General features: G+C 37.6%; 4 protein-coding genes across 6 annotated transcripts; 3 read left to right on the top strand and 1 right to left on the bottom strand.

Annotated features, from left to right (window-relative positions):
- Nucleotides 1–48,275: 48,275 nt before the first annotated feature.
- On the bottom strand, nucleotides 48,276–88,350 carry LOC134841305 (uncharacterized). 3 transcript variants are annotated; one of them, XM_063857199.1, is made up of 11 exons: nucleotides 88,086–88,350; nucleotides 87,300–87,470; nucleotides 83,178–83,382; nucleotides 65,057–65,376; nucleotides 56,247–56,504; nucleotides 55,770–56,044; nucleotides 51,628–51,975; nucleotides 51,010–51,251; nucleotides 49,642–49,832; nucleotides 49,040–49,170; nucleotides 48,276–48,808 (listed from the first exon to the last, which is right to left on the bottom strand). In XM_063857199.1, exons 1-11 carry the CDS (start codon nucleotides 88,276–88,278, stop codon nucleotides 48,428–48,430), a joined length of 2,715 nt encoding a protein of 904 aa, XP_063713269.1. In that variant the 5' UTR covers nucleotides 88,279–88,350; the 3' UTR covers nucleotides 48,276–48,427. The 3 variants fall into 3 exon arrangements, with proteins under 3 accessions (XP_063713269.1, XP_063713270.1, XP_063713271.1); XM_063857200.1 differs by lacking the exons at nucleotides 83,178–83,382; nucleotides 87,300–87,470; nucleotides 88,086–88,350 and adding an exon at nucleotides 67,611–68,128; XM_063857201.1 differs by lacking the exons at nucleotides 83,178–83,382; nucleotides 87,300–87,470; nucleotides 88,086–88,350 and adding an exon at nucleotides 66,124–66,237.
- On the top strand, nucleotides 56,612–62,083 carry LOC134841306 (uncharacterized). The gene is made up of 5 exons (XM_063857202.1): nucleotides 56,612–57,552; nucleotides 57,847–58,102; nucleotides 58,373–58,589; nucleotides 60,757–60,952; nucleotides 61,484–62,083. The coding sequence occupies exons 1-5, from the start codon at nucleotides 57,468–57,470 to the stop codon at nucleotides 61,636–61,638; spliced, it is 909 nt and encodes a 302-aa protein (XP_063713272.1). The 5' UTR covers nucleotides 56,612–57,467; the 3' UTR covers nucleotides 61,639–62,083.
- Nucleotides 88,351–99,488: 11,138 nt separating the features above from the next.
- On the top strand, nucleotides 99,489–110,777 carry LOC134841804 (glutamate receptor ionotropic, kainate 2-like). The gene is made up of 14 exons (XM_063857840.1): nucleotides 99,489–99,738; nucleotides 104,956–105,163; nucleotides 105,443–105,661; nucleotides 106,066–106,331; nucleotides 106,545–106,858; nucleotides 107,020–107,265; nucleotides 107,529–107,715; nucleotides 107,942–108,118; nucleotides 108,771–108,925; nucleotides 109,122–109,452; nucleotides 109,658–109,779; nucleotides 109,854–109,908; nucleotides 109,992–110,261; nucleotides 110,502–110,777. The coding sequence occupies exons 1-14, from the start codon at nucleotides 99,489–99,491 to the stop codon at nucleotides 110,768–110,770; spliced, it is 3,069 nt and encodes a 1,022-aa protein (XP_063713910.1). The 3' UTR covers nucleotides 110,771–110,777.
- Nucleotides 110,778–126,578: 15,801 nt separating this feature from the next.
- On the top strand, nucleotides 126,579–127,136 carry LOC134841805 (uncharacterized). The gene has a single exon (XM_063857841.1). It carries the CDS (start codon nucleotides 126,579–126,581, stop codon nucleotides 127,134–127,136), a length of 558 nt encoding a protein of 185 aa, XP_063713911.1.
- Nucleotides 127,137–144,179: the final 17,043 nt, after the last annotated feature.

Below are 144,179 nucleotides of genomic sequence, written 5' to 3' on the forward strand. Positions count from 1 at the left end.
GTCTGATCGGCACAGTGAAATTAATAACGAGCAAAACAAACAAAATGAAGGCGTTTTGGCGTTAAACAAATAATTCTTTCACAACTTGCTCGCACTAAATCGAACGAAAATAAGACTAACTGCTGTAACAAAGTGTGATTCAATATTCGGCTAAAAATTTTCTTCAAATTGAGCGATCAGACCACCCCATTCTGTCTATAGTATTGCTTTTTCAAGAGTTTCCCAGAAACAAGACTTAAAGGCACAGATAAAAAGTTCCCCAATCCGTAAATTACTGAAAATACAAGGTTTATCATGTTTTTAGTAATCGACGCAGGTTATCAATCATTAAAATACTTATTTCTACTTCTAAGTAGCTTTTTTCACCAGATAATCTCTTGATTTCAGAATTAGTTGAGATTGATCGGCTGACAAGCATAAAACGTAATGTGGATTAATGATAATAGCCATGAAGGTATAAGAACAGGCCAGTTCTTATAAAATAATGGTAAAATCCAGCTCAAAAGGGGAACTAGTTCCAGTCTGAGTGCAATTTTGTTTTGAAAAAAAGACAAGTTTGTAATCTATAATTGTTTGCATGAGCGGTGCTTCTTAAAAATAGTAATCTCTCAAGTAAAATTTCCATTTCTAAAAGCGAGGACAAGGTTGCTGAAATCGTAAAAGTTTTGACGCTCGATAGAAAACATATGTTTTCTTGGGGGCCTAGGATGTTAGACGATAAGCAAATTAGACGGATACTACAAAATCGAAATTAAACGGAATTTAATTTTTACAGATCTGGCATTTTAGACGAAAAAGCTATGAAAAGGAAAGGGCCAACAAAATTTTTTCTCAAGACTCAAGTTTCACAAATACAAAAAGAACATAAAATGTCAATACCTGTCAAAATAATTAGTTAAATTGAACATAAAAGGTCAAATCTGAATAATAAAGGAAAGTTTTGAATTGAATAAATTATGCATGATTGACTTGCAAAGTTTTTGACCACCGAAATTGAACTGTTGTCTACAAACAATTTTATTTTTCTAACGCAATTAGAAAACGAAGTTAATTTCTCTCACTTTCGTTTATTGTCTCACAATTGCAGTTTTGCAAAACCGTCTAATTTCCTTTTAAGTACCTCCGTCTAATTTGCTTATCGTCTAATTTATCAACCCCCGTTTTCTTGTATGTTTTGTCATTTTTTCGAATTTTCGAAACCTTATCAAAAACACCACGTGCAAACCTATATTTTTATCAGGGGCTGATCTAGAAATTTGTTGAGGGGGGTGGGTAGATTCAGAAAAATTTTGACAAAAAACAAAGATTTATTTACAATAAAAAAATAAACAAAATTAAACAAAATTGAGTATTCGATTTTTTGCGGAAAATCTGTCGATGACCTCTTCAACTTTGATTTATACATCTTTGTGGATGTAAATCAGCACCAAGTTTCAGAGTCGGTCTTCCTTCATAATGAAGCGGAGATAACTTTTTAGGAGTTTCATGCTCGAAATAGAGCGCTCACCAGTGCATACCGTCATTGGGAGGGTAGCATAATCTGAAGCAAAGCAAAAATTACTGGCATTCTGGCTTTGTGGCACACTCTGAGTGCAGTTGCGAAGGTTTCTGGGGGATCGGTGTACAAGGGGAAGCGCCACATGTTTTTCCCAATTTCGAAATTGCTGGGGAAGTCACCATCTGCAAGTACTCCTTCGTATAACTAGACCAGATTATCAAAATCTTTCTCCATTGCATCCTTCCCACTTATCCAACGGGGTAGCAGCTGGCACACTTGAACACAAGAAGAAGCTGCTCCAATGAAGCGTTCCTTGAGATCCATCAGGTCAAAGTCGAGAAAGGGCAGGTAAACGGTCTGTCTGAAGTGATCATAAGCCGATGATGCTACAGGAGATCTGCCTCTTCTGCCCTCTATTTCAATATCGACAAGCTTTGCTGCGTCAGAATGTACTTTGACGTAGCAGCCATTGCCTTCATCATCGTGTCATTGTTGAAAGAGGTGACGCATGTTCCAAATGTGATCCATCTACTGAGGCAATTCTAGCGAATGTCCCTGAAGAGCAATGCTGGTAGCTGTAGTCGCTCCCATCAGTTGCTTCATAGATATCAGGGCAATCAGGAACTCTTTCTGACCGCATCATGCTAGCCAGACAAGCACAGCAGGCACAAGAACAGCTTTGCCCAGGTCAATTGCTGATGTATTCTAGTGTAGCTTCAATGGAAGGCTAAAACTGATTAAAAAACAAAACAGCATCGTGTCGTTCAACCCATCGAGTGTCGGACATCTTTGGAATTTCTAGCTTCGGGCTGCAACTTCCGTATCTTCTCACAGAAAGCATCAGAACGTTTTGCAGAACCGCGAAGTAAGGTGATGATTCGAGAAATTAGGGCAGAAGCACGGCCTATCGGAAGATCGTTCGATGAATTGACCTGAATCAGGTTAAAGAAATGTGCAGCACAGTGCACATACACGGCAGAAGGGTGATGCTCCTTGATGATGGCTTGAACTATACCGCAAACCCCAGACATTGTTGCAACTCCGTCGTAGCTCTGGCCAATCAGGTGGGCATCTCAGAGTCCAGTTTCTGAGATACGTGCAAAGATGATTTCAGTTAGCGCATTTGCCCTTGTGTCGACTGTGTCCACGAAACCCAGCAATTCTTCTCGGATCTCAGTGGAATCCCATTATCTGATAGATTTTGAGACCTGTTCCGTTCTTGAGATGTTGGTTGCCTCATCGGCAATGATGGAGAAATAGTTGAAGGCCTTGACTCTGGAGACAAACTGCCACAGAATGATAATCCCAACAATGTTGATGAGAAGATTCTGAGCTTGTGTGGGATGCGTTTGGTCTGCATGTTTCCAAATGCTGCGCCAGTACTTGATCGCCACTTGCTGATCTGAACTGCGATTGGAGCCAGAAACTTCCTCTTTTTCTCCATTTCTTTTGCAACTGCGCGATCCAGTTTCACATCGATATTCTTGTTTGGGTTTCTGACAGAATCAAGGAAAGCCTGCGCTTTCTCCAGTGATTTCTTGTGATGGGCTGTTTTCTGATGTGGATCCAAGTAGTTTGAGAGGCGTGCAAACTTCTTGAAAAGCTTGTTGACCAGCTGAATATCTGCTGAGCCCCCGCTTTCTTTATCTCCTCCAGGTTGGCAAAGTAGAAGCAGAAGCGGCAGTAGAGTCCCTCTTGGATCATGGAACAGGTCAGGAACTGGTATCTTTCCAGGTGCTGTGGCCAAAAATTTGCTTTTCTTGTTTTCCCTATTTCGTCACAAGTCCGTTTGGCCAGGCTTGCAGTGGGTTTTTTTTGGGGTTGTCCAGCAGTGCAAACTTGATGTCCATTGCAGATGCCGACGTCAATGTAGGATGGAGAGTGTACAGCTTGCTCAGAAAGCGGAGATATAGAACTAATTGATGAAAGAGATTCATCTTTTATGGTGGCTAACGGAGCCAATGGCTCTAAGAACCTTGAGGGTCCAGATATGGGTGTCTCAGGAGTTGATGGTCCAGGGTTGTCAGGCTCAGGAGTGGTTGCATTGGATGAAGGTGGCGACTTCTTGGGTCCACTGGTGAAGAAAGGCTTGAGCATCTCGAAGCCAGAAGCCTCGGAGTCCTTGGATGCAGTCCGCTTTGACATCTGGAAGGTTGAAGTTGAAGTTCAGAGTACAGTCCAGAGTGCAGTGTGAAGTCCAGGGAAGAAGATTTTAGAAGGAGCTAGGTAGTTTTGAACGGGGTTTTTATACTGCAAATGAGGCAGGTTGACAGGTACCTGTTAGCAGGTACTATCTCGAGTCTAAAAACAAATCCAATTTGCGGCCTCAAAAAAGACTCATTTTCACCCCTTGAATTTTCACACCTAAAATTTTTTTGTTTGATATAAAGGCCAATAACACCGGCACCGAAGGCGCCCTTTGAAAAAATTAAAGACATTTCCAAAGGGGGACCCTTCGGTATTTGTTAGGGTCAAAATCCTGAGAGGAGGCGTCCCCCCTCCGCCCCCTAAATCCGCCCCCGATTTTTATCATGCTTATTTGAAATAATTGTAGCGATATCTTGAAGTATGGGTATTTTATGACGTGTAAGGGGCGGATCTAAGTTTTCCTCTGATTTTTATAAACTTTCGGAAATATTGTCGATTTTGCCCAATCCAATACAAAAATGAATGAACTTTTTACTTAACCATCTCCCCCTCCTATGGTATCCACTGAAAATCTTAAACCCTATAAATAAATACAATACATTAGCACAAGAGCTTGTATTGAGAACTCGAATTTTGCTGCACACTGATTTGTCGAAAAAGCGACCATTTCGATTTACGTAACAATCTCCCCCTTTCTTGTAGAGGGGGTGGTGGGAGGAGATTGTTGAGTAGATTCATATATTTCAAACACTTTTAGCAATCAAAATTTTCCCGTCTGTACAACACTGTCCCATACAAAAAAGTCCAATACAGAACAATCCGAAAAACAGTCCCAAGTAAAAATTGTTTTAACATGCCACAAGGCCGAGAATTGTCCTTTGTTCAACAAACATAAGAAAACTAGAGGCCGCCGCAGTCGCGCGAACATGTTGCGAGCATGTCAACAGAGGGTAGGACTTAATACGAAATTTAGAGCGGGTTATCGCGGGAAAGCGGTGACGTGAGCGCAGCGCGCCCACTGGCGAACTCAAGCCGGACTGTTTTGTATTGGACTGTTATTTTCCTTCATTTCAAGATTTTTCGGACTATTTTGGGATATGCTCAACAATCGCCCCCCGCCCCTTTTAAGAAAAGGGGGCAATTGTTAAGTAGAATAAAATAACGCAATTTCGGCCAATCAGAAGGCAGCAAAATTCTAATTCTCAATAGAAAGCTCAGTGCTAAATTACTGCTTTTATTAAAAGGGGTGGTAACTCCTAAGTAGATACCAAAAGAGGGGAAATTAATCCATATTTCCCCTCTTTTGGTGAAGTAGATCCATATTTTGTATTGGACTGTTTTGTATGGGACTGTTTTGTATATGCACTGTTCGGAACTTGGAAAAAAATTTGAATCTACCTAACAGTTCCCCCCTTATTGTATCTACTAAAGAATCTCAACCCCTGTAAATTAAAACAGTAAATTCGCACTCAAGCGTTAAATGTAAATTCGAACTTTGCTGGATTCTGATTGGTAGAAAATTCGCTGCAATAAATCTATTTAACAATCTCCCCCCCCCCTCAAAGGGGGGAGATTGTCTCAATTTAATACCGATTGATTGCTAAGGCAGAGTTTTGCCGCTGACAGGTTAAAGAACGAATTATATTGCGCCACTTTTCTAAAACTGCTGAGTTTGACAACTTCAATTTCAATCACAGGATAATATATATATATTTTTTCAATTTTGAGCTCAGGGCATCACTATAATTTAGATAATACAGAAATTTTTATCAAATTCCATTGGTTACGAAGTCGAATTTTGCCAACGAGAAAATAACCACACCGAGTAAAAGTTCATTTTTTACTTAACATTTTACTTAACAATCTCCCCCCTTTGAGGGGGGGGGGGGGGGGGGGGGAGATTGTTAAGTAAATCCAAAAAATGAATTTTTACTCGGTGTGGTTATTTTCTCGTTGGCTAAATTCGACTTCGTAACCAGTGGAATTTGATAAAAATTTTTGTATTATCTAAATTATAGTGATGCCCTGAGCTCAAAATTGAAAAAATATATATATATTATCCTGTGATTGAAATTGAAGTTGTCAAACTCGGCAGTTTTAGAAAAGTGGCGCGATATAATTCGTTCTATAACCTGTCAGCGGCAAAAATCTGCCTTAGCAATCAATCGGTATTAAATTGAGACAATTTTTTGTCTGTTGATCCATATTACTTGCAATTGCAAAATTTATCATTTTGTACTTTAAATACCGTGCGTGAACTATAAAAAAGAATAAAAAGAAGTTTCAAATTAAATACTCCTCTTCATAAGGTAATAAAACGGCAGTAAAACTAGCAGGGCTTGCTCTTGGTGCGATCAGGCTCGCTTATACTGAAGAAATACCTCAAAAAACTAACAACACAATAATTTATTTATTTTTATTATCTTTTATTTAGTCTTAGGAAAACACAAAAAAAAATTTTTATTGCAAACTTCTTAGTGCTTTTGAGGTTTTTTGAAGCCTTGAGCTTTGAACAGATAAATAAAAACCTTATTTGCACACCATGCCAATTTTCAGGAAAAAGAATACTTGTCAGGAAAATGAATTTTCATCAATTTGTTTTTTGGAAATGGTTCATTTCAGCCCGAACCGATCATTTATGTCAATCCTGTTTTTTCAGTTTCCTGGAAATGGAAACCATATATATCAGAATTCAAATCTTCCTCCCCTCAGTGATGAAACCTTTGAAGGCATACAACAATGATTTTAATTTTTAAAGCCCTTCATGTGCAAATTATCACGATAGTGTTTTCATGCTGTTTTTAAGCTGTTATTTTTTAGCTGCTTCATTACTGGCCACTGCTATCACAATTTTCTGAAGTCAAAATGACCATGCGATCATCTTCTATTCTGTTAAGATAACCTGTTCTTACAACAGGCTCAAAAATACAAAAATCAAATAAAATTTTCAATCGTTCTAACATAAAATTTATCTATATAGCTCTCTTTAACAATGCTTTGACAGCAAAAATTCCATAGCAACAGCCAGGGGCGTATTTGGGGGGGGGGGGGGGGTGTTTACTCTCTGCCGACCCAAAGGGTCCCTCTTTTGAATTATTAGATAATACGTTTGTTTTAGTTTTTAGCTTTTAGCCACGCATTTTTTGGCCTGTTTTTTCAAAATGTAGCCTGTCGGCCTGTCAAAATGTAGACAATTTCAGCAAAAAGGGTCTTTTTAGTGCTTTGGGAGAGCTCGGATAATCTCTAAGAAAAGGTCGACAAATTGTTCGAACCTTTTTTGAAAATCCGCCCCCTTACTCGAGAAAATCCTAGATCCGCCCATGGCCAAATCACATTAGTTTTAACACTAATTTAGTACGATTTTACTGAGCTTCTAATAATATTTCCGCCTCTAAGCGAGATGGATAGTTAAAAATAAGGAGGCTAGTTGCTGTGCAAGTAGTAAGAAATTAGTGTCACTACAATTATTTAAAGAAAAAAGTCAAATAAAACGAGCTGCGATTTTTTACAATGTTTTTTTTTGGTCACTTTGTTCCATATTCAAGTTGATCAGGCCTGCATGTTGATTATGCTATGACAAACATAATTGCAGGTAGGTTGATTGGGCTGAGACAAACATAATTGGTCTACATAAATTTCTTGTAAAATCCTTTGTTACAAAATAAAAATATCGGATCTACTTAACAATCGCCCCTACCTTTGAAGTTTGCCACCCCTATAAAATTGACACCCTTATAAAAAAAAGCGGTAAATTAGCACTAGAGCGTTGTATTTAAAATTCGAGTTTTGCTGCAATCTGATTGGTCAAATATTTGCCACCCCTTTCGTCCACTCAACAATTGCCACCCTTTCTTGAAGGGATGGGGGGAGTTGTTCAATATATCATAATTACAGCGAAAAAGGCGCGAGGAAAAAAAGAAAACAGTCAAAAAAGCGAAAAAATTGTCTTTTTTTTCTAAATTTACTGTTAGTTTTTATATGAAAGGAAAATGAATTAGATGAGAAAAGGAAAAAAAATTAATCGCTGAACTAACGTTTATAATGCAAAAAAATTAAGTGAAGAGACCAGCTCTTTATCAATTTTTGTCGAAATCAATAAAAAAACACCCTATACTGTAGACCTATCTCACGGCCTGTAGAAAAAACTAACGATTCTTTGGCAAATTTCCAGCATCTTTGTGAAATTACAACAATCAATTGTTGAAAAACTGTTCATACGGTATTTACGAAAGTTTGAAGCAATTTGTCCACTTGTTCCTGCTGACACGGTTTTTTTTGTACCGAGTTATACAGAAAACAGAAAAAAACTTGCTTGGTGAGGTTTTTTTTATTCAGTCAATTTTTGTCGAATGCAAAAATAGTTCAAAATCAATTGCAAAATCAAATTCGAAAAGGTTTTTTACCTCCGATCAATTTTTGCAAAGATTTGGGAAATTTAAAATTGCCAATTTGGCCATGCTCTGGACTGATTTATTCGCACTTTAAAGTCTTTATTTATAATGTTGAAAGCGTAATGCAAACAATTTATGCGTGACGAATTATCCCGCACAATATAATCGTTCCAAATTGAATCTAGGCTAGCTAACCTAACCGATCGTTGCTTGAATTTTCATGCATGATCTTTGATATTGTCCAAAATCTATAATTTTTCAAAAAAATTTTTCCCAATAAACAATTCGATTTAGATTAAGGGGCAGTCAAAACATTCCGGATATTAGTCCGTTATACGAGCAGTCTTTTGTTGTCGCTTAGATCTTCAAAAAACGTTTTAAAAAATTTTCCACTACACCTCTACACTTTTCAAGTTTTATAGTCTCATTAGTAGTCATTTTACGTGTCATAACGGCTAATTGCGGGACAATACGATGTAATGGATGAAAACTTTGTGACAATTTGTTCACAATTGTTGATTTGTTCACCACGCGAAGTTTTATTGCATCATGACTTCATTAAAACTGTTCAAATAACTTGAAATTCAAATGTTGGGGGAAAGTGGAAAAGATACAAAATCGATTATAAGGAAGTTTCATTGTCTTTGGCTCTTTTCCAGTTCCCCCCCCCCCTTTGTTAAATTACAAAAAGAGATGTTCAAAAATTGTTCACACGGCAATTTTCATGTTAGAAATGTTGTGAAAATTTGTTCAGTTGTTCACACTGACACGTTTTAATGCAGTTTATAAAATAAAAAATTATTTAAAAAAACTTTCATGTAATGAATTTCAGAAAAAAATGAAAGGGGGGGTGAACTGGAAAAAAGCCTTGGTTTTATCTATAGAAATGAAAAACAGTCAATTAAAACTGATTTGCAATTATTTTTATTACGTTTTTAAATGATAGCAATATAGTCTATTTCTAATTTATTATAATCGATTAGTTTTCACTTTTATAGACACTGACCACAAAACTCAAACTTAATCGATTTTTATCCATTGAACTCCAGTGCGGGTAGAAGGTACTGACTGTTATTTATTAGATGTTTCAAATTGTTAGGGTTACGTTCGACACTACTCAAAAAAGTTTGAAAAACAGCACGTGCAAATCATCTCACTGATCCTATGCTCCTATAAGCTGAAAGGAAATGGTCAAAAAAGCTAAGAAAAGCTTCAAGAAGAGAAAATCATCTGCCAAGAAAACTCCCAAAAACGCAAGTATGAAAAAAAAAGAAACTGATTTTTAGTTAGTTTTTTCTTCCTTTTGTGATTTTTGGCTCTTTTTTTCTCCCAACCTCACACGAGCATCAGTTTTATGGGGTACCGAGTATTTTTACAAGGTTAATTATGAAAATCGAATGTTTGCCATAGCCTAATTAATCAGTATGATAATTTTCATAAGTATCGAATATTCACATTGTGGCTCTTTTCCACTTTCCCACTTTTTGGAAAGTGGAAAAGAGAACGAATTGTTAATGTCTCTTTTTCATTAAAGACCCGTCGCAAGCAAATTGAAATCCTCCACTCCAAACAGTAAAATCACAGTGTGTGGGCTATCTTTTTTTGAGGTATAAAATGGAGCTTTTTGTCCATTTCCTCCCCCACCTGCAATTTTGTACAAGCAGTTTTTATCGCATTGTCCGCGTGTTCCAAAAATTGGCCCGCGGGCTGATTAGGCTATGACTTACATTGTTGTTCCTACTTTCGATACGAAAGTAACGGAATATTTTTGCTCATGTGGTTTTTTTTTCTTTAGACAAATTTCGACTTTTTAACTTACCATTTTTGACGGACTTTTTTATATCATTCAAAAAAGTATTGTTGTCCTGAGCTTAAATTTGAAAAGATATTTCACCAGTGATTTTTTTTCGTAAAGTTATGAGGGTTTAAAGATTGCCATTTCGGCCATTCTGACCAATTTGGGACAATTAACGCGCGATATAATTCGCGCTATTAACGGGTAAGCCGAGATTTAACTCGTCTTATAAATCGATCCAAATTGGTTGAACGAAGCTTATTCGCCATAATTGATTTATTACAAGGAACGAAATCTATCTTTTTGTACTTAATATGGCGTGTGGGGGGTTGATTTTCATTAAAAAATTCAAATTTTAGAAAAAACATTTTCATTTTATTTTATTACATTTAATTTTTTTTTTATGTTATTACTGCTCCATAAACCTTAAAATGCAGTCGGATTATTCAAGGCTTCACCCTGATACGACCAGTTTTGTTGTTCGGACTTTCGATAAGAAAGTAAGGGAATATTTGTGCTCGGGTGGGTTTTTTTTTCTTCAGACAAACTTCGACTTTTTAACTAGCCACTTTTGCCGGAGTTTTTAAATATCATTCGAAAGGTATTGTTGTCCTCAGCTCAAACTTGAAAAAATATTTCACCTGTGATTATTTTTTGTAAAGTTATGGGGTTTAAACATTGCCATTTTGGCCAATTTAAGACAATTAACGCGCGATATATTTCGCGCTATTAACGCGTAAGCGGAGAGTTAATCCGTCTAAGGAATTAAATCGTTCCGAATTGGTTAAAAGAAGCTTATTTGCCATAATTGGTTTGTTATAAGGAGCGAAATCTATACTTTTGTACTTTAAATGGCGTGTGGGGTGATGATTTTTATAAAAAATTTTCAAATTTAAAAAAAAACATTTTCATTTTATTTTATTACATTTAATTTTTTTTTATGTTATTAGTGCTCCATAAACTTTAAAAGGCAGTCGAAACATTCAGGGCTTCACCCTGATACCAGCAGTCTTGTTACTGCAAACAATTTATGCGTGACGAGTTATCCCGCACAATATAATCGTTCCAAATTGAATCGAGGCTAGCTAACCTAACCGATCGTAATAATCTCGTTGCTTGAATTTTCACATTTGATTTTTGATATTGTCCAAAATCTATAGTTTTTCAAAATTTTCTTTTCCCTATAAACAATTCGATTTAGATTAAGGGGCAGTCAAAACATTCCGGATATTGGTCTGTTATACGAGCAGTCTCTTGTTGTCGCTTAGATCTCCAAAAAACATTTTAAAATCTTTTCCACTACACCTCCACTTGTTTCAATTTTTATAGTCTCATTAGTCATTTTACGTGTCATGTAGGCTTATCGTGGGACAATACGATGTAATGTATGAAAACTTTATGAAAATCTGTTCACAATTTTTGATTTGTTCACCACGCGAAATTTTATTGGATCATGACTTCAGTAAAACTGTTCAAATAACTTGAAATTCAAATGTTGGGGGAAAGTGGAAAAGATACAAAATCGATTATAAGGAAGTTTCATTGTCTAATAATATTTCCGCCTCTAAGCGAGATGGATAGTTAAAAATAAGGAGGCTAGTTGCTGTGCAAGTAGTAAGAAATTAGTGTCACTACAATTATTTAAAGAAAAAAGTCAAATAAAACGAGCTGCGATTTTTTACAATGTTTTTTTTTGGTCACTTTGTTCCATATTCAAGTTGATCAGGCCTGCATGTTGATTATGCTATGACAAACATAATTGCAGGTAGGTTGATTGGGCTGAGACAAACATAATTGGTCTACATAAATTTCTTGTAAAATCCTTTGTTACAAAATAAAAATATCGGATCTACTTAACAATCGCCCCTACCTTTGAAGTTTGCCACCCCTATAAAATTGACACCCTTATAAAAAAAAGCGGTAAATTAGCACTAGAGCGTTGTATTTAAAATTCGAGTTTTGCTGCAATCTGATTGGTCAAATATTTGCCACCCCTTTCGTCCACTCAACAATTGCCACCCTTTCTTGAAGGGATGGGGGGAGTTGTTCAATATATCATAATTACAGCGAAAAAGGCGCGAGGAAAAAAAGAAAACAGTCAAAAAAGCGAAAAAATTGTCTTTTTTTTCTAAATTTACTGTTAGTTTTTATATGAAAGGAAAATGAATTAGATGAGAAAAGGAAAAAAAAATTAATCGCTGAACTAACGTTTATAATGCAAAAAAATAAAGTGAAGAGACCAGCTCTTTATCAATTTTTGTCGAAATCAATAAAAAAACACCCTATACTGTAGACCTATCTCACGGCCTGTAGAAAAAACTAACGATTCTTTGGCAAATTTCCAGCATCTTTGTGAAATTACAACAATCAATTGTTGAAAAACTGTTCATACGGTATTTACGAAAGTTTGAAGCAATTTGTCCACTTGTTCCTGCTGACACGGTTTTTTTTGTACCGAGTTATACAGAAAACAGAAAAAAACTTGCTTGGTGAGGTTTTTTTTATTCAGTCAATTTTTGTCGAATGCAAAAATAGTTCAAAATCAATTGCAAAATCAAATTCGAAAAGATTTTTTACCTCCGATCAATTTTTGCAAAGATTTGGGAAATTTAAAATTGCCAATTTGGCCATGCTCTGGACTGATTTATTCGCACTTTAAAGTCTTTATTTATAATGTTGAAAGCGTAATGCAAACAATTTATGCGTGACGAATTATCCCGCACAATATAATCGTTCCAAATTGAATCTAGGCTAGCTAACCTAACCGATCGTTGCTTGAATTTTCATGCATGATCTTTGATATTGTCCAAAATCTATAATTTTTCAAAAAAATTTTTCCCAATAAACAATTCGATTTAGATTAAGGGGCAGTCAAAACATTCCGGATATTGGTCCGTTATACGAGCAGTCTTTTGTTGTCGCTTAGATCTTCAAAAAACGTTTTAAAAAATTTTCCACTACACCTCTACACTTTTCAAGTTTTATAGTCTCATTAGTAGTCATTTTACGTGTCATAACGGCTAATTGCGGGACAATACGATGTAATGGATGAAAACTTTGTGACAATTTGTTCACAATTGTTCATTTGTTCACCACGCGAAGTTTTATTGCATCATGACTTCATTAAAACGGTTCAAATAACTTGAAATTCAAATGTTGGGGGAAAGTGGAAAAGATACAAAATCGATTATAAGGAAGTTTCATTGTCTTTGGCTCTTTTCCAGTTCCCCCCCCCTTTGTTAAATTACAAAAAGAGATGTTCAAAAATTGTTCACACGGCAATTTTCATGTTAGAAATGTTGTGAAAATTTGTTCAGTTGTTCACACTGACACGTTTTAATGCAGTTTATAAAATAAAAAATTATTTAAAAAAACTTTCATGTAATGAATTTCAGAAAAAAATGAAAGGGGGGGTGAACTGGAAAAAAGCCTTGGTTTTATCTATAGAAATGAAAAACAGTCAATTAAAACTGATTTGCAATTATTTTTATTACGTTTTTAAATGATAGCAATATAGTCTATTTCTAATTTATTATAATCGATTAGTTTTCACTTTTATAGACACTGACCACAAAACTCAAACTTAATCGATTTTTATCCATTGAACTCCAGTGCGGGTAGAAGGTACTGACTGTTATTTATTAGATGTTTCAAATTGTTAGGGTTACGTTCGACACTACTCAAAAAAGTTTGAAAAACAGCACGTGCAAATCATCTCACTGATCCTATGCTCCTATAAGCTGAAAGGAAATGGTCAAAAAAGCTAAGAAAAGCTTCAAGAAGAGAAAATCATCTGCCAAGAAAACTCCCAAAAACGCAAGTATGAAAAAAAAAGAAACTGATTTTTAGTTAGTTTTTTCTTCCTTTTGTGATTTTTGGCTCTTTTTTTCTCCCAACCTCACACGAGCATCAGTTTTATGGGGTACCGAGTATTTTTACAAGGTTAATTATGAAAATCGAATGTTTGCCATAGCCTAATTAATCAGTATGATAATTTTCATAAGTAGCGAATATTCACATTGTGGCTCTTTTCCACTTTCCCACTTTTTGGAAAGTGGAAAAGAGAACGAATTGTTAATGTCTCTTTTTCATTAAAGACCCGTCGCAAGCAAATTGAAATCCTCCACTCCAAACAGTAAAATCACAGTGTGTGGGCTATCTTTTTTTGAGGTATAAAATGGAGCTTTTTGTCCATTTCCTCCCCCACCTGCAATTTTGTACAAGCAGTTTTTATCGCATTGTCCGCGTGTTCCAAAAATTGGCCCGCGGGCTGATTAGGCTATGACTTACATTGTTGTTCCTACTTTCGATACGAAAGTAACGGAATATTTTTGCTCATGTGGTTTTTTTTTTCTTTAGACAAATTTCGACTTTTTAACTTACCATTTTTGACGGACTTTTTTATATCATTCAAAAAAGTATTGTTGTCCTGAGCTTAAATTTGAAAAGATATTTTACCTGTGATTTTTTTTCGTAAAGTTATGAGGGTTTAAAGATTGCCATTTCGGCCATTCTGACCAATTTGGGACAATTAACGCGCGATATAATTCGCGCTATTAACGCGTAAGCCGAGATTTAACTCGTCTTATAAATCGATCCAAATTGGTTGAACGAAGCTTATTCGCCATAATTGATTTATTACAAGGAACGAAATCTATCTTTTTGTACTTAATATGGCGTGTGGGGGGTTGATTTTCATTAAAAAATTCAAATTTTAGAAAAAACATTTTCATTTTATTTTATTACATTTAATTTTTTTTTAAGTTATTACTGCTCCATAAACCTTAAAATGCAGTCGGATTATTCAAGGCTTCACCCTGATACGACCAGTTTTGTTGTTCGGACTTTCGATAAGAAAGTAAGGGAATATTTGTGCTCGGGTGGGTTTTTTTTTTCTTCAGACAAACTTCGACTTTTTAACTAGCCACTTTTGCCGGAGTTTTTAAATATCATTCGAAAGGTATTGTTGTCCTCAGCTCAAACTTGAAAAGATATTTCACCTGTGATTATTTTTTGTAAAGTTATGGGGTTTAAACATTGCCATTTTGGCCAATTTAAGACAATTAACGCGCGATATATTTCGCGCTATTAACGCGTAAGCGGAGAGTTAATCCGTCTAAGGAATTAAATCGTTCCGAATTGGTTAAAAGAAGCTTATTTGCCACAATTGGTTTGTTATAAGGAGCGAAATCTATACTTTTGTACTTTAAATGGCGTGTGGGGTGATGATTTTTATAAAAAATTTTCAAATTTAAAAAAAAAACATTTTCATTTTATTTTATTACATTTAATTTTTTTTTATGTTATTAGTGCTCCATAAACCTTAAAAGGCAGTCGAAACATTCAGGGCTTCACCCTGATACCAGCAGTCTTGTTACTGCAAACAATTTATGCGTGACGAGTTATCCCGCACAATATAATCGTTCCAAATTGAATCGAGGCTAGCTAACCTAACCGATCGTAATAATCTCGTTGCTTGAATTTTCACATTTGATTTTTGATATTGTCCAAAATCTATAGTTTTTCAAAATTTTCTTTTCCCTATAAACAATTCGATTTAGATTAAGGGGCAGTCAAAACATTCCGGATATTGGTCTGTTATACGAGCAGTCTCTTGTTGTCGCTTAGATCTCCAAAAAACATTTTAAAATCTTTTCCACTACACCTCCACTTGTTTCAATTTTTATAGTCTCATTAGTCATTTTACGTGTCATGTAGGCTTATCGTGGGACAATACGATGTAATGTATGAAAACTTTATGAAAATCTGTTCACAATTTTTGATTTGTTCACCACGCGAAATTTTATTGGATCATGACTTCAGTAAAACTGTTCAAATAACTTGAAATTCAAATGTTGGGGGAAAGTGGAAAAGATACAAAATCGATTATAAGGAAGTTTCATTGTCTTTATCTATAGAAATGAAAAACAGTCAATTAAAAATGATTTTGCACTTATTTTTATTACTTTTTTAAATGATAGCAATATAGTCCGTTTTTAATTTATTATAATAATTAGTTCTCACTTTTATAGACACTGACCACAAAACTCAAACTTAATCAATTTTTATCCATTGAACTCCAGTGCGGGTAGAAGTTACTGACTGTTATTTAGATGTTTCAAATTGTTAGGGTTACGTTCGACACTACTCAATAAAGTTTGAAAGTTAGCACGTGCAAGTCATCTCACTGATCCTATGCTCCTATAAGCTGAAAGGAAATGGTCAAAAAAGCTAAGAAAAGCTTCAAGAAGAGAAAATCATCTGCCAAGAAAACTCCCAAAAACGCAAGTATGAAAAAAAGAAACTAATTTTTAGTTAGTTTTTTCTTCCTTTTGTGATTTTTGGCTCTTTTTTTCTCCCAACCTCACACGAGCATCAGTTTTATGGGGTACCGAGTAATTTTACAAGGTTAATTATGAAAATCGAATGTTTGCCATAGCCTAATTATTCAGTATGATAATTTTCATAAGTATCGAATATTCACATTGTGGCTCTTTTCCACTTTCCCACTTTTTGGAAAGTGGAAAAGAGAACGAATTGTTAATGTCTCTTTTTCATTAAAGACCCGTCGCAAGCAAATTGAAATCCTCCACTCCAAACAGTAAAATCACAGTGTGTGGGCTATCTTTTTTTGAGGTATAAAATGGAGCTCTTTATCCATTTCCTCCCCCACCTGCAATTATTTACAAGCAGTTTTTTATCGCATTGTCTGCGTGTTCTAAAAATTGGCCCGCGGGCTGATTAGGCTATGCTTTACATTGTTGTTCCTACTTTCGATACAAAAGTAACGGAATATTTGTGCTCGGGTGATTTTTATTTTCTTCAGACAAATTTCGACTTTTTAACTACCATTTTTGACGGACTTTTTTATATCATTCAAAAAAGTATTGTTGTCCTGAGCTTAAATTTGAAAAGATATTTCACCTGTGATTATTTTTCCTCAAGTTATGAGGTTTCAAAGATTGCCATTTTGGCCATTCTGACCAATTTGGGACAATTAACGCGCGATATAATTCGCGCTATTAACGCGTAAGCCGAGAATTAACTCGTCTTATAAATAGATCCAAATTGGTTGAACGAAGCTTATTCGCCATAATTGACTTATTACAAGGAACGAAATCTATCTTTTTGTACTTAATATGGCGTGTGGGCGGATGATTTTCATTAAAAAATTCAAATTTTAGAAAAAAATTTTCATTTTATTTTATTACATTTAATTTTTTTTAATGTTATTACTGCTCCATAAACCTTAAAAGGCAGTCGGATTATTCAAGGCTTCGCCCTGATACGAGCAGTTTTGTTGTTCGGACTTTCGATAAGAAAGTAACGGAATATTTGTGCTCGGGTGGGTTTTTTTTTCTTCAGACAATTTTCGACTTTTTAACTAGCCACTTTTGCCGGAGATTTTAAATATCATTCGAAAAGTATTGTTGTCCTCAGCTCAAACTTGAAAAGATATTTCACTTGTGATTATTGTTTGTAAATTATGGGTTTAAACATTGCCATTTTGGCCAATTTGGGACAATTAACGCGCGATATATTTCGCGCTATTAACGCGTAAGCGGAGAGTTAATCCGTCTAATGAATTAAATCGTTCCAAATTGGTTAAAAGAAGCTTATTTGCAATAATTGGTTTGTTATAAGGAGCGAAATCTATACTTTTGTACTTTAAATGGCGTGTGGGGTGATGATTTTCATAAAAAATTTCAAATTTTAGAAATTTTTTTTTTTCATTTTGTTTTTTTTTCATTGAAATTTTTTATGTTATTACTGCTCCATAAACCTTAAAAGGCAGTCGAAGCATTCAGGGCTTCACCCTGATACGAGCAGTCTTGTTACTACAAACAATTTATGCGTGACGAGTTTTCCCGCTCAATATAATCGTTCCAAATTGAATCGAGGCTAGCTAACCTAACCGATCCTAATAATCTCGTTGCTTGAATTTTCACATTTGATCTTTGATATTGTCCAAAATCTATAGTTTTTCAAAATTTTCTTTTCCCAATAAACAATTCGATTTAGATTAAGGGGCAGTCAAAACATTCCGGATATTGGTCTGTTATACGAGCAGTCTCTTGTTGTCGCTTAGATCTCCAAAAAACATTTTAAAATCTTTTCCACTACACCTCCCCTTTTTTCAATTTTTATAGTCTCATTAGTCATTTTACGTGTCATGTAGGCTTATTGTGGGACAATACGATGTAATGTATGAAAACTTTATGAAAATCTGTTCACAATTGTTGATTTGTTCACCACGCGAAATTTTATTGGATCATGACTTCATTAAAACTGTTCAAATAACTTGAAATTCAAATGTTGGGGGAAAATGAAAAAGATACAAAATCGATTATAAGGAAGTTTCATTGTCTTTATCTATAGAAATGAAAAACAGTCAATTAAAAATGATTTTGCACTTATTTTTATTACTTTTTTAAATGATAGCAATATAGTCCATTTTTAATTTATTATAATCAATTAGTTTTCACTTTTATAGACACTGACCACAAAACTCAAACTTAAACAAATTTTATCTATTGAACTCCAGTGCGGGTAGAAGTTACTGACTGTTATTTAGATGTTTCAAATTGTTAGGGTTACGTTCGACACTACTCAATAAAGTTTGAAAATTAGCACGTGCAAATCATCTCACTGATCCTATGCTCCTATAAGCTGAAAGGAAATGGTCAAAAAAGCTAGGAAAAGCTTCAAGAAGAGAAAATCATCTGCCAAGAAAACTCCCAAAAACGCAAGTATGAAAAAAAAACTAATTTTTAGTTAGTTTTTTCTTCCTTTTGTGATTTTTGGCTCTTTTTTTCTCCCAACCTCACACGAGCATCAGTTTTATGGGGTACCGAGTAATTTTACAAGGTTAATTATGAAAATCGAATGTTTGCCATAGCCTAATTAATCAGTATGATAATTTTCATAAGTATCGAATATTCACATTGTGGCTCTTTTCCACTTTCCCACTTTTTGGAAAGTGGAAAAGAGAACGAATTGTTAATGTCTCTTTTTCATTAAAGACCCGTCGCAAGCAAATTGAAATCCTCCACTCCAAACAGTAAAATCACAGTGTGTGGGCTATCTTTTTTTGAGGTATAAAATGGAGCTCTTTATCCATTTCCTCCCCCACCTGCAATTATTTACAAGCAGTTTTTTATCGCATTGTCCGCGTGTTCCAAAAATTGGCCCGCGGGTTGATTAGGCTATGACTTACATTGTTGTTTCTACTTTCGATACGAAAGTAACGGAATATTTGTGCTCATGTGGTTTTTTTTTTCTTCAGACAAATTTCGACTTTTTAACTAACCATTTTTGACGGACTTTTTTATATCATTCGAAAAGTTTTGTTGTCCTCAGCTCAAACTTGAAAAGATATTTCACTTGTGATTATTTTTTGTAAATTATGGGGTTTAAACATTGCCATTTTGGCCAATTTGGGACAATTAACGCGCGATATATTTCGCGCTATTAACGCGTAAGCGGAGAGTTAATCCGTCTAAGGAATTAAATCGTTCCAAATTGGTTAAAAGAAGCTTATTTGCCATAATTGGTTTGTTATAAGGAGCGAAATCTATACTTTTGTACTTTAAATGGCGTGTGGGGTGATGATTTTCATAAAAATTTTCAAATTTTAGAAAAATTTTAATTTTCATTTTGTTTTTTTTTTCATTGAAGTTTTTTATGTTATTACTGCTCCATAAACCTTAAAAGGCAGTCGAAGCATTCAGAGCTTCACCCTGATACGAGCAGTCTTGTTACTCTTCATACTTAACCTTGAAAACTCCTTCGTTACTCAATAGATTTTATGCTGATGTGAGTTGAAGTGCTTTGTCGTAATGCATTGAAGTTTTGCATGCTGAACAGACTAACTATTGTGAACAATTTTGTCTGACTTTTTTCCACTCTCCCCCATATTTCAAATTTCAATTGTTTTACGTGTTATTATGGCTGAATGCGTTATTTCAAAATGTAACGTTTGAAGAAGAAATCTGGTCACAATTGTGAGTTTGCTCACCACGCCCAGTTTTATTGCATTATGACAGCGTTAAAATTTTCAAAAGTTGAAATTGAAAATTGGGATATATGAAAAAACACCACAATTTTTTATTGTACATACTAACTGATGGGTGGAAAAAGGAAAAAGAATCTTAAAAAAGTCCCAAAGAAAAAGTTATTGACTTCAGCCCATTGACAAGATTTTCTGGCAAGATATCGAGAAATTAAAATTGCGTATCAGCCAAGAGCATGGGACAACAATTCTCTCAGTCACTGTAATTTACTAGCCAAGATTTTTTCCTTGTTCACTCCCCTTACTTGAACATCACTTAAACATCAGTTGTATATACGTCATCCCCCCTCCCCCCTCAGTTCTGGGGCTCTTTTCCAGTTTCCGGACAAAATTACGCTGCTCAAAAATTGTTCACACGGCATTTTGCACGTAAAAAATGTTGTCAAAATTTGTTCACCTGTTCACGCTGACACGTTTTGATGCAGTTTATAGTATGCAAAACATTTTTAAATAAACTTTCGTATATTGAATTTCAGAAAAATCAAAGGGGGGAACTGGAAAAGAGCCAGTTCTGGTTGTCAAATTTTTCCAAAGGGTCTGCCCTTTCGTATTTTACTCGGATAACTTTATGACATCCATTTTTCGCAGAAGAACCTGAAAATTGTCTAAATATGACTAATTTTGAGGGGGAGCGCGCGCCAAAAAGAAAGCAAATTTTTCGTCAAAGTTTTCTAAAAATGCCTAAAAACGCCTTTTTTGGCCTGTTTTTAAAAAATTTCACAAAAAATTAAAAGGGGGAACTGAAAAAGAGTCAAAACTTAAATTAAAAAACATGCAGCTGGGATGGAGGAGAAAAACGTTTGTAGTATCCGAGCCAGAAGACTTTGTCTTTTAGCCTCGCCTGTGCGTCCTCCGAGGAAACGAGCGTGGGAGCCGACGGAGTTGTCCCGCGTGAAACACTATGTGCTCCACGGCATCTCCCTCCTCCATGGGGACCAGGGGGGAGGGGGCGACCTCGGTGAGGGGGTGGAGGGGGAGTGGGTTAATACATATGGGATATATCTATGTGAAGAGAGTTTACCAGAGTGCAAACTGCCATTCTTTGAACAAGAAGAAATGTACAATTCGCCGTATAGACCATACAACATGGGTAAATAAGATTATATTGATTGTCAAAAACGCTGTCAAATTATTCGTGTTCTGTTCTACTACTTCTCAAATTCAGGTACCTAAAAGAAAACTAGTCGAGCAGGTCAAGTGTCTAATGATTTTTAAAGTTCTATTGAACGCAGAAATTATTTCTACTCGGTGGGGGGTATTAATTTTTGATCTTTAAATGGATCAATTGAGCAATCTCCCCCCCGTATTGACCAATTGAGCTATCTCCCCCCCCCCCCAAGCAAAAACTAAGACACCACAAAAAGGCGTCAACAAACGCAATTAGATGGTGATGTGTTTATGGCACGCAATCAATTGATCGACTGAGGTTAATTTTATATGAGTATCGAGAAAAATTTTGAAAAAAAGTCGAACAATTTAAAAAAAAAATTAATTTGCAAAATTTTGTTTGGGCGACTCTTGCCTCTCATTGAGGAAAACGAGTATCAGGCTTGGTGCTCTGAACTTGTATCTGAATACCAAAAACAGTTCTCTTCGGCACCTTACTTTTCTACACAATAGCTTTTTTTTACCATTTAGGACAGAAAAAAGTCGCTTTATGTGCCTCAGTTTTATTGATTTTGTTTTCACTCTGAATGTAATTTTTGAGCTTTGATATTGTAAAAGTTGGCGTTCCATATTCGTTAGAGAATCTCGTTCATATTATCATATCATTCAAACTACTTTCAAGTGATTATAAACATGTCTGAAGTACCTATTGAGCTATCTCCCCCCCACGCGAGAATGGGGGGGAGATTGCTCAATTGATCCCTTTAAATTTGATTTACGAAAGCAATTATATTAAATATGGTTCTTCTAAACGAAAAGCCTTTTTTGGTCTATTTTTTTCAAAATTTTGCCTGCGGCGCAGAAACTTTGGCCAAAATAGGGACAAAACAACGCTGTGGCAGAGCTCGAAAAATCAATTTGGTCGACCTAAAAAAAAGGTCGACAAAATTTTCGATTTTTTTTGAAAATCCGCCCCCCCTCGAGAAAATCCTAGATCCGCCCTGGTTCCACTCAGTTCTTTTTCCATCTTCCGTCTGCAACTTTTGCAGGGATTTATTTTGTTCACAATACCCGGTTGCTTTCAAAAATGGCATGCCATTTGATGGCTCTTTTCCACAGACCCAGGGTTTCGATTAGTCTAGCGTTGTCGTAATACAAACTAATATTTTGGAGCAGATTTGCTCTTCATACTTTACACATCATAATTTTACGCGTTTGGTCATAGTTACACTAAAACAACACAAGAAACAGAAAATTTGAATAGTGGGGGAGGGAGGTGAGAAAAAGCCTATTTGGATGTCCAAAATCTATAGTTTTTCAAAATTTTCTTTTCCCAATAAACAATTCGATTTAGATTAAGGGGCAGTCAAAACATTCCGGATATTGGTCTGTTATACGAGCAGTCTCTTGTTGTCGCTTAGATCTCCAAAAAACATTTTAAAATCTTTTCCACTACACCTCCCCTTTTTTCAATTTTTATAGTCTCATTAGTCATTTTACGTGTCATGTAGGCTTATTGTGGGACAATACGATGTAATGTATGAAAACTTTATGAAAATCTGTTCACAATTGTTGATTTGTTCACCACGCGAAATTTTATTGGATCATGACTTCATTAAAACTGTTCAAATAACTTGAAATTCAAATGTTGGGGGAAAATGAAAAAGATACAAAATCGATTATAAGGAAGTTTCATTGTCTTTATCTATAGAAATGAAAAACAGTCAATTAAAAATGATTTTGCACTTATTTTTATTACTTTTTTAAATGATAGCAATATAGTCCATTTTTAATTTATTATAATCAATTAGTTTTCACTTTTATAGACACTGACCACAAAACTCAAACTTAAACAAATTTTATCTATTGAACTCCAGTGCGGGTAGAAGTTACTGACTGTTATTTAGATGTTTCAAATTGTTAGGGTTACGTTCGACACTACTCAATAAAGTTTGAAAATTAGCACGTGCAAATCATCTCACTGATCCTATGCTCCTATAAGCTGAAAGGAAATGGTCAAAAAAGCTAGGAAAAGCTTCAAGAAGAGAAAATCATCTGCCAAGAAAACTCCCAAAAACGCAAGTATGAAAAAAAAAACTAATTTTTAGTTAGTTTTTTCTTCCTTTTGTGATTTTTGGCTCTTTTTTTCTCCCAACCTCACACGAGCATCAGTTTTATGGGGTACCGAGTAATTTTACAAGGTTAATTATGAAAATCGAATGTTTGCCATAGCCTAATTAATCAGTATGATAATTTTCATAAGTATCGAATATTCACATTGTGGCTCTTTTCCACTTTCCCACTTTTTGGAAAGTGGAAAAGAGAACGAATTGTTAATGTCTCTTTTTCATTAAAGACCCGTCGCAAGCAAATTGAAATCCTCCACTCCAAACAGTAAAATCACAGTGTGTGGGCTATCTTTTTTTGAGGTATAAAATGGAGCTCTTTATCCATTTCCTCCCCCACCTGCAATTATTTACAAGCAGTTTTTTATCGCATTGTCCGCGTGTTCCAAAAATTGGCCCGCGGGTTGATTAGGCTATGACTTACATTGTTGTTTCTACTTTCGATACGAAAGTAACGGAATATTTGTGCTCATGTGGTTTTTTTTTTTCTTCAGACAAATTTCGACTTTTTAACTAACCATTTTTGACGGACTTTTTTATATCATTCGAAAAGTTTTGTTGTCCTCAGCTCAAACTTGAAAAGATATTTCACTTGTGATTATTTTTTGTAAATTATGGGGTTTAAACATTGCCATTTTGGCCAATTTGGGACAATTAACGCGCGATATATTTCGCGCTATTAACGCGTAAGCGGAGAGTTAATCCGTCTAAGGAATTAAATCGTTCCAAATTGGTTAAAAGAAGCTTATTTGCCATAATTGGTTTGTTATAAGGAGCGAAATCTATACTTTTGTACTTTAAATGGCGTGTGGGGTGATGATTTTCATAAAAATTTTCAAATTTTAGAAAAATTTTAATTTTCATTTTGTTTTTTTTTTCATTGAAGTTTTTTATGTTATTACTGCTCCATAAACCTTAAAAGGCAGTCGAAGCATTCAGAGCTTCACCCTGATACGAGCAGTCTTGTTACTCTTCATACTTAACCTTGAAAACTCCTTCGTTACTCAATAGATTTTATGCTGATGTGAGTTGAAGTGCTTTGTCGTAATGCATTGAAGTTTTGCATGCTGAACAGACTAACTATTGTGAACAATTTTGTCTGACTTTTTTCCACTCTCCCCCATATTTCAAATTTCAATTGTTTTACGTGTTATTATGGCTGAATGCGTTATTTCAAAATGTAACGTTTGAAGAAGAAATCTGGTCACAATTGTGAGTTTGCTCACCACGCCCAGTTTTATTGCATTATGACAGCGTTAAAATTTTCAAAAGTTGAAATTGAAAATTGGGATATATGAAAAAACACCACAATTTTTTATTGTACATACTAACTGATGGGTGGAAAAAGGAAAAAGAATCTTAAAAAAGTCCCAAAGAAAAAGTTATTGACTTCAGCCCATTGACAAGATTTTCTGGCAAGATATCGAGAAATTAAAATTGCGTATCAGCCAAGAGCATGGGACAACAATTCTCTCAGTCACTGTAATTTACTAGCCAAGATTTTTTCCTTGTTCACTCCCCTTACTTGAACATCACTTAAACATCAGTTGTATATACGTCATCCCCCCTCCCCCCTCAGTTCTGGGGCTCTTTTCCAGTTTCCGGACAAAATTACGCTGCTCAAAAATTGTTCACACGGCATTTTGCACGTAAAAAATGTTGTCAAAATTTGTTCACCTGTTCACGCTGACACGTTTTGATGCAGTTTATAGTATGCAAAACATTTTTAAATAAACTTTCGTATATTGAATTTCAGAAAAATCAAAGGGGGGAACTGGAAAAGAGCCAGTTCTGGTTGTCAAATTTTTCCAAAGGGTCTGCCCTTTCGTATTTTACTCGGATAACTTTATGACATCCATTTTTCGCAGAAGAACCTGAAAATTGTCTAAATATGACTAATTTTGAGGGGGAGCGCGCGCCAAAAAGAAAGCAAATTTTTCGTCAAAGTTTTCTAAAAGTGCCTAAAAACGCCTTTTTTGGCCTGTTTTTAAAAAATTTCACAAAAAATTAAAAGGGGGAACTGAAAAAGAGTCAAAACTTAAATTAAAAAACATGCAGCTGGGATGGAGGAGAAAAACGTTTGTAGTATCCGAGCCAGAAGACTTTGTCTTTTAGCCTCGCCTGTGCGTCCTCCGAGGAAACGAGCGTGGGAGCCGACGGAGTTGTCCCGCGTGAAACACTATGTGCTCCACGGCATCTCCCTCCTCCATGGGGACCAGGGGGGAGGGGGCGACCTCGGTGAGGGGGTGGAGGGGGAGTGGGTTAATACATATGGGATATATCTATGTGAAGAGAGTTTACCAGAGTGCAAACTGCCATTCTTTGAACAAGAAGAAATGTACAATTCGCCGTATAGACCATACAACATGGGTAAATAAGATTATATTGATTGTCAAAAACGCTGTCAAATTATTCGTGTTCTGTTCTACTACTTCTCAAATTCAGGTACCTAAAAGAAAACTAGTCGAGCAGGTCAAGTGTCTAATGATTTTTAAAGTTCTATTGAACGCAGAAATTATTTCTACTCGGTGGGGGGTATTAATTTTTGATCTTTAAATGGATCAATTGAGCAATCTCCCCCCCGTATTGACCAATTGAGCTATCTCCCCCCCCCCCAAGCAAAAACTAAGACACCACAAAAAGGCGTCAACAAACGCAATTAGATGGTGATGTGTTTATGGCACGCAATCAATTGATCGACTGAGGTTAATTTTATATGAGTATCGAGAAAAATTTTGAAAAAAAGTCGAACAATTTAAAAAAAAAATTAATTTGCAAAATTTTGTTTGGGCGACTCTTGCCTCTCATTGAGGAAAACGAGTATCAGGCTTGGTGCTCTGAACTTGTATCTGAATACCAAAAACAGTTCTCTTCGGCACCTTACTTTTCTACACAATAGCTTTTTTTTACCATTTAGGACAGAAAAAAGTCGCTTTATGTGCCTCAGTTTTATTGATTTTGTTTTCACTCTGAATGTAATTTTTGAGCTTTGATATTGTAAAAGTTGGCGTTCCATATTCGTTAGAGAATCTCGTTCATATTATCATATCATTCAAACTACTTTCAAGTGATTATAAACATGTCTGAAGTACCTATTGAGCTATCTCCCCCCCACGCGAGAATGGGGGGGAGATTGCTCAATTGATCCCTTTAAATTTGATTTACGAAAGCAATTATATTAAATATGGTTCTTCTAAACGAAAAGCCTTTTTTGGTCTATTTTTTTCAAAATTTTGCCTGCGGCGCAGAAACTTTGGCCAAAATAGGGACAAAACAACGCTGTGGCAGAGCTCGAAAAATCAATTTGGTCGACCTAAAAAAAAGGTCGACAAAATTTTCGATTTTTTTTGAAAATCCGCCCCCCCTCGAGAAAATCCTAGATCCGCCCTGGTTCCACTCAGTTCTTTTTCCATCTTCCGTCTGCAACTTTTGCAGGGATTTATTTTGTTCACAATACCCGGTTGCTTTCAAAAATGGCATGCCATTTGATGGCTCTTTTCCACAGACCCAGGGTTTCGATTAGTCTAGCGTTGTCGTAATACAAACTAATATTTTGGAGCAGATTTGCTCTTCATACTTTACACATCATAATTTTACGCGTTTGGTCATAGTTACACTAAAACAACACAAGAAACAGAAAATTTGAATAGTGGGGGAGGGAGGTGAGAAAAAGCCTATTTGGATTAACTAGGCCATGATAAACAAATTTTGTCTCAATTGATTGCTAACCTTGTGAAATTGCTCTTCACCCCATTAGATTGATGCTTCAGTGTGTTGGCAGGGACCAATGAGCCTTCGGTTTGGGCTATTAGAAGTGAAACAGAAACAGGATAATAAAAGATAAAATATAGCGTTTTTAAAAATGTTTTTTTTTTCTACTTCAATCCGGCTATTCGTGTTTGGCGTTATCGAAGTACTTTCTTTGTTATATGTAATATTTACTATAAGTTTAAGTTTTTGTGATACGTTTTTTTTCTGCGTAGTCTACAGCAGTTCCCTGTTCCACGTCAACTGCCACGCCCTCTGCACTTTGAGACGGCAAGTGTCCTGCCATCTGAGTCCGAAATGTGGACTGGATTTCAGGAAGGCAGATGTTCTACTGGAACACCTTCACCAGCAACACCTGAGAGACTACATGCAGTTGTGGGCAGACTCAACATTCGCACTCAAGCCCAACGCACAACAGGTCCCCGGCTCTTTTTTCTCTCAAATGTGGAAGAACTTTGGTTTTGGGTGTGTTAAAGTTATTTTCACTCGCAAACCAGGAAGCAAAAAAACGATCAGAATGGGTCAAGTGATAAATCACATGAAAGCCCATACAGTCTTGACTCGGTCAACATTTAAAAAAAAAAATTAGAAAAACTGGTTTGAAGTTTCCGCGCTTCTTTAGCAGTGTAAACTTTTTGAGTTTTTGTTTTATTTTTATTTTTAAAAAAGTATTCGAATTTCTACTGTTAAAAATTTCTAACTTTATAAATTTGTAAATTGACTAAATTTCTACTGTTATAAGTTTTCGGTTTGTACCTTTCATCACACCACGATCGACACAAACTCGAAAAAAATTAAAAATTGGTTTTCTCAAGTTTTTCTTTTTAATATGGGTATGGTCCGAACCAGCAAAGAAGTGGTTGCTAATTTGAACAAAACGTTTCTAGCGGTCTTGTTCCGACCATTAACCTCATGTACCAAAAAAATTGTTCATATAAAAGGAATGTTCGAGCCATTCACTTAATCGCGCTGACATGTTTTAGAGTGAATTATAACATCGAATTCCATTTCATCAAAACAAGTTGAACAAAAAGCCACAAGATGCAACTGTAAGCAAGGGTAGACAGTTGCTCTGCAAGTAGCCCAGAATGTTCCAACCCTAATCATAAGAAATATTAAAAAAGCTCTTTGTGTTTTTCAGACTACTGTTGGTTTTTGTAAATTGTGTGATAAAAAGATCTGAAGATCTGACAGACAGAACGTAGAACTCAGGCGTTTTCTACAGTCGGAGTATAAAAAATAAACCGAGCAGCCGTTTTAGTCGATTAATGAGAAGAAAACACAACAAAAGAATTTTTAAAAAATCATTAAACTTCTTTCCAAACTTTTGTTGAAACTGTTATCCGTACGGACATGATGTAGATCTATAGAAAATTTATGTGAAAAATTTCAATTTCGTTCGAGTCACGACTGAAAGAACTTTAATTTGTTTGGTTATTATTATTTTTGGATTATTTTTGATGATTATTTTTGGTTGCTGATTTTGCGTGGAAAACAAAATTTTAAAAAACCTAAAGCAAACACGAACACAAATTTCCTCTCCAATTTACATATGTTCGGAACAACTATTATTATAATTTACGTTCATTCCCTATCTGCAGTCAATGATCAGTCCAAGTCTTTACAGATTGGTATTGGCCTGATAAAAACTATTGCCACGATCAGTGTTCCACTCAGTTCTTTTTCCATCTTCCATCTGCAACTTTTGCAAGGAATTATTTTGTTCACAATACCCGGTTGCTCTCAAAAATGGCTCGCCATTGAATGGCTCTTTTCCACACCCCCACCTTTGAGTTTCGATTAATCTAGCGTTGTTAAAATACGAACTATTAATTGGAAACATGGCCTGCCATTTTTTTTCAACCAGCAAAGAATTGGTTGATAATTTTAATAAAAAGTTTTTGGGGATTTTTTTCCGACCTCATGTACCTAAATAATAGTTCATGTAAAAGGAATGTTTGAGCCATTCACTTAATCGCACTGACATGTTTTTCGACTCAATTATAATATCAAATTCCGTTTAATCAAAACAAGTTTAACAAAAAGCCACAAGATGCAACTGTAAGCAAGGGTAGACAGTTGCTTTGCAACTGCAAGTAGCCAAGAATGTTCCAACCCTAATCATAAAAAGTACCTAAAAAGCTCTTCGTGTTTCTCAAACTACTGTTAGTTTTTGAAAATCGTGTAATAAAAAGATCTGAATATCTGACAGACAAGACGTAGAATTCAGGCGTTTTCTACAGTCGCAGTATAAAAAAGAAACCAAGCAGCAGTTTTAGTCCGCTAATGAGAAGAAAACACAAAAGAAAAGAATTTTTAAATATCATTAAACTTCTTTTCGAATTTTTGTTGAATATCGTACGGACATGTTGTATATCTATAGAAAATGATTTGTACTAAAACATTAAACTGTATCCTGATGTGACCGTAAGCCGTACGTGATAAACATTTTTAATGATGACTACTTAAAGTAACTACATAGATGTCTGATCTATTTAAATACCTAATAAAACTAATAAAATATTCAATAGATATTTATAAATATCTGTCTCTCTCATGCTTTCGAGGTCAGATTCTAATCAGACATACCGTTGCCTGAACGAGTTTAAATTGAACACAGTTCCCTTTTTTGATTTAACCTATGCTTATCCGTTTACGTCTCTCAATATAGATCACCTACATATACCGTTTTCGTTGGTATAACATGGCAAAGCCAGCAAAAACCAAAAACTCACCAGGAATCACCCTGTTCTGGTAGAAAGCCTCTGCGAAACCTCCGATCGAGAGGGAAAACTGAACTAACAGTTATCCCTATGCATCATCTCGAAAAATGGTATCAATCTACAAAAACTGCTACGAGACCCACCCCAATCAGAAAACAACAAAAACTTGGATACGAACTCCAAGTAGAGGGAGAAACTCAAAGTCAAGCCAGCGATAGAGGCATTCGTAATCAGGAAAAACGGGTCCAGTGGGAAAGGCAATGCGTTCAACTTCACAACTTAGGACCCGCAGTGGACGGAATACCGTGGGAAGAGGCCGATATTAAGGTTCGTAGCTACATATACCTTAGTCTAGGAAAGGAGGGTCACTTCCGACTCTGTCAACACTACCCAGACTTTGCAGAGTCCGTCAATACTACTCCGACTCGAAAATCCAAAATACCACTTTTCGAGACTACTGGACAAGACTACACCACTTATTCATCAAGGGTCGCAATGAACCTTCGACTGGTTGGAGGCGTTCACAAGAAAACAGTCCAAAACCGAAAAAATTGAACGGTTCCATTGTGGCCTGACGGAATTAGTGGTAAAAGGTAACTTTAAAAGCCTTAATTGCCAAAACGGTGGTCTGGAATCAGTTATCGTAAGGGATTTATTCACCGCCAACATGACAAACGACGAAGCACAGAAAGACTTCCTGGCGGATACAAAAACACAGGAACAAGCATATGAATAAGCAATACGCAGAGATAAGGGACTCGAAAATCAACTGCAAATCCGAAATTAAGTAGCACCAGGATCATCTTATCATTAAACAGGAATAAAATCGGAACCAGTTGATTTCATGCAGCGGAGAGGAAACCGAAACAGGACTAGCCAACCAGGTGTCAGAGGTCGTTCGCAACTACAAAAGGGAAATTATAAACCCTAGAGAGACAATCAGACCCAAAAACGTTTCAAATGAGGAAATTTTTTCTGACCCGGTCACCTCCAGCAATGCCCCGCTAAAGAAAAAATTTGCAATAGATGCACTAAACTAGGACAATATGCCAGACTCTGCAAATCCTTCGAAGTTAACGCTATTCAAATCGAACAAATACCAGAGCAAACAGTTGAACAAACGGATATGGCAGTGTACGCTAACTACCTGCAGGCAGGGTATGTCATTCCGAGATGGGAACTTATCCATTCGGATGACACAACAACAAATTCTGTTCTTTTCCAGGCTCGACAGGCAGATGAAATAACGGAGGAGGACTTAAAATGACACCTCATTCGAGTGCGAGCAGATAATAACAACCTAAAAATCATTGCTGATTCAGGTTCCCCTACGTTGTTTGTTAATAATAAAACAGCCACCACACTGCAATTCTCAGTCAGAAACGCAAAACGAACTCAACTGGGAGAGAGAACGACGAAGCAAATAGAATGGCCTGCTACAACGGTTACAAAATACCGTCATAGGGAAGGATTTTTAGTCCTTTTGAATCTGAAGGCTGGACGGTGAACACTGCTTCCTTCAATGTGGTTGACGACAAAAAGGCGAATATCATGGGCCGCAGCCCTCTACCTTTAATCGGAATTCACCTACATCAGCTAAAACCAACTGGTAAGCCAATGAGTTTTGTCTCTGATTAAAACCGATCAGATACAATAATAACTAGCTGGGTAAAGTCAACATAATTGGACGTGCAGGAAATCATATAGTGCATAAAAAAATTCCTAACCGACAAAAAGCACTCTAACAAACAGGACGAAGGATTCCCATCAACTTCCAAGAAAAAATGGAAAACGAGATAAAATCTCTAATAGACCAAGGCCATATCGTGAAGCTCGAAAACTGTAACGATGAGCAATTTATCAGTCCAATAATTATAACCGTCAAAAAAGACCAAACTATAAAACTAGCAATGGATTCAAAACAAACAATCAACGCAATTATTCAGAACAAATATCAGATGCCTAACATAGACGTTCTCCTCGACAATGTAGCTCAATCGGCGCAAGAAGGCTCAAACAAGCCTGGATCTACCTATTTCTCAACAATTGACCTCCGGTATGCGTACAGCCAACGTAAGCTAGATGATAAAACAAAAAGGCACTGTAATTTCAGCATGATACGTCAAGCAACAGGAATATATCAGTTTCAAACTGGATTTAACGGGCTTACGGATATAATCGCAAAATTCCAGAAGGCCCATGACCTAACACTAAACAACGAAAAAGACACATTTGCATTTTTAGGCGATATACTGATTATGTACTAGCGAACAAAAAAACACCACGTCGAAAAACTGAAGAAGGAACTAGATAAACTAGATCAAGAAAACATGGTCATCTCTATAGATAAATGCAAATTTGGCTGTAAAGAAGTGGAGTGGTCAGTGAATTCAGTACAAAACCTAGGCATAAGGAAACTGAAGCCATAACTAAACTTCAAAACCCCAAAACCTTTAAGCAACTTAAGAGCTTTATAAGATCACTTAAGCACCTCAACAAATTTACACTGAAACTTGCAAAACTATGCACACCACTAAGACTACTCTTATCAACAGCAAATAAATTTCGTTTTATCTTGGAAGAAAAACACGAAAAAGCTTTCAAAAACATTTTGGAAGCTGTACATAATGTTACAGAAAATCGGCTCTTTGTGAATAACCGTGAAACTCAAATAGTTTGTGACGCAAGCGGAGACGGTATCGGGTGGCCTTAGAACAAGAAACAACCGATGGCTGGGCTACCATTGCGTACGCGTCTCGCTTTCTAAATATATACTGTAAACGAAATAGAGTTACTATCCGCGGTATGGGATATCGAACATTTTAAACACTACCTGTACGGCCGAAGATTTACCCTGATCATCAAGCTCTTGTAAGTGCACTGATGAGCAACAAAAATAACAAAACATATCAAAGCGGCCTAACAAGATGGATAGACCGCCTTCTCCCCTTCGACTTCGAGTTTGATATCAAGCATCTCTCAGGCACTAAAATGGGGCTCATCAATCATAATTTATGACCCAGTAGAAAAACCTCTGCCCCCGGCCTACTGGCATGAACATTTCATCGTAGCGCTCATCTGCGATCTCATATCTAGCCTCGTATTTCAAGATAGCACTATATCAAATATAAATGATCTCCAATCCGATCGAATTTCTATGCAAGCAGAAGCTCGACTGAAACGAAAATTTGTCTTCTTCAAAATCGATTGCAACGTAAGCTCCAATTCATACAAATTCAGATCAATCAAGTCTACAAATTTGTCAAAACTTGTTAAAATTATTAGTTGCTGAACCTCCAATCACTGCTGAACATGATACAACAAAATAGGACAAAATAAAGGCCTGCTACTGACCATATTTCTACAATGTAAGAGACCGCCGATTGTCAGTACGGGACAATATCCTACTTTACGGCGATTGAGTGGTTATCCCACAAATCATACTAGAGTTGCTTCACTTGACACACCCAGGCCATGGCGGTATGCTAGATGCGGCCAAACACGTTTGGTACCACCATTTGCTCCAGACATTAGGGCAACAGCCCAAAACTGCCGGGATTGCCGAACAAAGGATAAGAATTTTAGAGTAATCTCAGGAAAACATCATTTTACCGCACTGGATGCAGTAGTGGAACCTAAGGAAGAATCCAGTTGGATTTTGCGGGACCATTACCCGATGAAAACAGCAAAGATAATTATATTCGAGTAGGGGTCGACCATTTCTAACGGTTCCCGTCGGCAAAGATTGTTGCTAATAATGAGGCCGACACCATCATAAAATTCATGGAAACACGTATCGTAAACCACGTTGCACGTTGTTCCACGAGAAAATCGTCGCGACCAAGCTCATGGGTTTAGGGCGAAAAAATTCATGATTTATTGCAAAAATAATAACATCAAATTAATCTTCGCACCGAGTCGACGACCATCGTGCAATGAATGGGCATGTTCGAGAGATTAATTAGAACTCTAAAGAATATTTTTGTCCGTCATGAAACTCGACAAAAGTAACTAACCGTATAAACTTGCCTCCGACGTAGCGGAACTAATCAAGACATTGGGCGTTACATCACACATCACAATCAAAATTATACCGTTTGAAGCCCACTGTGGGCGTAAGCCCATTACACCTCTAAGTATTTTTTTTCCACCTCACGTAAGGTGTGTAACCTCTCTAGGAAAACACCAAAGTTCGTGTTTAGACGAAAAAATACTGAAACAACCAGCACTGTCAGCAGAAGCAATGTGGAATCGGTAACACAACAGTGAGGATAAACTGGGCTTGGTCTATAAAAAAAAGTACCGACCTACCCGTGCCGGCTTACACGCCAATGGCGGATCACTGTACTCAGGACACTACATCAAGATTAAACCAAGCAATCAAACGGATGCAGGAACCCATAAGAGTGGAAAAAATTACGACACAGCAGGACTCGAGCCCGCCAGATCAACCAGTCAATCTCGAAAGCAGCAACGAAGAGTTTGACAGGACGCTCAAGAAAAACTTTTCCATAGGTGCGCACATTCCTTTAAACATATATACCATACGATCTGATCAAGGTCAAACAAGCATTTTTGGCTGAAACTCGTATAAATGACATCGCTACTCTAAGAACACGAAAACCAATCCGTTGGCTAACCGCACAGGAAATACAAAGATTAGAAAAAGCACCAATAGTTATCTTGCAAACATGATTGAACGAACACAAACGAATATTGCACCAAGACTACAGCCAGACCAAAAAATACGCCACCGAAATTGAAAAGCCCCACCAAAGAAACACGAGACACGACAAAACCGAAAACAATAATTCCGGATGGTGAAAAACTCCGGATGGGGAAAAAGAAAGATGGAGAAAAACAACATATGATGTAACAGCGTATTCAAGAACGTGAGAATGTTATCCGTAGGGATAGGTTGTTTAACCATAGAAACTGATTTGTACAAAAACATTAAACGTTAACCTGATGTGATCATAAGCCTCACGTGATAACATACTTAATGATGACTACTTAAAGTAACTATAAAGATGTCTGATCTATTTAAATACCTATTCAAACTAATGCCATATTCAAAAGCTATTTAGAAGTCTCTGTCTCCCTCATACTTTGGAGGTCAGATTCGAATCAGACATGACATTAACTGAATGAATTAAAGTTGAACACGGTTCTCGCTTTTGATTTAACCTATTCTTATACATTCATGTTTTTCAGCATAGATCACCTACCTATACCGTTTTCGTGGGTATACAACGTATCCAGCAGAGAAAAATCCGCGATGCGGCAGCTAATTGACAAAGTTTGAGTGACAACCGAAAGTCCGACTCAAGTTTTGTCAATTAGTTCACTTAAAAACTTCAACTTCATACATCTTCATACTTCTTTAGGGTGTAATGTTGACCACGTCACCTCATAGCCAATATTTTGGTAGTTATACAAAGAAATCGTTCCAGTTATATTTTACTAATTTTTACTTCCATCACTCTGTTGGTGGTGCGAGCTTCAAAAAAGCCTGATATCTTTTATATTTATTTTTGTCTATTCCAAATTTTTGCAACTGTCTTGAAAACTTTTATTACTCAGTTTATTTTTTTGAAGTTCATGTTTGGGATGCACCGAGTGGTGAGTGGGGACATGAGTAGACACATGAGTGGCAGCAGCAGAGTGAAGTGGGTGTGTGTGTTCTGCATGCGACACTTCTCCAGTGCGGAGGGGTGGCACAACCACAGACACCACAACCCCACCTGCAAACTACAAGTGGTCGAGATACTCTGGAACTCACACAATGGTTCGTCTATTCATAACAGCCGCCAATCTCTTTAAACAATCAGAGGCGTCTAAAATTTTATTCTTTCCCAATTCTTTTGGAAATGGCATATTTTTTTGCTTGTCACAAATTTGATGCCATATTACGACTAAAATGCTTCATCATAATAATCATAATAATCACATAAATCATAATAATCACATATGGTGCAAGTGTGATAGACGGCTCCCAGGAAACTAACAGGTTCCTATTAAAAAAAGACAGTTCAAAGATTTCCTTCACTCGCGGCTAAAGAAAAGATTTACGCGACCCATATTTGGCAATTCTTAACCCGAAACGTCGCAATTGAAGACCGACGCGACTGAAAAAAACGGCATGACTGGTGCTTCCCAAAAAAACGTCGCGATTGCAGCGCAATGTAAAGAAAGAGTGTGACCGGTGCGACTGAAAATCGCCAGTTCCGTGCCTGCGTGACTAATGAAAACGCCGCGACTGGCGCAAATGAGCAAAAAACCCAAAACTTTCAACACGCGGCGCTACCAGTAATAACATTTGGTCGCTACCGTTATTACTCTATCACACTTGTAGCCATGAGATTTAAATATTAGGTATGAAGAAACAAGTGTGTTCAGACTTTCGTAGGCGCTATTCCAAAATCTGCCCCAATTTATTGTGTAATCTTCAATCTCAAAAATTAAAAACGTCCTCGCCAACCCAAAAAAAAACTGATTTTGGACAATTTTTTTATCTACACGAAAAGACATTGCTGTTTGTCTATAAACTGCGACTTTTGAAATTTAATATTTTATTAACTTAAGTAAAGATAAAAAAAAGTTGGATCTTGTGAACTTTTTCCAGACTAACTTTGTATCGTGCAACGAATCCCTTTTTTTGCAAAAATAACGAATACTAGACAAGATCCAAAGAGTTCGCTAAGAAGAAGAACTACTGTTTGCAGACCAGTGGGCGTTGAAATGGCGCATGTTGCAGACATCATTCAAGAATTTCATGTGTGGAGTATGTGCCCAAGAACAGCGACAAAAAAGGTGGCGGTTGCAAGGGAGGAGCAAGGGAGGGGGTTGGGAGACATCTTCGAAAGTGAGGAATAGGGCGGACAATGACACAGCCGATTCCGAAGAGGATATGCTCACTATTTTTGGAGATGTAGATGATAAACGAGGGCAAGTTAACAATCACGACTTGAGCAAATGTCTGCTATAAACGTCAAGAAAGGCAAACTTTTGCCTTGATTTTAAAATTTTTTTACACAGTCATTTTTTGGCTTAGTGACCTAATTTTTTTTATGACATTGCAAGTGGTGCAAGGCTCCGCTTTGCGAAAGCGGAACTTTGCACCAATTGCAATGTCATATAAAACTAGGTCACTGAGCCAAAAAAGGAAATACGAAGTCAAGATTATCAAAATTACAGTCTGGAGGAATAAATCCAAACATTGAAAATAAATTATAAGAAAATTATAAGGAAATAAATCCAAACTATTGTTTGTCTGCTCATTTTTAAACATAAGCAGACAAACAATAGACCGAAATTTTTGAAACAAAGTGTTTCCCGTAGGTAAAAAAAAATACAGATCTTGGTGAGATTCGAAACCAGGACTTTGGACATCCCAGGCGTATCCGTTACCTGCAGGCTAAGTTTGGCAGCGACGGTAGGAATTTCAAACGCAAACAATTTTTGAATTTCTAATCTGATTTTTGATCAGAAATTAGGCAAATCTAAAAAGTTTCCGGTTAAAAGTTGTCTGGTTGTAATTGAACCTCCGATCTCTCCTTAGCTAGACGTTTGTGTTAACCGCTAGGTGACTTGACCAGAGAAAAGCTAATGGTCTTAGGCAATGCAAAGTAACATTGGTTATAACAATTGATAAGTTGCTTGTATTGCTACGACTTTTGCCTATATTCAAAGCATCTAGAATAACTGTTAATCTCGTTTCGATTAAGCTGTGATCTGGCTGTAAGTTATTCTTTCTGAAAATGGTTTATTACTAACGTTGGAAAAATAACAAGTTTTGTACAGAAAACACTGAAAAATAGAGATCATTATCTATATAAACAATCTGTCCAGATTAGAAACTTTTGATGGGTTCGAAAGCAGATGAAAGCTGTGAACAAATTTGTATACGGAAATAAAGCCTTGTACCCGTCCGCAATAGCTTTGCTAACGGCAAGGGTAATGAAAATACTACGTCATAGAAAGAGTTTTAGTGAGTTCTTACGATAAGTGTGCCTAAATTACGACAAGAATGCTGGTATCAGGGCGAAGCCCTGAATGTTCCGACTGCCTATTAAGGTTTATGAAGCAGTAATAACATTTAAAAATTAAAAGTAATAAAATAAAATGAAGATTTTTTTTCTAAAATTTGAAATTTTTTATGAAAATCATCCCCCCACACGCCATGTAAAATACAATAGGATAGATTTCGGTACTTGTAACAAATAATTATTGGCAAATAAGCTTCGTTAAGCCAATTTGGAACGATTTCTGAGACGGATTAACTCTCCGCTTACGCGTTAATAGCGCGAAATATATCGTGCGTTAATTGTCCCAAATTGGCCAAAATGGCAATCTTTAAACCCCCATAATTTTACGAAAAATGATCACAGGAGAAGTATCTTTTCAAATTTGAGCTCAGGACAACAATACCTTTCGAATGATATAAAAAAAATTCCGTCAAAAATGTCTAGTTAAAAAGTAGAAATTTAACTGAAGAAAAAGAAACCCACCCCGAGCACATATATTCCGTTACTTTCGTATCGAAAGTCGGAACAATAAAACAGAGGTAATTTTACCGTAGATATAATAGGTGTTAAATTAAATTTTACTTCTAAATTGTTTCTAATTTTAAACACATTTTTTATACTTTATTACTAGTATATCAGTCAAACATAAGTTGAAGTTAATAGGATAGCTTCACTGGTTATTTTCTAAAATTTTGATTGTATGCACCGAGAAGGTTATAATTCTGCTGCTTTGGGAGTTTTATTGATGCCATAAAAATATAATTTAGAAAATAAGTCACCTTAGGTTTTTCCGTGGGGAAAAAAAACAAAAGACATTTCCCTGGAAGCAATTAAAAAAAAACTTGAAATATACTAATCAAAAGTCTTTATCAGTCGATCACAACGAATTATTTTTCTATTTTACAGCGCTGTAACAGATCAAATTTTGAAGACGTTTCTTAGAGCAACATCGCGTTTTTTTAACGATCAGTGTTTATAATTGCAAATTTCAACGCAGAGGCGAAGCTGAGCTTCGCACCACTTGCGATTGAACACATACATAAAAATTAAGTCGAGGAAGTAGAAAACGTTGGAAAAAATTATCTTACCAAAAATTAAATTTTCGTATGTCTCGATATAAGTTCATTCTAGGCTATTATGCCAGACATTTGAGTATTAATTTAGCAACGGAACAAAACTTACGAGGAAGAAACAAAGCCAAAAATCTTTGAGCAGACACAAGTTCAGCAGAAAAAATGGTTTCATAAAATTTTTTTGCAGTTTTAAGTCCCACCTGAGACTAGAAAGAATAACACTTGCACTTTTAAAATCAATATGCGGAAGCAAGAAAAGAAAAATCAAGAAAACAACCAAAAGCAAAAAAAATTCAGAGATGTGGCATTTAAGCCGACAATCTTTAAGCAGATACCGGTTGAGCCGAAAAACGATTTTAAAAAAAAATTAGAAATTTTCAAGTCCCCTTTCCTGAATTTACTAACAACAACACTTGAAAACGGATAACGCCCAAAATCCGATCAAAATTAGCTAGACGAAAAATTCTTTTTTCATTAGCTAACAGAAAACTTTATTTGACTAGTTTTTATTTTGTTGAAACTACCCAAATATGGAGAGACTCAATAAATGCATTAGGAAACTTAGCAGATAGTAACTCAACTTGACATTGCAAAACGATGAACTCGGATAGCCTTTCAATTTAAGACTATTTAAGTACTTTTGATTTGGAGGCAATTCGGGCTTGTTTCGTTCTCGTTTTTCTATTGAAATAGCTACTTTTCAAAACAATATGGACTCAAAAGCGATGAACTCATCTTTTGATTTGTTGTAAAAAAAATTCAGAAAAGAAAAAATTGCGAAAATTTATGAATTCATTAACTTACACCAGAAAAAAACAGCTGATTGAACAATCAAAAGCATCAAAGGTTCAAAACAAACTTTTTGTGCAAACTAAAACAAATAACGAAAAAACAAATTTTAAAAATTTCGATTTTTTCCAACACTTACTGTAAGACTTCAACCATTCTTACAAGAAAAGAAGAAAAAATTTTAAAAATTTTTGGAAAACAAGCCGACGGAAATAAATGCGACACTCAAGCGTCAAAAAATACCTAATTTTTTCGGCACAAAAATACTGTTAAAGGAACTCAAAACAGGCATATACGGCCCATGCCTAACAAGCATCCACTACATTTTCTCTCCAGTAAAACACCTGTAACAATTTCACGTGCGAAATCTGCGCATTAAGTTGTTTACAGGAGAATAAAAGTCTAGTACCCGATTGCAATACCCTTGCTTATCGCAAGAGTAACAAATTTATACTTTGGTATAAAACAACCATTTTCTGCTGCAATTTTGCTGCATTTCAGCTGCAAATCATGCAGTAATTTCTGCTGTTTTTTTTGCTGCATTTTTTCTTTTAAGTCTGCATTTGTGCTTGGCAAGATATGTTTTAATTCAGGTCTAGTGGTCGGATCTGTTTTGATGACGTGGATGGACTTGAAGAAACTGTTGGTACTAGTAACAATGACTATAAGGAGTGGGACGAGGACGAAGTGGTGGTGAAGTATGGATCCCTGAGTGACTTCCTCAGTCACATCTGTGAGTTCCACACCCACTCTGCCTTCATCTGTCTGTCATGTGTCAAAGTGGTACACATCAGTGATGAACAGGTCAGGGAACATAAGTCAGGCCTAATGGTAATCTCCAATATGACTCAGATTTGTTGTTTTAAAAATTAATCAATAACTCTACCCGGGTTGACCAAAAATGCTTCTCATACAATTCTCATAAATGCGAAATTTCTTTTCATACAATTCCATACGTACAGAAAATTGTATGAAAACTATATGATAATTATTTTCCCATAAATGGAAATAGTTCCTGTTTGATTTATTAAACAGGTATTATGAAAACGTTTTTTTTTTCCAGATGAGATCTGTTTTTTTTTTTTTTTTTTTTTTTTTTTGAGACGCTTTTTCGAAAAATTCGCTTTCCCAAAAAACTACTCGTCAGATTCTCATAAAAGTGGTACCAATGGACTCAGTAGCGTTTCACGTACCTGCCTGCATAAAATTTAGGGCAATTTTTACCCTACCCCACCCCCTACGGTCTTAGAAAAGCTTCACAACTCGGTACTTTTTTCACTTTTTGCCCATTTTTTCGGAAATTTTCGATTTGCTCAAAAACTACCCGTCCAGATTTGGGATTAAGGGTTTAATCGATAGACCAGGTTGTAGGAAACTCCCATGCACAAGCGGCTGGTCCCTAATTTGCTTAGGGGAAGAGCTATAGACTTAGGAAAAGTCACTTTTTTGATTTTTTTTGCCTATTTTTTCGGAAATTATCGATTTCCTCAGAAACTACCCATCCAGATTTGGAATTAAGGGTTTAATCGATAGACCAGGTTGTAGGAAACTCTCCCGCACAAGCGGCTGGTCCTTAACTTGCCTAGGGGAAGAGCTATAGACTTAGGAAAAGTCACTTTTTTGACTTTTTTGGCCTTTTTTCAAATCTTTCCGATTTCCTCAAAAACTACCCGTCCAGATTTGGGATTAAGGGTTTAATCGATAGACCAGGTTGTAGGAACCCCCCATGCACAAGCGGCTGGTCCCTAATTTGCTTAGGGGAAGAGCTATAGACTTAGGAAAAGTCACTTTTTTGATTTTTTTGCCTATTTTTTCGGAAATTATCGATTTCCTCAAAAACTACCCATCCAGATTTGGAATTAAGGGTTTAATCGATAGACCAGGTTGAAGGAAACTCCCCCGCACAAGCTCCTGGTCCTTAACTTGCCTAGGGGAAGAGCTATAGACTTAGGAAAAGTCACTTTTTTTGACTTTTTTGGCCTTTTTTCAAATCTTTCCGATTTCCTCGAAAACTACCCGTCCAGATTTGGGATTAAGGGTTTAATCGATAGACCAGGTTGTAGGAACCCCCCCCCCTACACAAACGGCTCGTCCCTAATTTGTCTAGGGGAAGAGCTATACACTTAGGAATAGTCAATTTTTCGGTTTTTAGGCCATTTTTTTCAAACTTTTTCGATTTCTTCAAAAACTACCCATCCAGATTTGGGATTAAGGGTTTAATCGATAGACCAGTTTGTAGGAAACTCCCCTGCCCAAGCGGCTGGTCCTTAATTTGTCTCGGGGAAGAGCTGTACACTTAGGAAAAGTTTTTTTAAAAGTTTTTTGGCATTGGAACAAAGATTCAATATACTTATTGTGTGTATTTTTTAGACAATAGAATCCGCTATGCTTACGTTTTCATCAAAATTTGTATAACGTTTTTTCTGAAATAACCAAACAGGTCTCGCCAGCTTCCAGCTGGGCCCCTATTGTCTAGGGAAACACCTATGGACTTGAAAAGTTCCCTCATGAAAACTTTTTACCAAAGCGTTACCAATGAATGCATAAGCTTCTCTTTCACTTTTTTTGCGTAGGAAGGGCGCTATCGACTTGAGAAACCTGAAATTTTAACACAATTTTAAAATAATCAATATTAAAATAATCAAACAGGTCTCTCCAGCTTTCAGCTGGGCCCCTAGTATGATAGGGATTTTCTCCATAAACCAAAAAGTTGGTTTTTGTTGCTAGATTTAATTTCTGACAAACTTTCGGTTGTGTTTGCAACCGAGCACAAGTGACAAAGACCTTGGTTTTTCAAAGCAACAAAGGTTGGACGGTCTTGCATTTACAATGCACGCAAAACGACCTGAATTGTCTTCGAGCTGACTTTCACAAATCATATAACAAAAGTAACAACCTTTTAATTTTTGGCAAAATGTTTCAATGATGACTATTTTTAATTTTTGAATTTTCAAATTATAAGACATTGATCAAGGCATACAAAAACACGCAATACAAAAGAAATAGGAATTTTCAGTGTTTTTGAACAAAAAAAATTAAGAGAAAAGAAAAAAGCCATTATTATTGTATCTAGGACTACGTTATGCATACAAAAAATTAAATTTTGCATGCAAAAAATTTTTATCGGAAAATGTTTGTTTGCGAATGGAGGTCAACATGGGTAACTAGATATCGTTTAGAAACAATTTTTTATGATAAGTAAAACTATTCCAAAAATAGCAATTTGTAGTTTAACCACTCAGGAAAAGCAAACGTGCGATCAATAAGTGTATCTTGGTTCTCATGCATTTTCAGAGCTGAGTATCAATGAGTGTTATCCGAGTAGAACAGTCGAATTTAGAACAAAAAAACCGTCGTCGGGTTTGCAGAGAAGTGAGGATTGAAGAAAATTAAGAAAGAAAGGGGTTATATTTGAAACTAACTGATTTTCCATAACAATGGTTAAACAAGAAACTTAATTAAGGGGCTTTGAAAATGGTTATTATAAAAAAAGAATTCAGGTTGAAAGCAAATTTTTTATCGTTGAAGTTTAAACTGTAGAAAGCAATTCTCTCCCAAGCCATCAAGAACTAAAATTGTTAGATTCTTGCATTCAAATCATAATCAAAACAAAAAATGAAACGGTAAAAATAAGAGTAATAAAAATTAAGTAAAAGAAAATGTAACTAAGAATCAAAATATCAGTGACAAAACGTCTAGAATTTGATTTGGTCAACGCCTAGAATTTGATGAACTTGACGACCAAATGTTAAGTTAAGTCAATATTTAATTTAAAAATATGCCAAAAAAATTTATTCAGAAAAAATCTCCTGGGCGTACTTTTTTTCCCAACTACTCTTATCTCTTTTTATATTCTATAATCGTTTCAAGAATTTGGTTATATGTTTTGATAGCGAAACACCTGGGACTTTGAAAACTTGTCAGATAAAACGGACCTCTAACCCCCTTTCTAACTGTCTTTACTAGGTATTCGCATATGCTTAACCGTTGAATTAATTCAATATATGGGTGACAGTTCGTAATTAAGTATCCAGTACGGGAAATAGATAAAGAGATCCGATAGTATGTACTGAAAAATCAATGCAGTCAAAAGATTTTCAATAACCTTAGTGATCCCGTTTGCTTCAGCACCACAGTGACTGTCTGAACGTATCATTAGAAGGAATGCCCTTGTCCACAGGTAGGAACTACCCGGTTAGTAAGCAGATAGTACGATGGGCCGAAGAAGTGATCAGAGAACTGGTGGCAGACGACCGCATGAAGTACTCAGGCAATCAGAGCACCAAGGCGACAGCAGTGCTCACCTATTATGCCAGATGGGACACATCGACTCAAGACTGCACTGCATGAAATGTCATGGGACAAAATGGAGACTCAAGAAGCGTAGAATATAAACCATGATCAAAACTACAGATTTGGATAAAATTGTGATTTCAAAATCGATTTAGAGCCCATGTTTTTACAGAAACGATGAATGTAGTGAAGACTCATATATGGGACGTGATCATTTAAGATTTCAAATTTGACGTCAATCATCAGTCGCGCAGAGAAAAAGCGTGATTGCAGCTGAAGGAAAATCAATTTTTGATTTTTTTGTGAAATTTCCGTGAATTATTTTAATCGACCGAAAAGCTGTGAAATAGCACAGCTTGCTCCGATTACAGCAATTCAAGAAAGCAATTAAAAACTAAGAAATCTCAAAAAATTGAAACCTTGGAATTTTCAAAAGTTATTTAACAGTTTTTCAGCTGTTACGGTGTTAAATTGTATGGTCATTAAATTGTAGGACACCCCGAATCACACCTGAAAACGCTTGAATATGAGATACTATTCTATAAAGTCTGGCGGTAGTTTGTGGAATCTGACTACGGAAAACATGCCCAAATCAGAAAAAATGTTCCGCTCTCTGGGGTTACTTGGAACAAAGAGATCAACAGAAACGAAGAAAAATTTTGGTCAATTAAATCTGATAAACAGATTTTTTACAAACATTTTCACAGAATTTTAAAATTATTTTGATATTTCTCAAAAACAATGATTGAACTTCTGAACGCGCTCTTGTTTTTACACGTACAAGATAAAAAACGAGTGTCTGGATCTGCAGATTAAAAAAGAAAGTACCTTTAAATATCTTAGTCTGGCTTCGATCTGTTTGTTCTAATTCGACAAGGGGTTTCAGTTTGTTCTTAAATTTCGCCAGTCAATCCTTTCTTTGGATTTCGACCAGCTCTGATAGTCCTCAGCTGGTTCACACCATGCCTCAGCTCAATACATGTTCCATTCGCAAGATTTATTTATGTTTACGTTCAACAGCGTAAAACGATTGACCAGCCTAAATTTATAGTTTTTTTTTTTTACAAGAAGCACTGGTTTGGAAGCATGAAGACTCGGTGATTTTTTTATTCGAGCTTTATAGAGCATATCAAATCCAAATAAATCTATCTAAATACCCCCAATATTGTTTTTTTCTCATCGTGATAGAAAATCCCCAATTACGAAAAAAACAGCTGAATCGTATCGAAAGGTACCTTTTTTATTTTTCGTTTATTTTAATAAGAATATGAGAGACTTTTGCTTTCTTCGAACAACAACGCCTATCAATTTCGATAATTTCGGATTTTTGCTTGGCATTCTTTAATGAAACAAGCTTGGAAAACTGGACCAATAGGCAATTTATAACAAGGATAGCTGGTTATTGTGCAAGTAGCACAGAATATTCCGACCATAATCGTATAAAAACCAATTTTTTTTTCAAATTAGTGTAGTTTTTTTCTGCGAGGTGAGATAAAAGGATCGGAACAAAAAATTAAAGCTTGGACATATTTGACAGTCATAGTAAAACAGGCAAAGAGAAAAAAAACAGTTATTAGAAAAATAACAAGAAAAACGAAAAAAAAATGGTTCAAAAATTTATTTTATGAAACTTCAAAAACTCTTTGTTGAAACGTTTCAAATTTTTGTTACTGAAAATTTTGATCTTTTTGATACCTAATAAGGCGCTAAAAGCTCCAAAAATGGTCGGAACGAAAACTGTGCTGATAAACTAAAGTCCCAGCTGAAGCTAGAGGTACCTATTTGATAACTTTTGAATTTATTGCACTTGTGCGGGATGAAGTAGGTAATTTTAAAAATTGGGCTTCACCGAAAACCTTAGTTGCTGCTCTAATGAAATATGAGTGAAAAAGATTGTTATTTTCCCAGTAAAATATTTTTGTGTTCAAACTTTAGAGCATCGTATTGTATGCAGGGAGACTTCCCACAACCTTTTGCCCCGATTAAAACATTGATATCAGATTGAGTTGTTTTCGAAAAGTCTAAAAGTTTCTAAGACCGACAAGAAATCGACACATTGACTTTTCTGAAGGCCAAATTTTTTTGTGTTATGAACTTTGGATGTGATCGCTTACACGTGGGAGCTTCTTCACTCAACCCTTCTTTTCATTTATTTGAACGCAAAATCTGGGTTTAGGCATGGTAGTTTTCTAGACAAGTCAAAAACGATCAAAAACCAAAGTTTTGACTTTTACAAGGGTCACAACTTTTTGCGCCAGAAAAATGGACGTAATCAATTATGCAGGAGGGGCTTTCACAACTCTTTCTACCCATTGAAACCAAAATCTCAGATTCGTGAAGGAAGTTTTCGAGAAAAAACAAAAACGTTTTTTTTTTAAATTGTTCAAAAATCGAAAATTTGACTTTTCCGATGACCGAAAGTTTGCTTGTAATGTGACGTATCTCCTTATGCAAGGAAGTTGATCACAACCTGTTCTACCAATTGAAACCATTATCTCAGATTTGGGAGGGTAATTTTGGAGAAAAGTCAAAATGTTTGCAAAAACAAGCAAAAAGTCACAAGTACGAATTTTCTAATGGTCATCGCTTTTCTCGTTATTGAGTTTGGGCTGAGCCGCTAGAGCAAAAGATCTTACCTCAACTCATTTTTTAAAATTGAAATCAAAACCTCCGCTTTTTCCAGGCCGTTTTCGAGAAACGTCAAAAAACTTCAAAAAAGTCAAAAAATCTAAGGATTTATTGTTCCGAGGGTCATAACTTTTCATGTAGAAAAATTTGGGCATAACTGTTTTATAAAGGGGACTTACCACAACCCATTTTTTGTAGCAATAAAGAAAATCAAATTTAGGAGGTTCGTTTTCGAGAAAAGTCAAAATCTTTCTTTTCTGAGACATAACTTTTTATGTTAAAATATTTGGGCTTAACTGTTTGTGCATGGGGGTTTTTTCAGCCGAAACAAAGTTTTGATAATAGATATAAATTATGACAACGAACGCTGATTAGAAGCGCAGAAAAGTTAAAGTTTCTTTAATTACACAGAGGCGAAGCTGCGTTTTGCAAATACTAGCGATAACAGGACAAAAAAGCAGATCTATATAGTGCTAAAAGAAAAAGTAGTTATGGGCCTAGAATTAGTAACAATGCAGCTAATTCTCGGATTCGATCAGCAACCTAGAGATTATGAGTCTCTCACAAACACTAGCCACAAATAAGACAGCGAACAGTTGCTATGAAAGTTCTGATTCTACAGATCGTGATCATAGCAAAAGTGCCATTAAATAAGTGACACTTTGATGAACACTTTTATTTGCGAGTTAGGTTGGAAAAAAGAAGGTTCGTGCTAACACACAGCGCTCGTAAGCTCCCCAGTGTAATAAACATAGCATAAAACAAGCTTGTTAAAGAAAACAAACAAAACAGAGCAGGCTTGTAATAGGCTTACATCGTTTTAAACAATTTTCAGTGCTTTCTGGGAACAAAATACAGGAACGGAAAAAATCGAAAAAAAAACGAAAATTGTAAAAAATTGTAAAGAATTTTTTTACGTCAATTGTAAAGAATTGTAAAGAATTTTTTTTACTATCGAAATTCTAGGCTTTCCAGCAAAAACTTTCTAGGCTTTCCAGCAAAAACAACAAGAGGCGAAGATGCACTACGCAAACTGGAAAGAAACCAAAAAATTTTTTTAAAATGAAATGAAGAAAAGGTAAACAAAAGCCTTGAAAATATAATTTTTGCTCGAAACATGCAGACACACACACTCCCATCGGCACCATGATCGCTCGACAATAAGCAAATACTAGCCACCCTAAGGCAGATAGAACAGATGCAATTTAATTGCCAATAAAAATGATATTGGAAAAATTCCATCAAATGAGCACTTTCATTTGCCTGTTGGACTGCAAAAATTGTTGATTCGTATAAAAAAAACAACTAACTCGGGCCAGTGTAAATACGAAAAAGTACCTCAAACATTTTACACAAATTGAATTGTGTTGGAGAACAATTAACCACCAAATTCATAAGCAAAGACTTCGACAGCCCATTAGCCAGCCCACTGAGACCTAATAGATGATGAACTTTTTTCACCATGTACTTAAATGGTAACTACCAAGCAGCAAAGAACGATCTTCAATTAAGCGGATGAAACACATGCTACCAAATCTCTGAATTGATTTGAGCAGAAATTGGACAGAAACTTGCGTGGGCTGGAAAAAAGTGACCTGATCGTATGATAAAAGCATTTTTGTGCTATTTTCTCTGCTCTACAGTTTTCTAACACAATAGTACCCACATTTCAAGCCAAAACTCACATTCCGTTATTTGTTTGGGGATACAAAAGGTTGCCTTTCTATGACTCGAGGTATTTTACTGAAGAAAAAAATTAGCAAAAAAATTGTTGAAAGAAATACTCTTACGTGAACACTCTAAATCGAAAGAACCTCAACAGAAACTACTAAAAACATAATTTTGTAATCTGAATTCATTTTAGGAAAGAAGAAATTGTCGTAGAAAATGTGAAAATATATGCTTTGAGCGACTGTCAATGATCAATTTGTCATTTTATGGTCCAATTTGTCAATTGATGGTCCAATGTCTTATGTGCAATTAGTGAATCTATGCACTTGAGTCTGATATAGTGCATGAGGCAAGCGTCGTATTTGCCGACATATAATCTGCCGAGTTTGGACTCTGATTCGTGTCGTCTGCGTGTATCTTGTATTTTGCATAATCATTTGTTATTACGCCATCGTTTGCATAATCATGCGCTATTAAATCATCACTTGTGTAATCCTGTGTTGTAGCGTCACTGCTGTCTGTTGTGCACATGCTGTCGTCCTTGGTAGCCTCGAGGTAGTTGGTGAGAAGGGTGAGTTTTTCCTGCAGCTGTCGCTTCTGTTCCTGATACTTCTCTTTAATCATAGCCATGTGCTGCTCCTCTTCTATGCGTAGGATGTCCAGAAACATCTCCAATTCGTGTTCCGAGAAACAGTCCCACTAAAAAGCAACATTTTTTAGTGGTTAATTCAATTCAACAGATATATTAAACCATAAGAGCTGAAAAAAAATGAAAAGTGTGTCAGTCGTTTTTCAAGTCAGCCATTTGAAATCCACAATTTCGGGTCAAAAATTTTCCAGCTCCCGCTTTTCGCTCCGAAACAATGACGAATTCCACTATTTTTTTCTCAGATAACACTCCGATTTCGAACTTGATCTGGAAAAACAGACCTGTATGTCCGGCTGTTCGTTCTCCTCCAACACGAAAGAGTGTTTTTCCTCACTGGCACCTCCCCCTCCCCTGTTGAGAAGCAGCACCATCAGCAGAGGCCTCTCATCATCACCAACCTTCCTGCGTCTCACTGGCAACAAATAACCCAATACCCAATCATACTCGAGTAGCGAAATTAGCTAGCCGGAAATTAAAGCTCAAGATTATTCGACATTATCTCATTGTGCTATTAACAGTAGTGCCAAAGTATGTCGATCAAATCATGTCTGTCCCTTGCCTTTAAAATCGATAATGAGACAAAACTAGGTTTTTAAAATCTCTGCACAAATTTTTCACTTGAAGACAGTAGAAACTATACCATGTTGCAATGATTCCACGGCATATCAATCTCATTTAGCGGTTTTATATAAATAACTATAACCCCTCCTGCCAACACTCGTCCCTATAAAGACACTAATTCAACAGATAAGCTTGTAGAAACTTTCAACATATTGACAAAATTTTGCCATGGGGGATTAAAAAATATGACTGATGACAGGATGACCCAGGATGCCAGATGACAAATTAGCCTTACTCTACTACCCGTATAGACTCCACTGACCTGTGGGGTCTGATGGAGATGTTGTGTCGTGGAAGAGAGCGTACTTTCTGGGGTCGTCTGCCACGTGGAACTTCTGCAGCAGTTTGCTCACCACCACCCTCCTGCAGTCACCGCTGTGACACCTCACTGCATGCTCACTCCCATACGGCAAGTAGAATGTGGTTCTGTTCTCACTCTTGCTCCGCTCAAAACTAACAAACAAAATGTCAATGAGCTCGAGAAAAAAACGTGATTGACTTTTTTGAATACTTTTCAAGTTTCTAAGAAAAAATGAACACTCTGAAACTGACAAACGAAACCAGCAGACAGTTTGCGAATTGTCAATTAGTTCAAGGAGACAAAAACATGATTAGCTTTTTTGAATATTTTACAAGTTCCAAGTTTTTAGACAGGGCGAAGCTTTGCTTCGCAAACATTAGCGAGAACCCGACAAAGCAGCTCTTTAAAAAGCAAAAAGAAAAAGTAGAAATATGCCTCGAATTAGTCTGGGTCCGATTCGATCTCCGACCTACTGCGACCCAGAGTTTATGAGTCTCACGCACTAACCACTCAGCCGCGGACGCTTAATAAATCACAAACACTAGCCACAAATAAAGCAGAAAACAGATGCTATAAAAATTCGAATGCCACAGATCGTGATTATGTGCTCGCAACTGTAAAGAAAGAATGAAAGCTCTGCAAGGCTCTTCCATTTCGAAAAACCTTTGAGTGACAATTTTGAGATTTGAAAAATGTGCCAGAATCGCAGCATAAAAATTTTACTGTAGAAACAAACATCGACATCTTTTTCAAATAACAATATTACAAATTAGGTGCGACTAACCCTTTTTATTCATGAAAGCTAACATGACAAACTAAAACAAGGCGAAAGAAGCGTTTGTGAAAAAGGAAAATCTGATCATTTTTTACGCCTCAGTATTTTAAATCATTACAATCGGAAAGAATCAAAATTTTATAAAATTAGGAGCACGCTATTGATTTTCCGAATAAAAAATGCAAAAATTAAAAAATATATTTATAAAAAAAAGTTCCAAAATTTAGTTAAAAATTTATCGAAAGAATATTATTAAAACTTCAGCCAAAATTCTTGGAACGCAATTATTAGCGCAAAACGGGAATGCATTGAAAGGGTTTTTAATTATTTGAAAGGATTTTAAATATTAATTTTTAAGTAAAAGTTTAAATCATAGGAAAATTCCGCGCTTTGGCAACTGCGCTGACAAATAAGCAGCCAAATAAAATCCGTTTCAATCAACTACCCATATTGGTTTTTAAAAAATGAATTCTCAAGAAATCACATGTAATGATTAGTGAGATGTGTCGATTGAGGCTAATGGTGCGCGACGTAAAGAGCATATAGCCACTGACCTCATGTTTTTTCCGACACTCTCGAGGGAGAAGTCGAGTGCCACTTCGTTGGCCACACTTATGGGTCTGTGCAGACACAGAGTCACGTGCAGGAAGCCCTCAAATTCCACCGGATCTCCCTGCTGCTGCTGATAGTCCGAATCCGCCGATGTACTCTTGTCTTTGTTCTTCTTATTCGAATTGGATGAGGGAGAGATGATGAAGTCTTTGGAACGGGATTTGCTCTTGGACACCTTCTTCACCTACAAACAGCATGACAATTAATTTAAGGTGAAATTGTTGGCAAAATTTTTTCGATCGATGAATCTGATCGAAGCTGCTCAGCCTATAACTGCTCATGTTGACGTCAGAAACCAATTTTCAACTCATTTGAGAACTTAAAACGCATGTATCAAAAATCTAATTAGGCTAGAAGGCACTGATTTTTTTTTTCATTTAAGTTGCTCAAGATTACTGATCTTGCCAACAAATCGGTATTAGCTAATTAAATGACCAGGATTAATTACATAAAACTATAAGATCGAATTACATATAATAGAACTACTCTATTAAGAAGAAAAATATATAACAGTAATCAAAAGAAAAATCAACTAACATTTATATAAGTAGTCTACTCACAATGCGAATGTCTGCATGTGGATTCTGTTTGGCATACTCCAGTATCATTTTCTCCAAGTCCTTCGCTTTCAGTTTACTCGGCAAGGTACTACTAATAATACTATCATTTCTACTGGTGACAGTACCCCCACTACTGCTGTGCTCTGTCTGTAGTGTGCTGTAATTGGACCAAAACCCCTTTCCAGAAGTCTCCTTCTGACCTGCATCCCTCCTCTCTTCGTGTAAAAGTTTCGGTCCAGCTGCCGACCCCACTAACTTCGCGTTTTCGACGTCATTCAAAATATCAGACTGAATATCTGTCGATTCTCTGTTGTTTAAAGTGCTGCTGCGTCTCTGTATTGTTGACGCCTAAAAATACATTTAAATTATTTTGAGCATATCTCGATAGCTCTTTCTAGAACTCATGTCAATGGACCCAATAACCATATTTACGATGTTTAAAACACCCACCTGTTTAAATTCTCTTTTCTTTGCTGTTTTACTAAAAACAATGGGTCGATTGATACATCCTTTTGTTTCAATCAGTATCTAAAGTTATAAGTCTCGATTAGATTAAATGATACATCATAGTCGATCTGGTCCTAGAGTTAAAATGATACTTATTTAAACAGATAAATTAAAAAGGATGATTAAAAAAGAAATGTTTAAAGTTTATGCACAACTGTTCATCTATTGTTAACTTTTACCAATGGTATGTGAGTTCTGATTTATTATTTTAGTACTTTTCTCTCTTACAATAATTAAATGTGAGTTAGTGGAGAGAAGATGGGGAAGAAGTTATTGTCCGCTGCTCGTCGAAAATCGGGTACAATGTCCAGCGACCGCTGTCAATTGAGAAGTTTGTCCGATTCGAGGGTGATTGCTCTCGGTGTCCGTTCGAATTGATATATTTAACTTAAGAAACTATTATACTTAAAGTTTTTTTAGTATTGAGTGACTGTAAAAAAATTACGAGAACAAAAAATTTGTTTTTATTTTTTTGAGAAAGAAGTAAGAAAAAGAATAGAATAGCTCAGCCGTCTGTTTGGGCTAAATAAATTATAGTCACTGAAAAATGCAGGCAGGCTCAACCAATTCCATTTTAGTTTGATTTTCTCGTCACCTATTAGACTTCAGTCCTCTTTTAACCTCTAATCCTCCTTAAGATCAGGAGACAAACATTTGCGTTTTATCGACTTTTTTTATATTAAAAAAATGATATTTGATTTAACTAGGGGAACTCACCTGCTTTAGTTACTTTAAAATTCAGAGCAGTGGGGGATTTATCTGTTTTCAAAGCTAAAACAAAAGCACACTCCGCCTGACTGGCGTCGTGGATAAATATTAAGTTCTCTTGATCATCTGTTGCACTTTTTTTTTTAATTCATTGCCTCTTTCCAACTTAAAAATAATAAAAAAGAATAAAAAATGATTAGAAATTGAAAATTTAGATATTTGGTTTGACTTTAAAGGTTTTAAGTTAAATACTTCAGTCAAAATCTCAAGCAAATGTTAAACTAAAAATGCATTCTTATCTTAAGGTGCAAACGAATTTAGAATAGAAAGAGTCGAATCGAAGTTTTTGTTAACAATTAAAACAAGCCTTTGATATTAGTGTAGCAGTTCGAAGACTACAACTCGCCCACTTTTCAGATGAACAGTTGTGAAGGCAGTCCCTCAAAAAGGCACTGCTTAAACGTGAATCCAATTATAAAATAATTTGCTTAAAGTAAAAATGTTAAGGTGAACTTGAAAAAAGAAAAAACTTTTAAAAACGTTAGTTGGACAAAAATCTATGTTTGTTCTCCAAAATCACATTTTAGTTTCTTAATACTTTCATCTTTTTTTTCCAGCTGCCTCTAATTGTCTCTGCAATTCCTTTTTTGTTTCCCTTTTTCTTTTGTTTTTCAGTCGCATTTTTTCCAATGCTTTTGTCAGCTGATCCACGTCATGTTGATCGTCCTTTTCGGAAAAAGCGGTGATTCAATTGAATGGGACGCGCAGAGTTGTCTCATCCGATTTCACTCAGTACTCCCTTTGAGTTCGCTTCTTCAGTTTAAAGTAGTTGTTCTCTGCGCTGAGTGAAAAATACTCGTTATTGAATAATTTTTCGAGACAGGGTGGTTGTGTAACCCGTGGCAAAATTTTTTGCTTCAAAAGTCCCCTGAAGCTGCCACTTGAAGTCCGGCTTCAAGGAATACTTCAGAGTCGTAAACAATTGAGGATTATGGTGAGATAGTTTCATCTCGCGCTCTTTCTGTACACGTAACCGCTCGGCTACTTCCCTGCTTCCTTTGGCAGGCCATCTTCAAAGGCAGAGAGGCTGGGTTTATGTGCCTCTTTCTAATTCTGGTTTGCCTTTTATGCAAAGGCCTGGATATTTTTACCGGTTCTGGTGCCGGGTCTGCGTTGAGGCAATTTCAGTTTGATACTGGGTCGTACTCTAATTCTAGAGATATAAATTGGTTTTTGTTTTACACCATTATAATGAGGTTGCTTTTCTTTACACCATTTGGGAAACATCATTTGTACAAAACAGTTTTTAAAAGCAAAGTAAACATTGAAAAAATGGAAATTTGGGAGTTAATTAATCCCAAGTCTTAGTTTTATGTCCACCTGGTGTGATCCGCAGGCTACCAGGGGGTCCCCTTTTACACGTAAGAACGACTACAAAATGGGGGAATGGTACCTTTTTCAACCTTTTTGACATATTATATGTGTATTACACAGTCCCACCACGATGAAAAAAGAATGTACGATTTTCTGCGTTTGATTTGCCATAGCTTACAGAGTTTTCTTCTGTGGGCTTTTGCGAAAATTCTTCTTGGGCCAGAAGTTTTCCAGACAATAAACCAATAAGACAAATAAACAAGGAAGAGAAAAAATATAAAGGTACAAAACTGTGTAAAAACGTAATAATAAAAAACTGGATCTTTGCTTTTGGAAAATTTAATTTCAAGGGTCGGAGAAGTCGTATTTCATTTAGCAGCTGAAGCAATCTGTTGTTGATAGCGGCAAGGAGTCACTGCAAAATTTGAGAGACAGATGATTATCCGTCAAGTTTCGATAACTTATGATATATTTACTTCGGGAATCACCAATCTACTTTTTGAAATTTTGTGGCATATATCGCACGGTACGTAATAAGGACAATGCGCGGACTGGTGTAGGGATTGAGTAGAGAATTTGTCCCTATTGGGCAAAAGTTTTCTTTATTATTTCGTCGCAGTCTGTACAAACAAGATGGAGAGGTTGGAGTGGCAAATTTTTTTTGGAAGCCGATTTGGGTTCATCACATATTGGTCAAGTATGTTTAGGGATCGACCTACTGCAATCAAGAGATTTTGAAGTCTCACGCACTATCCACCAAGAATAACAACCGAAAAACACTAGTCACGAATTAAGCAGCTACATATGCTAATAAATTGCCAGTGCCATTCAACAAAAGTGGCACCAAATAAAAAAAACGCAATCTTGCAAGTTATAATGAGGATTATAACCAACTTAAGGCATCCACACTAACTTTGCATGAAACAAATCGCAAAGCATAAGGCCAAATTGTATACATTATGCATTTCAAAAAAAATTGTGAGATATATTGAGCTAGAAAAATTCTGAAGCCCATGCTATGACGGAGCTGTAAATGTATCCCAAAAGTGGCACCAATATTTGCGATTTAAATTGGAAAAAAAGAAGGTTTGTACTAATACACTCGCTTCGCAAGTATAAAAACGTTTTTTTTACTAATAAAAATAGAAAAAGGTTTGTTACAATATACAACAGTCCAATACAAAATAGTCCAGAAAAATCATGTAATGAAGGAAAAAACAGTTCAATACGAAACAGTCTGGTTTAAAGACGCCGGTGGGCGCGCTACGCGCGCGTCGATAACCGGCTCTAAATTTCGTATTAATTCCTACCCTCTGTTGGCAAGCTTGCAACACGTTGGCGAGACTGCGGCGATCACTATTTTTTTTAAAAATGTTTGTTAAACAAAGGAAATTTCTCGGCCTACCGGCTGGTTAAAACAATTATTACTTGGGACTGTTTTGTATCGGACTGTTTTTTCGTTCATTTTCAAACTTTTGCGGACTGTTTTGTATTTGACTGTTTTGTACAGACACGTATTTTTTTTAATACTCGGTCTACCGTTCCCAACTTACCCTGGAATAAAGCGTGTTGCTTCTGTGTAGTCGTTTCGCCCATTTCTGCACCTGCTCTTCCCTTCCCGGCGGCACTCCTCTCCCCTCGTTCCCATTTAGTTTTTCCACACCACCAGTTCTGTTTTCTTTTGTTTTCCTCTGACTAGTTTCTTCCTTCATCCGGAGACTGGCCTCGAACTGGGTGGGATCTTTGATGGTGTAGAACTGTTCCTCTTCATCTTCCATCGATCTGGGAGAACTATCATCGTTTCCTTGTGAGTTCATCTCCGGCAGATCTAAAAAAAAAATTAAGAATTTTTTTATTTGACGGATATGCTGCTCTTTTCCGGATTACCAAAAACCAAAGAATTAAGAAGATAATGACGATATACAAAAACAAAAGCCAATAATTTCTCTTTAGGGGTCTATCAATACCAGGTCTATAAATAACTTCATGTGTACAGCACTGGTAAATAGGAAACAAAATTTAATAAGTACCCAATGAAGCAGCACCACTATTCGGTTGAGATGACAAGCTTGAGACTGTAGCGGCCGCCGATTCGGCTGAATGTTCGCTGACCACGGAAGATGATGACGACACCCCAGTTAAAAGACCTGCCGGTTCTTCTGACTGCAACTGATGGCGATGTGTGGACTCTCTGTCAAGGAGATCTCGCTCCAGTTGTTTTTCCAACTGGAAAGGGCAGTCCAACCCCACTCCCGGCAAACAGCTCTCGTGGCACAAATAGCCGCAGTCTAAACAAGGTTAAATTCTGTGTTTTTACAGTGTGTTTCCACTGACAAGGACACCCAATATCTCACATAAGTACAAATTAAATTTGATTTTTAAAACTCACCCTTAAAAATTGACAGCAACCAAAACTATCGAAATAAGCGAAGTAACCTCAAAAATATTGGAATTATACCCATACATTTAGACAACGTACATTTAATACTCATCAACTTCTTTTTCGAAAACGAATACTACAAATTATAGTGCAAGAGTGCCATTATTGCGCATCATGCTATGTTATCAGGAACATCAAATAACATTCGATTCAGTCACCTTTTTAGCTACTGATCAATGAAACTCGAACCTGATTAACTAAACAAGCAAATAAGTCGTCACATACTATAACCAAGTTACTTAAAACTATCTCTACACATGTTCCAATGGTATAACTGCTCTTTGAACCGATACAACCAACAAACAATTCATTATATTAAAGATCCTACATGCATGTTTTTCCTGAAATTATTCCAGGTCCATAATTATAGCAGTAAATATTAGCGCGAGCGAAAGCTCTTACCATTGTAACAGATTGTTAAGTAGTAAGCAACACATTGTTTATGTTTGTTCACACTACATTCACATACTCTGTATTATCATACCATCTACATACACTTAATGATGAAAAAACTAACGAGTGAAGCTTAGGGACTTAAAAATCGTCTTACTATCGAAAAATTATTGTTATAAGTAGCAGATTATTTACTGAAACTTCGAAAACTATTCGCTATTTCAATCAGACGAACGAATTCACCACACATTAAAACTAAAGTTTAGAATAAAATTGTGTTTCCAAATAAATTGCGAACAAAATTGTGTTATCAAAACTCAAATTCAGAGAATAAAATTGTCTTCGCATAAGTCTACAACAAAACACTTGCCGAAACTCAAAAAGAAAACTGGTCTTTTGAAAGAAGACAGTCAAAAAAATGCAAACCTCTCCTTCCAATTCTAACCTTATTAAGTCAATGGAGCTGACTACCTTGCCATGTCTTCCCCTATGTTGTGCAATTGGTAAGTACACTGACAAATTAGCAATGTATGTCTTGAAAGCCAGCTAACAACTTAGAATAATTCTTTGATAACGCGCGCCCATGACGGTTCGTTAGTTAAGCTACACGACACAATACATTATTACCATGAGGCCTTTTTTTACATTTTCAATTCGATACCGATATACTACTAAAAAAAACAGAAAACATGAAGAAATAATTCCGAGCATGTCAAAAACTGCCAGTAACAGGAAAATTCTGCGCTGCTTGAACATTAACCCTTTACACTCGAATAACATTCCTTAACTATGTTTAGAATGTCTGCTAAAGCAACCCGAAATCACAAGTTGCTTTGAAATGCCTCCGAAAACCGCATCACAATTCACCTCACTCAATGACAGTAACAGTTCACGTGTTGTGAGCAAGTGCAAGCTATCTGTGTGTCGGATGAGTCTAGAGGGAACAGAAGAGGTGTCCGTGTTCTCTCAGCTGTTCCGACTTCTCAGCAGCAAATCCATTCCTCAACTGTATTGTGAAGGAGTTTACATACAACATTCACGATCTATCTTGAAGTGAGTGTGTAAATTGTAGATAGAGGAGATTACATTGCTATATGCAACTCCATCATTTGACCATTGCGTAAATAGACATTGAGAACTACAAATTAAATTCCTCTTTGAACCATAGAACATATCCTACGACCCAAAAATTTTCGTTGCTTTATTTCGAGCAAGGCTCAAAACAGGACCAATCAAAGAATTAGTTTTCGAAAAAGATTTTTTTTTGTGTTTGAGAAACTAGCTTTTCAATTTTAGCGCTAAAAGTATTTGCGTAACTTCTAGATTCCTATCAAGCTATTGCCCTTCCTCCTCTTGGTACCCAGCAGATGACAATATCCTGCTCAGAGCGAGAGTAGATGACCTTCTAGAGTTAGATGCCACCGTTATCTACCCCGAAGTAAGCAGACACCTAGCGGAAAATATCTTCCAGGACAATAAGTCACAAAAACAGCAGACCAGTGCAAATAGACCAGGCCCTACTTCTAGAAACAACTTATTGGTAAGTAGAGGCGCATCTAAAACTTTCTCGAGGATGAGGGGGGATTTACAAAATAATGAAATATCGAAATATTTTTAGAACTCTTAATTGATTTTCCGACCTCTCCTTGAGCACAGAAGACCCTATCTTGCCAAAAAAATTATGCGACAAGATTTTGAAAAGTGCAAAAAAGCCATGCCATTTTTAACATTTTTGGAAAAATCTGTTTGGAATGACTTTGCTTTTGGTCAGATCATGTGAAATAGTTCATTGTGTTTTTTTAGCTGGTAATAAGTTCAAGACATGATCATCATCATTGTTATCATAGAAATTTCGGTTGATTGAAGCAAAGTTTCTTAACTTGAATATTTGTGAATTATTAACTTGTGAGTAAAAGACAGGCTAAAATCAGTGAAAAAACTTAAGAAACTTAGTTTTTTGCTTTAAAATACGCAGTGATATACTTATAAGCTTCTCTGAGATCTGAAGTATATTCTAAGCATATCGACTAATCGCAATATATTTCGCGTAGAGGTACCACAGGGCTGACAGATTGGAAGAGAGCTTGAATCTAGTTAGTAACCTCTATTCGCAAAAAAATATCGCAGGAATTTTCACTAATTTTTAATGCGATCAGAACTTTTTAATTGCGAAAACAGCAGAGCTGCAGCATTGTATCAGCGCTAGCTCAGCACGGCAATTTCTTTTTTTTCTGAAATTATTTCTATCAGTGTTAAGTGACACTGACGCAGCACTGTTTATTATTGACACCTAAAAACAAACCCAATAAAGTTAAAATAATTTGAGAAATCCGCTGAGAAAGCTTACCAACAAAATCAATCTAAAATGAACTAATATAAAGCAAGATTACTCGTATATCAGAGCAAATGCAATGCAAAAAAGACATTCAATTCTGTTCGAATATGCTGAAATGTTGAAACAGTCTTTTGCAGGAATGGAGCTTCTTTAATCAGTATCATTGGGAAACGGAGGTAATGTGATTTTTAGTAGTGTCTAAACGAAGGTATCCAAAGTTGGAAAACTGTTAATAAACTCACGGATACCGGAAAAGTTAGTTTCTTTGAAAACTTTCCACCCTTAAAAGGAAAAAAACATCATATGAAGGCTTTTGTTTTTCAAAATCGTTCAACATTGAGATTTACTACATAAAACTAATCTAATTAACTAAAACTGGGTAACTTTTTTTCATTCTACCAGGAAATTCAAACATAATCAACAGATCGCAAGTTAAACATCTCTTCTTTCAAATCTCAAAGAAAAAAATAGATAGCTTTAAAACTTTTTGAAAATGCTTTATAAAAATTAACCCGATTTGGGAAAACTGGATCAATGGGTGAATATTTTATTGAGCAAGGAGACCTGAAATTCAAATCCTTTTTCAAAATTAGAAGTTGATCATCCTTTTTCGTGACCTTTACACGTTTGCTGTTCTTTAACAAAAGAAATAAACTGAACTTATAAAGAAATCAAAAGTCAAACCGCAAAAAAGTAAAATGTAAGACTTTTCCTGAAAAATAATTTAAAAAAAAACGCCACGACCTATATAAAAATCTGACCTATATAAAACTCTTAACTATTCGACAACTGACTGAATAAAAAACCACGCCAAGCATAAATATTCGGAACTTTCTTCGAAAGTCGCAACAATAAAAACTAACTCGAAATCGATCGCGCTTTTCGTGACCTTTACACCTTTGCTCTTCGATAGTGGAATTGGCCTTTCTTTTAACGAAAGGAAAAGAACTGATCTTAAAAGATCAAAATTGAGCGTGAATAAAGTTTACGGCTTTTTTCTAAAGAAAAAAAAACACAAAAAATCATCGCGACTTAAAACCAATTTCGATACTAAATCAATCGCGTGATTTTACACCATTATTTGAATTACGTAATTGGAGAGCAGAGTTTACCTGTTTTATCAAATAAAACTGAATTGAATTTGATTGGAAATCAGAAGGCAACTAAAAAAATAAATTAGCGTGAACAACTCTAAGATCTTTTCCTATAAAAAAACGATAAAAAAATCAATTTTACCTATATAATTATCTTCTCTATCGTCATTGACATTTTAACAGTATTGATTTTCACTGGCGGATGGTTCAGGGTTTGAAAAAAATCGACACACAGCCAGATATCCTTATATTTAAATCCTAATATCATTTTTTTCCAGGACTGCCTGAGCACCCTGGATGAACACTTGCGGAACAATGGATTAAGCTGTCGTTTCTTGTGCGGACCCAGTGCGACCATAGCAGACTTGAGTATAGGCATGGCCATTGAATATCTATTACTTAGTGGGTTCATTCTCTCCGCCGATGATCACAACAACATACAACACTGGCTTGACAAGTGCAGACAAAACATAAGTAGGCTTCTCTTTAAATTAACAAAATTCCGAAAACTATCAAACCTTTGCAAAGTTAGCTCAAGAAAAGCTAAATAAAATAATTAAGTTTCGACGTTTTCTTTTTTTTTTACGACGAATACTAAGCAAGTACAGCATTCTTCCTACTGCTTATCTTCTAAAAGGTTTAATGAAAACACATTTCAAGAAAACGATACAGCCTTTCGAAACCAATTAGAGTCAGTCGACCGAAAATGGATGTCGCAAAATTGAACCCCTAAGGCGAATCGCACATCTGCTTGTGTCCCCCTAAATCCGCCCCTGCTAATAATATACAACAGAGGGTTTCTAACATGAATTGGTTGTCTTACAGAAAAACCAGCTCCATCGTAACCAAACTCTTAAAATTTTGAAGCATACAATTTTGAATTTGCAAAAAAAAGTATATATCCGAGGGGGATTCAAACAAAGTCTATAACCTGATTTGAATGCACGTGCATATTATATACCAAGAAAATACCAGTCTCATTTAGAATGTTTGAATTGTTAATAGAAGGCTGGGATGAGAGTTTGCAGCCAATGAAGAGTTGGATTGACCAGGCATCCAACACGAGCAACCAAAAACTGTCCGCTGCCATCAGCACTTACAGACGACTCTCAACACCTTCTGTTCTATTAGACGAGCCTAGCTTCGACTTCTCTGAGTAGCAGAGGCATTTGAAAAAGGAGAATATCTGCTTGAAACTCCATCAATACAGAGATTCCTCAATTCCACCATTGAGAGAACATCAGAAACCATTGAGAAAAAACTTGGGCTTTAAAATTTTTTAAATTTTGTTGAACACCGTTTGTTAAGACAAGCTACAGATGAGTTTACAAATCACGAATAAATAACTCATTGACAGTAATTTGAAAAAGTCCTCAGCGGCAATTAAGTCAAACACGGATCAAGAATCGCACAAAATTCAATGAGTCCTATAAACCCTACTCTGCTTTAAAATTACTCTCTACTCTTTGTTGATCAGTCAAATTTAGAGTCAATCAGTGTATTGTTTATCTGTAAATTGTTCAAACTAGATATATATATAGCTCGATCTTTAATTTACCATTAATACCTATCCTATTGCTGCCAGGCCTCAGCAATCCTGTTCACAAATTGTTCACCCGGCATTTTGCACGTAAGAAATTTTGTGAAAATTTGTTCACCTGTTCACGCTGACATGTTTTAATGCAGTTGATAACATGAAAAGTCATTTTAAATAAGTTTTCATATATTAAATTTCCGAAAAAATCAAAGGGGGACTGGAAAAGAGCCCTTTATAGCTATTGAAAAATTTCAGAAGAAAACACGAATTCTGGACACAAACTGAGATAGAAGAAAATAGTCAACAGACACAGGCTGCTCAAATCGGTCAGAGAAAAAAGTGACCTACTTTTTTTTAGAGTCTCTCCCAAACCACTTTAAAGGCCCTAATTTAACTAAGTTTTCTGCGCCGCAGGCAAATTTTGTAAAAATGTCAAAAAAGGCGTTATTAGGCACTTTTTGGAAAATTTCGCGTTTTTCGCCGCGCGCTCCCCCCTCAAAATTAGTATAGATTGGCGCCCAAGGCGCCTTTAGAAAAATTTTATGGTCAGTAAGCCAAAAGTGGATATCTCAAAATAGTACAAAGTGGGACCCTTTGGGTCAGCAGGGTCGTCCCATGATCTTATCTGGAAAGACTCTCGTCAACAACAGTTTCAACAAAAAGTGACCTAGAAAGAATAAGTGACCAAAAGTGACCAGGTCACTTAAAGTGACTAGTTTGAGCAGCCTGAACAGACAGTTGGAAAAGAGTCAATGAATGCAAGTAAGCAGAAGAAAAAGCTGACTTGTCTTTTTTTATTTCACCTTTCGAATTTCAAAGAAAAAAGATGCCCCTAAAGAGCGTGGAATTTCTAGAGCAACTTATGCTTGGCAATTTTTCGATAAAATTAATCCAATGTGAGAAAGCTGGATCAATAGGTTAATTTTTTATTTCGCTGGTAAATCTGAAAACTCAATTTTTTTTTCGAAACTAGAAGTCGATCAGGTTTTTCGCTGTTCAATAATGGAGTTTGCCTTCCTTTTAAAAAAGGAAATGAACTGAACTTTGAAAAAATCATAAATCAAACCGCAAAAAGTAAAGTTGAGCCTAAACAAATTCAACGGCTTTTTCTGAAAAAAAAAATCATCGAAGAAAAAATTTTGAAGTAAAAACGCATCACGTTTAAGATTGAAATTCAAGAATCTTTAATTATTAATTGCAAAAACTGCGTCAATATAAAAAAAATTTTGCCAGTTAATCTTAAAAACCAAATTTTCTTTCGAAAGTAGAAATTTTAACAATTTTTTTGCTCCATTTGCATTTTGGCAATTGAAGAATATAAACTTCCTTCTTTTTAGCAAGCAAATTGAACTTAGACGGAAATCAATTTCAAACCGCGAAAAAATACATAATTGAGCATGATCAAATTCTAAGAATTTTTCAAAAACAAAAAGCACGCGTCCAAATAATTTTCTTGACTGCGTTCATTGACGCTTAAGAATCATTGACTTAAATTTTTTATATTTCGCAACATTTGAATAAAAATACATCATTTTAAAGCTCTTTCCCATAATTTAAACAAATTTTTCCGATTGAAATTTTTCATAAAACTAATCCAATAGGAGAAAACAGCCTTTAAGTAACTTTCATAATCTGCTAGGAGCTCAGAAAATTAGCGTGCAAATTTGAAACCACCTCGCATTTACCTTTTTTTCGCGAAGTTTCCGCTTCGAAATTGAAGAGCGTAATTTGCTTCTTTTTCGCAAATGAATTGAACTTAAAAACCGCTAGAAAATCAAATACCCAAGTGAGCAATTATCAAGATTTTTTCCAGAGAGAAAAAACAAGCAAGAAAAAATCATTAGACCTAAGCAAATTTTAAATCACTGTGTTCATTAAAACTCAACAAAATTATATAAATAACAGCTTTTTATTCCCACAACCTTTTAGTAGGAAACCAACATTAGCAAAACGTTCTTCACCAGCAACGAACTACAGTGAATAAAAACATTTACAAAGCCGAAACATAGCTAACGGTGAGTTGGAAAAATTTAAATGAACTCAAAGAAACCCTCATTTGAAAAGATGTGCTCTAAAATAAAAAAAAAACAAATGCAAGAACTCATGTTCGGACAGTAGCTCAAAAAACGTTAGAACTTCGCCAAAAAAATCTGTGTGTGACGACATCAGGACGAATCCGATGTCAAGGAAAACTGTATCAAACACTTCAAGTAAAGCATGTTTTCGTTATAGCATAAGTTGATACTGAAAATGTTACCAGCAAATGATTTTTTTCTCATTTGCAAAAAAAAAGACTAGTATTTTTTTGCCAAAAAAATGACTACAGTACCTCTCAAAATTAATCAATTATTACCACGTCAAGGAAAACAAAAAACTTCAAAGCACGTCGGTAAATTAATTTTTTTTGGGTAAATTAATTTTTTTGGGGCAAAATCCCTAATTTTCATGAACAACAGCGCACCAAAGAAGTCTCGAATTTTTCTATTTTTAAAAATCTTTCATTGTTGTTCCGACCATTGAAAACAGGGAAGAACTTTGTATTCGGGTGTGTTCTAGTTTTTTCCGTTTTTGTTTTCCACTCAAAATCATGTACCAAAAACAATCATCGGAAAATGTCGAGTGATATACCATATTAAGGCTCGTGATTCGAACGACATTAAACATTTTGAAATTTTTTTCTCGGTGTCCAGAAAAACGGGTTCAAAATTTTAAGATGTTTCGTCTAATTTCGGGCAAATAAAACGAGTGAGCTTGCTTAAAATAGCTTATTTATGCTTAATTTAGGCCGCTAAAACTAAGTTATTTTTTGTAATTTGTTTGCGCCATTTTGGGAATCAAAAACATTCAAAACATTTTAAAAAAAATTCTGTAACTTCTGATTTTTTTCTTTCTTTTTCCAAAAACTGCTTTGCAATTTGCGTATTTTATAATGACTGTCGAATATGCCGAAGTTCTAAAAAAAATTGTATTTTTTAAGACCATGGTCGGAACATTCTGTGGTACTTGCACAGCTACCAGTAGCCTTGTTCATTTTGACTTACGTTCACAACGGAGAGGTTGATAGAGCAGACTGATGATTGCATCACCACAAATATCACACCAGAGAGGGAAATCCTTTTCATCCTCAACTTCAAACTGGTGCCCCTTGCCCCTCTCCCGCCTCTTCCCAATCCCATCAATCCCACTAGATCCAGACACCTCCAGAGTCTTTTGTCCGGTAGCACTATCGTTCTTGGAAGATTCGGCTGCACTTGTAGGTGACTGGGTCATGTGATTGTTGCTGTGATTGTCTGTGTTTAGAACTCCATCTTGTCCGTCAATCGCGAGTGATTTCCGAATGATGACACTGTTGCGGTCACGCCTAGATAAAAAAAAATGAACTATGGATTGTTCTAATTTGTTTTAAAGACAAGTAGCGAAGTGCCCTATTTCGAAAAAAAACATAGCCAACAGACAGTTGGAAAAGAGCCAATGAACGAACGCAAGTAATCAAAAAATTTACATTGACTTTCGAATTTCAAACAAAAAAATGACGCCCTTAAAGCTTTTTGAATTTCTGAAAAAATTTGTGTTTGGAATTTTTTTGACAAAATTAAAATTATTTGAGAAAAATGGATCAAAGCGAATTTTTTTATTCCACTTGAAAATCTGAAAATTAAATTCCTATTTCGAAACTAGAAGTCAATCACGTTTTTCGTGACTTTAACACTTCCGCTGTTTGATAGTGGAATTTGCCTTCCTCTTAACAAAGGAAATGAACTTAAAAAGAAATCAAAAATAAAACCACGAAAAAGTAAATTTGAACCTGAACGAATTTTACACTTCCTGAAAAAATCATCGGGATCTATATAAGAGTCTGAAATATTTAAAGCCGAAAAGAAAAGATCTAATAGCACAATAATCCAGCTTCAAGCAGGATTGAACAAATCTGACCAAAGCTCTATGCATAACACAACAAGAGCTCGCTGTGCAAATGGCACAGAATGTTGCGACCACAGACATTTTTGTTGAAAATTTCAAATTGTAACTCAAAAATAAAAAATGTATCAAAAATTTCTTGGTCGGAACAAAAATTTCCAGTTAAACTATTACTTCAAATCAAACTTACCATTCTGATGCCATAACTCATGTATGCAATAAACTAATTCCAACAGAAGATTAGACATAAATAGAATAAAGGAAACTTTGTATTAGAAATATATACATAACTGTATAAGAGAAAGTCTGCAGCGACTGTTTTAGTTTTATATAATCTGTGACTTGCGTATGACTTGAGGCATCGATATAACCTAGACAGCAACTAAAGTCTACTTGAACTACTTTTAACACAAGTAATATAGCACAATTTTGAATTTGACGGTATCTACATGTAAATTTGATGGTGTGATTCGACTTTCTAATGTTCAGAATAATGCAGTCAGTTTTACCTTGAAATAAACCTAACACAACTACCATAATAAAAAAGGCTTAGAACAGGAGTCATCCAATCCAGTCAAGAGTCTGTTAGCGCTATAAAAACAATACTGCTTTTGATGTCTAACACATTTGACCTCAGGGTCCTTTTAGTGCTCATAAGACAAACGCAATAACAAATTATAAATTGCTTTTTCATGAGTTTTCTGGTAGCACATGCGCGGTGGTAGCATATAACCAGCATGCTTTGAGATTAAACTATTTATTTTCTCGTACATAATTCTTACAAGGGCAATCTAAACGCAAAAAAAAAACATCATTATAGAAAAAGTCAAAAAACTTGAAATCCTTTTTTATCAAAAATAATACAAAGAAATCAAATATAGGCGCCAGAGAAATTTTTGACCTTTTTTAAACGACCATTTCACTTTTTTGAAGCCCGTACCGTAACACCAATTCTTGCTTCATTACATTCATTATAACATTCATTGATAACATTGATAACAGATCAACTTATTGCTTTAAACGAAAGAGGGTATCAACCCAACCAATTTGAGGCAATGTCCAGAAAGATGTATTGGTACAAGTTATGAAGTCATTGAACATAGCCAATCGTAGATTGGAAAAGAGTAATGAACGCAATTAAATATATAAAAAAACACTGACTTTCTTGAAAAAATCTCAACTTTCGAATTTGAAAGAAAAAATAGATGCACTTTAAGCTCTTTGAATTTCTAGAACAATTCATTTGATGATATGAACGCAAGTTGAGAAAAGTTTGTAAAGTTTTTTATTCAGCTGGGAAACCTTGAAAATAATTTCCACTTTCGAAACTAGAAATCGTTCATGTTTTTTGGCGCCTTTCCACGTTCGTATTTGGAGAGTGCTATTTACATCACTTTCAGCAGATGAATTGCAATTGAACTCAAAAAGTGCATTATACCTAAAAGCGTTCATAAATGCATCAATACGTATGAATGCACATCTGTAGTTATTAGAGCATTTTAAGATTGTTTCCTGAAAACAAAATCAGCCAGACCTATATAAGAGTTTTCACTAGGTGCATTACTCTTAATAAAGAGTCTTCGACATTCAAATCTTGTTAAGAAGATCTTGTTAGAAGTTTCCAGAAAATTACACATTTCGCTGTCGAAGCATTGGTCGTACTAAGTAGCGACTTACCTGAAAGAGACACGCGATTCAACTCCTCTGTTGAAAAAGGTGGCATTTATAAAAGGTCTTTGCTGCACAACAGCCGACATAGGTCTCCTTAATCTGTTTCGCTTGAACGAAACCGAACACGAACGCCACTGGTATTCGGCATCGGCCATTTCCGAATCGTAGAAAGACCTTTCTTGGAGCGACATAACAGGAAAAAAACAATACTAACGAACGCCTCAGAGGAACTATTTGTTAACAAATGCTTCAGTGCTCAATTTCTCTTTGTGGCTTAATGCAAAATACAATATATTTAAATTGTAGAACAAGGGGAAAAATTATATTGTAAAGCAAATTCAAGGTTGTCCAAGCGCGTATATTGAATTTGAACATCCAACGCTGAGTAAAAAAATAAAATGTAAAAAAAATTGTTCACTGCGACAGCAATAACGTAACTGTTAGTGAGAAAATATTACAGTATATGCCTTATACGCGAAGTATTCAGTCAACGTTATCCGTATAAATTATGAAAGCAGCAAGCGGGAAGACATTAGATCGAATTTAGTTGGAAATTGCAAATTATCACTTGCAGCTAATTTGACCAGCAAGAAAAACAGGTTGACTTACTACCGTTCCGTTTCGTTCTCACAGCGAAAGTATTGGACAAGTGATTCGGCTAATCATAAACTAGTCAGCTGAAGTTTGTTTTGGCTTTAAAAAACTCTGAAGTATCAAGTTAAATGAAATCTGAGACGACTTCATGGCAGACTGCGAAGTGTTCAATTGTTCAGTTACGTGTCAAACACTATTTTCATTCCCAGTTAATAGTATTTATTTTGTTATAACAGCTGACATAATTATGTTGAACAATTTGAACAGGCGGCTGCAGAAATAAAATCCTTTTGTAAAAATAGCAAAACCAATTCAACCACAGTTGTGCTATTTGAACATGAAAAACATAGCCAACAGACAATCGGAAAAAGTCAAGGAAAGCAAGAAAAAACATCAACTTTCGAACTTTCAAAGTAAAAACTATATAGCCTTAATGCTCTTTAAATTTCAAGATGAAATTATGATTGACATTTTTAACTGAATTTGACAAAAAACTAAATCAATAGGCAAGGTTCTAATTCCGCTGGAAAATCTCAAATTCAAAGCCACTTTCGAGATTAGAAGACGCTCGTTTTTCGCACAAATTTCCACAAGAGCGCAATTTACCAACCTTTTAGCAGATGAACTTCAGTCGAACTCAAAAAGTGCATATAAATCTAAAAGCATTTATAATAGCATTAATATGTATGAATCAACTACTGAAGTTATCAAAGCATATTAAGACTTCCCAGAAAAAAAACAGAAAAAATCAGACAAGAGTCTTCACTACGTTCAGTGACTCTTAGAAAAATTATAGCCTTGAAGCTCTTGTATTCCGCTGGAACATCTGAAAATAAAATTCCATTTTCGAAAATAGAAGTCAATCAAGTTTTTTCAGACCTTTTAACTTTTGCTGTTTTATCGTCGACTTTGCTTTCCTTCAGCAAAAAACTGAGGTAAAAAAACCAAAACACAAACAGCAAAAATGAACTTGAGCCTGAACAAATTTTAAAATCTTTCTGGAAATAAAAATGAAAGAAATCATCGCGACCTATATCAGAGTCTGAACTACGTTCATGGCTCTTAAAAATACGATGACTTGAACAATATCAAAAAATCGAAACCATTCAGCAGATGAAATTCAATCGAACTCAAAAATTGCATATATACCTTAATTGCATCATAAATGCATTAATTTGTATGAATGCACGAGTTAAGTTACAAGAGCAATTTAAAACACTTTTCCCTGAAAAAAAAGAGTAAACAGAAAAATCACTAAAATCAATCTAAAAGTCTTCAGTAAATAAGTGACACTTCCAAAAAAAAATCACCTTGAAGCTCTTTTATTCCGCTGGGAAATCTGAAAATTGAATTCAACTTTCAAAACTAGAAGCCGATCACGTTTTTGTGAATTTCACCTTTTTGCTGTTCGATAGTGGACTTTGCCTTCCTTTCAACAAAGGAAATGAAGTTAACTTAACAATGAATCAAAAGTCTAACCACGAAAAAGTAAATTTGAACCTGAACGATTTTTAACAATTCCTGAAAAAATCATCGGGATCTTTTCCTGAAACAAAACAAAACATCATCCCGACCCATATAGGAAACGGAACTACGTAAATGACTCTTAAAAAAGATGACTTGGGAAATATCAAAAACGGAAACCATTTAGCAGATGAAATTCAATCAAAATCAAAAAGTGCATATTAACCTTAAGGCATTCATAATGCACTAACTTGTATGAATGCACGAATGAAGTTATAAGAGCAATTTAAGTCTTTTACCCTGTAAAAAAAACAGAAAAAAAATTAAAATACCTATGTAAGAGTCTTCAGTACATTCAGTGACTCTTAGAAAAATTATAGCCTTGAAGCTCTTGTTTTCCGCTGGAACATCTGCAAATAAAATTGCATTTTCGAAAATAGAAGTCAATCAAGTTTTTTCAGATTTTTTAACTTTTGCTGTTTTATCGTCGACTTTGCTTTCCTTCAGCAAAAAATTGAGGTAAAAAAACCAAAACTCAAACAGCAAAAGTGAATTTGAGCCTGAACAAATTTTAAAATCTTTCTGGAAACAAAAATGAAAGAAATCATCGCGACCTATATCAGAGTCTGAACTACGTTCATGCCTCTTAAAAATACGATGACTTGAACAATATCAAAAAATCGAAACCATTCAGCAGATGAAATTCAATCGAACTCAAAAATTGCATATATACCTTAATTGCATCATAAATGCATTAATTTGTATGAATGCACGAATTAAGTTACAAGAGCAATTTAAAACACTTTTCCCTGAAAAAAAAGAGTAAACAGAAAAATCACTAAAATCAATCTAAAAGTCTTCAGTAAATAAGTGACACTTCCAAAAAAACATCACCTTGAAGCTCTTTTATTCCGCTGGGAAATCTGAAAATTGAATTCAACTTTCAAAACTAGAAGCCGATCACGTTTTTGTGAATTTTACCTTTTTGCTGTTCGAATGTGGACTTTGCCTTCCTTTCAACAAAGGAAATGAAGTTAACTTAACAATGAATCAAAAGTCTAACCACGAAGAAGTAAATTTGAACCTGAACGATTTTTAACAATTCCTGAAAAAATCATCGGGATCTTTTCCTGAAACAAAAACAAAACATCATCCCGACCCATATAGGAAACGGAACTAAATAAATGACTCTTAAAAAAGATGACTTGGGAAATATCAAAAACGGAAACCATTAAGCAGATGAAATTCAATCAAAATCAAAAAGTGCATATTAACCTTAAGGCATTCATAATGCACTAACTTGTATGAATGCACGAATGAAGTTATAAGAGCAATTTAAGTCTTTTACCCTGTAAAAAAAACAGAAAAAAAATTAAAATACCTATGTAAGAGTCTTCAGTACATTCAGTGACTCTTAGAAAAATTATAGCCTTGAAGCTCTTGTTTTCCGCTGGAACATCTGCAAATAAAATTGCATTTTCGAAAATAGAAGTCAATCAAGTTTTTTCAGATTTTTTAACTTTTGCTGTTTTATCGTCGACTTTGCTTTCCTTCAGCAAAAAATTGAGGTAAAAAACCAAAACTCAAACAGCAAAAGTGAATTTGAGCCTGAACAAATTTTAAAATCTTTCTGGAAACAAAAATGAAAGAAATCATCGCGACCTATATCAGAGTCTGAACTACGTTCATGCCTCTTAAAAATACGATGACTTGAACAATATCAAAAAATCGAAACCATTCAGCAGATGAAATTCAATCGAACTCAAAAATTGCATATATACCTTAATTGCATCATAAATGCATTAATTTGTATGAATGCACGAATTAAGTTACAAGAGCAATTTAAAACACTTTTCCCTGAAAAAAAAAAGTAAACAGAAAAATCACTAAAATCAATCTAAAAGTCTTCAGTAACTAAGTGACACTTCCAAAAAAACATCACCTTGAAGCTCTTTTATTCCGCTGGGAAATCTGAAAATTGAATTCAACTTTCAAAACTAGAAGCCGATCACGTTTTTGTGAATTTCACCTTTTTGCTGTTCGATAGTGGACTTTGCCTTCCTTTCAACAAAGGAAATGAAGTTAACTTAACAATGAATCAAAAGTCTAACCACGAAAAAGTAAATTTGAACCTGAACGATTTTTAACAATTCCTGAAAAAATCATCGGGATCTTTTCCTGAAACAAAACAAAACATCATCCCGACCCATATAGGAAACGGAACTACGTAAATGACTCTTAAAAAAGATGACTTGGGAAATATCAAAAACGGAAACCATTTAGCAGATGAAATTCAATCAAAATCAAAAAGTGCATATTAACCTTAAGGCATTCATAATGCACTAACTTGTATGAATGCACGAATGAAGTTATAAGAGCAATTTAAGTCTTTTACCCTGTAAAAAAAAGAAAAAAATTAAAATACCTATGTAAGAGTCTTCAGTACATTCAGTGACTCTTAGAAAAATTATAGCCTTGAAGCTCTTGTTTTCCGCTGGAACATCTGCAAATAAAATTGCATTTTCGAAAATAGAAGTCAATCAAGTTTTTTCAGATTTTTTAACTTTTGCTGTTTTATCGTCGACTTTGCTTTCCTTCAGCAAAAAATTGAGGTAAAAAACCAAAACTCAAACAGCAAAAGTGAATTTGAGCCTGAACAAATTTTAAAATCTTTCTGGAAACAAAAATGAAAGAAATCATCGCGACCTATATCAGAGTCTGAACTACGTTCATGCCTCTTAAAAATACGATGACTTGAACAATATCAAAAAATCGAAACCATTCAGCAGATGAAATTCAATCGAACTCAAAAATTGCATATATACCTTAATTGCATCATAAATGCATTAATTTGTATGAATGCACGAATTAAGTTACAAGAGCAATTTAAAACACTTTTCCCTGAAAAAAAAAAGTAAACAGAAAAATCACTAAAATCAATCTAAAAGTCTTCAGTAACTAAGTGACACTTCCAAAAAAACATCACCTTGAAGCTCTTTTATTCCGCTGGGAAATCTGAAAATTGAATTCAACTTTCAAAACTAGTGGCCGATCACGTTTTTGTGAATTTTACCTTTTTGCTGTTCGATAGTGGACTTTGCCTTCCTTTCAACAAAGGAAATGAAGTTAACTTAACAATGAATCAAAAGTCTAACCACGAAAAAGTAAATTTGAACCTGAACGATTTTTAACAATTCCTGAAAAAATCATCGGGATCTTTTCCTGAAACAAAAACAAAACATCATCCCGACCCATATAGGAAACGGAACTACGTAAATGACTCTTAAAAAAGATGACTTGGGAAATATCAAAAACGGAAACCATTTAGCAGATGAAATTCAATCAAAATCAAAAAGTGCATATTAACCTTAAGGCATTCATAATGCACTAACTTGTATGAATGCACGAATGAAGTTATAAGAGCAATTTAAGTCTTTTACCCTGTAAAAAAAAGAAAAAAATTAAAATACCTATGTGAGAGTCTTCAGTACATTCAGTGACTCTTAAAAAATCATAGCTTTGAAGCTCTTTTATTGCTCTGGAACATCTGAAAATTAAATTCCACGTTCTAAACTTGAAGTAGATCGCGTTTTTCGTGACCTTAAAGATTTTGCTGTTGAATAGTGTACTCAACCTAACTTTCAGCAAAGGAAGTGAAGTGAACTTAAACAAAATCATAATTTAAACAGCGGAAAACAAAAAATTCGAGCCTGAACAAGTCTTATAAATTTTCCTGAAAAAAAACGGAAAAAATTATCGCTACCTATATAAGAGTCTGAATTCATTCTAAAAGCTTTCTCACCTAACTGTATTCAAAGATTCAATAATACGAAGATACAACTGAAATTATTAGGAGCACTTTACAACGTTTCCCTGGAAAAAAAGCTGAAAAAAATTACCAACATCTATAGAGTCCTCACTACGTGCAGTGACTCTTAAAAAATCTTAGCTTAGAAGCTCTTTTATTCCGCTGGAAAATCTGAAAATCAAATTCAGCTTCCGAAACTAGAAGTCAATCAAGTTTTTAGTGACCTTTTAACTTTTGCTGTTATATAGTCGACTTTGCTTTCCTTCAGCAAAAAATTGAGCTAACAAGAAATCAAAAATCAAACAGCAAAAGTAAATTTGAGCCTGAACAAATTTTAAAATCTTCCTAGAAACAAAAACGAAAGAAATCATCGCGCCTATATCAGAGTCTGAACTACGTTCATGACTCGTAAAAATACGATGACTTGAATAATATCAAAAAATCGAAACCATTCAGCAGATGAAATTCAATCGAACTCAAAAATTGCATATATACCTTAATTGCATCATAAATGCATTAATTTGTATGAATTCACGAATTAAGTTACAAGAGCAATTTAAAACACTTTTCCCTGAAAAAAAAAGAGTAAACAGAAAAATCACTAAAATCAATCTAAAAGTCTTCAGTAAATAAGTGACACTTCCAAAAAAACATCACCTTGAAGCTCTTTTATTCCGCTGGGAAATCTGAAAATTGAATTCAACTTTCAAAACTAGAAGCCGATCACGTTTTTGTGAATTTCACCTTTTTGCTGTTCGATAGTGGACTTTGCCTTCCTTTCAACAAAGGAAATGAAGTTAACTTAACAATGAATCAAAAGTCTAACCACGAAAAAGTAAATTTGAACCTGAACGATTTTTAACAATTCCCGAAAAAATCATCGGAATCTTTTCCTGAAACAAAAACAAAACATCATCCCGACCCATATAGGAAACGGAACTAAATAAATGACTCTTAAAAAAGATGACTTGGGAAATATCAAAAACGGAAACCATTAAGCAGATGAAATTCAATCAAAATCAAAAAGTGCATATTAACCTTAAGGCATTCATAATGCACTAACTTGTATGAATGCACGAATGAAGTTATCAGAGCAATTTAAGTTTTTTACCCTGTAAAAAAAACAGAAAAAAATTAAAATACCTATGTAAGAGTCTTCAGTACATTCAGTGACTCTTAAAAAATCATAGCTTTGAAGCTCTTTTATTGCTCTGGAACATCTGAAAATTAAATTCCACTTTCTAAACTTGAAGTAGATCGCGTTTTTCGTGACCTTAAAACTTTTGCTGTTGAATAGTGAACTTAACCTTACTTTCAGCAAAGGAAGTGAAGTGAACTTAAACAAAATCAAAATTTAAACAGCGGAAAACAAAAAATTCGAGCCTGAACAAGTCTTATAAATTTTCCTGAAAAAAAAACGGAAAAAACTATCGCTACCTATATAAGAGTCTGAATTCATTCTAAAAGCTTTCTCACCTAAATGTATTCAAAGATTCAATAACAAGAAGATACAACTGAAATTATTAGGAGCACTTTACAACGTTTCCCTGGAAAAAAAGCTGAAAAAAATTACCAACATCTATAGAGTCCTCACTACGTGCAGTGACTCTTAAAAAATCTTAGCTTAGAAGCTCTTTTATTCCGCTGGAAAATCTGAAAATCAAATTCAGCTTCCGAAACTAGAAGTCAATCAAGTTTTTAGTGACCTTTTAACTTTTGCTGTTATATAGTCGACTTTGCTTTCCTTCAGCAAAAAATTGAGCTAACAAGAAATCAAAAATCAAACAGCAAAAGTAAATTTGAGCCTGAACAAATTTTAAAATCTTCCTAGAAACAAAAACGAAAGAAATCATCGCGCCTATATCAGAGTCTGAACTACGTTCATGACTCGTAAAAATACGATGACTTGAATAATAGCAAAAAATCGAAACCATTCAGCAGATGAAATTCAATCGAACTCAAAAATTGCATATATACCTTAATTGCATCATAAATGCATTAATTTGTATGAATGCACGAATTAAGTTACAAGAGCAATTTAAAACACTTTTCCCTGAAAAAAAAAGAGTAAACAGAAAAATCACTAAAATCAATCTAAAAGTCTTCAGTACATAAGTGACACTTCCAAAAAAACATCACCTTGAAGCTCTTTTATTCCGCTGGGAAATCTGAAAATTGAATTCAACTTTCAAAACTAGAAGCCGATCACGTTTTTGTGAATTTCACCTTTTTGCTGTTCGATAGTGGACTTTGCCTTCCTTTCAACAAAGGAAATGAAGTTAACTTAACAATGAATCAAAAGTCTAACCACGAAAAAGTAAATTTGAACCTGAACGATTTTTAACAATTCCCGAAAAAATCATCGGAATCTTTTCCTGAAACAAAAACAAAACATCATCCCGACCCATATAGGAAACGGAACTAAATAAATGACTCTTAAAAAAGATGATTTGGGAAATATCAAAAACGGAAACCATTAAGCAGATGAAATTCAATCAAAATCAAAAAGTGCATATTAACCTTAAGGCATTCATAATGCACTAACTTGTATGAATGCACGAATGAAGTTATCAGAGCAATTTAAGTTTTTTACCCTGTAAAAAAAACAGAAAAAAATTAAAATACCTATGTAAGAGTCTTCAGTACATTCAGTGACTCTTAAAAAATCATAGCTTTGAAGCTCTTTTATTGCTCTGGAACATCTGAAAATTAAATTCCACTTTCTAAACTTGAAGTAGATCGCGTTTTTCGTGACCTTGAAACTTTTGCTGTTGAATAGTGAACTCAAAATTATTAGGAGCACTTTACGACGTTTCCCTGAAAAAAAAGCTGAAAAAAATTACCAACATCTATAGAGTCCTCACTACGTGCAGTGACTCTTAAAAAATCTTAGCTTAGAAGCTCTTTTATTCCGCTGGAAAATCTGAAAATCAAATTCAGCTTCCGAAACTAGAAGTCAATCAAGTTTTTAGTGACCTTTTAACTTTTGCTGTGATATAGTCGACTTTGCTTTCCTTCAGCAAAAAATTGAGGTAACAAGAAATCAAAAATCAAACAGCAAAAGTAAATTTGAGCCTGAACAAATTTTAAAATCTTCCTGGAAACAAAAACGAAAGAAATCATCGCGCCTATATCAGAGTCTGAACTACGTTCATGACTCGTAAAAATACGATGACTTGAATAATATCAAAAAATCGAAACCATTTAGCAGATGAAATTCAATCAAAATCAAAAAGTGCATATTAACCTTAAGGCATTCATAATGCACTAACTTGTATGAATGCACGAATGAAGTTATCAGAGCAATTTAAGTCTTTTACCCTGTAAAAAAAACAGAAAAAAATTAAAATACCTATGTAAGAGTCTTCAGTACATTCAGTGACTCTTAAAAAATCATAGCTTTGAAGCTCTTTTATTGCTCTGGAACATCTGAAAATTAAATTCCACTTTCTAAACTTGAAGTAGATCGCGTTTTTCGTGACCTTAAAACTTTTGCTGTTGAATAGTGAACTTAACCTTACTTTCAGCAAAGGAAGTGAAGTGAACTTAAACAAAATCAAAATTTAAACAGCGGAAAACAAAAAATTCGAGCCTGAACAAGTCTTATAAATTTTCCTGAAAAAAAACGGAAAAAACTATCGCTACCTATATAAGAGTCTGAATTCATTCTAAAAGCTTTCTCACCTAAATGTATTCAAAGATTCAATAACACGAAGATACAACTGAAATTATTAGGAGCACTTTACGACGTTTCCCTGGAAAAAAAGCTGAAAAAAATTACCAACATCTATAGAGTCCTCACTACGTGCAGTGACTCTTAAAAAATCTTAGCTTAGAAGCTCTTTTATTCCGCTGGAAAATCTGAAAATCAAATTCAGCTTCCGAAACTAGAAGTCAATCAAGTTTTTAGTGACCTTTTAACTTTTGCTGTTATATAGTCGACTTTGCTTTCCTTCAGCAAAAAATTGAGCTAACAAGAAATCAAAAATCAAACAGCAAAAGTAAATTTGAGCCTGAACAAATTTTAAAATCTTCCTAGAAACAAAAACGAAAGAAATCATCGCGCCTATATCAGAGTCTGAACTACGTTCATGACTCGTAAAAATACGATGACTTGAATAATATCAAAAAATCGAAACCATTCAGCAGATGAAATTCAATCGAACTCAAAAATTGCATATATACCTTAATTGCATCATAAATGCATTAATTTGTATGAATGCACGAATTAAGTTACAAGAGCAATTTAAAACACTTTTCCCTGAAAAAAAAAAGAGTAAACAGAAAAATCACTAAAATCAATCTAAAAGTCTTCAGTAAATAAGTGACACTTCCAAAAAAACATCACCTTGAAGCTCTTTTATTCCGCTGGGAAATCTGAAAATTGAATTCAACTTTCAAAACTAGAAGCCGATCACGTTTTTGTGAATTTCACCTTTTTGCTGTTCGATAGTGGACTTTGCCTTCCTTTCAACAAAGGAAATGAAGTTAACTTAACAATGAATCAAAAGTCTAACCACGAAAAAGTAAATTTGAACCTGAACGATTTTTAACAATTCCCGAAAAAATCATCGGAATCTTTTCCTGAAACAAAAACAAAACATCATCCCGACCCATATAGGAAACGGAACTAAATAAATGACTCTTAAAAAAGATGACTTGGGAAATATCAAAAACGGAAACCATTTAGCAGATGAAATTCAATCAAAATCAAAAAGTGCATATTAACCTTAAGGCATTCATAATGCACTAACTTGTATGAATGCACGAATGAAGTTATCAGAGCAATTTAAGTTTTTTACCCTGTAAAAAAAACAGAAAAAAATTAAAATACCTATGTAAGAGTCTTCAGTACATTCAGTGACTCTTAAAAAATCATAGCTTTGAAGCTCTTTTATTGCTCTGGAACATCTGAAAATTAAATTCCACTTTCTAAACTTGAAGTAGATCGCGTTTTTCGTGATCTTTAAACTTTTGCTGTTGAATAGTGAACTTAACCTTACTTTCAGCAAAGGAAGTGAAGTGAACTTAAACAAAATCAAAATTTAAACAGCGGAAAACAAAAAATTCGAGCCTGAACAAGTCTTATAAATTTTCCTGAAAAAAAAACGGAAAAAACTATCGCTACCTACATAAGAGTCTGAATTCATTCTAAAAGCTTTCTCACCTAAATGTATTCAAAGATTCAATAACACGAAGATACAACTGAAATTATTAGGAGCACTTTACGACGTTTCCCTGAAAAAAAAGCTGAAAAAAATTACCAACATCTATAGAGTCCTCACTACGTGCAGTGACTCTTAAAAAATCTTAGCTTAGAAGCTCTTTTATTCCGCTGGAAAATCTGAAAATCAAATTCAGCTTCCGAAACTAGAAGTCAATCAAGTTTTTAGTGACCTTTTAACTTTTGCTGTGATATAGTCGACTTTGCTTTCCTTCAGCAAAAAATTGAGATAACAAGAAATCAAAAATCAAACAGCAAAAGTAAATTTGAGCCTGAACAAATTTTAAAATCTTCCTGGAAACAAAAACGAAAGAAATCATCGCGCCTATATCAGAGTCTGAACTACGTTCATGACTCGTAAAAATACGATGACTTGAATAATATCAAAAAATCGAAACCATTTAGCAGATGAAATTCAATCAAAATCAAAAAGTGCATATTAACCTTAAGGCATTCATAATGCACTAACTTGTATGAATGCACGAATGAAGTTATCAGAGCAATTTAAGTCTTTTACCCTGTAAAAAAAACAGAAAAAAATTAAAATACCTATGTAAGAGTCTTCAGTACATTCAGTGACTCTTAAAAAATCATAGCTTTGAAGCTCTTTTATTGCTCTGGAACATCTGAAAATTAAATTCCACTTTCTAAACTTGAAGTAGATCGCGTTTTTCGTGACCTTAAAACTGTTGCTGTTGAATAGTGAACTTAACCTTACTTTCAGCAAAGGAAGTGAAGTGAACTTAAACAAAATCAAAATTTAAACAGCGGAAAACAAAAAATTCGAGCCTGAACAAGTCTTATAAATTTTCCTGAAAAAAAACGGAAAAAACTATCGCTACCTATATAAGAGTCTGAATTCATTCTAAAAGCTTTCTCACCTAAATGTATTCAAAGATTCAATAACACGAAGATACAACTGAAATTATTAGGAGCACTTTACGACGTTTCCCTGAAAAAAAAGCTGAAAAAAATTACCAACATCTATAGAGTCCTCACTACGTGCAGTGACTCTTAAAAAATCTTAGCTTAGAAGCTCTTTTATTCCGCTGGAAAATCTGAAAATCAAATTCAGCTTCCGAAACTAGAAGTCAATCAAGTTTTTAGTGACCTTTTAACTTTTGCTGTTATATAGTCGACTTTGCTTTCCTTCAGCAAAAAATTGAGATAACAAGAAATCAAAAATCAAACAGCAAAAGTAAATTTGAGCCTGAACAAATTTTAAAATCTTCCTGGAAACAAAAACGAAAGAAATCATCGCGCCTATATCAGAGTCTGAACTACGTTCATGACTCGTAAAAATACGATGACTTGAATAATATCAAAAAATCGAAACCATTCAGCAGATGAAATTCAATCGAACTCAAAAATTGCATATATACCTTAATTGCATCATAAATGCATTAATTTGTATGAATGCACGAATTAAGTTACAAGAGCAATTTAAAACACTTTTCCCTGAAAAAAAAAGAGTAAACAGAAAAATCACTAAAATCAATTTAAAAGTCTTCAGTAAATAAGTGACACTTCCAAAAAAACATCACCTTGAAGCTCTTTTATTCCGCTGGGAAATCTGAAAATTGAATTCAACTTTCAAAACTAGAAGCCGATCACGTTTTTGTGAATTTCACCTTTTTGCTGTTCGATAGTGGACTTTGCCTTCCTTTCAACAAAGGAAATGAAGTTAACTTAACAATGAATCAAAAGTCTAACCACGAAAAAGTAAATTTGAACCTGAACGATTTTTAACAATTCCCGAAAAAATCATCGGAATCTTTTCCTGAAACAAAAACAAAACATCATCCCGACCCATATAGGAAACGGAACTACGTAAATGACTCTTAAAAAAGATGACTTGGGAAATATCAAAAACGGAAACCATTTAGCAGATGAAATTCAATCAAAATCAAAAAGTGCATATTAACCTTAAGGCATTCATAATGCACTAACTTGTATAAATGCACGAATGAAGTTATCAGAGCAATTTAAGTCTTTTACCCTGTAAAAAAAAACTGAAAAAAATTAAAATACCTATGTAAGAGTCTTCAGTTCATTCAGTGACTCTTAATAAATCATAGCTTTGAAGCTCTTTTATTGCTCTGGAACATCTGAAAATTAAATTCCACTTTCTAAACTTGAAGTAGATCGCGTTTTTCGTGACCTTAAAACTTTTGCTGTTGAATAGTGTACTTAACCTTACTTTCAGCAAAGGAAGTGAAGTGAACTTAAACAAAATCAAAATTTAAACAGCGGAAAACAAAAAATTCGAGCCTGAACAAGTCTTATAAATTTTCCTGAAAAAAAAAACGGAAAAAACTATCGCTACCTATATAAGAGTCTGAATTCATTCTAAAAGCTTTCTCACCTAAATGTATTCAAAGATTCAATAATACGAAGATACAACTGAAATTATTAGGAGCACTTTACGACGTTTCCCTGAAAAAAAAGCTGAAAAAAATTACCAACATCTATAGAGTCCTCACTACGTGCAGTGACTCTTAAAAAATCTTAGCTTAGAAGCTCTTTTATTCCGCTGGAAAATCTGAAAATCAAATTCAGCTTCCGAAACTAGAAATCAATCAAGTTTTTAGTGACTTTTTAACTTTTGCTGTTATATAGTCGACTTTGCTTTCCTTCAGCAAAAAATTGAGATAACAAGAAATCAAAAATCAAACAGCAAAAGTAAATTTGAGCCTGAACAAATTTTAAAATCTTCCTGGAAACAAAAACGAAAGAAATCATCGCGCCTATATCAGAGTCTGAACTACGTTCATGACTCGTAAAAATACGATGACTTGAATAATATCAAAAAATCGAAACCATTCAGCAGATGAAATTCAATCGAACTGAAAAAGAAGTAGAGTGAACTGAAAAACAAATCATAAGTCAAACCGCAAAAAACTATGTCGGAACTATGTTCATGACTCTCAAAAAAATGACTTAAGCAATTTTAACACAGAGGCGAAGCTTCGCTTCGCCGGCATTAGCGAGAACACGACAAAAAGCAGCTCTAGAAAGTGCAATAAAAAAGAAATAAGCCTCGAATTAACATTCGGCAGGGTCTAGGATTCGATCTGCGACCTACTTCAGATTTTGAGTCTCACGCACTAACCACTCAGCCACGCAAGCTTAACCACCGCCAAACATTAGTCACAAATAAAGCAGCTACATATGCTAATAAATTGCCAATAGGATTCAGCAACAGTGGCACCAAATACAAAAAGACTCAATTCTGCAAGTAATAATTAGGATTATAACAAACTGAAGGCATTCACACTAAGTTTGCAAATCGCAAAGCATAAAGTCATATTATGTTGAAATTAAGAATTTCAAAAATTGCGACATATATTGAGTTAGAAAATTTCTGAAAACGAGTTTTTATCATTGTTACCTTGTTTGAAACAAACAGTTTTTTTCCGTTTGATTTGATGAATTAAAAATGCATCAACTGTATTAACTTATTACTATTAGAATGTCAAAGCGCACGCTATCAAAAAGCTGTAAAAGTGCCCGAACAGTGGCACCAACATTTGCTATTTAAGTTAGAAAAAACAGAAGGTTCTTAATAAAACTTTAGGCTGACACAAGTGTAAATAAACCAGAACCATTTAAGTGGAAAAGTAAAATTTCTAAAAAATAATAACGATCAGAGTGGTAAATAAAAAAAACAGATCGACTTAAATACGCGTAGCATAACATAATCTCTACTAGCTGCAATTGGAAAACAGCCAGTAAATCGTGGAAAACGGCAAAAACTGCAACACATAGCACGAAAACAACAGACAGCGTAACCGAAACAAAAACTGAACAGCAAAGAAATGACGTCGATGAAATAATCATTGCATCAGTTTACCCTCTTTGATTAAGTAAAGCTTTAATTAAGGTTAAGGAAAGCCCCCCCTCTCCCCCTCCTAGAGAAAATCCTAGATCCGCCCATAAAGAAACAGAATTTGAGGAAAAACTGCCGAGAAACACACTCGCCAGTGTTGAATTAGAATTGAAACAAATCTTATCCAGCGGTAAATAAGAAGACAATGTTTAAATAGACAACCGTTGCACCAAAAAATTGTCATTATTGTTTATTGTAATCAAGTAAAAAATCAAACGAATCAGAAAAAGAACTTTAAAAGAAACTGAAGTCCAAATATAAACTTCAGTGATTAAATTTTTTACGAGAAAACTTTTTTTATGATAACCAAACGACCAGCATATGATCAAGTTCACTAAATTCATTAACAAAAGAACAAAAACAGGACGCTTTTAAATTGAAGAAAATTCAACTTGTAAAAAATGACGTTTTTCTAATTAGTGACGAGGTGCGGTTTTCGAAAAAAAAATTAATAACTTTTTTTAGGTAGATCTATTTGATTTTCCGATCACCCCTGAAACCTTTTCAAGAGCCTGTTTTGCCAGGTTTCCTTAGCTCGCTTCTAGTTATAATGAAAGCCTCCTTCAACTGATTAACTTACGAACAATTATTTACCTCGGCAGGGTTTTCAGGGTGATGTCTTCCTCCATGACTGATTCTGACCTCCTTTTAGAATCCATCATTCCTAGCATACCGAATTGTGCATAAGGATTGGCTATCATCCCATTGTCCCTTCCCTTGGCAACACTGCTGTTTATCCCCCGCAGCGCCCCTGCCGACACTACAGTGGCCTTCTTATTCTTTTTTCTTTTTTTAGCACCTAAATTTTTTTAATAAGCCAATTGAAAGAACATTCAGAACTATTCTTTTCGATAGACCGATAAAAAATAACTTTTCAAGCAGTTCTGAAAAAAAACCTAATGTAAAAAACTAAACCCACGAAAAAAACCAGGAAGACCTCACTTAACCTCGAAGCAATTTCGTGTGAACTTAAATCTGTTTTTATCTGCATAATGATCTATTATGCATGATTTTGAAAATCAGTTTTTCTCGATAGGTAGGCGAAGCCAACTTCGTGAAGACAGGCAGCTCTAAAAAATGCAAAATAGCAAAAAAAAGCTGGAAAAATTCAGCCTAAACATGAAGAAATTTACAGATAAATTCAACACTTGCGATAATAAAAATTAAATGGAATGAATACGATTGAAAGCAAATGAAAATATGGTGGTACGTCAGTAAATCGATGTATCAGTATAACCAAAACGGGCGGACCAGATCAGTAACCTGAAAATTAATGATTCGATTACGTAATCACACAAGCTAAAACTGAGATTTTTATAAAAATGCAAATTTTATCCACAAAACAAAAATTGAATCGAAAAATGAAACAAGGTTGCTCGTATCAGGGCGAAGCCCTGAATGTTCCGACTGCCTTTTAAGGTTTATTGAGCAGCAGTAATAACATTAAAAAAATGAAATGAAATAAAACAAAATGAAAATTTTTTTTTCTAAAATTTGAAATTTTTTATGAAATCATCCCCCACACGCCATATAAAGTACAAAAGGATAGATTTCGCTCCTTGTAACAAACCAATTATGGCAAATAAGCTTCGTTCAACCAATTTGGAACGATTTATAAGACGGATTAAATCTCCGCTTACGCGTAAATAGCGCGAATTATATCGCGCGTTAATTGTCCCAAATTGGTCAAAATGGCAATCTTTAAGCCCTCATAACTTTACGAAAAATGATCACAGGCGAAATATCTTTTCAAATTTAAGCTCAGATCAACAATACCTTTTGAATGATATAAAAAAGTTCCGTCAAAAATGGCTAGTTAAAAAGTCGAAATTTGTCTGAAGAAAAAAAACCCACCCCGAGCACAAATATTCCGTTACTTTCGTATCAAAAGTCGGAACAAAAAAATAGCTCTTCCCATGAGCCTCGTAGTTTTAAAATTGTTGTTCTAGCTCAGGGAAAATTTATTCTATAAATCTTTAACTCCCCAATTGATGAAACTATTATGTAAATGGGTTTACTGATCTGGCAATTTACTGACACATCGATTAACTGCACGCACCCAAAAAAATTAAACTACAAATCAAACTTTTTTGTTTGAAACTTAGGTGCTAAAAAAGAAGAAAGAATAAGAAGGTCAGAAAACGTTTATAGGAAAATTTCAAAAAACAGAACATCCTAGAATAAATTTAGCTGCACCATTACAAACATGACAAGGAGCATTCGGAATGCTGGAAAGAAGCTGCACCTTCAAAAAGTCATTTCTGCGGAAACTAAGCCGACAAAAAAGCAGACAGACGATAGTGTAAAACAGCCAAAAATTTTCAGTTTGCAAAAAAGGCTCCGATTGGAATCAAACTCCCGGGCTTCTCTATTTTCAAGCATAGATGTTAACACTGCGCCACTACTCATCGCAATGGTAATAAAAAGAGTAGCCAGTTGCTGCACAAGTAGAACAGCATGTTTCCACCAAATTGATTTTAAAAAAATCAAAAAAGAACCGAATTAATAAAAAAAAAACTGCGAGAATGAGAAATAATGTAGCTAAATTCGTGATAGCTTTGTAGTAAAATTAAATGTAGAAAGTCATTTCTCAGCCAATTTTGACAGATGTAATTTGAGAAATCAAAATATTCAGACCAGTTTTTGACGACAGAAAATAAAAACAAGGATAGCCAGTCACTGAGCAAGTAGCACAGAATGTTCCGACCATACACTGAAAAAACACGAGGTTTTTTCTAAAATTTAGTCATATTCGTCATTAAAAACAAAATACGAAAATTGAATAACAGTTTTTGTAAAAACAAAATTTAAAAAACGAAAAAAATTGAAAACAAAATCAGAAAATATGACCTAAATTTTTTCAAAAATTCAAACCCGTTTTTCTCGATACTGTAAAGCCGTTTTTCTCCATACTGAAAAGGCCTTTTCACGACTGAAAAAGCATCAAAATGATATTTCACTCGAAACTTTCCGGTAATTATTTGTGGTCACTGATTTTGCGTAGAAAACAAAAAAAAAGAGAAAAACAAACACCCGAATACAAAGTTCCTTCCCATTTTCAATGGTCGGAACAATAATCCGAATATTTATCAATAAGGATTTAATTTGATGTCTCAATTGACAACCTCTAAACATACAGTTATTTTTCAAGACTAGGTAATTGAATTAGATCACAATTGCAAGAATATGAGGTAACAATTGCGCAAATAACCTTTACAATTTTTCAAGTAACTACAGAGGCGAAGCTGCAACTTTTCAAACACAAACGAGAAAGCAGCCAAAGATTCAGGAGCTTTACAAAGCACAAAACCACCAACTTTGCATGGAAAAATAAAATGTAATCAATTAAAGACAACCACACTAACTTTACATGTAAAATTGTAAAATATAAAGCCAAATTTTGTATAAATTATTCATTTCAAAAACCTTGCAAAATTATAAAAATTTTGAAATTGAAATTAAATATTTATACTGTTGTATAAAAACAAGTAGCTTTTTCGGCTCATTTGATGAATTAAAAAACATCAACTGTTATTACTTACTACTAATCAAATGTCAAGCACATGGTAGTATACTGCCAATACAGCCTCCCAGCAAAAAATTCGAAAGAGCCACAAAAAGTACCACTTTTATTTGCGGCTTACTATTTTTTTTTAAAGAAATTGCATCGTACTACCATACCACACTACGCTTCGTTTGTGTATATAACGTTAAAATTGTAACTTTAATTAGTCTAAAAAAACTACTATAGTTTTAAAAATGCTTATATATAGCGCTAAAAATTGAGAATGATTAAACTTGGGACTCATCAAAACTCGCCTATTTAGTCTGAAAAAGAAAAAAAGAAAAAAATTAAGAATAAATTTGAAACAAGAATCAGGTATCCAAAGTTGTCTCAAAAACGAAAAAAAGATAGACCAGTTTTTCTAGACACTGATAAAACTTTTTCTGCAATCCTAATTACGACCAACAGGGCTTTATTACACGACAAAATTATGCTCAGAACACGTTTTCCTTGAAGTAGTGAAAAGTGGCCAAAAACAAAAATGGAGCCTACGCCATAGTCGTTTCTCACTCTTCGAGAACGGTCAGAAGAAAGTTTCCAGTTCCGACCACAATTATTTTTTGTTTCTATTTGTTTCTCAACTTGAATAACTTTTTCTGCCCGTAGCTTTAGCAGATAATTTTAAAGTTTCCTAAGAACTTTATTAAGAGTTTTAATTGACTACAGCGATTTTTGCCAAATTACTAATGAAAAAAAATTCTTTTTCAAGAAAATATTCATAAATAATCCAGATTTCAATTTTTTTCCGGATTTAATTTTTTGAGTTTTGTTACTCTTACAGGCAACCCTACGCCATACTTCCTTGCCATAGGAAAAAAACTAACCCTACGTCATACTTCCTTCCAACTCGAGGGAGTGGGTCAGAACAATAACCTCGGAATTGTAAACCACGGAATTCGGAGACGACGGAACTCGAAACCAGACCATCAGATTTAAAAAACCTCTTACCTTGACAATTCGTCATAACAGGTTGATCTCGCCAAATTTTACGCATTACGTATTATTAGATATCAAGCAGCAAAGGACGCGCATTAATATCCGCGAAAAATACTTATAAAATTACCGAAAAAACTGCACAAAAAACTTCAAACTCGATTAAAAAATGGCTGATAAGTTAGAAGATAAAAAAAACTGCAAGCTTTTTAACCAACCTGAGCCTAACGCGCTGCTTATCCAGTGCAGAGGTCCTTTGTGATCTGGAGAGGCCCCTTTGTTATTCGTTTCCTTCGAGCTCGATTGTGACTTGGCTGACTTCGAAGGACTGGCGGAGGACGACGACGAGACTGAGGAGAATGGCAAGATGTTCGAGGAAGTATCCCCATCTAAAAAAGATGCATCATTTCTGATTTCTAGATTTCCATTTTCAGCCTGTGGAAAAACTATCGAGAAACAACATGGATAGTTTCTGTAGATTAACTTGAAGATAAAACCAGCTGCGGTGGTAAATGATAGAAATTGCATGAAGTTTCTTTAAAAAATGCCAACAGACAGTTTGAAAAGAGTCAAAGAACGCAAGTAAGCGAAAAATTGACTTGTTTTTTGGAAAAAATCTCAACTTTCAAATTTCGAAGAAAAAAATGAACGGACTTGAAGCTCTTTGAATTTTTAGAACCATTCATGATTGACACTTTTTTGATGAAATTAACCCAATTAGAGAAAACTGGATCAATAAGTAAAATTTTTATTTCGCTGGAAAACCTGAAAATTAAATTCCACTTTCGAAAGTAAAAGTCGATACGTTTTTCGTGACCTTTTAACTTTCGCTGTTCGATAGTGGAGGTTGCCTTCCTTTTTTCTCTTAAAAATCTCTTAAAAAAATCCTTACTGTTATGGGTCCAGCTAAAAAAATTTCAGATTGAAGAAAAAGTAATCTGCCGACTAAGAGAAAAAAAAGTTTTCCGAATGATTCGATATTCGAATACGCCAGTCAGAAGTACCTGGACTGTTTAAGTAGTGTGAATGTGTTGGTGAATTTGGTTCGGACTGGGAGGCGTAATCTCCTGATTGAACAACTCCTAAGGCGAACGGCAATGTCTTGGACTTCTTCTGGTTGTCTGCAGCTTCTGATCCAGTAGCACCACTTGGTCTGGCCGAGGAGTAGTAAGAAGTCTCCGGCGATCTATCGTCCATCAGTTTATTCAGTCGGCTAATGACTAATACTATCTACAGATTGGAATTGAAAAATATGTATAAAACGTTAAATTATCTGAAATGAAAATCCTCAAATTAACGAAAAGCCCAAAATTCAAATTTAAGTTCAGGGACGGCGTATGATGTAAACAATTAACTTTGTGATATATGTCGCAAAAAAGCCAGCCAATGGCCATTACACAGCCCTTTGAACATTCTCGCATATCAAAACTTTTACGGAATTATCCTTACGGGAGAAACATTTTTTCTTTATTTCCGATAAACTCATTTTTTTTATAAGCAACAGATTGCCCGGCTGAGGCTTGGTTGCTTAGCTGAACGTTTTAATTTGAGCCTCAAAGTTGTTTAGTAATTGCTTAATTCTGAAGAAGAATTGACAGAATTGTGTCGTAAATAATTAACTAGTGTGTGCTGAGCGATTGCTAATAGTGATCAGTTCTCTGCACGCTGTGGAATCCAATCAAATGATGAAAATTGAGTTGAAAAAATTATGTATTTCAATATTTCTTAAAAAGAGTACAAAATAGATTTTCCTGACGGGAGTTGTAATTATATTTCTCCCGATGAAATCGGAAACACTGAAATTCTTTAAACTTTTTTGTGTACCTTTGTTTTTTCCGAGCCTCGCCAGTTGCTTTGAAATTGCTTAATTTTTAGAACGTTTTCAGCCTCAGTTACTTGTACGCGGTTGCTAAGAAAAATTGGGTGTATTGCTTCAAATTTTATATCTTGATGGCACAAAATGAATTATTTTCGAGCCAAGAGCCATGTAAGTGGTAACAGCATAGTCTCTTGTCTAACACATCCGAATCTGATGTAGATAGAGCTTTCAACTGATTAAAACAAAACTCCTTGAATTATATCAAAACAGAACGCACCCACTCGAACTTAATGAGACTAGACTTGGAATTGGCCCCAGAGAAAAATCAATTAGCAAGTTATTGCAACCAGGCTTGGCCTTGGGCCAAAGTTTTCAATGGTTAAATCAGCAGACAATCAAACGGGTTTTCAGACCTCAATCTTTATCTAAACCTTTCCTAAAAGAGTAAAAATCGTCTTTGTCTAGTTTCCAATCAAAGCTAATCTATCCGTACGAGACGATCAATAACACAGGGAGACGGTGACTTGTGTTTTTTCAGCTTTATTCTAAACCTAAATCTTAAATCTAAACAAACACAGCCTGCTTAATGTCTTAATATTATTTACATTAAAACAATACAGGCTGATTTTAAACTTCAAACAAAGACAATTTCAACTTGCTTTTGCGTCATATTTGACAAACTGATAGAATCTCATGACAAAATACGGCTCTAAGTTACAATATCAACAAAGGAGTGATTACTCTCTTCAAAACAGGTGCAGTTGAATTAATTTATGATTTTGATGTTATTAGGTGACCATTGAGTTATTCTCTTCTCTTAATGAACTGATATTGATATATATACCTTCCAAGCTTCATATTGATTTTCAAATATAGCGACGCAGCTAAGACCTTAAAACCTCAACAACGGAAAATTAAATTCTTTTAAGGGCAGCAGATTCACCCTTCCACTATTAGAAACCTGTCTCAAACAAAACAATTCCTTGCACTATTATAAAGATGTTATAAACAAAAAAGTCGCCATTGAAGTGTCACGGAAAGTTCCGATCACATTTAACTTGCCTTTTTTCTAAGAAATTTTCAGGTCTTTTTTTGCGATGACGAGGTGCTGAATCGAAGCGTCAGTAATTAATTACTATAGACAAATCAACTTATAAAAAACAGGTTAGTTTTTCTATGTAAAAAACAAGTTGGCTCATTTAGTATCTTAACATGTGTTCAAAGGAAAATCATCAATGTGAAAAAGTGAAATATTTGAAATTTTTTTCACGACCACGAGCCTTAATTCCAACTCTTTAAAAAATTGAGGGCTTTTATATTGTTTTCCAATCGACTTATTGGCACATATCGCTTTGATGTATCGTTTAGCGTGAAAAAACGCCCAAACAGAATGTTCCTGCCCACGACGTTGGCGGAACAACAAGAATTGTCGGTTCAACTGCAGGAATCACCAAAATTTTCTGTCACATTTATCGCACCGAAAAATTTGACTTATTTCATTTGCTTCAAAAAAATGGCGATACAGAGAATCATTGTTAAAATCAAAAACACTTTTTTTGCATACTTGGACTGAAACTCGAAATGTTTATCATTTCAAGTAATACGTGAAAGGGCTTTGATAAGATAACTCACTCTTAAAAGTACTATTTTTTTTGAAATAATTGATTTTGCGTGTGGATGAAAACAACAGTTTCTGAAAAATTTTATCTTTTCAAACCTTCAATCAAACCCTTCAATCAAACTTTTCAAGGTTAAAATCATCTAAAAAGAGAAAACCGGATCCACATGAAACTTTTTACTACGAGAAACGATATCGACTAAAAGCCAATTAAAATGATTATCAACTAAAAAACACCGAATAAAAAGTAACCTTTCTAAACCTTTAATTCCTAGCTGCGGTTTATTAAATAGCCTCAACAAACATCCACCGTCCAAAAAACAGTCAAAATAGTTCAGAAAATTAAAAGCCTGCAGCGGGGCCTAAATATCCCTTGACCATATGATTGAGACATTCGGTCAAGTGCCACATGAAAGGAACAAAAACTAACCTGCTCGGGCACATTTAAATAAATAAACCTGAGAGGGTTGTTACCTTTCGACGGTAGAGGATTAACTTTCAATCAAAATCTTTCCGCCCTTAGGGATAAATACAAGCGAACGATTTATATTTACATTGAGATATAATTAGTGAGCAAGGAACAGTTACAAATAATTACACCAGAAGAAATTGAGCGTCATAACTTGCTTAAACTGATCGTTTTTGCGCAGTAAAAGATGCAATTCCTTAACTCGTCCAAGACAGGTACGAACTTTCTCCAAATAAAAGACCTCAAAAGGTAGTTGCAAAATTGCCCAGTGCGTTGTTCACTAAAACTTCTGCCAAAAAAGTATAATCTTTCAATGCAAACCTTTTGCCTTTACGTTCAATGAACTTTTACCTTTTGTACAGAAACAGTGAGCTTAAAACCGTAACGCCAAAGAGATTGGACACCCTAACTACCCAAAGGGCCTCCTTTGGTACTATAATAACACCTCCATTTTTGGCTGGCTGACCTTAAAAATTTTCTAAAGGCGTCTTTTGCGCCAATATATACTTTTTTAAAGAGGGGATCGCGCACCGAAAAAAAAACTATTTTTTGGTCAAAACTGGGAGAGCTCGGACAATCAATTTGGTCGACCTAAAAAAAGGTCGATAAATTTTTTTTTGAAAATCCGCCAGCCCTCAAGAAAATCCTAGATCAGCCCCTGGTTTTAACTATTTTAGAAAACTTTGATGTTTAGAAAAAAATATTATCGCAAACGCCAGATAGAATCAAATTACTGAAATCGGGAAGAAAATTTTTTTTATTTTTTAATGATCGAATCTGTTGAAAATGCTCCTGGGTTGACAAAATGGGACCCTTTGGGTGGTGATAGGGTTAAATCCCAAAAGACAAGGCGTCCTTCCATGTAAATCCACCTGTCAAATCTTCCCTGCTTATTTTTCAATCGCAAAGAGGTAAGAATAAGTATCTAAACTACAGCGTTCAGTAATATTTTATCAGTTTCAGATTGTTTCCTTTTGCCATAAATAAAACTATGACTGAAGCTGACAAATTCCACATCTGTTCAATTAAACAGGAACGAACGAAGGGCTGCTCAATTCTATTTGAAAGACATTTAAATCCAAAAACAAGTGGCTTCCAATTTAATAAAAATTGCTCAATTTACCTTCCACCCTCATTCAATAAACAGCTGAAATAAACAACACACGGATTGAACCTCTGAAAATTTTCATTCAACTGGAGAGAACCCTATATCTAAAATACTGTGTTCTTTATTTTCCACCAAATTTCCTTAAGTTTAGATAATCAAGCTGCTTCCCAGCTGTTACAACAAAAAGTCTCGCCAATCGAATGATTAAATGAACCTGATTATCCTTGGGTGCGCTCTATATTTACAAAAATGTCGGCTGCTTAACTTCAATTCCTGCTTCAATATTTGGTTAATTTCAATCACCATTTTCCTAGAAAATGTATACGTTGTATTTTCTGCTCCATTAATTCTTTGCACTGCAATCAGAGTTACAGTTTGCTATTCCAAGCTGAGTTATTAAAATTTCTAATCTAACAGGAGCAGTTCAAAAATACATTATTTACTAAATCCGTCAACCTCCCCAGGGAAAAAACTAAGAGGCTAAAATTTTCATCATTGCTTAAATACTAGCTTACATTAGCAAATTAGTGAATTTTCAGAACTCTCCATTAACGAATTTAACATTGATTTTTTTATTTCAAACTTGCGAATACGAAAACTAAGAAACTTTACCAAAAAAGACTATATATAAGAACCAAATCAATTTGCTTACCTTTAAAAATAATCAAAAACATTTCCTTTTTACGAACTATCAACCATCATCTTTAAGAGAAATTGTGTTATAATTTTATAATAACGCTTCAAAAATTTATTTTCAAATCAGAAGCAAAACTATTCAACAAGGAAACATGGAGAAAATTATTTAGTATATTTAGAATGAAAATCGAAATTTAGTCTTTGTTAAGTATCAAATTAGCAGAGATCTCCGAAAGTCAAGCGCAAAGCTAGACAATTAAGCAAAGATAATTTTATTCTCGTAGTTCCCACCCATAACGAACACCATAGAAGCAGAATGACAATATATACCAAAAGCACAGACACTGGCATCAAAACCAAAAAATCCCACAGCTTTACTGTCTATTTTCCCAGTGGCAAATATGAGTGGCCAAAATCAATATTTGTGAGACGAAACATCGCCTTTTGACAGTCAACTCCAAACATGTGACTTTTACACCATTGCATTTTAATTTATTCATCAAAAACTTGCAATGCGTCTTTTAAAGCTGCTTTTCAAATCACTTTAGATTTTTTCCGCAAATAACTTCCAGAACACACTTATGTGATCTTATTACAATCTAGCGCACTGTTTAAAAAGGTACCAACCTATTACACTAGGCGGAAAAAATTAAACGCAAATTCGAGGCCATACACTCTAAAATGTCTATCTTCAACCTCCATTTTGGACAACACACACTTAGTTCGAAGAAAACTTTTACAGCGACCGAGAACTAATCATCTAAGCTTTCCTCAACGAAGTTATCAAAAGATGGTTTTGAGTGCTGACTAAGCTTTCCTGGGCCTGAAAATGGCAGTTTTCATTATCTGCAGTAAGTTTTCCTACAAGCGTGCAATCTTTCTTGAACAAACGAGATTTTAAAAAATGTTTTCATGCAATGTGAAACTTTCTCGAAAAAAAATTGGCTTCCTAGCGTGACAAATTACCGAAACTTGGCTTCTTCTCACAACTTCACGCCTGTAGGAAAACTATTGAAGATGGCAAAACCTGGTATTTTGAGACCCAAAAAAACTGGTAAGAACTTAAAACATTTTCTCCTAACTCTAAGTATATGTTGTCCAAAAATTGAACAGCATCATAGAGAACAACAACTTGAATTGGCGCTTTATTTTCTCCATCATAGTGGGTCACAGTTTTGATCGATTTAGCGCGAGATCTATGCAATCAGTTTTGAACTGTTCGGTGTATTTTACATATCGTTTAATTTGATTTTTAATGCATCCATAAAAAAACTGAGTATGCACTACACTAATGGTCAAAAGTAAACGCAAATACAAGTTTTTCTCTTAAACGCTTGTTTTCAAGAACGATTTTGACATTATTTAATTCAAAATTTATGGATCATGAGCAAATGATCAGAACTACTATCGGGGAAATTATCAAAATTTGTTTCAAAGACCAGTTTATTGCGGGTCGGAAAATGCCAGTTGCTTTTACTACTTGCATAAGCTTTTTCAAAGCGCGTGAATTTATGAAAACAGTCGAGTTTTGTTAAGTTGTCACACCGAAAAATTCAATTTCACGTCGCATGAACAACTTTTTTCTCCGATGGTTTTGATGCAAAAAGAACACAATATCTAAGTATGCATTAATTTCGTGCATTACTTTTAAAACAACCAAAAAAAAACGTTTCATCTCATATACACTAGTCAAGAAAATGAAGCGCAATATTAGGATTTCACTCTGTAAATCGCCTGTTTTCAATGCACATTTTTCGAAATTCATTAAAATTTTTACATTATCCGAGAGCGAATGATCAGAGCTACCATCTGTTAAAGTATCAATATTTGGTTTCAATGACTCACCAATGTAATCCTGGTTTGAAAAAGCCAGTTTTCCTCATCTGTACTAAATTTTGCTTCGCAGTGAAATTTTTCTTGGATAAGCGGAGTAAAAAAAACTGTTCATGCAACGTGAAACATTCTCAGCGAGAAATTGGAAACAATCAGTGTAAAATTTTTACTTAACTCAGACGTTTGTTAATTATTCACGCGAAGTAAAAAAAAACTTAGCGCAGATGAGGAAAACTGGCATTTTCAGACGCGGATTATATTGGTAAGTCATTGAAACCAACTATTGATACTTTCACAGATGGTAGCTCTGATCATTTGCTCTCGGTCAATGTAAAAGTTTTACTGAATTTTGAAGGAAATGTGGTCCAAAATGTACATTGAAAATAGGCGTTTTACAGAGTGAAATCCTGAATTTGCGCTTTATTTTAGCCACTAGTGTAGCATGGTCGCGCTGGTGAGAAGTTTTTTATCAATATTTCAGCAACTATTTCAATCGAGTGATATATAAAAGCAATTCCATTTTCTCTTTGAAATGTCAACTTTGAAAAGAACTAAAAATTATTTCCCATGTAAATAAATACAACATGTAAATAAGTACAACATGAGAGCAAATGAAACGAGCTACCCTCTAGAAAAGAATCAAAAATTGATTTTTAGATTAGGGGAGTCTGAAAATGTCAGTTTCTTCAATCTGATGTAAATTTTCCCTACGGCGTTAATTTGTGAGAAAAGACCTGGGTTTACACAACTTTGAAAAACTTAACTTTCTTGCAGAGCGTTTGTGACATCTCATGAACAACAGCTTTAACTTTAATTATTCGAGAAAGAATTCACGTTGAAAGAAAAACGAATTTTTGACTGCAAAAGCTGGCATTTTTGAGACATGGAAACAAAAGTTAAGCTAAAAAAGAAAGCATTGATACTTTCATAGAAGTAAACTGAAGCCGATTGCTTCGTTATGTGCAGGAAATTGAATTAAATTCTAAGTCAATATTGTCAAAACAGTCCTAGAAACCAAGCAATTTAGATATAGCCATTCTTGTTTAATTTTGCCCACTAATGCATTACACCAGAAACATCTCTATAAACTTTTCATAGTACTTTGAAAACTCATAAAACTGTCGAAGGGTGAAGTCCCATTTGTACCAAGGTTCATTTGTACCAAAATGAACAATCGGTCCCATTTGTACCAAAATTATTCAACTCGATTTCTGATTGGTTCAATTGTGAGCCAAAGAATTATTACATTAATTTTCTATTGTTCAAACAGAAAAAAACTAAAGAGCAGAATCATGACCGCCGCAGTCGCGCCATCGTCTTGCGAGCTTGCCAACAGAGGGTAGGACTCTATACGAAAATTAAAGCTGCTTATCGTAGGTAGTACCAAGAGCTTAAAGTAGTCGGCTTAGTAGTCTTTGGCCAATTGAATATTTTTGGTACTAACTAGATTGATTTTTATTTTGGCACAAATGGGACTGATTTATCATTTTGGTACTTGTGAATACTCACCTGTCCAAGAACTACTATCTTCAAACTGTAACTAAAATGACATATTTCACTGTTCAATGCAAAGTTTCTTTTCCACAAGAAAAAGGAAAAATGTATAAAGCTGAGTCTTCAGGTCATGAAATGATACAGTTGAGTTTTGCAATCATGACTCAACCTCAGTTAACTCATTTTTTACTTTTTGTTTTATTGATACATAATTTACCGAAAATACAATTTATTACCTTTAAAATAAAAGGAACTATTAAGACATAAAGGCGAAGCAAAAAAACGCATTAGAAGACAAGGAATAGAAAGTTAAAATGTTACACAGAGGCGAAGCGGAGCTTCACATCACTTGCAATAGAACACAAAGTTAAAAATCAAAAGAAGTTGAAAAAACTAAGTCTAACAAAAATTTAAATTTTCGTATCTCTCGATAGAAGCTCGTTCTAGACAAACATGCAGGACATTTGAATATTAAACTACCAACGGAAAAAATTAAGGAAGAGGAAACAAAGCCAAAAATCTTTAAGCAGACACAAAATGAGCCTGAAAATATGATTTTAATTTAAAAAATTAGGTTTAGTCCCCTTGAAACTAAAGGTAGCAATACTTGCACTTTCAACTACAATCAAAATCACTTATAGTTTAAGAAAAACTCGCGATGTAGTAACTAAGCCGATAATCCTCGAGCAGACAAACGAAAGTCTGACAATTCAACTCAAACCTAGAAAAATTTCAATTGCATATATAGTGAAAAACTTCTGGCCGAGACTCGAACCCCAGACCTTAGGGTAGGCTGCAAAAACGACAGCGTCACTTTTATGCCAAGAGTGAAAAAACTTGGAAGTTTTTAAGTTTCAATTATAAAGAAACGATTTGTAAAGATAGGTGAATAAAGAAGAATAATAAAGATATTTGTAAGAAAAGTTATTTACGGAAAATTTCCGATTACAAGACAGACACTTCCTCTCGCAAATGTTGAAACAAGAGTAGCCGGTTGCTGTGCAAGTAGCAGGAATATTCCGACCGGTAGTTGAAAAAAATACACCTACGAAAATTTCATGTTCGTACTAGATAATGTTCATAGACACCCTTAAAAAGCATTGGGAAACAATAACCGAGCGCCAACTAAGGCTTCAAAATTTGGGTCGCCCCTTATGTGCCAAAAACAAAACTGTTTTCATAAAACAATTATGAGCAGTAAATGTTTTTACGACCCATCTGTAATGAAACACATAAAAATAAATGTTGCCTTCAAAACTACGCAATGTAAGTTGACTAAGCCGATATCACAAAAGCGGAAACCGTTTAATTCATTTAAAAAATCACAAATTACATAACTTTCAATCATAGTAGAAACTGTTAAATCAATATTATAAAACGCATGCTTCGGAAAATAAACTCAAAAAACGTACCAGATAAGCTAATTTGCATTAAAAAAAAACTTAAATGAATCGACGGAAACTAGGACGAAAAACAGGAATCCGAAAAAAAAACTTGAAAGAAAATTACTGCCTAAAATGAGCGGTTGCATTACCTATCCAAGTTTCTGTGACACACTTACAAAACATTAAACAAAACTACAAAAAAATCAAAAAAACTTGACGGATGTTTATAATTTTTCAATGAGCCAGATTCCGAACTTCCGACTTTTGAATTCAATTCTGACGATTAAATCTAGCACCGGATAATGTTGGTTTAAAAACAACGGAAAACTCGGATATGAAATTATATTCCACTATGATCAAACAAAAAAAAACATACTTTTGATCAATTTGGCATTTCGGCTTCTAAAACAACATATCAAAGAAAATTATACATAAAATAAAAACGAAATTCAACTAGCACGCACAAAATGTCCATTGCACAACCATTTTAGCGGCGCACCGATACAAAAATTGATAAACGTTGTTATTAACGAACATGAAAACTGATTCCAGCAAAGTCCATTCCTTCCGGTTTCATCTTTACTTGTTTGATTCTGTGATACTCAAAAAAATAACTAACCTGTTTTAGAACACTGGTCTAAACTCTGAACTTATTACCGTACATCTTTTCAGTCCTATATCACATTTCTTACCATTAACAGTAACAGTTACATGCGAAGCTATTAGCTGTCAGTGTTGTTGACAATTCATAAACAAGTGTCAGCTTTGCCAATGTAAATAAGTAAACTGAACTCCCGTCAATCTTTTCTCGTCCCCGCTGAGAAGTTATAGCAAATCTGTTCTTTTTATTACAAATCCTAACTGCTCAATCCCCCTACCAGAGCGACATGAATTCCTAATTAGTGAAAACCAATTCTGTCTACCCCCTTTGCTCTCAAACCAGACACAAGTTCAACAAAGCGACAGTTGATACCACTCTAAAATTCATTGCCTCCTAGTTCGTTCATTATCAGACTTCTAATTTAGTTATAGCCCAAATTCAAAAACTACTGACTACCTATACCCTAGCTTTTTGAATACCGACATCTTCGTTCAATTATTACCACATTTCATTATCACCTTGGATACCAATTTAATCATAGAAAATAATAGGTGATAACAATATTCATTGAACTACAACGATAGGAAACCGGAGTAATTTTTTTTGAGTTACAGTAGAATGTGTTACGAATAGAGTTGCGGAGTGCTAGCGTATCATATTGATTATTGATCATGGATTAACGTAACATTGAACTTGATCCCAAATGATTTCTTTTTTCATCCCCCTCTCGTAAACTAATTCATCTTTCTCCTGACTCCCGTTTCTCCTGTTACATAGCCCCGCCTTTCAGCTGCGGCTAAAATTATTTGCCACTTAGCTCGGAGTGAATAAATTCTCCCCGTCAAAGTAAAGATTGAATAAATCCCAGGGTCGCAGTAACTCTTATCAACTTTGCCCACAAAAACTTATAAACTCCTTAAAAGATAATTACTCGTGTTTTTTTCCATCTGAACTAATAAATCATTCTTTCATTTCACAGTTCAACACAATTGCAACAGAAGTTCCCAGTTTATTTTGACAATTATAGCGAAACAACTTGCGCTTTCGGAAATCACCCGCAAAATGGTTACTAAACATTGGTAATATTGTGACGCAGAGCAAACAACCTTCAAGGACGTGTTGCTCTAATTAACGTTAGGGCAAAGATTTTTTTATATCTTCGAACAAGAAAATTGAGCCAATTCTGCTACAACAACAGCTACTGGTTTCTTATCCTATCCAAAACCCAGCCAAACCTGTCCTATTTATTAACCCATACATAACTGCCAATCCAAACGTTTTCTTTGACATGCAGTTTATATTTATAACCGATACTTTAATGTTTAGAACTTTCACTAAACCTGAGAGTTAAATATTATCTACAAAGGTATACCATTAACATTTCATCATCAAAATGGTTTATATCCGCTACTGTAATTCGTTATTTGTGATACAACTCGCGCCAATGGTGCTAAAGATACTTCCTATTTTCTGCAGTTTAGCATCCATTACTGTTTATGGGGACCAAGTTACAGATTCTAAGCCTCATCCGCCTGTGAAGGTTAAAGTGGCCGTTCTTATTGAGAATACACCGCACCTGTACCACCGGGACGTCTCGCGGGGCCTCGCGGAGATCAATGAGACTCTGTGGACTAGGATGGGAGTTGAAATTGAGAGCACAGTAGACATATCATTCGGTGTCGACCCTTACAAAGGTAGACAAAACACTTTTTTTGCTATCATTAAATGGTTTATTTCATGAACATGTTTGGTGTTCATTCTAAGCTTGGTTTTCCAGATTATGAGTGGCGTTCATGATAAAAATCACAAAAGTTTCCGTCAAATAAATTAGACGGATTCCAGTAATTAATCATATGTTCATAATCATAATTCACACTCCAAGTAATCTCAAGCACATATCGGAGGCTGGCTTGTTATGGCGTCATTTATGACACGAGAAAATAACACGCTATTTCTGACAGACGTTTTAAACAGTGTTTAAAACGTACTGTGTTATTAAAGGACCAACACTGCTCCAGGGTGCAATGTGATTTAATTTCACTTTTATTCGAAGGTCACAACAGGGACGGATCTAGGATTTTTCGAGGGGGGATTTTCAACAAAATTTCGAAAATTTCGTCGACCTTTTTATTTCGTCGACCCAAAAAGGCGTCTTTCGGCTCTTTTTGGAAAATTTTAGACCAAAAAATCGTGTTTTTTCGGCGCGCGCACCCCCCTCAAAATTAGTATACTTTGGCTCCTTTAGGGTCTCAAATGCCTCAAAAATTTTAGGGTCAGTCAGCCAAAAAGGGATATCTCAAAATAGTACAAAAGGGGGGCCTTTGGGTCGAATCCCTGACGGGGGGGCATCCGCGCCCACCCCCCTAAATCCGCTAGTGGGTCACAAATATCTCAATAAACCGGAATAAGAGCAGATTTAAACCACCAGTTTTCAAAAATTTCTCAACTTTTGCCTGAGACTCAAAACCTGAATCATATCTTACATTATCTTCTAGCTCTTCAACCCTTTAAAACCTTATCTTCAGATGAAAGAAATTCATAATGAATCTAAACATTCTGGAATTATTGATTCAGTTTTGGCAGCGATTCATATCTCTTGGATCAATTTCTTTTGACCGGTATTAATTTAATCTCAAACACTTAGACGTTTGTTTCAAATTAAATCCTTCTAAGCTATATCTTAAGGAAAAATACAATAATAGCTACAGCTTTTAATTAAATTTAGATAATATTTTCGTTGGTTTGATGAGTACTTAACCTATTTAGTTTTTAATATTTCTTCGCTTAAAGTACAAAAAAGGAAGAGAAATTTTCATTTAAAAAATTCAGTTAAGAAAATATACAGCAAAAACTCCATGAACTACAATCATGGTACCAATTGAAATTAATAAGAGAATTTTAAGAACATTAAACACTGCTCGTTTTTTCATCAAAACCAGACAAAACCGCTACAAAACCAGAAAAATTCAGAAAATTAAGGCACCTCTTATAGCCGAAATAAAAACTTATCAGACCCTGAAACGGCTCGCGCTCCTTTTTTGGGCCCAGCCTAGAATTTTTTCTGCTGTCAATGTGCAAACTACGTATCTAAGCTGACTTTTATTTTAGACACCAAGTTCCTACCTGCTTTACCAGATCACGTCTGTGACAAATTGTTTACAAGAAAAAGTCTAGTTGCGGCTTCCAATACATTAGTTACCAAGTAAGCGCAAGCAGAAAATTTTAAACTCGCAAAAATCAAGCATGTCCGGACTCAAACCACGGACGGACCTTTGTTTCCCATGCAAGCGCGTTATATCTGCACCAAACGGGAAAAATTAGAAGCCGGAAATCATTATTCTAATAACGCAAGTTGAGTGAACTAAGTTTGTAATTGCTAATCAGGAAACATGGTAGAGATTCAAGCCTTAAGGCAACCACATGAACATCTCGTTTGTCTTGTGGGAGAGTTTGCTCAAGAGAGCTGGGCAAAACCTCAGAAAACAAAGGAAATAGCGAAATGCAAGAAATTATTCAAATCAAACACCAAGAATTTAAAAACCCAGAATTCCCAGAAAACCCACAGCAAAACTCACGTTTTTTTCACAGTTGGCAATGGCGATATGCCTTCCAGTAATTTCAAGCACAACTTAATACTGGAATCCAGGGCAGCGAAAAACTTGAAAAACTAAAGATGTAGCTAGATCAAATGCTTTGTAACAAAAACATAATTTCGACAAAGATGATCGTTTAGTTCTGCGCTTGCTTAGATTACGTTCAAAAACCAGATAACGTTCGAATAAGATTCACTTTGATAACTCGAGAAACATTCAGAAACAACCACTTTTCCCTTAGATGAAATTTCTCAGAACAAATTATTTACACAGAGGCAAAGCTTCGCTTCGCAAACCCTAGCGAGAACACGTCAAAAAGCAGCTCTATACAAAGCAATCAAAAAGAGTAAAATAAGATCTGCGACCTAGAGATTATGAGTCTCACGCACTAACCACTCAGCCACATACGCTTAATAGATCACATACACTGATCATATATAAAGCAGAGAACAGATGCTATGAGTTTTCCAATGCTATAGATCGTGATTATAGCAAAAATGCCACCAAATAGGCGAATACTTTTAATGAACACTTTAATTTGCGAGTTGGGTTAGAAAAAAAAAGTTTGAACTAATACACGCAGAAGGACCAAATAAAAACATACATTTTAACCAATCCGAATTTAGTATAAAAAATCTTTCAATCGCGATGATCACAAATCAAGACAATATCTCGTTAAGAAAACAACAAATTTAGTTTCTCAGATTAATTATAGCCAAATTACCACTTCGCTAATAAAAAAACTAGCTTTTCTGATATCTAAGAGCAAAAATCTTGGCCATAGCAGAAAGTGATTACATATTTGGTCATAGTTTGTCATATTTGTAGCAAAGAAATTAAAATCAGAGATACTTTTGCTTACGCCCTCATACCATCTAACGTATCAACTTTTATGTAGCAGGAACACAGAGAAAGTTTTTTTAAGTAGCAGATTTTAAGTTACAAACCCATTGAGAAAAAACAGGGTCTAGTTGATGCTATTTTGTTTTCAGCGTAATGCCTTCGGCAAATAGAGGCTTGTTACGAATCGATGAACGTGTTATAGACACTAATATAGGTCGTGATGATTTTTTGCTATTATTAGGAAAAGTCTTAAAACGCTCTTATGTTTTACAGAAGTGCATCCATACATATTCATGCAATTACGAATGCTTCTAGGCACATACATGCATTATTTGAGTTCAATTCAATTTCATCTGCTAAAAGTCATGTAAGTGCCGGTCTCCATTTACGAAAGTCGAAAAGTCACGAAAAACGTCATCAATTTTCAACTTAGAATTTAATTTTCAGATTTCCCAGCGGAAAATTTTTTTTACAAATTGATCCAGTTTTCTCAAATTGAGTTATATTATCAAAAAAGTGTAATCAAAAATTGTTCTTGAAATTCAAAGAGCTGTTAGGCCATTTTTTTACTTTGAAATGGTTAAGTTGAAGTATTTGAGCAAACAACAATGAGATAGAAGCCCATTGGTTCGAGACAAAAAAATCAATAGAAGCTGTGGTCATTTTAATTTAGAGCAATTAAATGCCAATAGAGATTATTGTCATAAAAATTTTGCAGCAATTAAGTTTTCACATTTTTAAACCTTCCTGAATTTACTTGAAACAGCGCAAACTACCCGATGAAACATGAGCCGAAACCATTTACACCAAATAAAGCGTTGAAGCGAAAAAAAAACAAGAAGGAAAACCAATGATAACATACGTCAGGGCTATTAACTTTAAAATTTACAGGAGTAAATCAAAAACAGTTGCAAAGAAAACTGAAGAGAACTCCCCGATGTGGTATCTAACTGAAGACAACTCCCCGATGTGTCAAAAAATTCCCCTATGTGGCGTCTAAGCTGACAAAACATAAGTAGATACACGGAAGCCCGAAAATTCAGTTCCAATTCCGGAAAAAAAATTAAATTTCATACATACTGAATATAAACAAGGTCCGACAGGGACTCGAACACCAGACCTTAGGGTACAAAGGCCACCGCTTTATCTCTGGGCCAAGTGGGAAGGAGTCTCAAAGTTGCTAAGGTTCACTGATAAAGCGAATTTACAATTTCATACACATTTGCAAAAAGTTATTTACGAAAAAACAAGTCTAATTCACAGCTACAAGACAATTGATCTCGCAAGTGTATTTCGCCAAACTTCTGATGAAAAAAAAAACAAATGGTCGACCCAAATTCGAATAATAGATGAATAATTTCGCATACAAGGCCTTAAAAAGTATATGGTAAGGTAAGGTGCGGATCTAGGATTTTCTCGAGGGCAGGGGATTTTAAAAATTCGGAAACCGGTCAAAAATGATAGCCGAAAATGGATGTCATAAAAAAGTACCAAAGAAGGGCTCCTTTGGTTGGCTAGGAAACCAGATTGGGTTTGTTCTGCTCTTGGTGTTGCTTCTTCTCTTAGACTGGTCACCATCCTATCGAAACATGGCTCGAAAAAGCAGGATTGCGCGAATGGCGTATAGAAGGAATCGAACCTTCGCCTCATGCGTGTCAGAATGCGTCGTAACCACTAGACCATATACTAAGTAACCACTAAGCTAAGCCTGCCGCTCATTCAACACAAAATGACTGAACATAACACAAAATGATCTTCATCTTACGCGCACCGGTTCAATGAAGATCTTACTTCAAACCTTTAAAACCATTCTTCACTATGATCTATCACCACAACGCCAAAACGTATTTATCAATTTGGCGTGTAAAAATCTATGCTTACGCATTTTACAACTAAAACAAACAATTTAAGAACTGGACTCTCATTATAAAAGTAACCAACAATACTTCATGTCAGCGACAAGTGACTTTAGAAAAAACTAAGAAAATTGTTTAATTTGTTTGGGTCAACAAATTATTGAACTCTCCAGCACACTATATGCATAAGTGTCAAAAAGAAGATATTTTGCCAAATTTCTACACCGCAAGCGTATTTCTCAGCATTTTTGGACTTTTAAAGGTTTAGAGTCCACCACCTCATTTTGTATATCGACACCATAAACTTTCAACTATCTCTGTACGCCCAAAGAAGGACTCCTTACACTTCGTGTGCTAAAACAGATCCCAAAAAAGACCCTTTGGATAGCGAAAAACATATATTCACATGGAAAGGGGCGATTCGCAAGCCTTTTCAGAGTATTTGTTGTAAAAAAACATAACCCAAAAATAATTTAAAAATCCGTTTCTCTTTATTTGAAAATTCTGCTGTTTCAGCCTTGACCCTCGCTGTTCCGAAAAACGATTGGATAAGAAACATAGCCCAAAAATGGTGATGTTTTATCTGCGTTTCTTTGTTCAAAAACGTGTGGTTTTTCAGCCTTGGCCCGTGCGTGTAATCTGCTTGAAAGTGGACCACATGTCCTCATTACAAAAACCTCGTGTGAGTCATGGGACGCACTGTATTACATGGCTGAACAACTGGGGGTCACTCACCTCTTCATGACACACACAAGTAGCTGCCAACCTGCAGAATACCCAAACAGAAAAGACCAGTCAACGAATACAAACGAGCCACTAGATTCAAGGTTACAGCATTAGCTGAACAATATAGAACTCGGAGAAACTTTAGAGAAAGATACAATTGCAATGATCTCATGGCGACGATAAGCTGCAAGGTGGAAATATAATGGTCCACTTGACAATTTCCTCACACAAGGGATCTAAAACAGAGCAGTCGATTTTATTTATACTGTAGGCAGGGCTGACTTATACACCATTCCTGGATTTTCAGCAGTTTTTAACGTTAAAAAATTAATTAACATTTAAAAAAACACCATTAATTAACAATCCAACACTAACTGTAGGTACCGTTGGAGGCAGCAACAACAGCAAGGGCAATCTACCCAGTTCAACATTCCACTGACAACACAGTTGACTCCATCTGCAGATCTAGTTCTGGACATTATCATGAGACTTAAGTGGGAACACGTGGTAGTGGTGTATGACTCCACAGGTCCATATCAACTCAACACTTTCTACCACTCACTAAATAGCAGAGTCGGGCAGACTGTTCACATTCACGGGCAAGTATCGCGAGGCCATACTAGACAGCTTTTTCCCCATCCCTCCCCACATTTGCGATTTTTATCTCATGAAATTTAAATTCACAGTCCCCGACTGTTATGAAATTTGACGGATGTTAAGAATCAATTTTAAACACATGGTTGTGATACTTAGCCTTGAAAAGCGACAGGCAGTACCATAAAACTGAAGTGAATATATGGTAGGAGGTGGGGGGATGGCTATCAGTGCTTTTTTGCATCCTCCCATCGGAGACTCGTTGAAACTTTTATGATTTGACAACCAACCAAAGATTCAAAGGTGTCGACACTGAGTTTAGAGAGTTAAGCTGACGGCTCTTTCTGGACGCAACGGAGTCGAAATGTTCTGACAAAATAACGCTCAAAAGACTCAGTATCTGTTTCAGTTGCAAATTTTCCAACGCCTACCAGGAAACACAAAATGGAATGGATATTCGGAACCAGGTGGTAGATTGTGTACGAGAAAAACTACAGGCACAAGACGACATGAAACAACAGCAACGATTCAGTGGCTCATTCCAGCCTAGTAAACATCCAAAACTGGAGGAAATAACTAATTTCGTAATAGTAGCCAACAGCAAGAACTCCCTGGCTATATTGAGAGAGGGAAAAGAGGCTGGATTCATTGGGCAAGCATACAAGTGGATCCTAGGTGACCAAATCAAAATCTTATACTTCTATTGGTCCCGTAACTAAAATGAAGACACCGATAAGAAAAAATTAGCAATTTGATCCAAGAATTATTGGAAATGATTTTTTACTATCTATCTCTTGACTCATGTATAATAAATGGGTAAAAAATATGAAATAATTTGGTGCATTCATATTTGCAATAATTTGGTGCAAGCTCTCATATCTGTTCAAGCCAACCCGGACATAGACCCTGGAATCTTGGCCAAGATATCAAACGACACCAATGTCATCGCTGTAATCAGGGCTCACACGGGCATGGACAGACGTCATCAGAATGACAATCTAGAATCACCCTCATCAAAAGAATCAAGAGACGGAGAGGAGGACGATAGCAACTGGATCAGTTTGGCTCCTTCGGATCCCAATTCGAACCAACAATTCCCCAGACAACAGACATTCCAGACTAGACTAACGGTGGACTTCATCAAGGACGCAGTCTATGCAACCGCACACGCAGTCAAACAGAGAAACCAGCAGTGGAAAACGGTATATATAAAAATAGCTATTTGAGCTCCGATTTTTCTTGTAATACTCGAATATCATACATACTAATGGAAAGTTCATTGTTGAAAAAACTGAATGAACATGTTTCCATCTATAATAACGCTTTTCGCTTATTACCACACAAAACAGTACTTTAATTTTAGAAATCAGTTCGGTGTTTCCAAGAAGATCAGACCCAACAGACAGATGAACACATAGCAGGTCTGTTCGAGTCTTTCACATTTGACCAGCTAAGGAGTAATCTATCTGGTCGGATTTCTTTCTCGAGCTCCGAGGGGCTTCAGTTCTCTCCTGATTTACTAGCAGTGAGGTACACTCTTCTTCCCAACTACTCCTTCAACAGACCCTACGACAACCCTGCAATAGGATCACCAAAGATGCTATCAAAGGTATAGTTGTCTAAACACTGCATTTGCATCAGAACAGTCAACTGGAAAAAGAGTTTTGAGACCTTTCTTAAAATTCTATAAATTATTGAATTATAGAAACGACGGGAACTTTATCACAGACCAAAAAAATGACACAAAAGCTCAAAAAAATTTGAAGAGCTCATAATTAGTCAACGTTTAATTAAATTCACTGAGCGTATTACAAGATTAAGCATGCGAAAAAGTCAATTGTTATCTAAATATACTATTTAGCTTGTTTCTAGGATACCCACTGGGAAATCATCGCCCAATACATGGAAAGGGGAGGGGGAGGAGGAGGGGAGGGGAAGTGGGTGGCGAGGAACCAGTCATCTTTGTTCCGAGACAGTTTCAGGGGTCTCAAAGGACTCATGTTACGCATAGTCACCACAGTCGAGGATCCCTTCATCATCAAGACCAGAACTTCACTCGGTAACAAAATACGCGAGAGATCCAGCAAAACCACTAATTTATATATTTTCACTGGTGCACAATGGGAATAGAAACTTTCAAACTTTTAATTATTTCATTATCGTATAGCAATGAAGTATTTTTTTAGCTTTTCCTGCGAATGAAGGCGATGGCCTTTTTGAATTCAAGAACGAATGCCTAAAAGAAGCCCGTGATGATGATGACGATATTGTATGTTTTGCTGCAGGTGTGAGCTACTCTGGCTACTGCATAGACATTCTCAATGCAATCCAGATCCATGTGCGCAGTCTGGGCACTAAGTTCGAGTATGAGCTCTACGAGGTCGGCGACAACAGCTACGGCGTCTATGACGAAGAAAAGGGCCAGTGGACGGGACTGGTGGGCGACGTCGTCAGGGGAAAAGGTGAACACGAATGTTTTACTTGAAAAACAAACTGCGCTCAAATAGTTCTTTCGACGAAAGGTGAAATGCAGCATGTAACATTTTCAGCAGTATAATTGTTTCACCAACAAAATGAAAACTTTCCTTTAAAAATGTAAAAACCTACACTCTAAATGATAGGGAAAAATTCTCAACTGATTTAGGAAGACTAAGTTTTTTGTTCGAAGTTTCCTTCTGAAAATCATCATACTATATGCATCTCTTAATTAATTAATTAATTGTAGTTCCTGCGAATCGCAGAGGAGCTATCAGTAGGCCTTAACAGTCCTGTCGAGGATAGTCCGTTTGTATTATTTCCCCACATTCCAGACTGTGTTATTTTGTTGAGCGAAGCTCTTTTTTTTGCGACTCAAGGCGGTTTTTAAGCGTCTAGAACTTTCACGTGGTACCACTATTGCAGCCAAATTTGGTCAGGTTGTGGTAGACCTGAAGCTAGAGGTCAAGTGAGAGCTCGTCCTCACACACTATCATTGCCATGGCATGGGATCGATTACACGATCTGACGCTTCTAAAGTGAACGCCTTACCACTATGCTAAGTGCCTCTTAATCAAAGTCAAGATACTCATCAATAACTTATATCTGAAGCAGCGTTACGAGTGTTCTATTGTTCAGCGGACATGGCTGTAGCTGGGATGATCAGGAACTACGAGCGAGAGAGTGTGGTGGACTTCACGGCCAGCTTTATGGACTACGGAGTGGGTATCCTAGTTCGAAAGCCCAGCAGGACTACCAGCGCATTCGGATTCCTAGAGCCTTTCACAGTTCAGGTTAGTGCAAATATATTCGGATTCAACCAAACCGTACTACCAAGCACGTTCTACTCCTACCAAAAGTCTGCTTTGCAAAGTGCTTATAAGTGGGATCCCCTGCAAATAATAAATCAGTTTCAAATCCAAAAATTAGGTGGAAAAGCAACGATAATGATGAAGAATAATTGATACATAGAGAGGCTATTTGTTTCAGGTTTGGCTCTGCATAGCTATTGCCTCTTTCGCAGTAGGCACATGTCTTTTCGTTTTATCCAAACTCAATTCCTACGTCCAAACTAACAACACGCAGTCAGCCATCATGCAATCAAATATAAACCACAACAACAATAGCACCACTTCTCAGAATAGTCAAGCTGACTCCAAAGGAACGGGAGTTCCAGAAGAGGCTCCAGGAGTTGCTGAAGATGTTAAAGTAGACAGGTCTCCTCAGTTCAACTTTCACAACAGTATGTGGTTCACTTTGGCGTCCCTGATGCAACAGGGCTGTGACGTCACTCCAAACACTGTCAGCGGGCGCATCATAGGTATTCAAGCAGAAAGGTCACTATGGCGAGAAAAACCAAACCTATAAATATCTAGCACCTTACTGCTCTTCAGCTAACATAATTATAAAAAATTGCGTATTAACTTACGTAGCTAATAGCAAAAACGGATAGACAAAAGCTTCCAACGGATTCCTTATCAGGGTTTTATTTTAAGATGTGATCCGAATTGGTTTCCGTTTTCTAGGAACCTTCTGGTGGTTCTTCACTCTCATAATCATAGCCACATATACTGCCAACTTAGCCGCCTTCCTCACAGTAACGAGAATGGACTCTCCCATAGAAGGATTGTCAGATCTAGCCACACAGGTCAGTTGACATGACCTGGTTACAACCACAACTTCATCTCAGGGTCAAATTGTGATTTCATTTTTTATTTGCAGCAAAAAGTGATATTCGGCACAGTCGCGGACAGCAGCTTGGAAAAATTTTTTCAAAGTAAGACAACCAAAATATCAATTTAGACTAAAATTAATTCTTTTCTAATCGGATATTTCTAAATTGCCACTTTAATTGTACAGAACAGGCTGCAGAAGATCCTACTTATAAGCAGCTATGGAAGCAAATGGACAATGCCAGATCTGAGTCGATGGTGAGTAACGTTGAAGAGGGTTACAAGAAGGCAATCAAGGGGGACTACGCCTTCATGTGGGACTACCCTGTGCTCATGTATCAGAAGAAAAAGCATTGTGAACTGACAACTGTTGGAAAACCATTCAACAGGAAAAACTACGCCTTTGCTGTTCCAAAGAACGCTATCTATCTCGAAAGCATTACACTCAGCATTTTAGGCAAGTACTTTGTTAAAGTCAAGATTGAATATAACTTCTGTGATGTTAACTTTCTCCTTTAAGAGGTGTTCTAAATTTTTCGTACTTCAATAAATTTCACCCGAGAAAATTTATTTGCAAGGGCATCAAAAATGAGCCCATCTTGCGCTAAATACATAGCTAGAAAGAAAAATAACTTGGAAAATGTTCAGCGTATCATTTCAAAATTCCTATAATATTTATTGAAAACAAACGTTTCAGCCCTTCAAGAAACTGGAGAGCTTGAGAAACTCAGGCAGAAATGGTTCGAAGCAGAATCTCTTTGTGCTGAAGATGATTCATCGTCAACTAGCGACAGTCCTAATGCCGCGAGAGGACTGCAAATGCAGAATGTCGCTGGTGTATTCTACATACTTATCATGGGTGCCGCTCTTTCCATTTTAACTTCTCTTCTCGAAATGACTTGGCACAAATGCCAACAGGATCCGAGAATCAGAAAAAAATCCGTGAACGATTGTCGATTAGACTAATTCAAAAACTTATCTTTCAGAATACATTATCATTTCGCATCTTTTTGAAGTTAGATGAAAAGAATCTAGCAACGATTTGCCGTCAAATAATGCTCATCAAGAAATGGATTTGTTTGGGCGTATTAGTTTTATCAAAATTCACGCTGATTTTCAATTAAAACTATTCGCATAAGAAAATTCAGAATCCAATTACAAATTTGCATCGCAATCGTATGCGCCACATTGTTGTTGTTGTTTGTAGCTGCAAACAGGAAGGGCCGTCCAACTCGAATTTTCACTTTCGTTTACTTCCAATAATCCACAATCAAAGATAGTGGAGATTGATTCATCCTTTCTTCTAACGTCCGTTTTCTTCTTTCGTCAAAAAGTAAATGTTCCCAGGATTCGCTAAGATCGGGAAGGCCCCCACCATTGCAGTACTGAGTAAAACCCTTTCTAAGGGCCTGTTTTGGTACGGAAAACGGAGCAAACCTCCCGAGCCTGGTTCAAACAGATGGCTTTGGTATCCAACTTCGGTACCCAATGTACCACATTCGAAAGCGCCGTCAACAAAGAGGGTCAAATTCACCTCAGAAAACCACAGAATATGTCACTATCTTAGTTAGTGAATATGGAGAGCTTCTTACTGAATTATGAAACAAAACCTTAACTTTAATGACCCGAATAGGGGTTAAAATCGGGTGTACAATCTCGGTTACAAGCAATTCGACTCATTCAGGTTATTCAAATTTGGGACTACTACAAAAAAGCACAAAACAGAACGACAATTGGAATGCTCAGGTACTTTCGACAAACGAGCGTTGCCTCAGACAAAATTCCTAAGAACTAAACATAAGAAAAAGGTAACAAGTTTAATTACAGGGTAAAAAGTCTACCGCCCGAACCCAGCCGAGCAAGAGCTTCGCAACACTTGCGATAACACAACGGGGTCCAATCACCCGAAAATTGAATGTAGATCCATTCACCGGGGGCTATTCTTATGCGCTAAGAACCGAATGGGCGAAAAAAGTCGTGAGCGAAGGACCGAAAACAAAATAAACCGAAGTCAATTTTTAAAAAGAGGTAATTGCCATTCAAGTAAAATGAATTAAATGAAGCAATATTTTGCTTCTTTCAAAACGAAATCCTTGAAATATAAAATTTGTTCCAATTTGGCGGCGGTCAAGGACAATTTGATAATTTTTCATATTTATGCCGTTTTTTATATTCGGCCAATATCAATATTCAGTCCCTGGAAATGTTATTTTTTTTTCTCCAAATTTTAGATTACTGAAATCTGATTAGCTGACTTTTATTTTCGGACATTTGGTCCTTCGCGTATGAAGCATTCCGCCTCATACACCCATAAATCAACACTATCTGTTTCAGATCACGGGCGTCGCGGGGATAACCGGCTCTCGTTTTCGGATAGCGTCGTACCGTATCCTGTTTTGGCAAGCTCGCGACACTTTGGCTCGATTGAGGCAGATACTTTAATAATTTTCGGGTTCATCGATTTACTTTCAATTTTCGTGTGGGCGGACCTTTATTTAGAGTCAATGAATGTAGTTCAAACTCTTGAATACACTACCGGACAAAATAAAGCGCAAACTTTTTTCTCTAAAATGCCTGTTTTCAAAGATGATTTTGGACAAATTTCAGAAAATTTTTACATAGAACAAGAGCAAATGATCAGAGCTGCCCTGTATGAAATTATCAAATTGCAAACCAGTTTTTTTCCGGTCTGAAAATGCTAGTTTTCACAATCTGCAATACATTGTTCAAAACGCGTGCTGAGCTTAGTAAAGTTGTCACACTGAGCAGTTCAATAATATCGCTTAGAATGTTTCACATCACATGAACACCATTTTTTCTCCGCTTTTTCGAGAAAGGATTCGCATCGATGCAAAACTTAGAGCAGATCGTAAAAACTGGCATTTTCAAACCCGGAAAAAGACTAGTAAGTCCTTGAAACCAAATTTTGATAATTTCATAGAGGGCAGCAAGCAGTTCGCCAAGCTGCAAGCAGATCTTCCGGCAGCCAAAAGTTTCTTCCGCAAGCTTTTTTTAGCCTCAGTAGGAGCAAAAGCTACCTTAAGTGAAATTTTTGGTTTGGAGCAGGAGGATGGAACAAATAATGATGGATTAAAACTTTGGCTTGATTCAGCAAAATGTGAACTAGCTCCGGAAAACGGATTCTAAAAAAAATAGACGGAGCTCATTTTGATAACGAAGTTTCTCAAATGATTTTGAAACAAGAACCTATTGATGCGAAACGGTTCAATGCTTGTCAGGAGAGGTTCGGATCACAATGGCTGAAAGTCATGCCATGTAAAAATCTAAGATTAAAGTTATCAAAACAGCGGCTCAGAATTGCAATTGGACTCCACCTAGGTTCAAAAATTTGTGAATAACATAGATGCTTTTGCGGGAAAAATTTAACCGAAGATGAATGGCATGGACTATCTTGTCTGAAAAGTGCAAAGAGATTCTCTAGGCATTCAAATTTGAATGCCCTTATATAGCTAAGTTTCGCCTCCGATCATTCCTTCTGTTTAAGAGCCACGACACCTCCACAGGATAGGTCAGAAGCGACAAGGTTGACTCCCTAGCCACTAGTAGAATAAGCGCAGACTCGGTTTGTAACCCCGGAACGGCGACGGCGCATATCTGACAAATATAGATTTAATTAATGATGAATATATTTTCTAACCAATAGCTTTCGAAGTTCAAGGTGCCGCCGGTTCTAGCACTGAGATTTTTCTAAACAAGCTCTGTAACAACTTGAGTACGTGTACCGAGGAATCGACAACAAGTAGTTTTCTTAAGCAGAGTCTCTTCGCAATACAGTTAGCGAACGCTGCCTGTGTACTCGGCACTATTAATGATAAAACTACTTTCGAAGAATTTTTTTTAGAACCAAGGGAACAAAAGCGCAAATTCGTATAAGTATCTGATAGACCCGTAGCTTCATATCAGGTCAATCTTGTTGAGTTTCTTTGAACTCCAGTTTATTTTGTGCAGGTGTTATTTTTCTCAATCTGGTTGGCTTGATTCCCAACTAATTGACTCTCTTTACTTCTACCCACGTTATACTTTACTCTTCCATATCTAGAAAATTCATACGATTTTGACTGGAATATGAGATTAAGGAACTCCTGAGTGTAACCGCGTTTACTATGATACTTTTGACATTCTGAATAATTTTTTTTAAAAAAAAAAGAAAAATTAGAGGTCAGCCAAAACATACTAAAAAACTGTCGACTAGGGGCAGTATTTGCTGCATTCTCAATGATTACGTTCTAAACAAAAAATTAAATTTATACATCAACCAAATCTAAGATTTAGAACAATATTTTCATAGAATTTATTTTATAGTAAATTTCTGACATTTCTTTATCTTACTTAAAATTTCCTAAACATTTTCTCGTCTGTAAATCATTTATAATATTTTCGTTAACCTGACGTTTGACAGTTTCCAACACGTTCGAATACATATTTTGACATTCTTTTCTCATTTAATGCTCATGAAAACATAGGAAATGCTCGAAAATAGCAAAAAACCGTAAAAAACTGGATTTCCTATGACATACTATCTGGTAGAATCAGTGTTGGAAAAAAATCGGATTTTTATTTAAAAAATCAAAAAATCGGATTTTTTTGATTTAAATCGGATTTTTTTGATTTAAATCAAAGTCACCTACAGTGTAAAGTCACCTACAGTGTAAGCTGGAGAACATTTTAACTGCACAACATTTCATAATTGCAGATGATACACTTTGAAAGCATAATATAATACTTCACAATCATCGGGACATGTTTAGGGTTTTCAAAACGAAAACCAGCTTTGCTGATTTTTCCACTCCTAGGCGATTGCGCTCCTTGGAATGTACCCAACTGTAGGTTGAAAAAATTCTCTCCAGGTCCGCCGTTGAGAAATAAACACTAGAAATAAATCAACCATAAAGGCTTTGATTTAAATCTTGATTTAAATCGGATTTTTACTGTTGATTTAAATCAATTGATTTAAATCAGCCAACACTGGGTAGAATGAGCAACACTATAACAATTGTTAGTCAGACTTTAACCAACAGACCTCTAACAATTGCGATGTTCGAAAGACTACGGAAACTACAAAGATTATATTGTCAGGTAGCATGCAATACTACAAAAATTGTCTGTTATAACTCAGCCAGAGGTTTCAAATCCTTCAGATTTAGATTTTAAACTACAAGTATATTTCATAGTTTGAAGAATGCTTACAAATTTTGTTTATAATGTTCTGATGGATCCTTTCAAAAAATTTCCTTTTTCTGAAAACAATCTGTGGGACATACGCTCAGGGAAAAAATATATTTGGAAGCGTCATAACCATAGCCCCTGCTGCTCTAGGCGTATCAGGTGAAATCTATGGTTCATTTGTTGGTGTATAATAATTCATAAAGTTATCATATTTGCCCCAAAAAACTTCCAAGACGAACACTGCTCAATCAAATATCCGCCCCATATGAGAGTACAAATTCCAAAAAGAAGAAAAATTTCCATCTCCTCGAGATACAAACAAACTAATTTTGCAGCACAATCTGACAATTTGCCATAATCGATGCAACGGGTTCAAGGCGAGACCAATAGAAATGCTGCTTTCGATTTTGCATGACTCTGCATCTCAGCTAAAGTCTATCCCAAACAAACGAATGCGCCAATTATCTTCAATAATTTCCGCGAGCTGAACATTCTTGCTATCGTATCGAACAGGGCGATTGTCGAGACAGATAAAGGATATTCGCTACATCGAGGACACAGAAAAATCACCCGTCAGTTGGACCACGACTGAGACTCAACAGGACTGATCAACGAGGCTAAAAACTTCGCAGAATGTTGGTTCTGAAAAAAGAACGACAACTGTAAAAAGGCTAAAGAAACAATGAAAATCAATTTCGAACTGAACGGTTCCTTTTCTAGTATTTGTTGTTTTAGAGCGTCCCAGTAGCCTCAAAAACTATTAGACACAAGAATTAAATGTCTTAGCACGGCATAACTTATGAATTCAAAAAAATGAAATGACCCCACGCAACGCCAAGGAGTGCGGTCGCTGTAAGAAAAAAAGTTTTAAATCTAGTGCCTCGATATGATTGCGAAGAATTTTACGTTAAAAAATATATAAATACGTTTTCGTTGCTGTTTGGCATGCATTACCACTGTAAAAGAAGCGTTGACGAATTAAGATGTAACATTCGCCCAGAGATTACACAGCGACGGAAAGAAACATTATTGACGACTAACTGACTTCAGATACCTTAATTCTACGTGTTTTTCACCGTCTCTACCTAGACAGTTGATTATGGGCTTTTAAGGGTCGAAAATCATGTAAAAGCTTTAAGGACATCAGTCAAACGAATCTCACTTAGCTTTCGACTTACATATTAATTCAACCACATTGCTTGGTCTTGGATCCCAGACTACGTGATTATAACAAAAAACAGGGCTAAAAACCATAACTGATAACTATATTTAGTGGCTGTTATATATCGGATCCATCAGAGTGGGATAACATTTGTTCTTTCTCTGTGCCAGTCAGTCATATTTGGAAGTTTGACCTTGAGAAACGCAAGAAACATGATTTTGGGGTAAAATGTCATTCTCAAGTTTCTCGCGACAACTGAAAATATCAGAAATATAATATCAGAAGAACCGATTTACAATCGCGGGAAAGTGGTCAAAAAATCAGTGGGAAATTGCTATTCGCAATTTACAGATATAATATCATACGAGAGTAGAGCTGTCTTATTCTTGTCAGAAGTCAGAAAGCAATCACGAGTGGAAGGAGAGCAAATTTGAGTGGACCAAAATGAGCCTTCGGTGGGAAGGTAGGCATCCGAGGTCTCCCAAAGGTCCAGCCCCAAAAACTTATTTCCCAAGTCAAAACTCATTTCTCAAGCTGGAGCTTGTTAATTTAAAACTTCTCGAGTCAAACTTAATTCCTCAGATATTCTAGAGTTACTTGTTAATTTAGTTACTCCAATTCTAGATTGTTCCGGTATGTGAGCACCCAATTTAATTTTCTTTAGTGTGTTTTACATTGTTATGTTGAGATAAGGAGAGTTTTAGGTTGATCCATCTGAAATGGATCAAAGTTCCACTGTCTAATAAAAAGCAACTATACGGATTGTTCCGACTCTGTTTTTAACAGCGTTCGCGTGTTTTAGGTATTTTGAAACCTAAGTATGGGGACGTTCTTATTTTCTAGAGTGAGGGGGTATTTTGGTAGTGGCCTTTAAGCTGTAACAAAGGTTTCAGTATCATGTCGCAAGTGAACCGAATTGGCTCCGACCGTTTGAGGTGGAAAAACAGAAGAGATAGTGTCCCTGACTCTAGAACCAATGGTTATAGGGCCTATTTTTCTTTAACCTGATATGTGACTTAAGTTGAGCAGGCGACTGTTACATTGTGTTTTTATGGCGCTCCTGGGTGTTTTTACGACATCAAGACTACGGGATCAAACCCACTTGACACAGCTCCGGCCTAAATGCCCATTCTAGAGTACCGGTGGTACGGTTCAGCGGGAACGTATAAATCTCCGGTTGTACTGTGATAGCTTTTTAAGAAAACTCAAGAAAATTTTCTGGTACGCTCTCCGAACGAGGCCTAGCTAACCGAGTAAGGGGAGGGGTAACTAGGAAGACAAAAAACGAGTAAAAGACAAAAGCAAACTAAAAAAAACAAAAAAAAGAATAGAAAAATGCACAAAAAACATAAAAAATAAAAAGGACAGTGGCTTTGACTTCCAGATTGGGTGGATCAAACCTTTATATTAATTGAAATAGTATACCCATACTGTTTTCCAATAAGACCGATCGTTTCGATCAAGTCAGCAACTTTATACAGGTGCCCGAGTTTGGGGCGTTGTTAAGGGTTTTCAGATAGCTTGCAACTTCACCGGACCACTAGGAGACTCGACTGGAACCGGTGACCAGCCAAGTGGGAAAGTGGTTCTCAGGAAGTGTTCTCAGGAAGTGTTGGAAACGCCAAAGTGACATCCAGCACGGACAAGAACAAACAGAGAAGGGCACACAGTGGTGTTCTGTTTGGTCAATCGACGGACCACTAGGAGACTTGACTGGAACGGGTGACCAGTCAAGTGGGAAAGTGGTACTGAAGAGTGGTGCTTGACACGCCAAGGAGGCAACCAGCACGGAATCGCAACAAACAGAGAAGGACTCACTGGGGTGTTCTGTTTGGTCAATCGGGTATCATTATAATCCTAATTACGTTATAGGAAATAAGTGTAAAATTGGATCAGCGGATACCCTCTGTTTTGAGGGTACGTTTTTATTTGAGCAGAGCTTGGAAACAGGTTCTACGGTTTTCTCTCAAGAGGTTAACACGCATCTCGCTTAAGGTAATTTTCGGCTTAAGAGGGGGCTAAATAGGGGGGAGGTTAGAAGGGGAACTGGTTAAGTTAGAGGTTCGCGGTTGCAAATTGTAAAAAGGGGGGATTTATTATAGTAACTAGATAATCGATATCGTCGATTTTGTTTCATTAGTATAATCAGAGTCTAGGAAGATACATCTCTAGACCCAAAACGAGAGTTGCAACGCGAAGATATCTAAATTTAGATCGAATTAAGGTATGTAACCTGGTAGGATTGGGAGGGGTGATCAGAAATCGACAGTTTTTGAAACCCGAAAGGAGAATACCCCATAAGATTGTTAGTAGGGGGGAGGAGAACGCGTGACAGTTAGGTACCAGACATTTTTTTTTACGAAAGGACGACATTGGTCACCTTTGAATTTTAGGTAGGTTCATCTTTCTGTTTTTTATCATTTTCCTTGCTTAAATGTTTAGGTTTTTGCAACTAATTTTTATCGGTTTTTGAAGAACAGGTGATCACCAGACACTTGCTAACAAGTCGTATTTCGATTTGCATCGGATTAAAAAAGGAAGGCAATTATAGGCAAGGCTAATAGGTAAAAATTTTGGTCAGTAAGATTGGGTTTGGAGAAGTTTTTAACACTACGGCTCAAGTGGTGGTACCGGGGATAGTGATCCAAGTGCCCCAACACCGAAGAAGAAGAGATCCGACTGTCCCAGCACTGGAACGAAGAGGTCTTGGGACAGTACGAGGAGTCTAAATACTTGAGCAGGCATTCTTGGGACAGTGCGGGGTGTCACAACACTTGAGTGGGAGGTCTTGGGACAGTACAAAATGTCCCAACACTTGAGTGGAAGGGTCTTGGGACAGTGCGAAGTGTCCCAGCACTTGAGTATACGGCCTTGGGACAGTGCGAGGTCTCCCAACATTAGGTCTTGGGACAGTGTGAAGTGTCCCAACACTAGGACGAAGGGTCTTGGGACAGTGCGAAGTGTCCCAACACTTGAGTGGGAGATCTTGGGACAGTGCGAAGTGTCCCAACACTTGAGTGGGAGGTCTTGGGACAGTACGAAGTGTCCCAACACTTGAGTGGAAGGGTCGTGGGACAGTGCGAAGTGTCCCAACACTTGAGTGGGAGGTCTTGGGACAGTACGAAGTGTCCCTACACTTGAGTGGAAGGGTCTTGGGACAATGCGAAATGTCCCAACACTTGAATATAAGGTCTTGGGACACTGCGAGGTGTCCCAACACTAGGTCATGGGACAGTGTGAAGTGTCCCAACACTAGGACGAAGTGTCCCAACGCTTAAGTTGGTGCTCTTGGGACAGTGCGAGGTGTCCCAACGCTAGAACGAAGTGTCCCAACGCTTAAGTTGGTGCTCTTGGGACAGTGCGAGGTGTCCCAACACAGTGCGAGGTGTCCCAACACTTTGAGGTCTTGGGACAGCGTGAGGTGTCCCATTACTAGGTCTTGGGACAGTGCGAAGTGTCCCAACGCTTGATTGCGTGGTCTTGGACAGTGCGAAGTGTCCCAACACTTGAGTGTAAGGTCTTGGGACAGTATGAAGCGTCCCAACACACTTTCTTGGGACAGTGTGAAGTGTCCCAACACTAGGACAAGGGGTCTTGGGACAGTGCGAAGTGTCTTAACACTCGAGTTTAAGCGTGAAGTGTCCCAACTTTCGAGTTTAAGCGTGAAGTGTCCCAAAACTTGAACGAGAGGTCTTGGCTAACACTTGAGTAAAACAACCAGGAACCACTAAGAACGAACAAAAACAGCTTAAGCCTACACTATAAAGATTAAGACTCGAATGATATTTTATTAAGAGAATTAGTAATATTTTTTTAAGATTTTTTAAACTTTAGAATAGAAACTTGTAAATATTAATATTGTAAATAAAAAAAAAATGTAAATAAGAATCATGAGGCAAAGTAGGGTACCGATAGCAGATAAGAGAGTTCAAGAATCAAAGAAAAGTCATAACTCGTCGCAAAGAAGAACAACACTGTCGGATCCGAAAGTAATGAGAAAGAACTTTTCAGTGAACATGGTCAACACAAGAAGCGCAAAAGAACACAAGACGAAAGAAAGCGCTGTGGAACGACTAACTGTACCTGCAATAGAAAATGATCTTGAGACACCAGATCAGAGTGTTGACGAGGTGCAAAGGAAAATAACGGAATCAACACCAATGCCAAATGTGGAAGAACAAGAGAAGAAGACGATATAGTTTTCACCAATTGATACGGTAGACGACATAACAAGCAACACGCCGGAAACGATAAAAGACGGTTCTCAAACCAAAAGAACGTCGTTCACAGAGAGGATTGCAGCGATGGTTGGAATGAAACCAAGAGAGAAGGAGGAGGTGGTACCAACGACCGAGTAAAGCAAGACATTTGGAACAGTTTCTGCAATAACAACAGAGGCCAAACAAGACGATGAGCAGATCAAAAGTGGGGCAACAGCTAACCATGAAAAAACAACTTCTCTTGAGCTGGGCGACTTGATAAAAAATTTAAGTGCATTGAAAAAGATCGACAAATACTAAAAATGGAAATACGATACAACAAGAACGAGAACCTGGACAATTGCTTCAACCTGGCAAGGGCGACAAAAGAAATTTTACAGCAGATGTAGAGGCCACCGACAAAGAGCGTGAGAAACATATCAAAAAGGACATGCTTGAAATGAAGCAACGGTATGACACTTTGAACGAAAAGTTGTGGAAACTAGAGACGAGAATGGACACAATGAGCAGAGACCAAGCAGAAAGTTCATGTGCCATACAGTCCAAACTGGATGCTCTCTTGAGAAACTCTACAGCACAAGACAAGCTGGTAGGAGATAGACCAGAGGGCACCAGATTTGAATTAATAGATACGCAACGGGAAAAACGGGAGTCTACACCGTTACCCCGGATTGCAACGGGCACAGGGGCAGGGGGGTCCAAGACCATCATGAAGGGTAAAAACTCAAATACTACGAATGCACGAGAAGATTTAAGTACAAACTTTAATGTAGCACCTCACGACATGACATGGACAAGCACCTGAGAGATGATGAACAGGACACTGGAAGCTTTCGCGACAAGGAATACTGACTCGAGTGATAGAGGAAGTGGTAAATCCAGGAAGACCTTCAAGAAACCCAAAGAGTTCAAAGAAAACTCGGATGGCTGCATTGACACATGGGTGGAAGTCATGAGACTACACTTAGAGCAGGACAACTTGAATGACAAAAGGCAGGCCTGCACAGCAATACTGAGCAATCTGGAGGGCACAACGTTGAAATGCGTAGTGGCGAAGAAGGAAGAGGAACGTGATACGGCAGACAAGATATTCGAAATACTGTTGAATCGATTCGGATCAGGGATGAAGGGCCACCAAGCGATGATGAGATTTGAAAAAAGAAGACAGAGGGACGACGAGTCAATCGATCGGGTCCTGGATGATCTTGAGAGCCTGAGAAGAAGGAGTGATCCGGAAGAATCGACAAACAGCAGAAATTTCAGCATCACCTCGAAGTTCATCGACGGGGTAAAAAGTGACGACTTGAGAAAGATGTTGGCAATACACTTTCAAAAGATAATGCACCAACCCCGGAAGAGATGAGACAGAAGTCAAGGGAGTACATGTTGATGAAACCGAAGAAGTACTTGTACTCAGAGGGCAGGAATATGCAAGAGAGGCTAAAAATTAAGATCGTCATGGTACAAGCCGAGAAATGATATGGATAAACGCAGGTCATGAGCAAACTGAGGATCAGCGGATCATCACGTGGCGGATTGCACGACATACAAACAAGGCATGAAAATTCTGGAATACGCTCCGGATGAAGAAGACATGAGCCAAACGGAGAAACACGAGTTCTATAGTGACTCAATCATCAAGATAGGTGCAAGGTGCTTCTCCTGTAAACAAGAGGACAATTTCAGGATGGACTGTCCGTTATTTTGGGAGGCTGTGAAAAATCAAAATCACCCCAAACACAAATTAGCCCAGGCTGCGGTACAGAATACGAGGAACAGACAGCCGAAATCAATTTGAAGAGCACGGATGTAGGAAGTGGAGAATTACCAACAAAGACGGTGAAACCAGTAACGCAAGTCGAGAATGCCATGGAGTCCGAGACTGGGAATTCACTGGAGATAAACTACGAGAAAGCTGCTACAGAAGCCATCAACAAAGTGAAGCAAGAGATGGCTACAAAATAGATCGAGCAACGATTGAGGCAGGAGATAGAAAGGCAGAAATTGAATGAGACACTGTTCAGAACACTCCCGGTGCCAGAGGCCACGGAGAGTGCAACAAACGGTGGTAATTGCAACACTCTAAAGATGGTGACGGGAAAACCATTTGGCACAACGAAAATTGGAGTGAGAATAATGTCGATAATCACAGTGGGCGGTCACGAAGTAACAAGAAAACTGAGTGAACCGAGCGATCAGACGATAATGCACATCGATGTGTACGCAGATTACTTGAGTGCAGTAAGCCCGCAAACATCTTCTAGAGCCGTGAGAGCGCTCTTCAAAAGGGGTAGCAGCAAATCAATTCGCGTCGACAATAGGTACACGGAAGCATATGGTCCACATGAAAGGATGCTAAACATAGATGGAATAAACATCTACACGAAGACAATGATAACATGTGACGAAGAACTAGTGGGACAAATCTACGTGGCTAGAGAAGAACTGAAAGTGAGATCGATTGGACATTGTGCCATGTTGCAAGAAGATGCGATGCATATAGGGACGGAAGCGGACGTATCTGGGCATGTACTAGACATACGTGAAAAGAAGACTCAATTGCGTGGGTTATTGGATACAGGAGCAGTCTTGAGCGTCATACCAATCGAAACATGGAACAAGATGGGCTTCGACAAAGATGACTTGATAGATTCGAGAATACGGCTGTCAGCAGCAAACAAAGGAGCGCTGCGGGTACTAGGCAGAACACCAATAATAGCCCGAAACTTTGGGAAACGCAATTTGTGGATGAGCTTCCTCGTAGTGGAGAATCTAGATGAGTCTGACCAATTTTTTTTAGGCAGAGACTTCATCAGGAATCTCGATATAACAATTGATCTAAGCAATGCGATGTTCAGGATTCGGAACCCGGAAATGAAGTACGTATTTAAACCGGTAAATTTAATAATAGCGAATGAGAACAAAGCACCGGTATTCTTGAGTAGGAGGGTAAGACTGAAAGCGAACGAAGCGCCAATAGTAAGCTTGCGGATGAAAAATTATAATGAACTAAGCGACAACAAGCAAGTATGCGTAGTCCCAAATCCAAATAGTCAAAGTGCTGCTATTTTAGGAAGATCCTTCTAGATAACCAAGAGCGCCCTCTGTGTCAGTGTCAGTGTCTTGTTGAACACCCTTGATATACCTATCACGTTCCAGGGGGAAAGGAAGTTGGGATACGCTCTACCTGTGAAAATTCGATACGAAATGACTGAAAATGTAAAAGAAAATGAAGTTATTGATTGTCCTAATCATAGGGATAAGATTTGTATATTGAGAAGATTGAAGAAAATAAAATATTCATCAGGTCTTGTGAAATAGCTTAAGTCAGAGACAGAAGATGAATTTTCGAGCTGTTCGAATGTTCTGGAAGGACCCACACTAGAGGAATTGGAAAGGGATAAACCGGTTTTTACCAGAAATAGAGCACTTGAGGGGCAAGTTGACGGACAAACAGCGCGAAGCCATCAAGGACGTACTAGATCGTCACGAAGACGTTTTTTCAAAATATAAAGCAGACATCGGATGTTGTAACTTTGTTGAACACGAAATAGAGCTTGAAGACTCGGCGGTAACACACAGGGAGGGGGGAGGCGTATGACCCCTAACAAATCGGATGCATGTAGAAAAGAAATTGAAACCCTACTGGAGTATGATATGATAGAACAAACCAAATCACTGTGGGCGTGTGGAGTAGTGATGGCTAAGAAGAAAGGCGACCAACTAAGGTTTTGTTGTGACTTTCGATATCTGAACCCCGTCACGGTGAAGGATGCCTATCCCATACCTAGTATTGATCAGAGCCTCTCAAAATTAGGGGACGCAAAATTTTTTACAACTCTTGATTTAGGTTCGGCTTTTTGGCAGGTCCCACTGAGGAAGCAGGGCAGGCAGAAAACAGGGTTTGCTTGTGAGCTAGGGCTGTTTCAGTGGAAGGGGATGCCCTTTGGCCTTTGCAACGCCACGGCTACGTTTCAACGATTGCTGGCACACGCATTGACGAGTGTAACGAACAAATATAACAACCTGGTGATGTGCTACGTGAACGACGTGGTAATAGCGACACCTATATTAGAGGACCACATCGAGCGACTAGATGAGGTGTTCGCTTGTATGAAAAGAGCAGGACTAAAATGCAAGCCATTGAAGTGCGAGATACTCAAGGAATCAATTAAATACCTGGGGAGGAAGGTGGATAAACATGGCATCAGACCAGACCCAGACGCAGTAGAAGCTAAGCTGAATTGGAAATCGTCAAAAACGGAGCATCAACTGATGACCTTCTTGAGTTTTGCGAAATTTTACAGGGAATTCATTAAGGGCTATGCGGAAAAAGTGTACCCGATGCAACAACTCATGAGGCACAAAGGTAAGAAATTCATGTGGAACAACGCAGCGCAAGAGTTATTCCAGAGGATAAAGAAAGAGTTGTGTGAAGCACCTGTGCTAGGTATGCCGACAGATAAAGGGATGTACGTGCTGGATACGGATGCGTCGATGGTAGCGATCTCGGGCATACTCCATCAAGAGCAGGAAAGGAACGGGAAGACAGTCGTGAGACCGATAGCATGCGGGAGCAAATTCTTGAGTGATACAGAAATGAAGTACGGCGCGCCCAAGGCAGAAATGATTGCGGTTATCACCTTTGCTGAGAAAAACAGGGCGTACCTAGGTAGCGAGCCATTCAAGTTACGGGTCGACAAAAGAGCACTAAGCTGGTTGAAAACGTACTCAATGGATCAGAGCTACATTAGGAGATGGATAGTTCGCTTGGATGGCTACAATATGATCATTGAACACAGAACAAGGGACAAACATCAAAATGCCGATACCTTGAGTAAGAAGACGGAATTCTACGAAAGACAGGAACAAAGGGAGGCGGACAAGCCAGAAATCAAAGATGGCTTCTCTTTTATTGACAAAGAAACATACGACAGCCTTCCACTCACAAGATGGCTCGACAAGTCAGGTAAACCAATAGAAGATTATCCCGAATTGCCAGAAGAGCGGCCAGAGAGAACAATCTTGAAGAGAAACGGAGTGATGCCAATGAAAGTAATGCTCAAGTCAAAAATATTGAGGGAAACACTAAAAGCGAAAGATTACGATATCAGACAGGTAGAGGAGGGAAGTGCGAAGATAGGTGAGGACCTGAAGAGATTACTTGAGATTCTAGCAGAAGAAAGACCCATTTTCCAGACCAATGATAGAGACGAACCAGAAATCTCAATACTGAGAAGAGGTGAGGCAGCGTATGGCGAGGACTCGTTGAAAGAAAAGCAATTCGATGGCAACGATGTCATGCAGTCACTAGTAGAGAAGATCCCGGAAGAGATACTAAGGCGGAACATGGTTCGAAAGAATAAAGTGACATTTAACGAGGAGGCTGAACTTCTTGGATTGGGTCGAGAGTCTGGGGAGTAGGCCACATCGGAAGAAGATGATGAAGAAGAGAAATTGCCCGGGGAGTCCGATGAATGGGATGAAGACTCAGAGAAGAGCAGCAATGATCAGGATAGTCTATGCATGATATTGGCAGAAGAGAAAATGAGGCACCATGACAGGGAACAACAAACTGACCCTTCCTCATGAACATACAATCTGGATCAGCAAGAGGTGTGTGGAGGTGAAGAACTTCAGAAAATTGCAGTATCAAGGAAACCGTTCAGGGAGCTATCGTGCAATTCAATTGTCAGAACAAACCTGGTACCTGATGATGACAGGAAGATCTTAAGAAGAATAGTTTGCGTCAAACTGAAGGATGATATCTACAGTCCCGGAGAAATGAATGGTCAAATAATGGCATTGAAGGAACACGTCAAGGCGAGATACAGGATCTCAGATATGATACGAGCTCAGAAGAATGACAAGATGACGAGCAACCTCTCCGAGTGGATTCAAACAGGAGTCAAAGAGAAAGGGGATCTGTAGGAAGACAGTTACAAAACCTTGAGCCAGTTCTACAAGGAGAGAAAAGATTTACTCTATCACACAGCTGATGGTGTGGTAGCCTGCAGAAGAAAAGATGAGGAGAAGATTCTACACAGGCACAACCTCATTATACTACCACAGCTGTACCAGACAGAAGTGTTATTCAGATCGCACGACCAGATGGGACATCAGGGATAGACAAAGTACAACAAAGAACACTACACATGTTTGACTGGCCAGGGTTAAGAAAGGCTTGCGAGAGGTGGGTGAACGTATGCCTGGCGTGTTACAAGTGAAAGATCCAAGAAAAATGAAGTTCCCACTCAAGTCCGCGGAGAGCTCGGAGTTTAACGAAGTCGTGCAGATAAACAATCAGAAGATCTGCATGACAGACTTGGGATATAATCAAATACTGGTTAAAATAGATCACTTTACGAAGTTGGCAGAAGCGGAGGAGATTTGTGACCATTTGATAACAAATTGGATATCACGATATGGTTTTCCGATGACATTCCAGTCGGACAACGGGAAAGCCTTCGTTGGGGACTTTACAAAAGAGTTGATGAGGAGATCGCACATTGCTCAAGCCAACTCAATTACTTACCATCCCCTTTTTAACGGACTAGTTGAGAGACAAAACAGAACGCTGGTGAACATGCTCAGGGTGTATTGCTCGAGATATATGACAGACTGGGATAAATATCTGCCGCAAGTGGTAGGGGCGTATAACAGCACGCAACTTTCGACAACAGGAATTAGTCGCTTCATGATGTTGACAAGCAGGGAAAGAGCGATACACAAACGAGGCAGCGGAAGAAGTATGAGAAGATAATTCAAGCGAAACCGTATGCAGTGGGACAAAATGTCTTGGTCTTCCAGAATATCATACCTCCGAAGGTGACGAAAAAGCTACTAAAGAATTGGCGAAGACCGTTCAAGATAACGGAGGTACATCAGCAGGGACGGTTCTACCGCTTGAGTACAGGGCGTGCAGCGCACTATGAAAATCTGAAACCTCATGTCCCATCTCCGGAAGACTGGTGTGTAACGCAGAACATGGAAGGACTTGAGTACCTATTGGTAGAACCAGCATGCGAAGTGAACGAGAAAGGCACCAGAGAGAAGAATGATGGCACCGAGGACGTGAGCATGGATGATAATAAATAGATGCAGAATCGGAGAGGGAATCTTTGCGGAAGAAGATTGGAATGATCCAGAGCAAAATGATGTGCCGAAATGGACGGAACCAGACTTGCCGAGGACAGCAGAAACAAGGACTGGCAATCGTAAGCGGACAGGCATGAGATACAACAGGTACGGGGATGACTTCTTGATTGACAAAATACAACCTGATGAGATAGGCGAAAAGTTAGTGAGTGCGGGCGAACTGGTGGCCGATGATGAATGGCAGGTCATCAACAACAGCGAGCACTACTTACAGAAGGATTACTCGATTCCAGAATGAGAAACAGATCTGGAGCAGAGCGAGATAGAAAAGAGGTAAAACACAAACTCGAGGATACTGGAATGGATCGTGATCTCAAGGACAAGGGAGAGGAAGAGCAAAGTATCCAGCAGGTCGACGTGTCAGCGGAAAAACATGTTAAAACGAAGGACCCGCTCTTTGGTTGGACAGCAACCGACCGGCCACTCGAGGTACCACCAGACAATTTAGACTCGGCATCATCGAGTGGACGTCGATAAATATTTTTGTCCGGAAGTGGGGGTTACACACAGCGGAAATTTGATGATAAAGAAGCTCAGGGAAGTGCGAGAGACCAGCGGGATGGAATTGGATCGGGAGGAAGCTGAGCCTAGCATAGGTCGAAATTTCAAGACACAATTTGAAATACCCAATGAATATTCAGAGAATATCCTGATCACGGACAGCGATTTCATCTTGTCAAACAGGGTAGCGCGATCTGCATAACGGCAAACATGAGCTTCGAAACGAGACTAGAGGCCGACTTTAAGAGAAAATATCAGAACGTGAGTGACTTCATTGTCGAAAGAGGGATCATGGAGGTCTCGATGCCGGTCTATGACCCAAACAGGGGCAAGTTGAACCCTAGGGAATTATATGCCATCCTACACGTGGTCTTTGCAGAAACGGAGATAACGGTACACCTACAAAAGAGACACTTATTGAGTATCGCCTGCGTTTCGAGCGGATAGGGAGGTCTCGAGTTGTGTAAAAGGGGGGCACGAGTTAAGTACAAGGGAGCGCGAGTCAGTTAGACGGATTTTAATGTAATTGGCATGACATTAAATCTTAGAGAACTAATGGTGCTAAAACATGGAATTAATCTGCATGCTCTTAAAATCACTAATTGGATTTTTTTAACAAGTAATTGGTGGGATAATGTTTTAAAAATAATAATGGGGAGGCTTAGGCTAGGCACAGAACATCTCGGTCTAAAGACTGGGTTTTATTTTCAGATTGATTTGCAAAATTGAGTTGACGACCTAGCCACACTCATTTAAAAAGAAGAAAAAAGATCTTGAGCAAGTTCACAATCAGCAGCATTGAGGGGTAACATTTCTCAAGTTTAACTGGTAAGGTATTTCTCAAGTTGGTTGACACGTGAGATCATCTGAAGATAGTGACGATGGCGGAAATCTATGCCCGCAGCACTAAAGAGACCTACGCTTGATGAACTATACAAACGCTTTAGCGACCTTGACTATACCCAGGTCGATTAGAGGTTGGCGGTGATGTTGAACGCCATCCTACAGTTAGAGGCGCAGGGTGAATGCAGGGAATCAGCGACAGAAGCTGTCTTGATAGTTGGCTACACTTCGGAGGGGATATCCAATCAAAAGCAGACCCGATGGCTATCCTGGAACAAGGATGGAGGCGTGAGGGGATTTGATTTGGCAAGAAATCCCGGCTTGAGCAACAACACGGAATATGACACCAGCAAGCCATTGTCGATGATACGGTCTCAACAGACAAAGGAAGCGTACCCGGACCTTAGTAGCTTGAAAAGAGAACTGGAGAGGCACAGAGGGAACGCGACAAGGCGAACCTTGACAGGGATGGTTCGAAGCTCGAGAGGGACCAGGCTAACCTGGAAAGAGATCAAGCGATCCTCGAGAGGGATCAGGCGAGGCACGATCTCAACATGATCAATGCGGAATATCAGCAGGAGCAGAGGGTCCGCGAGAACGAAGCAAACTCTGAGCAGCTGAAATCGGAAATGGAGAAGATTCAGAGGAGACAACGAGAGCTCGCGAGGCAGAAAGAGAAGAGGACTAGGACGAGGACGACGGAACCAACCGCCACAGGATCGAGACCAGAGTCGCGAATGGAGGTGGATGAGGTTGCTCGGTCCAGTGGCCGATTCAATTTAGACCGAGCAGCCCTGGAGCACACGAATGAGGGACTGGAGGTGTGGAAACGACCCGAGCCGGTGCCCTCTGTACACAGTCTGGATACACAACCAATACGGCCATTGATGGAAGTCACGCTCGCGGGATTTACTCCTAGTTCAACCACAAGCAGTAGCCAAATAGGGTCGAGTTCGTCACGTCTCAAGGAGCTACACGATAGGTTGCAGTCGAGAACCCGTGACGATTCGATGAGGGAAGAGCGACCTCTCACTTGGAGGGACCATCCGGTCAGGAGTGTGATAATCGCGAGCTACAAGAAGAATACGGATGGCGCATATCACAAGCACAAACAAATGGATTGGACTACAGCACAACGGGCGAGGAGGGACTGCTTCCATGACGCGGCCTGGGCTGAGTACTTCACTCAGCCGAGAATACCGGAGGGTGCGGTTCACCTGATCATAGGTTACAGCTTGATACGGGTACTGACGCGAATCCAGTCACACTGGCAGGTTGGAGTCTTGAGTTTTTCTGGAGCTGCGACGCCGCAGATGTTGGCATCCCTGGAGATGTTGGACATGGTGAAGATGTATCCCGTCACTTTGATGATGGGGACCAATGAATTGTCCAGGGGAGAGTCAAGAAAGGTGATAAGGTTGCACGAGAAAAAGAGTTGCATTCTTGAGGAGCTGAGAATTTACCTAGACCCCGCGATACTCACCATCTGTACTGTTCCGTACAACATGAAGTTTGACCAACACGCGCGATAGATGAATGGGAAGACGCGCAATATCAACGAAGTAATCAGACAGATTAAGCAAAAAAGCGTACTCCCCGTGAGATTACTAGATGTGGCCGAACTGATGGAGCGCTCCCTTCCGGACGATGCGTCCTCGGACGGCATCCACTTTGATAGGCCCAAGGGCACTGAGTGGCTGAATGGTGTCTTCCAGAGGCACATAAACTTGCTAGAGTTGGACCTGCTGGAAACGGCCCAGCTTACCTTTGGTCTACCCCCGATACCTCCTTTCTTTGCCCCTAGACCCCTATCCAGCCGTCTAGGAGCGAGAGTCGACTCGAGAGACAGCTCAAGGAGCAGCCAGACCAGACAACCGGGATCCACGCCGGTGGAAGCTGAAGAGGCGGAATCATCCACGCCCCAAAGTTCGTTGGTGTCTTGGGTGGTGGTGGTGGACAACAAGAGGGTGGAGAAACCGGCAGGGGCGAGCAAAACCCGATATCTGGAGAGGGTAAAAGAGTTGGATCTGGAGGATTTGGAATGCAGGCAGAGATTGGCAAGGACAATGGAGACAGCGGACTTGACTGGGATCCCGCTGAAAACGATAATGGGACCAATCAACTATAGCCGACTTAAGCAATTGGGGAGTCCAGGACTCGTAGTGGAACCTCCCAAACATCGAACAAGCATCGATCAGGGTGACAACTCCCGCACAGTTGAGAGTGTTGGAGAAGTTGCTTGAGCCGAAACACATCCTGATGCCGCATACGAGGGTTCAAAGCTAGCTGATGATCCGAGATATGGTAAACCCTGCGGAAGCTCACAGTTGGCCAAGACGTTGGCAGTATATGATCGATCGGATCCAGGAGCTGCAAGAGTAATCATCGTAGCGGGCTCAGATTTCTGCTGCCCGGTGCAGAAATGAATCAGATGCTGACCCTGGTGGTGGCAATCAAGTCGGAGATGCCTTGCGAGCCGGAACTGCTACTGTTTCCAGGAATGAACGACCACTTGCATGCGGCAGGGCTTCTGGAGCACCTGAAGGGCGAGGCACCAACGCCCAAGAAGATCTGGGAAGCGATCGAGACATTGTTTGCCGCAATGAATGAGGTACAGGAGTCGGTGGTTTCTTGATTCGGACCCAGGGCAAGAGTGGCATTCACGACGTCACCGGATTACGCGAGTATGCCGCCTGCTTTGCAGTTTGTGTATGCTATATTGATCTTGATAGCGGAAGGTAACGCGTGGCGGGTACTGATGGCAGCCCCCAATCGCGGGCTGGAGCCGACGAACTTGAGACTTCTTAAGTCGGAGCTGGCAGCGGCCTGGGCGGATGTGTCTCATGCCTTAAGAGGATTCTACAAATTGGCGGACGTTCTCATCGCATTGGATGAGATTCTCTTACTTGAAATTTCGAATCTCGCTCGGCAATTGAAATTTAGTCCGGGGATAAGGGACACTCACCCGATATTAAGCCAATTGACAGCCAGCCTGTGGTTTCGAAGCATGGATCTGATGAGCACGAGTTCCACCAGCAAGGCGAGGGGACCAAGCAATGAAAGAAAGAACGTGACCGCGGCCGAAAAACAGTTGGAATCGATGGCATACCGTCTAACGCAAGAGAGAAGCAGGTGGCCGTTTCTGACCCCAAGGCTCGAGAATGCCACGAACAAGACGCGGGAGAATGCCCACCTATCGTCAAGCAGATATGGGAGTTTCTTGAGGGGCAGCTAGAAGTGGCAGAGAGCAGAGATATGACGGTGGAAGATTTGTCAAAGCGACGAATGAAGTCACCGTTGGGGGATTCTGGAGGGAACACGCAAAGGCCGAACTGAAGTCGAGGAAGAATCATGAGATTTTGAGATTCTTGAGCCCCCCTTGGGAGGAGAGGTACATGGCCAAATTGTTCTATGTGAAGGATACCATCTTCGATGCGTTCGTGCAGGAATTGCTGAACACGCCAATAAATCTCTTGTTGGCCCTGTACATGGTCTACCCCAGGTATCTGTTCAACATGGGTCCGGCCTACATGTTCAGTAGGGGCGTGGAATCACTCCGAATTGATGGATATTTGAAGCTAGTGCTTTTGACCCACGGGAAACTGACGGAGTTTCATCAATTGATGAAGTATGGAGAACTTCTGTCGATGGGGAAGACTCGCCCAAGTGCGGAAACCTACTCGTATAAGTGCACGGCCGGGATGAAGACGTTGATGGTGGAGTATCTCTTGATGCAAAACCGATACTTGGCAGGCGGATAAAGGAATCCCAAGACGAAAGAAGAATTGAAGGAGGCGAATGGAGGCATGCCTCTCTTGACTGATCTGTGTCTGGCCATGAAATCTGACCCACTAGGGATGATCAGGGGGCTGGGTAAGGTTGTGACCTGTATCTTTGGGCCGGCGGTAAAATACGCCTTTCCTGATCCGCTCGTGGCGGCATACCGGAAATCTGTGGTGCACGTGAGATTGATAAGTGTGCTAGATGGGACAGCGCTGAACTGATGCAGACAGGAAGAGTTGAGGGCACGAATGAGCGACACGGTGCTCTTCGGGAAGGTGGAGGATCCAGAGTTGATGGTATTCAACTTCCGGGGACAATTTCAGTGCAGAATGGGGAGGAAATGTGAGGGTCACACAGGATTTCACCACACAGGAGCTACTGCAGGATTTGATTGGAGATGACTGGGCGAACACAGCCACACCACCCCTGGGGTCCCATTTGGAATTACCTCTGACGATTGAGACTTCTAACATGGGGATGAAACTCTTGAGCGCAGAAGAAAGCAAAAGGAACGATTTTGAAGGCAACAACTGGATGTTCCTAGACACTCCAGATGAGAAAACGTGGCGAGAGTTTTCGAGCGAGTTTAACCAGAAAGTGAAGAGCGAGACTAAGCCGAAGGACTTCAAAGAGGAGTTGTGGGACACTGTGGTGAAGTTCGGGGAACCGGTCTTGATGGGTACCGGACTGGACAAAAGCAAGAGAAGAGCTATTGAGCAAGATGGTCAAGCTGAGGGAAGAAGAGCAGGAGACCAAAGATGACGCATGTAACGACAGCTCTACTCTGAACCAAAAAAATGATGGTAAAATGATTAAGGTTGAAAGGGATGATACGAATAAGACCAGTGATATGATTAAAGATATTAATATTCTTAAGGTTCGAGAAGGGGGGAGGAGGCAAGAGTTGGAAAGGCTGGACCGGGAAAAAGAAGTCGAATCAGTGATGATAGTGGCAACGCCCCCAAGTTAAGGGATAAGGTCTCGGAAGAGGAGAAGGGAGACAGAAGAGTTGAGTAGTCCCTCGGCGGACGCAGATTCTGAAAAGAATCTGAAGGAGACGGCTCCCATGATTTTAGCGCGATGGAAGACAGCGGCTTACAAGGCCAGCTCCGCACCAAGAAAGCTGGCCGAAGTGATGGAGGGAATGGAAGTCTCGACGAGCTCGGCAACGGAGGAAGACTACCGACCTCAGTATGCAAACACCAAAAGGGGTTCGACGAGTGGACAAACGTGGGAAGTGGACGTTGGCAAAGAATAGCTCTCGACTGAGCACCAGGCTACTGGGAAACAAGTAGCTAGCGACCCTCCTGAGAGAAACGCAACGAGGAATACAGCTCGACCTTGGTGGGTGGCTCTGGAGACCAAGAAGGAACTGGAAGATTGCCTGAAGAAACTCGATTGTGGAGTGTCCCGCAAGCGTCGAAATTGGGCTACCCAACAAAAAGCTGAGTTGGAGTTGGGAAATCAGCTGAAACGAAATTTGAATCCCCTAGGAGCGGACAAGCAAGAAATCCTGAGAATTCCGGCATGGAAGGGAAGTTTTGACCCAGTAAAAAAAGAGTTGGAGATGATACTTGAGCGAGAAGTTTTGCCCACCACTGTCCCCGAGTTCCCGATGATCAGAAGAATAACCCTGGGGATGAACAGCCCACTGGTGGTCCCATCCCTACACGCGAGAGCCACGGTGGAGAAACAGCAGAGCGAGTTCACGGACGGTTGGGATCCCTCGTTTATGGGATACTCAGCCGCAGTTTATTTCCACACGTGTTACATCAAGATAAATTCGTGGACGACACAAGCAAAGAAGATGACAGGCTCAATGCCCCCGAAGTTCGAGGTTCGGGATATCTTGAGGACACTCAATCAGGCATGCCTATCTTGACTGATCTGTGTCTGGCCATGGTATCTGACCCACTAGGGATGATCAGGGGGCTTGGTGAGCTTGTGACCTGCATCTATGGGCCGGCGGTAACATACGCCTTTCCTGATCCGCTCGTGGCGGCATACCGGAACTCTGTGGTGCAAGTGAGCTTGATAAGTGTGCTAGATGGGACAGCGCTGAACTGGTGCAGACAGGAAGAGTTTAGGGCACGAATGAGCGACACGGTGCTCTTGGGGAAGGTGGAGGATCCAGAGTTGATGGTATTCAACTTCCGGGGACAATTGCAGTGCAGATTGGGGAGGAAACGTAAGGGTCCCAGTGAAGCCTACACCAAATTCTGGAATTTGAATCCCCTAGCAGCGGACAAGCAAGAAATCTTGAGAATCCCGGCATGGAAGGGAAGTTTTGACCCGGTAAAGAGTGCAGATGACTGGGCGAACACAGCCACATCACCCCTGGGTCCCCTCGCAAGGATTTGTAATTACCTCTGACGAGTGAGACTTCTAACATGGGGATGAAACTCTTGAGCGCAGAAGAAAGCAAAAGGAACGCTTTCGAAGGCAACAACTGGATGTTCCTAGACACTCCAGATGAGAAAACGTGGCGAGAGTTTTCGAGCGAGTTTAACCAGAAAGTGAAGAGCGAGACTAAGCCGAAGGACTTCAAAGAGGAGTTGTGGGACACTGTGGTGAAGTTCGGGGAACCGGTCTTGATGGGTACCGGACTGGACAAAAAGCGAGAGAAGAGCTATTGAGCAAGATGACCAAGCTGAGGGAAGAAGAGCAGGAGACCAAAGATGACGCATGTAACGACAGCTCTACTCTGAACAAAAAAACTGATGGTAAAATGATTAAGGTTGAAAGGGATGATACGAATAAGACCAGTAAGGGGGGAGGAGGCAAGAGTTGGAAAGGCTGGACCGGGAAAAAGAAGTCGAATCAGTGATGATAGTGGCAACGCCCCCAAGTTAAGGGATAAGGTCTCGGAAGAGGAGAAGGGAGAGATAAGAGTTGAGTAGTCCCTCGGCGGACGCAGATTCTGAAAAGAATCTGAAGGAGACGGCTCCCATGATTTTAGCGCGATGGAAGACAGCGGCTTACAAGGGCAGCTCCGCACCAAGGAAGCTGGCCGAAGTGATGGAGGGAATGGAAGTCTCGACGAGCTCGGCAACGGAGGAAGACTACCGACCTCAGTATGCAAACACCAAAAGGGGTTCGACGAGTGGACAAACGTGGGAAGTGGACGTTGGCAAAGAATAGCTCTCGACTGAGCAACAGGCTACTGGGAAACAAGTAGCTAGCGACCCTCCTGAGAGAAACGCAACGAGGAATCAAGCTCGATCTTGGTGGGTGGCTCTGGAGACCAAGAAGGAACTGGAAGATTGCCTGAAGAAACTCGATTGTGGAGTGTCCCGCAAGCGTCGAAATTGGGCTACCCAACAAAAAGCTGAGTTGGAGTTGGGAAATCAGCTGAAACGAAATTTGAATCCCCTAGGAGCGGACAAGCAAGAAATCCTGAGAATCCCGGCATGGAAGGGAAGTTTTGACCCAGTAAAAAAGAGTTGGAGATGATACTTGAGCGAGAAGTTTTGCCCACCACTGTCCCCGAGTTCCCGTTGATCAGAAGAATAACCGTGGGGAAGAACAGCCCACTGGTGGTCCCATCCCTACACGCGAGAGCCACGGTGGAGAAACAGCAGAGGGAGTTCACGGACGGTTGGGATCCCTTGTTTATTGGATACTCAGCCGCAGTTTATTTCCACACGTGTGACATCAAGATAAATTCGTGGACGACACAAGCAAAGAAGATGACATGCTCAATGCCCCCGAAGTTCGAGGTTCGGGATATCTTGAGGACACTCAATCAGGCATGCCTATCTTGACTGATCTGTGTCTGGCCATGGTATCTGACCCACTAGGGATGATCAGGGGGCTTGGTGAGCTTGTGACCTGCATCTATGGGCCGGCGGTAACATACGCCTTTCCTGATCCGCTCGTGGCGGCATACCGGAACTCTGTGGTGCAAGTGAGCTTGATAAGTGTGCTAGATGGGACAGCGCTGAACTGGTGCAGACAGGAAGAGTTTAGGGCACGAATGAGCGACACGGTGCTCTTGGGGAAGGTGGAGGATCCAGAGTTGAAGGTATTCAACTTCCGGGGACAATTGCAGTGCAGAATGGGGAGGAAACGTGAGGGTCCCATTGAAGCGTACACCAAATTCTGGAGTTTGAACCCCCTGCAGCGGACAAGCAAGAAATCTTGAGAATCCCGGCATGGAAGGGAAGTTTTGATCCGGTAAAGAAAGAGTTGGAGATGATAATTGAGCGAGCAGTTTTGCCCACCACTGTCCTTGAGTTCCCGATAATCAGAAATATGACCCTGGAGATGAACAGCCCGCTGGTGGTACCATCCCTACACGCGAGAGCCACGGTGCAGAAACAGCAGAAGGAGTTCACGGACGGTTGGATCCCTTGTTTTTTGGATACTCAGCCGCAGTTTATTTCCACACGTGTGACATCAAGATAAATTCGTGGACGACACAAGCAAAGAAGATGAGAGGCTCACTGCCCCCGAAGTTCGAGGTTCGGGATATCTTGAGGACACTCGATCAGGCTAGGCTTGAGATCATGCTGCCGATTTGGGACGATGGAAGAATGATCGTGGAGGAGGGACACATTGCTCTGAAGGACGAGATGAAGTTCGCCACGAGGAAATATCGAGCACCTTACGGACTGGAGCAGCTAGAAATGAAGCAAGAGGAAAAGGAGCTAGATGCGGCAGGCCCCTTATATGTAGCCCTCACGGAATACAAGAAGCTGGATCCAGCAACACTCTCACCCCTATCGGTGGGCATCCCTGGAGACATGAGTAGTGGTCCCGTGGAGAATAGGTTCAGAGATGCACTTGATAAAGAACGAGCTGAATCAGAAGAAAGGGAGAGTATGGATGAGACTCTAAGTGAAACGGGAGAAGAAATGGAGTTGGGGAACACGCCAGAGCAGAACCCAGCTGAAAGGGATTTCACCACACAGGAGCTACTGCAGGATTTGATTGGAGATGACTGGGCGAACACAGCCACACCACCCCTGGGGTCCCCTCGCAAGGATTTGGAATTACCTCTGACGATTGAGACTTCTAACATGGGGATGAAACTCTTGAGCGCAGAAGAAAGCAAAAGGAACGCTTTTGAAGGCAACAACTGGATGTTCCTAGACACTCCAGATGAGAAAACGTGGCGAGAGTTTTCGAGCAAGTTTAACCAGAAAGTGAAGAGCGAGACTAAGCTGGAGGACTTCAAAGAGGAGTTGTAGGACACTGTGGTGAAGTTCGGGGAACCAGTCTTGATGGGTACCGGACTGGACAAAAAGCGAGAGAAGAGCTATTGAGCAAGATGGTCAAGCTGAGGGAAGAAGAGCAGGCGACCAAAGATGACGCATGTAACGACAGCTCTACTCTGAACAAAAAAACTGATGGTAAAATGATTAAGGTTGAAAGGGATGATAAGAATAAGACCAGTGATATGATTAAAGATATTAATTTTCTTAAGGTTCGAGAAGGGGGGAGGAGGTAAGAGTTGGAAAGGCTGGACCGGGAAAAAGAAGTCGAATCAGTGATGATAGTGGCAACGCCCCCAAGTTAAGGGATAAGGTCTCGGAAGAGGAGAAGGGAGACAGAAGAGTTGAGTAGTCCCTCGGCGGACGCAGATTCTGAAAAGAACCTGAAGGAGACGGCTCCCATGATTTTAGCGCGATGAAAGACAGCGGCTTACAAGGGCAGCTCCGCACCAAGGAAGCTGGCCGAAGTGATGGAGGGAATGGAAGTCTCGACGAGCTCGGCAACTGAGGAAGACTACCGACCTCAGAAGGCAAACACCAAAAGGGGTTCGACGAGTGGACAAACGTGGGAACTGGACGTTGGCAAAGAATGGCTCTCGACTGAGCACCAGGCTACTGGGAAACAAGTAGCTAGCGACCCTCTTGAGAGAAACGCAACGAGGAATACAGCTCGACCTTGGCGGATGGCTCTTGAGACCATGAAGGAACTCGAAGATTGCCTGAAGAAATTCGATTGTGGAGTGTCCAGCAAGCGTCGAAATTGGGCTACCCAACAAAAAGCTGAAACGAACTTGGCAAAATCTGCTGCGGGAATACTTCGAAGAGGCGATGAGAACACCCTCGTCCGCGTTACCAATCATGGCAAATCCTTTTGTCAGGACGGCAGGACAACTGATGTTCGCATGGAGCCTGGTGGGAATAGAACTAGAGGTGTTGACCTCACATGATAAATTGAAGTTGGGCAGCAAGAGTCTAGAGGTTTATCAAATGCTGGTACAGCATATCGCCAGAGATAACTTTGATTTGAGTCTAGCGAGGAGAAAAGATGCCACTTGTTTCTTGAGGTGAATAATGTCAGTGATGACTGAGAGCACCGTCCAAACGTGTCATCAAAAGGCTACGGGAAGTAGAACGATGGAGAGGAGAATCTCCACGGTCATCCTGAATATGTACCAAAGTACTGGAATCAAGAAGGAAGATGGCTCCAGACAATCTCTAGAGAGTCACGGGAAACTTGACGAAATACGGAGACTTTAAACTAAGAAGTTCGAAGAGGGGCATGACGTGCATCGTAATTTAGCCCTGGCTGGAAACTATTTGAAACCCAGCAAACGGGGGGAATATCAATATGTGTCTGGAGTGATGGGGATAGCATACAACCCTTTCTTGAATTCAGAGGTCGGGAATGCCCACAAGAAGTTTGAAGTGACAGAGCTGTTGAAGTTTTGAACAGAAAAGATAATTGAAGTTGACCCAGTGGAAAGAGAAAGTCCGAGCCTTGGCCTGATACTTGAGAAGATGCCAGAGGTGATTAGTGTACCGCGCTCGAACAAGAGGGTAGAACTGATGATGGCAAATGGAAACGGCATGCTGATCATGAATCTGGGGACGGTTTGGAAGTTGTTGATGCCTTCCTGGTGCCCACATCCCCATGCAAGCCTGATAGAAGAAGTCACGGAGCGAGTGAGACTGTCGCCGACGAAGGAAGAAGACTTTGGAACTCTGAATATGGTACACTAGCTGATCATACCCCACAGTAAGGAGTCGGGAGAAACCGTGAACAAGCTAGAGGGGTCAACGAAGAAGATGGAACCCGGTAGTTGTCTCGATCTGACGTCTGGAGGTAGAGAACATTCTTGCGATGGACCATCATGTGTCAGGATACAGTCCTTTCAGAAAGAAGGTGTGGCCAATTGGTTTGGCGACATCACAGAGGAAGAGAAGAGTGAAGTACAGATAGTGGCTGAGTGTTACACGAACACTACTGTAAATATAGCAACGGCGTTGGGGTTTTTCTCAAGGATGTGCAGTTTGCAATCACTGGAGATGCTTCAGACCGAGCACCACTTGGTGACGGCGTTGAGCGTGGAGTCTTGGCCTGGAGCGCTACAAATAACCCAGAAGCACATCAGGGGGTGGAAGATGGGTCAGGAGGTGGAAATGGGGTTTCCCGTGAGTGAAGCCTACAGTTTGCCAGGGAACGCGTAGTCCCTAGTGGGATCGGTCATGGCCAATCTGTGTGGAAGCCACTATCCACTACACATGCATTGGTGGAGGTATCCAGCCAGAGGATACTAATCGACAAAGCCTTCTCGGTGCCCAAGTGCGTACGCCTGGCTCGGATGTCGCATCAATCGCACAGACTGTTGAGGAAGATCCTGGGGACTGTACCGAGGGAGCAAAGAGATAGCTCGAGTGAGATCTGGGGAGAAGAACTTTTGAGTCTAGAAGGTGACAACACGAGTGACTTGGAGAGACAGAACACGATCGGGAAGCCGATGAACAGTACTCCAGCCATGGAGGAGAATGATGTGACGCACGAAAAAATGGAGCTGGAACCTCTGCTTGAAGCTTCGGGCGAACGGAACCTCCGGAGTATAAACCCCACACATGGGGAATGCCCGTGCCACTGTCTGGCACAAACGGTTTGGTATCCGGAGCATTCAAATCTCTGCTTGATATGGGACTTGGAGGAAGTCAGGTCAATCGGATTACCCGACCATCAGCAGAAGGTGACCCTGCTGGTAGTGAGTTCAATGCTGGCGTTGCGATGGATGGAAGAAAACGTGACGACTTATCGAGAATGGAAGGCACCGACAGCGGAATCGATACACGCCATTGATTACAGCAGGAGGCTTGAGTTGTTTGAGACTGCGTGCAAGGTATTCGCTATACCAATGGAGGTCAGACACGTGTGGAGCCGCATAAGATTCCTCCCATGGTTTCGAGCGACCTTGACGTCTTGGTTATACGCGGTGACGGAGGATCACATGGAGAAGCATCAAGAAGAATATCGACAGTTCCAGGCTGAGATAGGGCCGGAAGCTTTCAAAAGACCCTTGCTGACCCATCGTAATGCAATCACAACAGGATGGAAACGAGTTAGTAGGGTGTCTAGAGATAACACCAAGGCGAGGGAGGCAATATTGGAAGAGGATTTAGCGAATCAACTACACAACTCTTTTTGCCTGAACAGGGAATCTAAAGTAAAGGGTTTGCCGAACCAAGCAAAGAGATTACAAGAACAGAGGTAGTGGATGGAATCCTACGAACAACTGGGAAGAGATCGTGATCAGCTCCGACGATGAGGAAGCGCTGCTGAGGCAAATCATAGTCTCGAGTTCACCGGGGGCGAGGAGCACGAAGTGAGCAGGAATCTCAATGTTGGTTTCTTGAGTCTTGAGAGGGAAAGAAAAGGGGTGCTTGAGTGTGAAATCGGATAAAATATGAGGTCACGGAAAAGAAATTTTAATGAACCAAAGTATTGTTATTAATATGCTATATGTATTATATGAATCCAAATGCTGCATGACTATTTCTGATTGGATAAGACAAAAGAAATTTTAATCATTAGCTCGAAAAGCTGAAACTTAGGGTGCAGTTGTATGCAAGTTTTGATTGCTGTTTAGCGATAAGGTGACAAATTTACATGGTTGTGAATTTTGGGGTGTAGATAAAGTTTAGTCTGCTGCAAACTTCTATAAATGACCACTGGCACTGTATCTTGAGGAACACTCAACATTCTGGGGGCTTACTGCAGACGGCGACACGCGATGAGGATATCGATCTTGAGTCCGGGGAGTATGTGCCAGTCGGTCCTATTTGGAAGTTTGACCTTGAGAAACGCAAGGAACATGATTTTGGGGTGAAATGAAATTTTTCAAAAATTCGAATTGGACATGTCATGCTCAAGTTTCTCTCGACAACTGAAAATATCAGAAGAACCGATTTACAATCGCGGGAAAGTGGTCAAAAAAATCAGTGGGAAATTGCTATTCGCAATTTCCAGATATAATATCATTTGAGAGTAGAGCTGTCTTATTCTTGTCAGAAGTCAGACAGCAATCACGAGTGGAAGGAGAGAAAATTCGAGTGGATCAGAGTGAACCTTCGGTGGAAAGGTAGACAACCGAAGTCTCCCAATGGTCCTGCCCAAAAAACTTATTTCTCAAGTCAAAACTCATTTCTCAAGCTGGAGCTTGTTAGTTTAAAACTCCTCGAGTCAAATTTAATTCCTCAAATATTCTACAGTTACTTGTTAATTTGGTTACTCCAATTCTAGAGTGTGCCAGTATGTGAGTACCCAATTTAAATTTCTTGAGTGTGTTTTACATTGTTATGTTGAGATAAGGAGAGTTTTAGGTTGATCCATCTGAAATGGATCAAAGTTCCACTGTCTAATAAAAAGCAACTATACGGATTCTTCCGACCCTGTTTTTAACGGTGTTCGCGTGTTTTAGGTTTTTTGAGACCTAAGTATGGGGACGTTCGTATTTTCTAGAGTGGGGGGGGGTTTGGTAGTTGCCTTTAAGCTGTAACAAAGGTTTTAGTCTCATGTCGCAAGTGAACCGAATTGGCTCCGACCGTTTGAGATGGAAAAATACAAGAGATAGTGTCCCTGACTCTTGAGCCAATGGTTATTTGGCCTATTTTTCTTTAAACTCATATGTGACTTAAGTAGGCGACTGTTACATAGCGTTTTTATGGCGTTCCTGTGTGTTTTTACGAGATCAAGACTACGGGATCAAACCCACTTGACACAGCTCCGGCCTACATGCCCATTCTAGAGTACCGGTGGTACGATTCAGCGGGAACGTGTTAACCTTCTGGTTGTACCATGATAGCTTTTAAAGAAAACTCGAGAACTTTTGCCAAATTTTTCTGATTCAGGAAATATAGCTATAAAGTCAGCTCCCTACCTCTAAATTCGTCGCGCGTGTTAATTTATGAACTATCACTTCTAATATGCAGCGTTTTTAATGTCAGTAACTTAATGCTGCTGCCGGCCTGATCGAATACCGCAATCACTTCCAAACTGCCTTATGTGCTGTACAACTGGAGTATCCTCATTTTGGCGTTTTTAAATTCTTTTGGTGAAGTGTCGGACAGTTTGACCAAAAACGATGGATTTGCACCCACAACAATCTAGTAGCTACACAATTTTTGTTTTCAGTTCATAGGAAAAGGAGTTTTTTTGTTTTGTTTTTAAAAGGGGCATGCAAACTTTCATTTTTTTTTGTCGCGAGTTTTATCTGGGCAGTGGCGATATCGAGCACTTTTTTGCTAATGGTTGATCGTGATTCCGCCATTTTATCCTATCAAAATGTCTGGTGAATTGCTACTATAATCATAGGGCTTCCTTTATTCATCCCTCTTCTTTTGTTTTCGCCCTCCCAGATGATATTTTCAGGTGCTCGCGATGCACCACACGACGACCAACTTTCTGGATGGTAGTTATTTAAATTTCTTGAGTGTGTTTTACATTGTTATGTTGAGATAAGGAGAGTTTTAGGTTGATCCATCTGAAATGGATCAAAGTTCCACTGTCTAATAAAAAGCAACTATACGGATTCTTCCGACCCTGTTTTTAACGGTGTTCGCGTGTTTTAGGTTTTTTGAGACCTAAGTATGGGGACGTTCGTATTTTCTAGAGTGGGGGGGGGGGTTTGGTAGTTGCCTTTAAGCTGTAACAAAGGTTTTAGTCTCATGTCGCAAGTGAACCGAATTGGCTCCGACCGTTTGAGATGGAAAAATACAAGAGATAGTGTCCCTGACTCTTGAGCCAATGGTTATTTGGCCTATTTTTCTTTAAACTCATATGTGACTTAAGTAGGCGACTGTTACATAGCGTTTTTATGGCGTTCCTGTGTGTTTTTACGAGATCAAGACTACGGGATCAAACCCACTTGACACAGCTCCGGCCTACATGCCCATTCTAGAGTACCGGTGGTACGATTCAGCGGGAACGTGTTAACCTTCTGGTTGTACCATGATAGCTTTTAAAGAAAACTCGAGAACTTTTGCCAAATTTTTCTGATTCAGGAAATATAGCTATAAAGTCAGCTCCCTACCTCTAAATTCGTCGCGCGTGTTAATTTATGAACTATCACTTCTAATATGCAGCGTTTTTAATGTCAGTAACTTAATGCTGCTGCCGGCCTGATCGAATACCGCAATCACTTCCAAACTGCCTTATGTGCTGTACAACTGGAGTATCCTCATTTTGGCGTTTTTAAATTCTTTTGGTGAAGTGTCGGACAGTTTGACCAAAAACGATGGATTTGCACCCACAACAATCTAGTAGC

Source organism: Symsagittifera roscoffensis, chromosome 3 (genome assembly GCF_963678635.1).
Source record: "Symsagittifera roscoffensis chromosome 3, txSymRosc1.1, whole genome shotgun sequence".
Taxonomy (NCBI): domain Eukaryota; kingdom Metazoa; phylum Xenacoelomorpha; order Acoela; family Convolutidae; genus Symsagittifera; species Symsagittifera roscoffensis.

Excerpts from the sequence above, each read along its gene's own strand:
- LOC134841306 (XM_063857202.1), top strand. The coding sequence starts at position 57,468 with ATGCAAACCTCTCCTTCCAATTCTAACCTTATTAAGTCAATGGAGCTG. Across the intron at positions 57,553-57,846 it reads TCCCCTATGTTGTGCAATTG|AATGTCTGCTAAAGCAACCC; the intron begins GTAAGTACACTG and ends AACTATGTTTAG. Across the intron at positions 58,103-58,372 it reads CATTCACGATCTATCTTGAA|ATTCCTATCAAGCTATTGCC; the intron begins GTGAGTGTGTAA and ends CGTAACTTCTAG.
- LOC134841804 (XM_063857840.1), top strand. The coding sequence starts at position 99,489 with ATGGTGCTAAAGATACTTCCTATTTTCTGCAGTTTAGCATCCATTACT. Across the intron at positions 99,739-104,955 it reads CGGTGTCGACCCTTACAAAG|CCTTGGCCCGTGCGTGTAAT; the intron begins GTAGACAAAACA and ends GTGGTTTTTCAG. Across the intron at positions 106,859-107,019 it reads GAAACCAGCAGTGGAAAACG|AAATCAGTTCGGTGTTTCCA; the intron begins GTATATATAAAA and ends CTTTAATTTTAG.
- LOC134841805 (XM_063857841.1), top strand. The coding sequence starts at position 126,579 with ATGCCTGGCGTGTTACAAGTGAAAGATCCAAGAAAAATGAAGTTCCCA.
- LOC134841305 (XM_063857199.1), bottom strand. The coding sequence starts at position 88,278 with ATGGACGATAGATCGCCGGAGACTTCTTACTACTCCTCGGCCAGACCA. Across the intron at positions 49,833-51,009 it reads AGTGTCGGAAAAAACATGAG|TTTTGAGCGGAGCAAGAGTG; the intron begins GTCAGTGGCTAT and ends TTTGTTTGTTAG. Across the intron at positions 49,171-49,641 it reads ATCTCCATCAGACCCCACAG|TGAGACGCAGGAAGGTTGGT; the intron begins GTCAGTGGAGTC and ends ATTTGTTGCCAG.